The sequence below is a fragment of the Euleptes europaea genome, chromosome 1, assembly GCF_029931775.1.
Source record: "Euleptes europaea isolate rEulEur1 chromosome 1, rEulEur1.hap1, whole genome shotgun sequence".
In the NCBI taxonomy this organism is placed as follows: Eukaryota; Metazoa; Chordata; class Lepidosauria; order Squamata; family Sphaerodactylidae; genus Euleptes; species Euleptes europaea.
The window spans coordinates 19,829,065-19,969,998 of record NC_079312.1 but is presented as its reverse complement, the minus strand read 5'-3'; the positions used below and the strand labels follow the sequence as shown (position 1 = coordinate 19,969,998).

The following is a 140,934-nucleotide window of genomic DNA, read 5'->3' as shown; positions in this document are numbered from 1 at the left end:
AGGGATTGGAACGTGTGGTGTAGTGGTCAGGCTGTCAGATTAGTCTCTGCCAGGGAAGCTCACTGGGTGACCTTGGGCTAGTCACACACCCTCAGGCTAGCCTACCTCACAGGGATGTTGAGAGGATAAAGTGGAGGCGATCAGAATGATGCGAGCGGCTTTGGGTCCTATCGGGGAGAAAGGTGGGGGAGTGAATGAAAATAAATAAAGTAATGGGAGTTCAGCTGGGGGATATGAATATGGCATGAGAATACCATGAAGTAGTACGCACAGCCTAAATGGGATACAGAGGCTAGATCTGTGGTTTTCATGGGGAGGTCACAGCCATTTTAAAGTCATTTAAAAATGCCACAAGGGCCCAATCCGGATCGTGCCCACCGCGCAGGACTCTTATCCCACCCCTCAAGCCTTTTCAAGTGCCAAAACAGCCGCAGGAGGAGGAAGAGGAGGAGGAGAAAAGTTGGTTTTTATATGACGGTTTTCTCTACCTTTTTAAGGAGAATAAAACTGAATCGGTAGCCCCATGTCCTATTACACTGTGACTTGCATGTGCTTCCACGAGAGAAATTTCTGCTACCATTACTCAAGGATAGTGTAGCACAAACAGATGTGGGTTTAGTGCGCTACCTATTAAGGGACAAGCATATAAGACTGATGGTAGCAAGATTCCTGGAAACCTCTCTAGGAGCGCTGATATTTTATCATATACTGCATTTCAATGACTGATTGATGTACTTAAAAGTGTTATGCCAATAAAGGTTTGAATGAATGAATGAGAATCAAACTGGCTTACAATCACCTTCCCTTCCCCACAACAGACACCTTGTGAGGTAGGTGGGGCTGAGAGCGTTCGGAGAGAACTGTGACTGGCCCAAGGTCACCCAGCAGGCTTCATGTGGAGGAGTGGGGAATCGAACCCGGTTCTCCAGGTTAGAGTCCACTGCTCTTAACCACTACGCCACGCTGGCTGGATGGGTAGGGGTTGGGAACTTGATAAGGTACACTGAGGGGGTAAGACTGCCCCATGCTGCTGCACTTCAGCATTTTTAAATGACTTTTAAAAGGTGGTGGCACCCCCACGGCCGCCACAAGAAAGCAGTTACATCTCGTTTGGCCCATAGGCAGATGATGGGGGCTGAGATTCTGGGGAGGCCTGTCCAATTCAGTCTCTAGGGATTCAGCGAATTGTCCTTGTGAGACGATGGTGGGAGATGTAGAGCAGGGAGGTGCCCCAGGCAAGCCGGCGGTAACTGCAGGCCGGAGTCGGTGAGTCTCCTAGATAGCAAAGCGGTAGTTGGGGTGTAGCTGAGGCTGCACGTCCCAAACATGGGTGAGCAGCTGGCGCAGGACTCGGTCTTTGCCCCGGGCTTGTCCTCCTTGCATGGCCTGCAGTTTCTTGCGCGTCTGGGCCTCTACCTCGGCAGACAGGTTTCCTTGCGAGCCCAGAGCCTAGAAGGAAAAAGTGCAAGGTCATACTAACACTGTGACAGCTGTAAAAATGGCACTCATTCTAGATATTAGAGTTAATGCACCAGCAAAGAAGCAGGGTGGATGAAAATCAATGATAATAAAAAAAAAATCAGATTATTTTATTTAAATTGGATTCTTAAAAATAAAATGCTTTTTGAGAAAAATCGATCTAAACATAGCATTCTATTTAAGATACATTACAGTCAGGCTGGATAAAAATCAATGATTTCAAAAAAATCAGGAACGCCCTTCCACTCTCTACATCGACACAAGAACATAAGAAAAGCCATGCTGGATCAGACCAAGGAACATCAAGTCCAGCAGCCTGTTCACACAGTGGCCAACCAGGTGCCTCTAGGAAGCCCCCAGACAAGATAACTGCAGCAGCACCATCCTGCCTGTGTTCCACAGCACCTAATATAATAGGCATGCTCCTCTGATCCTGGAGAGAACAGGTATACATCATGACTAGTAGCCATGAATAGCCCTCTCCTTCATGAACATGTCCACACCCCTCTTAAAGCCTTCCAAGGTGACAGCCATCACCACATCCTGGGGCAGGGAGTCCCACAGTTTAACTATGTGTTGTGTGAAGTACTTCCTTTTATCTCTTTTGAATCTCTCACCCTCCAGCTTCAGCAGATGACCCCACATTCTAATATTATGAGAGAGGGAGAAAAGCTTCTCCCTGCCCACTCTCTCCATACCATGCATCTTTTTATAGACCTCTATCGTATCTCCCTTTAATCGCCTTCTTTCCAAGCTAAACAGCCCTAAGCGTTTTAACCGCTCCTCATAGGGCCGTTGCTCTAGTCCCCTGATCATTTTTGGTTGCTCTTTCCTGCGCCTTCTCAAACAGGCTGACAAACAGGTCAGTCACTACCCAAAAGAATAAATGGACATAAATCACCCTACATTAAAAACCACAACACTCAAAAACCAGTGGGAGAACATTTTAACCTTCCAGGTCATTCCATTGCTGACCGAAGAGCGGCAGCCTTCAAACAAAGACACTTCAAGGGGAAATTACAACATGAGATTGATGAAGCTGAGTTCATTCACAGGTTCAGAACAATGGACCCCGGGTTGAACAGGGACATAGGCTTCTTATCTCATTACGGAGACTACGTTTCCGCCCCCAAGCACTTTCCCTCTGCTCTAATCAAGCGGACTACAATATGCATTGTACCTTTGCATCTTTACAAGCATTCTTTACAGCACCCCGCCCACCTTCAGAGTTTGAAAATGTTATAAAAAAGACTGTTCGCACTTTGGCCCCTTTAGCTGTGAAGACGTCTTCCAACCATTTTTTAGCCGTGGTATCCAAAAACCCTTTTAAAGGGGGGGTTACCGCACTTTGTAGTCCCAGCGATGTATTAAGAGTTTGAAAATGTTATAACAAACAGCGCTTTAAAAGGGTTTTGGATACCACGGCTTATAAATGGTTGGAAGACGTCTTCACAGCTAAAGGGGCCAAACAAAGTGCGAACAGTATTTTCTTATAACGTTTTCAAACTCTTAATACATCGCTGGGAATACAAGTACAGTAACCCCCGATGTTTTTTATAACATTTTCAAACTCTTAATACATCGCTGGGAATACATAATGCGGTAACCCCCAATGTTAATAGATATTATAATGGAATTGTTTGACATATTACACAATCCTTTTGTTTAATTATGTGTTATAACATTTCTGTGCCGCCTTTCCACTCAAATAGCGCCCACACGGCGTCGAGCATTCCAACATTAAAAGGCATTTAAAATTAAAGTATATATAAAATAATTCAATAAAAACACACAACACAACCAGGGAGGAGGGCCAATGACATTTGTATGGCATTTACAGTTTAGCACCCGACCCGCTCAGCAAGAGCTCAAAAGATAAAGAAATAAATGCATAGCAGCGTCCTCGGATTACATCCCCCCACTCCTGCCGGCTCATGATATCAAATGAAGTAATATTTCTTTATTACCCCCATCCAAGGCGCTTAGGGTAGGTTGCAAAGAACCTTTATCTTATCCTGCAGACAACCTTGAGAAGTCAGTGAAGCCAAAAGAGTACTTTGCATATGGCTATCAACCTGTGCCCATCACGGGCTCAGCACCAGGGCTGCCAACCCCACTCTAGGAAATTCCTGGAGATTTGAGCCTGGGGAAGGCTGAGTTTGGGGTAGGGTTGCCACGTCCCTCTTCGCCACCAGCGGGTTTTTTGGGGGGGGCGGAGCCTGAGGAGGGTGAGGTTTGGGGAGGGACTTCAATGGGGAGGGGCCATGGCTCAGTGGTAGAGCATCTGCTTGGCACGCAGAAAGTCCCAGGTTCAATTCCCGGCATCTCCATTTAAAGGGACTAGGCAAGTAGGTTATGTGAAAGACCTCTGCCTGAGACCCTGGAGAGCCGCTGCCAGTCTGAGTAGACAATACTGACTTTGATGGACGAAGGGTCTGATTCAGTATAAGGCAGCTTCGTGTATTCACTGCCACAGAGTCCAATTGCCAAAGCGGCCATTTTTCTCCAGGTGAACGGATCTCTGTCGCCTGGAGATCAGTTGTAATAGCGGGAGATCTCCAGCTGACCCATGGAGGTTAGTCACCCTGGTTTAAAAACCTACACTTAAAATAAACCCCAAATCTCTCTAGGGGAAAAGCAATGAGTGGGGAGCTGGGTTATCAACTCTCTTCCTAAATGTATCTCTAGTCCTCATCCTTTTCCTACTCCCCTCAAATTCCCGTAATGCCTCCTTAAATATCTCTGAGTAAAGCAATCCGGTGCTACCGATTTTCCTTCCTGTTCCTCCCCGATAAGGCCCAGGCCCCACTTTGCCCCCCTCCAGCATCTCACCGCTTGCTGCTTGTGCTGGAACTCTCTCTCACGCTCCAAACGGTACTGCTCAATTTCAGCCTGGGCTTCTTCCTTGGCCTGCTTCAGCCTCCGCGCCTTCCCTGGGATGTGGGGGTGGGGGGCAGACAGAAGGGGGGGGGAGAGGAAAAAGAGACCCCCCCTATCAATACCGCATCCCCAGCCAAGCTTCTTTTCCCCTGTGCTGCAGCCGATGACTCCACAGTTCTTTTCCAGAGGAGGTCCGGCTCTCAGCCCTTTTCTCCCCCCCCCCTCCACCCCCACCATGAGAATCCAATAGAAAACAGGAGCCTCTGCTCACGTTTCCGGGCCTCTGCCACCTTCTCCGCCGCCCTCTTCTCAGCCTGCAGCAGCTGCTGGATGCCCTGGGTCTGGCTGGCCATGATCGCTTAGCAAGGATGCTCCAAACCATCTAACGCTCCTGCATCCGCTGAACTGGGTACCACATCCTTTTAAAGACAGCCCAAGGTCCTAGTGCCCCTCTTGTTTCCTGTTCGGCCAGTGTTCCACAACGTGCTTGCGAACAACCAGGTTCAGCAGGATACAAGGCTTCTGTAACTTTAAATAGTTGTGTAGCGAAGAACATAAGAAAAGCCCTGTTGGATCAGACCAAGGCCCATCAAGTCCAGCAGTCTGTTCACACGGTGGCCAACCAGAGGCCTCTAGGAAGCCCACAAACAAGATGACAGCAGCATTAGCCTGCCTGTCTTCCACAGCACCTAATATAACAGGCATGCTCTTCTGATACTGGAGAGAATAGGTATGCATCATGACTAGTAATCATTTTGACTAGTAGCCCAATCCCTATCTGGAGAACCGGGTTTGATTCCCCACTCCTCCACATGAGCAGCTGATGCTAATCTGGTGAACCAGGTTGGTTTCTCCACTCCTCCACATGCAGCCAGCTGGGTGACCTTGGGCTAGTCACAGCTGTCTTGGAACTCTCTCAGCCCTACCTACCTCACAGGGTGTCTGTTGTGGGGAGGAGAAGGGAAGGTGCGTTGTAAGCCGGTTTGATTCTTCCTTAAGTGGTAGAGAAAGTTGGCATATAAAAACCAACTCTTCTTCTTTTTCTTCATCCTCCATGAACATGTCCACTCCCCCTCTTAAAGCATTCCAAGCTGACAGCCATCACCACACATTGCGGCAGGGAATCCTGCAATTTAACACAATTTAAAGATAATTTCAGCAAGCACCAACCTATCGTGCCATACTGTTGCAAGGGTGAGAAAAGCTGCCCTTGCCAAAATTCCCACTTTGGCTGTTAAAGAGAACAACAGACCCATCGTCTCTTGCATCTACTTGCCCAGATATGTTCCAGGCTGTTATCCCCTTCCACCCCCAATCACATTTCCTTGCAGCTAGGGTTGCCAACCTCCAGGTACTGGTAATCAACATTTTCAACAAGAAGTGCCAAAATGGGGTTGTTAACAAAGCAAAATAGCACCACAGCCACAAATCCAGTAGTTGCTGGTCAATATTTATACCACAATCAGTGCTCATTCAATACACAGTATATAGAAGGAATGACTTACAGTTAACACAATAACAATTTCAACTTGCAGTTGAAACAGCAAATACTTTGAATATAATCACTGTGTATTCTAAAATGTCGTCAGATTCCAAAAAACAACAATGGATTTCTGGTAAAAATCCCACTTAGCTCCAGCTTCATCAAATTTGGAAATCCTGAGATGATGAGAAAGCTTGAAATGCACTCATTTTCAAGCGTAAGGTGTATACCTTCTACATAGAAGCGGCTGGCTGGCTGAGTCATCTGATGAAGCTGGAGCGAAATGGGATTTTTACTGGAAACCCATCGTTGTTTTTTTGCGAGTCATTCCTTCTATATATTGTGTATTGAATGAACCCTGATTGTGGTAAAAATATTTACCAGCAACTACTGGATTTGTGGCTGTAGCGCTATTTTGCTTTGTTAACAACCTCCAGGTACTAGCTGGAGATCTCCTGCTATTACAACTGATCTCCAGCCGATAGAGATCAGTTCCCCTGGAGAAAATGGCTGCTTTGGCAATTGGACTCTATGGCATTGAAGTCCCTCCCCTCCCCAAAGCCCGCCCTCCTCAGGCTCTGCCCCAAAACCTCCCCCTGGTAGGGAAGAAGGACCTGGCAACCCTACTTGCAACACTTCTGAGGCAGCCTGAAACTCTGACCACTCTACCGCACTAGGATCTGGGAGGCCCACCCTGCCCTGGAAGCTTGCTGGGTGACCTTGGGGGACAATCACTCGCTCTCAGCCTCCCGGGGCCCACTGGGTTTGGTGGTAAGCATAAAATGGAAAAGGAGACACGTGTGCCCCACCCAGAGCTCCCTGGAGGAAGCGTGGGATCAGAATGCATTAGATGAGTAGACAGACTTTCGTATTCAAACAGGCTAACAGTGCAATCCTATACATAGGGTTGCCAACCTCCAGATACTGGCTATTAGCCTTCCGTTTGAATTGTCGTGATGCACTTTTTGGCAATATGATAGACGTTCATCTATTGCCACTAAGGATAATTTCCTGATAGACAAAGCTCTGGCGAAATGGGAGTTGCACCGGGTTCCCATCTCGGGAAGTAACACTTTTTTCTACATCTCATTGCCTTGCAAGAAAGCTTTACAGCCCACAGGTGAAGAGATATCGGGTTTCCAGCACTAAGGAGCACCTTTCCTGGGTAGACGTGTGTGTGTGCACCCGGATTGAATCGCATTGTTTGACAGGATTTGTGGCAACCCCAGGATTCCTGGGTAGATTTTCCTATTTTGGGACTTGAACCTTCTCGGACACATTCTGTCATATGATTTATCTGTATATGTTGTATGCCTTATCTTTACACCGATTGTGTTGTTATTTCAGACTACTGGATTATAGAGATTGCACCTTTATATCATTTATTTGTGTTAATAGACTTCGTTGTTCAGCCATCTGTGCTTTTGTTTGTTTTTGGAACCTCCAGGGAACGCAAGGTGGCTTACAACTAGGGTTGCCAACCTCCAGGTACTAGCTGGAGATCTCCCGCTATTACAACTGATCTCCAGTTGATAGAGATCAGTTCACCTGGAGAAAATGGCCACTTTGGCCATTGGACTCTGTGGCCTTGAAGTTCCTCTCCTCCCCAAACCCTGCCCTCCTCAGGCTCCGCCCCAAAAACCTCCCGCCAGTATTGAAGAGGGACCTGGCAACCCTATATACAGAGTTACTCCAGTCTAAGCCCCATGATTTCAGTGATGTTAGACTGGAGCAACTTTTCATACGATTGTGCTGTAAATAGCGGAGACTTGTTCAGATCCCTCACTCCCCCTTATGCTGCTTGTAAAACGGGGACAAAACCAGCTGAGCTCACAGGACCAGCAAGACAAATAGAGCAAAATCGTATGCAGAGTTATTCCAGTCAAAGCCCGTTGACTGCGGTGCGCTGAAAGACAACATTTCAAATGCAGGGTGCAAGCTTTGGTGTTGCACAGAACTCTTCTTGAGGCTGGATTTTCAAGGACATTGTGGGAGAGGCTGAAGTTGTGTTTGGGGTTTCTTACTGCTTTCCCATGGCATCATAATGAGAGTTGCCAACCTCCAGGTGGTTACTGGAGATCTCCTGGGGTTACAACTGATCTCCAGGCAACAGAGATCAGTCCACCAGGAGAAAACGGCCGCTTTGGAGCGTGGACTCTATGGCATTGTGCCTTGCTGAGGTCCCACCCCTCCCCAAATCCCACCCCCAAAATCTCCAGGTATTTCCCAACCCAGAGCTGGCAACCCTAATCATAATGCTGCTTAGGGTTGCCAACCTCCAGGTACTCAGTACAGGAGCGAAATTCACTTAAAGTGCAAAAATAGACTTTTATGTGCTACTAAACTAGGATCTTATAACATACTATTCACATATTCATAACACTATATACAACATACAGTAAACCCAACAACATATGAAACATACTGTTAGACAACACAACACCATATGAGGTGACCAGATTGAAGAAAATATAGCAGAAATATTTGAAATGTCTCTAGAGGAGTTCATACAACTTCAATTTTGCTTCTTTCTTGTATAGCTTTATGTAGGAACTCCTTGTGAACTTTCCTCTTTGGGAAATTGATTTCTCCTACACAAACCTATACAAGAAAGAAGCAAAATTGAAGATGTATGAACTCCTCTAGAGACATTTCAAATATTTCTGCTATATGTTCTTCAATCTGGTCACCTCATATGGTGTTGTGTTGTCTAACAGTATGTTTCATATGTTGTTGGGTTTATTGTATGTTGTATATAGTGTATGAATATGTGAATAGTATGTTGTAAGATCCTAGTTTAGTAGCACATAAAAGTCTATTTTTGCACTTTAAGTGAATTTCGCTCCTTTACTGATTTCCTAATCTCCTAGATACTAGTACAGTGGTGTCTATCTTTTTTCCAACCTCCAGGTACTAGCTGGAGATCTCCTGCTATTACAACCGATCTCCAGCCAACGGAGATGAGTTCATCTAGAGAAAAGGGCTGCTTTGGCAATTGGACTGTATGGCATTAAAGTCCCTCCCCTCCCCAAACCCCGCCTTCCTCAGGCTCTGCCCAAAAACATCCCACCGGTGGCGAAGAGGCAACCCTAATGCTCATGTATACCTCCTGTGTTTCCTCCCATCTTTCCTGTTTTCTTTCCCAAACCTGCTTTGCCGTGATGTATTGAGAAAGATTACAGCAAAGCCCAGGTGGCACCCAGGTGGACAGGAAAGTCTGGCTCTTTCCTGTCTTCACCACATCGGTACCCTTTTCCCTGTTCCCAGCCAAGGCCTTTCTCCTGCCACAGGCGGACTTTTGGGGGTTTTATGTTGGGAATTCAGATATAGGAGCCCCGTGGCACAGAGTAGTAAAGCTGCAGTACTGCAGCCAAAGCTCTGCTCCCCACCTGAGTTCGATCCCGACAGAAGTTGGTTTCAGACTCAAGGTTGACTCAGCCTTCCAAGGTCGGTAAAAACCAACTCTTCCTCTCCTTAGTATCTTTTTTTCTGCAGCTGGTCATGGCTTGATCCAGACCACTTTGTACCAGTTTCAAGGCCACTTATCTCTGCCGTCACAGCGCCTCCCACCTAGCCGACATAACGTCTTCATCCAGCCCTAGTGGAGACTTCAGCAGACTTAACATGCCTGATGTCAGGCTAAGACAAATCTTCTTCCGCAGAACCTCCATGTTCAGAGACAGTGTACCACTTCTGAATATTAGCTGCTGGGGGTGGGAGAATCGGGGAAGCTTTGGCCTCTTTGCCTTGCTTGTAAGTCTCCTGAGAGCATCTGATTGGAAAATAAAACGCCCTACAGACTTTTGGCCTTGTCCAGAAGGATTCTTATGTTCTAAATTGCAAGACCTGGGTGACAAGTAATTTTTCTTTAATCAATTTCCCTTCTCAGTTACCTGTCTGTTTCTGAGCAGAGTGGCTCCTGATGCCATATTGCATGCTTACCTGTTTCTCTTGGCTCTTCTGTTGCCAAGGTGACAAGCTTATCTCCTTGGAGGGATTTTGAAGAGAATCGGGTTGCTAAGCAATGACTCAGCTGTACCAAGGCATGGTGACACCGCGATCATCAGTGATAATATACCTCTAGAGTGGAACCTTGGGAACAAATTATACATTACAGTTTTTATAAAGCTGAGGTCTAGGTTTCCCAGGCCGAACGTGCGTTCCCTCCAGCCACACAGCAGCTACAAGGAACAGCTTATTTATTTTAAAAAGGAGAACCCAAACGGCACCATCCCCCCCCAAGCCAGCATGGGAAATAGGATAGGACTAGTCCTGGATATAAACGATGTGGGAAGGACTACTTGGGTGTGTGTGTGTGTGCAGTAGCTATGTATATCAGACAGGGCACTGAGTCCAATAAAACTCAAGAGGAACATACTTGCTCATCGAATAGTAGGGTTACCAGCTCCGGGTTGGGAAATACCTGGAGATGGACCCTTGGTCCATCAAAGTCAGTATTGTCTACTCAGACCAGCAGCGGCTCTCCAGGGTCTCAGGCAGAGGTCTTTCACATCAACCTACTTAGTTGGTGGTTGAACCTGCTTCTTACTCTAGCTAAAGGAGACATCAAAAGCTGAGTATGCGTAGGTTTCTCAGCTAAGGCTAGCCTCAAGCACATCCCCAGCGTGGTGTAGTGGTTAGGAGTGGTGGACTCTGATCTAGAGAACCGGGTTTGATTCCCCAGTCCTCCACATGAGTGGCGGAGGCTAATCTGGTGAACTGGATTTGTTTCCCCACCCCTGCCCTTGAAGCCAGCTGGGTGACCTTGGGCTAGTCACACTCTCTCAGTCCCACCTACCTCACAGGGTGTCCCCAGTGTGGTGTGGTGGTTAGGAGCAGTGGAATCTGATCTGGAGAACTGGGTTTGATTTCCCACTCCTACACATGAGCACTGGACACTAATCTGGTGAACCGGGTTGGTTTCCCCGCTCCTACACATGAAGCCTGCTGGGTGACCTGGGGCTAGTCACAGCTCTCTCCAAGCTCACTCAGTCCCACCTACCTCACATTGTGTCTGTTGTGGGAAGGAGATTATAAGCTGCTTTGAGACTCCTTTAAAAGCTAGAGAAAAGTGGGGTATAAAAACCAGCTCTCCTTCTCCCCCCCCCCCGCACCTTTTCATGCTGAAACAGGTGTGGGGGCATTTTGGCACTTGCTAAGTCGGGGGTGGGAGGAGTGAACAAGAGCAGCTGAGCCTGCAAAATCCCTAACCCCCCCACATCACACCTTGCTTGTGAACCCCCAAAGGAGTTCAGCTGGATAAGACCATTTAATCCAGCTGATTAAATGGACTGATCCAGCCAGGCAACCTTCCATAAAAAAAAAAAAAAAAAAAAAAACTGAGAAGAGAAAATAAATAAAAGTGCATAATCAATTTATTCATTACAAATCTCTTTTTCTTCTTTCTGTTTTGATTCTACCTATGATAAGCAAATCCAGGCGGAACAACTATTGGCTACTGGTCATCTGATTGTCTTCCTCTTGTCTCTCGCTTGCCTCACTCCCACCCCCTGTCTTTGCCCCTCCACCCAAAAATTCAATAGCAGCATCTAAAGTCAGGAGTGATTCTGAGGTAGACGGGCAGCCTCGGCAACAAGGGGAACGGGCGAGGGAAAGGCTCAACCTCGTGATGCCCCTTCGGGGAGGCCTACGGAGAGTAGAAGGCATTACTGGAGGACAGGCTTACGGCCCCCTCAGGCCCGCTTCACCGCTGCTGGTGCTCTTCCAAGCTCCGCCAATGTCCTTCTCCCCCCTCCCCACCAGCCCCGGTTAGAGAATCCCCATCGAATCGGGGGGCTCTCCTGTAGTTCCAGTTCAAATTCCCTTCCACCCTAGCCCTGCCAAGGGTCAGGAGTGAAAAAAGGCAAGTGGGGTGGAAGAGGATCTCGTCGCGGACACCCTGCGTGGTCACAGCTTCCCGTTGATGCTGATCTTGGCCACGGAGATGCTCTCGGTGGTCTTGAACCGGCCCTTCTCGTAAATGACGAAGACGCTGTGGGCGTCGTCGGGCGCCGTCCCGTCTAAGGCCGTCATGGAGGAGTAGCCGCTGGCCCCGCCCCAGATCTGCAAGGCCTCCTTCCACCACGACGAGCCATTGGTGAAACTCCAGCGCAGCGTCAGGTTAACCCCTGGGTTGGGGAAGGAAGACAGCACCGAGTCACGCTCATGAAGGGCTGGCCCAGCCTAGCCTGATCTCATCAGATCTCGGAAGCTAAGCAGGGTCGGTCCTGGTTAGTACTTGGATGGGAGACCACCAAGGAAAAACCAGGTTGCTGTGCAGAGGAAGGCAATGGCAAACCACCTCTGCTCTCCTCTGCTGGTAACCCTATCACAGAGGCTGCTTTCTGATTGAGGAAAGGCTTACTGTGACAAACTCTGCAAACCTGTTTTTTAATTAACAGTATGGTCTATAAATACATTCGGAAGATAAGCAGGATTGGTATTTGGATGGGAGACCGCCAGGGAAGATTCTGCAGAGGAAGGCAATGGCAAACCACCTCTGCTTAATCACTTGCCTTGAAAGCCCCTCGCTGTGGTCGCTGTCAAGTTTATTAATACAGTCGACTGACCAATCACGTGCCAACACATCAAAATTTCCAGACACAAGAGTTTTGCACCGCAGAATCACAGACTGCCCGTACATATAAAGGTGTAAGGTCAATAAAAGCAACCCCTGGTTAAAATTATCACATTAAAATTGATAAAATTGTAAAATATTCTAACAATCATTCTCTAATAAAGCTCTGTGTATTTTAATAGTAACAGCTCAGAATTTGGCAGTTTGGAGCGTAAGCTGAGGGTCTTCTCCTAATAGGAGCTTCTTTGCCAGAAGCTCAACTGACTCATCAGGGAATTTACCAAGTAGGGGGGAAATAAGCTTTGATCTAACTTCGTGGTAGAATGGGCAACATATCAGTGCATGTTCGATGGTTTCAATGTCCCCTGTTCCACATGGACAAAACCTCTCTCTGATCTAGGAATCTTCTTATATTTCCCTTCTAAAACAGCTGATGGTAGGGCCCGTGGTCGCCATCAGTCAATTGCGACTTGAAAGCACTTATGTGCGTAGATCAGTAGATAAAATAAATACCACCCCCTTCAGTCTTGTGTGATCTGTAACAGCCAGCCACTATCTCAATCATGTGTGTAAAGTGCCGTCAAGTCGCAGCCGGCTTATGGCGACCCCCTTTTGGGGTTTTCATAGCAAGAGACTTAACAGAGGTGGTTTGCCAGTGCCTTCCTCTGCACAGCAACCCTGGTATTCCTTGGTGGTCTCCCATCCAAATACTAACCAGGGCTGACCCTGCTTAGCTTCTGAGATCTGACGAGTTCAGGCTAGCCTGGGCCATCTCAATCTTGTGTGCGGCCAAATGCGGTCTACCCTCCACTCCCCCGCGCCCGATATTCCCACTCACGTTCTCTCTCGTGGGCCGGGTTGGTAAAGAAGACGAGGCCTGACTTGACGAGGGCCCCCGCAGCCACAGCTGGATCCACCAAGGTCTGGTCAAAGGTCACGTTCTCCAGCGGAAGGGTATCGCAGGCATCATAGCTGCGCACCACTATCCGGCAACTGCAGTGGTAGAAGTTCTGGTTCCGGGCGTTGATCACCACAGATCCATCTGGCAGCTCATAGGGCTGGAAGAAGATGTGTGGGGGGAGGGGAGATAAGATTTGGGTGGGGGAAATACAAATGTTCCCTTGGTCTGTGCTCTACTCTCCCCACACTAACCGCCAGCGTGGTGTAGTGATTAAGAGCGGTAGTTTGGAGTGGTGGATGCTAATCTGGAGAACCGGCTCTGACTCCTCACTCCTCCACATAAGCAGCGGATGCTAATCTGGTGAACCAGGTTGGTTTCCCCACTCCTACACATGAAGCCAGCTGGGTGACCTTGGGCTAGTCACACTGTCTCAGCCCCAACTTTCTCTAACTTTTGAGAGTCAAAGCTCTCTTGGTCAGATGCTCATACTGTATCTTATCAGTGATGAGAGCAAGTAACACACTGTGTGGCCACATGCAGCAGTGGGAGTTCCAGCTCCCATCTAGACAGCACACAACCCTGTTTATGAGGTTTTTAGGGGGTCCATCCCACTTTAAAAAGGAGAGTTTTTTTATGCCGACTTTCTCCACCACTTAAGGAAGAATCAAACCAGCTTACAATCTCCTTCCCTTCCCTTCCCCACCACCTTCCTGTGAGGTAGGTGAGGCTGAGAGAGCTCTAAGAGAAGTGTGATTAGCCCAAGATCACCCAACTGGCTTCGTGTGGAGGAGTGGGGAAACCAACCTGGTTCACCAGATTAGCCTCCACCGCTCTTGTGGAGGAGTGGGGAATCAAACCCGGCTCTCCAGATTAGAGTCCACCACTCCAAACCAAACCACCACTCTTAACCCCTACACCACGCTGCCTCTCACTACACCACGCTGAGGTGGGTGAGGCTGAGAGAGTTCTGAGAGAACTGTGACTAGCCCAAGGTCACCCAGCAGGCTTCATGTGTAGGAGTGGGGAAACAAACTGGGTTCTCCAGATTAGAGTCCACCGCTCCTAACCACTACACCCCGCTGGTTCTCTGAGAGTTTCTCCTAAACAGCAACAAGGTTCTCGATCACTCAGCATGCACATTCACATATAGTTATCATAGTGAACGCTTTTCAGTAACACAGAGATGGAACGGCCCAAGATTTCCTCACTCCAAATCATCTCACATTTAGGATCATACCCACCTGGCATTCATCAGGATTGAAGTCACTGAGAAGTTTGATGCCGCCAAAAGGGATGCCATGCAGGGGCTGCCGCCCGTATCGCCACGTCAAACCGTGGTCGTCACTGAGGAGACAGGAGATCCCATCCCGGGCTATCGTCCCGTGGCCACAGACAATCAAGCGGCCCTTCTTCGGCTCGTAACGTTTCTGCAACCCAGAGCAATCGGCTCAAAATGAGGTAGATCTCCACACTGTCCCCCTGCCCATGTACACTGTGGTATGACATCTCCTCCCGTATAATCCCTTCGCCTCAGTTAAGAGCAACAGGGGTGTCCCTGCTTCTGATCCTGTCACTGAGAGAAGCAATACCTGGTGAAACTAGAAGCAGTTCCTTAAGGGGAGACATGATAGAGGTCTATAAAATTATGCATGGTTTGGAGAGAGTGGACAGGGAGAAGTTTTTCTCCCTCTCCCATAATACTAGAACACGGGGTCATCTGCTGAAGCTGGAGGGTGAGAGATTCAAAACAGATAAAACGAAGTATTTTTTCACACAACGCATAGTTAAATTGTGGAACTCCCTGCCCCAGGATGTGGTGATGGCTTCCAGCTTGGAGGGCTTTAAGAGGGGAGTGGACATATTCATGGAGGAAAGGGGTATTCATGGCTATTAGTTAGAATGGTTACTAGTCATGCTGAATACCTATTCTCTCTAGTATCAGAAGAGCATGCCTATTATATGAGGTGCTGTGGAACACAGGCAGGATAATGCTGCTGCAGTGGTCTTGTTTGTGGGCTTCCTAGAGACACCTAGTTGGCCACTGTGTGAACAGACTGCTGGATTTGATGGGCCTTGGTCTGATCCAGCAAGGCTTTTCTTATGTTCTTATGACCCAACTTTATGGAATTTCCTCCCTAGTGACGCTGATAGATGCTGGACTCTAGGCTCCATCCACACAGTGTTGATAATTATTTGGGTAGCCCTTGTTGCCTCTGCAATTCACAGCAGCAGCAGTGTGCCCACAAGGAAGTCCCCCCCCACTTTTCTTGCATAAGCCCTTTTGTCGCTGCTATTTCCCACTCACACTACCAAGAGGTTTATCGTACCAAGTTTTTTTTTTTTAAATCGGTCATTGCTAGATTGTTATAGCATTATAATGCTATAATGATCTATTGCCACCATCTGGGTGGTTTGCTTTTAATACAGGAACGACTCAGCACCGAATTATTGCAGCACTCTAAGAAATAAACAATATTTCTTATTACCGGGCAGGAAGACAGCATGGAAGACAGCTCTCTTTAAGTATTTGAAGGGCTGCCACTTAGAGGAGGGCAGGGAGCTGTTCCTGTTGGCAGCAGAGGATAGTACTCACAATAATGGGTTTAAATTGAGAGCAGAAAGGTGCCGGCTGGATATTAGGAAAAAATTTTTTACAGTAAGAGTTGTTTGTCAGTGGAATCAGCTACCTAGGGAGGTGGTGAGCTCCCCCTCACTGGCAGTCTTTAAGTAGAGGCTGGACAAGCACTTGGCAGGGATGCTCTAGGCTGATCCTGCATTGGGCAGGGGGTTGGACTAGATGGCCTGTATGGCCCCTTTCAACTCTATGATTCTATGGTATATAGCCCAATTCCATCAGATCTTGGAAGCTAGAAATTTGGTTCTTATCTCAAATGAAAGCTTCGATTCAGCACCAAGTACCACGTTTCCACACTTTCTCCCATGCTTCTGCAGAATCGTGGTCCTAAGAAAAGTGGCAAAAAACTAAATACATCTAAACAATACGTGGCACAATGCAAAATCACCTGGATGCCATAGCCCGGCCCAGGGGCAAACATGGTCGTGCCAACCTCCTTAGAGAGGTTCCTGGGAACGCTCCATGTGACCCCGTCGTCACGGCTGCGAATGATCATAGTGCTCGAGACGGGGCATTGGTTGTAGTGGGCACAGAGAGTGTAGATCAGGAACACAATGTCTTCTTCTGCGTCAACCACCACAGCCCCAAGGTTGAGACCGTCCACCAGGGAACCGTCGTCGACTATGAACGAAGTAGGACTCCAGGTGGCTCCTGGGAAAGATACACAAGCGGTCAGGAGCAGAGTACTCCTCAAGGCAAATGACGCAAGCAGAGAGGCCTTCCAGACTGGGGTTGCAAGACAGGCCTACCCTGAAAACACATGCCCGCGTCACTATAGGTTCTGTCGAGGGCTGCCAGGTCCGTCTTCACCACCGGTGGGAGGTTTCGGGGCAGAGCCTGAGAAGGTTTGGGGAGGGGCTTCAATGCCATAGAGTCCAATTGCCAAAGTGGTCATTTTCTCCAGGTGAACTGATCTCTATCAGCTGTAGATCAGTTGCAACAGCAGGAGATCTCCAGCTAGTATCTGGAGGTTGACAACCCTATGCTGTGTCCTTCAACCATCTGAAGGATGGCGTTGGCTTCAGCTTCCTGTCTGGGCTACAGAGTCTTTCCCTGCCCATTTTTTCTTCTTTTTCCAGCATCTATGGCTGCTGGAACAATATTAACATGTAGGTACTGGGTGCTTGTTGTGAGCATATGTATAGTGATAAGCCAAAAAGAATTAGCTTTATTTGTTTTATCTAAAAATACGTATCCACCTCCCTTTCTTTCAAGCATTTCAGGACCCAAGGCGGGTAACAACAGTATAAAAACAACTGGATACCATTGATAAACATTAAAATGTAAAAGACTTTATAACTAACCAATATAAAAACCACCTTATGTTCCACAAGGAGGTAGGGTTGCCAACTTCCAGGAGGTGGCTGGAGATCTCCTGCTATTACAAGTGATCTCCAGGTGACAGAGATCAGTTCCCCCGGAGAAAATGGTAAAACGAGTACCCAGCTTGCTGGGGAAAAGAAAAAATGACTGGGGAAGGCACTGGCAAACCACCCCGTAAACAAAGTCTGCCTAGGAAACGTCGAGATGTGACGTCACCCCATGGGTCAGGAATGACCCGATGCTTGCACAGGGAACCTTTACCTCTTTAAGGGTCTGCTAAAGCCCCCCTCTTCTAAAACACATACAGACTTGCTCCGTTTCTCCCTCCCAGCCCTCAGTTTCTCAAACCTTTGTCTTGCGATCTGCGAAGGGCGATGAATTTAGCCCCGGCGTCGTAGGCAGAGTGCTTCCGGGCCTCGGAAAAGGCCAGGAGGGTGCCCCGAGGTGTCGCTGCGATTAGGGGAACCCTGAACGTGTTCACCTCCCCAATCACGCCGCCGCTCACCCACAGCAACTGCTCCATGGTGATGATGGGTTTCACCTACCAAGAGAAAGCCAGGAGGGTTTGTTGGACCACGCCTGGAAGGTAAATGGTGTGCAGGAAGGGAAGGGAGAACCTTCCTTGCAGGACAGATTAATTTTTTAAAATTATTTTGTATTACTTTATAGACAAAAAGGGAAGAAGAAGAGTTGGTTTTTATACCCTGCTTTTCTCTACCGTAAGTAGGGTTGGCCAGGTCCCTCTTCTCCACCAGCGGGAGGTTTTTGGGGCGGATCCTGGGGAGGGCGGGGTTTGTACAGGGGAGTGACTTCAATGCCATAGAGTCCAATTGGCAAAGTGGCCATTTTCTCCAGGGGAACTGATCTCTATCGGCTGAAGATCAGTTGTAATAGCAGATCTCCAGCTAGTACCTGGAGGCTGGCAACCCTAACCGTAAGCGGCTTACAAGCACAGTCCCTTCCTCTCCCCACAACAGGCACCTTGTAAGGTAGGTGGGAGAGAACTGTGACTAGCCCAAGGTCACCCAAGGCTTCCTGTGTAGGAGTGGGGAATCAAACCCAGATTAGAGTCCACCGCCCTTAACCACGACACCACGCTGGCTCCCCCCTCCCAAAGAAAGTACCTGTAATTTACAAAGGTTACTAAAAAGCAAATTGATGGGTTTTGTTACATATTTTCTCATTCCAGAACACAATACATTTTTCAGCAACTTGAGGATTTATCAGCAACTTGAGGATTACGCTTTTGCGTCCTGTGATCATATGCTATCTTCTACAGGGCAATACAGTTATCCACCAGATATTATTAAAGCATTAAATGTAGCAACCTGAACAGCCCAGACGAGCCGAAACTTGTCAGCGATTTGGAAAGCTAAGTAGGCTCAGACGTGTCAGTACTTGGATGGGAGACCATCCCAAAAAATCCAGGGTCACTACTGAAGAGGCAGGAGGCGGCAAACCACCTCTGCTCATCTCTTGCCTTGAAAACCCCACGAGGGAGGCGTCTTAAGTCAGTTGTGGCTTAATGGCACTCTAGAATCATTCATTTATAGAAGGCAGTTCTGATTCCTTCCAGTTTGCTGCTATAACTATTTTAATAGCTGCGAGTAAACGTAAAGCTAACTGTATATCAGAGAATGCCACAGATACCCTAGGGGTATATTACTACCTAACATCCTGGAAGCCCTGACCTGGATGGCCCAGGCTAGCCTGATCTCGTCAGATCTCAGAAGCTAAGCAGGGTCAGCCCTGGCTAGTATTTGGATGGGAGACCACCATGGATTACCAGGGTTGCTGTGCAGAGGAAGACACTGGCAATCCACCTTGGTTAGTCTCTTGCCTTGAAAACCCCGTAAGGGGTTGCCATAAGTCGGCTGCTTTGGGGTGGCGGGCATGGTTCCATGGTAGATCATCTCCTTTGCATGCAGGAAGTCCCAAATTCAATCCCTGGCACTCCAGTTCAAAGAATCAGGTGGGAGGTGATGTAACATTTGTTGATGTTCCCCATGCAACTGTGTCCCAATCTGTTTTTTTCCTGTAGAAAGTCAGTGGGAGCCACTCAGAACGAAACACACCCCCTTGTTTGCAGAGTCCAATCCTGGGTTTTATTTCCTGATCACATTACAGTGCCATAGAGAAACAGCCATGCAATTTGATTTTTTATGTATTAACATATAATACATTCACATCCCATCCCTTCTTCCAAAGACCTCAGAGCTGTGTTTTCAACTCCACGCCAACTCTGTGAGGTAGGCAAGGCTGAGTGAGATCACCCATGCAAGGATGTGAACATGAGTTTGTTATGTCCAAGCACCCAGCCTCCAAACCCAGTGGGACCACTTGTTAGGGGTCGTGGCTCAGTGGTGGAGCCTCTGCTTGGCATGCAGAACGGGTTCAATCCCTGGCATCTCCCGGTAAAAGAACCAAGTCGTAGGTGATGTGAAGGACCTTTGCCGGAGACCTTGGAGTGCCACAGCCAGTCTGTGTAGACAATACTGACCTTGATGGACCAAAGATCTGATTCAGTATAAGGCAGCTTCATGTGTGTTAGGGGATACAGGAACAGAACTATGAACCTCATGACCTACCTATCTGCAACTGTGTGTGTGTGTTAAGTGCCGTCAAGTCGCTTCCGACTCATGTCGACCCTATGAATGAAAGTCCTCCAAAACGTCCTATCTTTGACAGCCTTGCTCAGATCTTGCAAACTGAAGGCTGTGGCTTCCTTTATTGAGTCCATCCATCTCTTGTTGGGTCTTCCTCTTTTCCTGCTGCGCTCAACTTTTCCTAGCATGACTGTCTTTTCCAGTGACTCTTGTCGTCTCATGACGTGACCAAATGACTCCTGATCCAGACAAAATTAAGTGAATTCAAGAGTAGGGCAGAAGGTCTCTGGCGCAGAGAAATGTAATAAAAACTGAGACAAAAACTTAAGAGAATGTGAAACTTTGTACAGTTCAGCATGTTGAGTGCTTCCCTTGATTTTTTTTCCAGTTTGTTGTAAGGCAGAGAGATCAGAGAGGCTGATATTTTATTTTGCCAGAGAGTTAACAGGCGAATATCAAAACATTCATTGGCTCTTAGCTAGTTATCAGCACAGTGTAGGTTTGCCAACTGCCTGGAGGGGGGAAAAATGAGAGATCAGTTCACCTGGAGGCAACGGCCACTTTGGCCACTGGACTCTGTCTCATTGAAGTCCCTCCCCTCCCCAAACCCCGCCCTCCTCAGGCTCCACCCCCAAAATCTCCAGGAATTTCCCAACCCGGAGCTGGCAACCATACCATGTGTGTTACTGATTCAGAACAGAAGGAACTGCATTTCTTCAAAGGAGACCATCGTCTTCCCTGAAGCATTTAAAAAAGTTTTTTTTCCCATCCACATGATGTACAAAACGTCTCACAAGGGCATACGTGAATGCCAGTGTTCACGCTTTGTTTATTCTGGCCACAGTTATGAAGATGCCCAAAAGGACACGGAGTCTTGGCTGAACAGCTTCTCTTACATAACCCCACTAAAGCGATTAGAGCGAGACGGCAGAGAATCTTGTTGGCTGTGAGCTTGAGCCAACCCCAAGTTTAAACACTTTTAAAATCTCACAAATGTCATGGGGGAGTATTTCCACTGGGTTTTACCATGTTGGTCTGTCACAGTAAAAAAAAAATAGAGATTTGCAGCACCTTAAACATTTGTCAGATAGGCTCTCCGCTGGCCCCGGATAGAAGCAAAATGATTTTCCCCATGGACAAAATGGGGTCCTTTTGCACTCCGTCCCTCTCCGTTTGCACCTGGTCTCCTGCCCAAGATCTGCAGCTCAATGGAGACCCGCCCCGGTAATGGCTGATCTGATACCAGGTCCCGCAAGATCAGCCACTTAACGCACGCATTTTACTCTGAATACTTTTTGCTCAAGTCTTTACCGGTAGTTTGCTTCGGTATTGTGCCTTTGTTTCCAATAATCCAATCAACCCCATTGTATCCACCCTATATATGTTTCTGTATTCCCCATACCTGTATGCTAGCCTTAAGTCTTTGACCTGCTGAAATCGCTGTTCTTCTGAAATAAACTTTTAACTCGCTGCTTCGTCTGGAGGAAAGTTATTGCCTGGAACGCATCGACTTGCTGAGGCCTGACAACATTAAACAAAGCCTCTGGATTTCTAACTCATAACTGTTACAAATTTGTGCTAAACCTGGAACTCTACTAGGGTTGCCAACCTCCAGGTATTAGCTGGAGATCTCCCGCTGTTACAGCTGGAGATCTCCCGCTGTTAGAAGGAGATCTCCAGCCGACAGAGATCAGTTTCCCTGGAGAAAAGGGCCGCTTTGGCAATTGGACTCTACGGCATTGAAGTTCCGTCCCCTCCCCAAACCCCGCCCTCCGCAGGCTCTGCCCCTAAAACCTCCCACCGGTGGAGAAAAGGGACCTGGCAACCCTAGACTCTACATCTCTACAAGGCTAGTTTTCACAAAGGGCATTCTTACCCTACACACCACACTAGGGATGCCAGCCTCCAGGTGGGACCTGGGAATCCCCCAGAATTACAGTTGATCTCCAGACTACAGAGATGAGTTCCCCTGGAGAAAGCGGATGCTTTGGAGGGTGGACTTTGTGGCATTGTACCCCACTAAGGTCCCTGTCCTCCCCAGGCTCCATCCCCAAATCTCCAGGCGTTTCCCAACCTGGGTTTGGGAACCCTATCTGTCCATCCCTTGCCAGTGGCCAGAGGATATCTGTTCTTCAAAAATGCAGGCATCATTCACCAAGAGGAACCAAGCGGAAGACTGAAGTGAGTCTGTCAAAGTTCAATCTGGAAATTTTTCGAGGCTGAGCCAGCTTGTATCTGTCACAAACTGGCTTTAAAAATAATGCCATCCATCCTAGCCTCTGTATTAAACCATGAATTTGTGAAACGTTGCAGTAATTTGCATGTGCAGGCACAAGGAAACAGAGTATTCAGGTCAGCATGACATTTCTATTCCCAGGTATAATTCAGCATAGAAGAAAACAGGAAGGGGGTGGAGAGGCAAGTATATCTGGGAGGAGGACAGACAGATGGCCCCTTGCAGCGGCCGTTGTCTCCAGGGGAACTAATCTCTGTCACCTGGAGATCAGTTGTAATTAGGGTTGCCAGGTCCCTCTTTGCTGCCCGCGGGAGGTTTTTGGGGCCTGAGGAGGGCGGGGTTTGGGGAGGGGAGGGACTCCAATGCCATAGAGTCCAATTGCTAAAGCGGCCATTTTCTCCCGGTGAACTGATCTCTGTCGGCTAGAGATCATGTATCTGCGAGTTTAGTTATGAGCACAGAACTGCCAGGAGAGGTCTGGTAGACAGGCAAGGTTGCCAACCTCTAGGTGGCGAGACCTAATATCTTGTCCCTTGCATTTGGATTATTATTTATGCTGATGTACTGCATACTCTTTATCTTGTTTATTTAGTGGCCCCTGAGGAAGGCTGTCATTTTAAGCCGAAACAGAAAAGAAACCGGAATTCTGTAGGATTGTTCCATCACCTTAACTCTTGGAAAAGAAATAAACGTTCCTAGTTATGCTCTAGGACTTCTCTTTTCGTTGTGGCCAATCTTATGTCCTTGGACATTGTCCATTACTGTTTATTATTGCACCAGATACTGGTTGTATCTTTATATGCTTTATAGCTTAAAGAAGTATTGTTTGTTGTTTGCAGTTTGTTGCTGTTTCTCTGTTTGCTAACCTCCAGGTGGCAGCTGGAGATTTCCTGCTATTACAACTGATCTCCAGGCGACAGAGATCACTTCCCCTGGAGAAAACGGTCGCTTTGGAGGGTGGACTCTTTGGCATTATACCCCACTGAAGTCCCTCCCCAAACCCCTTCCCGGACTCCACTTCCAAGATCCCCAGGTATTTCCCAACCAGGAGCTGGCAACCCCACTGAGGTGGCAGTAAAACTGAAAAAAATATTAAAACACCAAGAGAACTAAGAAAGGTTCAGAGGAAGGTCACCTGAAGAAAGGGGGGGGGTTAGAGTGAAGTCCAAGCTCTGGCTTGGAAGCAGAGAATACACAAGATGGAACGGAGAAAAAGTCCAAGATAAGAAATTAACTGGGAAGCTTCAAAGGGAGAATGTCGGGTAACGGTGTTAAAGTGCTAAATTTCTATGCAAATAGTGGTATCCAAAAATAACCCATGACATTACATAAAATAGACTATTTTAGAGCCAATCGGGAGAGAAAGAGATGCCGTAACCAAGATGTAAATGAATTCCCAGAGAGCTTTTTGTCACCAGTGAAACTGCTGTAAATACGACCCATGAAAAACAGGTAAAAAGTTAAATAATCCAATAGGTAAAAGGTATATGTTGTATGACCAACAGGGAATAAAACTGTAGAATGCATCGCTAATGCAGCCTTCATTATGAATAACGCATATTAATGAATACACTGAAAAAGAATAAAACACACCTGTTGCCTTTCAATGGCCCTTGGCCCTTTTTGTGCTCACTGAGAGCAGGCTTACGTCTGCAGCTGCAAATAAGCACCGTTTTTCCCGAAACGCGGTCTCAGGGTCTCTTTGCTCCAGCACTGGTCTTGAGCCCTCCGACAACCCCACAGACAGGACTCTTTGCAGGTGTGGGTGGGAGAGACGGGGACAGCGCGCCGGGCCTTGAGAAAACTAGGACCGTTTGCCTTGCGAAAGCAGTGAACAACAGGACCAACGATTTTAATATTCTCCTCTCAGCTGTTTGCAGTAGGGCTGCCGACCTGCAGGCAGTCCGCAAAAAAAGAAAGCACTCCTGGGCTATTACCATACGGTTTGAAAATCAGCACAGAGATAACTGTACAACGCGAACACACATGTAACGTGTTTAAACATAGATTCAACCCCAGAGCAGTGAAACATGCAGAATATACACACAACTATGTACACAAATATACAATGTTATTTTCTAATGCAGTCTTTGTGCAAAAAAATTGTTGTTCTGTTGGAGCAACAGTTGAAGAAAATATCTTTAAAAAGTTCAAGAGGTACTTCTCAATATTCCAATTTGTGGAGAAAGGCAATAGTTGGGGGACGGCCGTTTCAAGAAAATTTCTTCAGCCCCAATTCATTCAGTCTCACAATGTAATATATCCTGCATTCAGTTCACTGCGGGAACCAGTTAACTGAATGCAGGATATATTACATTGTGAGACTGAATGAATTGGGGCTGAAGAAATTTTCTTGAAACGGCCGTCCCCCAACTATTGCCTTTCTCCACAAATTGGAATATTGAGAAGTACCTCTTGGACTTTTTAAAGATATTTTCTTCAACTATTGCTACAACAGAACAACATTTTTTTTGCACAAAGACTGCATTAGAAAATAACATTGTATATTTGTGTACATAGTTGTGTGTATATTCTACATGTTTCACTCCTTTTGGGTTGAATAACCTGCAGGCAGTAGCTGGCGATCTCCTGCTATTATAGCTGATCTCCAGGCGATAGAGATCAGTTCTCCGGGAGAAAAAGGCCGCTTTGGCCACTGGACTCTCTGGGGTTGACGTCCCTCCCCTGCCCAAACCCCGCCCTCCTCAGGCTCCACCCCCAAAACCTCCTGCCGGCGGCAAAGAGGGACTTGGCAACCCAAATTTGGAGGACGTGCGACAAAGAAATGAAAATATTTCGAAGGGCCTTACGGCAGGGCCTAAATTCAGTCAACAAGCTAAGCCACTTGGCAACAGTGGACAGGTGAGCACCAACAACCACCCCAAATCTGAGGTCAGGGGCATTCTGAAAAACCATGCAACCGATCTCTAGGCCCAGCGTCTACATGTCTCGTGTTGCCAGCCACCAGGAAGCGATTTTGGCCGCAGGGCGGACCGGGCGACTCGTAACGCAACCAGCAGACCCCAGCGGCCAAAGAGAACCCGCAGTAGGAACCGTGTTGCCAAATATCTGCAGGCATGAGGAAGTGGAAGCTGCTCGGCCCTCCCGCCCTCCCAGGGAAATACGAGAGACACGAACGCGAAAGCCTGCTGCCGGTTCCAAAAACCAAAAAAACCGAAGTCTTGTTTGACTTACAGGGTGTATGTACACCGTGCAAACACACACACACACAATTCCCTATAAAATACAACGCACAAATTATCCCAGAATTACTATCACTACTTTTGTACAAAACAAATAGCCAAATCCAGTGATCAGCAAACCCGGAAAGGGTAGAACAATCCTTGCTTCTTTTTTTACCACACTTCAGTCTTGCGACACATACAAAAGGGCACGGCAAATAAGTCTTCAAAATAGTCTATAAAAACATTTACTAGCCTTCAAAATATTGTCGAAGGCTTTCACGGTCAGAGTTCATTGGTTCTTGTAGGTTATCCGGGCTGGGTGACCGCGGTCTTGGAATTTTCTTTCCTGACGTTTCGCCAGCAGCTGTGGCAGGCGTCTTCAGAGGAGCAACACTGAAGGACAGTGTCTCCCAGTGTCAAGTTCAGCTCAAACCCAACCCCTTTCTGACTATATATTACTCTTCCTACACACTTGACACTGAGAGACACTGGCCTTCAGTGTTACTCCTCTGAAGATGCCAGCCACAGCTGCGGGTGAAACAGTCAGGAAAGAAAATACCAAGACCACGGTTACACAGCCCGGATAACCTACAAGAACCAATTTACTAGCCTGTCTGCCAATGCGCACACATAACAATTAAGCATTCAGCATAGCAGTGCATAATCTGTCCAACAGAAACTATTAAGGGAGAGGGGCTGTGGCTGAGTGGTAGAGCATCTGCTTGGCATGCAGAAGGTCCCAGGTTCAATCCCCGGCATCTCCAGTTAAAGGGACTAGGCAAGAAGGTGATGTGAAAGACCTCAGCCTGAGACCCTGGAGAGCCGCTGCTGGTCTCAGTAGGCAGTACTGACTTGGATGGACTAAGGGGGGTCTGATTCAGTATAAGGCAGCTTCATGTGTTCATGCATATACCTAAAATAATAGGCATGCTCCTCGGATACTGTAGAGAATAGGTATGCATAATTACTAGTCTTCATTTTGACTAGTAGTCATGGATAGACCTTCACGAACATGTCCACTCCCCTCTTAAAGCCTTCCAAGTTGGCAGCCATCACCACATCCTGGGGCAGGGAGTTCCACAATTTAAGTATGCGTTGTGTGAAAAAACGCTTCCTTTTATCGGTTTTGAATCTCTCACCCTCCAGCTTCAGCAGATGACCCCCGCGTTCTGGTGTTATGAGGGAGAAAAGCTTCTCCCTGTCCACTCTCTCCATACCATGTATAATTTTATACACCTCCATCATATCTTCCCTTAACTGCCTTCTTTCCAAGCTAAACAGTCCAAAGCGTTTTAACCGTTCCTCATAGGGCAGTTGCTGTAGCCCCCTAATCATTTTGGTTGCTCTTTTCTGCACCTTCTCAAGCTCTGCAATATCCTTTTTTAGGTGTGGTGACCAGAACTGTGCACAGTATTCCAAGTGTGGTCCCACCATAGATTTGTACAAGGGCAGTATGATATCAGCAGTTTTATTCTCTATTCCTCGTCTAATTATGGCCAGCATGGAATTTGCCTTTTTCACAGGAGCCGCACACTGGGTTGGCATCTTCATCCAGCTATCCACTACCACCCCAAGATCCCTTTCTTAATCTACTGGTTGGCAACCTTAGCCCTTCAACATGCGGTGGACACTTGTCAAGGAAGGAGGAAGTGTACTCACTGCTGGCGTTCGGGGAAGAAAAGAAAGTATAAAGCTCTTTTTTTCTGGCAGAGTGACGATTCGAACCCTCCCAACTTGGTCTTTGTCACACTCTCCAACTAGGGTTGCCAACCTCCAGGTGAGTCCTGGAGCACTCCCAGAATTACAAATCCTGCTGACAGAGATCAGTTCCCCTAGAGAACATGGTTCCTTTGGAGGGGGGACTCTATGGCATTATATCCCATTGAAGACCCTCCCCAAACTCTGCCCTCTCCTGGCTCCACTCCCAAATCTTCAGCCAACCTCAACTGCAACCCAGTGATCCCAACAATGGGCTCCTAGCACCCATTTGTGTTCTCAAAGTACCCCAAAAATCTTGGTGGTCTCCGTCGGTGCTTCTGGACCCAAATCTAGCTGCACCTTACAGGTGGCCCATGCTGTCAATCACACTCTTCTGACCTCTGCCCCACTGCCTGCTGGCAAAAAAACCCACTGAAGTGGACTCTGTGTTCTCTACTGGACGTACTAACTCTGCTGCAAGACAGGCTGAAGTGCACCAGTCACAAGACAAGGGAACTTGTCTTTCTAGGAAAGCACCTTGGGGGCAAATGGAAAAATCTTATAAGTTCCCACAAGATGGATGGTGTTTTTTCCCCCCTGTCTTCATAAATAACAGGCAGTCCAGAATCCTGGTTTGTATGCCTGTGGGTAGATGAGGGTTGTCCGATCTTACTCGGTCTCACACAATCTCACCCTCACCACCAAAATCTGGAGCCCTTACTTCAAGGACAGTCTCTCCCCTAAAATGTTCAGCTCCACAGAGCAAACAGGACATTTTGTATATAACACAAACACACCCAAACCTAGTTTTAGTTATAGCCTGTTTTTCATCCATGTGCAGCCTATATGTAGGTTTCCTCATTATATTATATGTGTTGATTTAAAAAAAAAAAACAACCCCGTTTGGAAAATCACACTTTTGTGCCCACACAAGAATAGCACTGCCCTACATCTAGTCCCACAGGCACAAATGTGATTTGGACATTTATTTTCAAAGGGCACTGGCTAGCGGGGGAGGGGGGAAGTTTTTAAAAACGGGAAGCCTACCGTTCACAATTAGCCTAATGAAGAATAGGACGCACGGAAAACAATCTTCAACAAGCACCTTCGCATTTTGCTATGTATGTACTTGTCTTTTCCCCCTCTGTACTCAAGATGTCAAAACTCTGCACCCGTGGGCGCCTCTTTGTACAGCTGGCAGACTCTTGTTTGCTTACGCTGGCCTTGGGCCAGTCACGCTGTCAGTCTAATCTACCAGGGGCCATGCAGTACACTGTCCCGAACGTTTGGGAGGAAAGGCAGGGCAGGATACAAATTATACTACATCAACACATCCGACTTGTGACACCAGAACTGTGTGAGTCATTAAAGTGTTAGTTGTTTGTGCAGAGGTTCCCAAACTGTGCTCCGCGAAGCATCTCCCAGTGCTTCGTGAAGAGACTGGAAAGAAAAATACTACTGTCATTCAGTTTCGTATATAGGCACTAGGTGAAAATTAATGCCCAGTGACTAATTTCTCTCCTGACCTGAAAAGTGCTCCATGACTCAAAGTTTGGGAACCTCTGTGGTCTATGGAAATGGGCTGTGGTTCATGGGCAAAGCAGCTCCATAGGATGCAGAAAGTCCCCGAGTTCAATCTCCGGCTTCTCCATTTAAAAGGATCCGGTCATAGACGTCCAGAGCCCTGACCTGGATGGCCCAGGCTAGCCTGATCTCATCAGATCCCCGAAGCTAAGGAGGATCGGCTCCGGTCAGTAGGTGGACTGGAGACCAACCGAGAAATACCAGGGTCGCTATGCAGAGGAAGGCAATGGGGGGGGGGGAACCACATCTGTTAATCTCTTGCCTTGAAAACCTTACTGTGTGTGTGTTAAGTGCCGTCAAGTTGCTTCTGACTCATGGCGACCCTAAGAATGAAAGTCCTCCAAAATGTCCTATCTTTGACAGCCTTGCTCAGATCCTGCAAATTGAAGGCTGTGGCTTCCTTTATTGAGTCCATCCATCTCTTGCTGGGTCTTCCTCTTTTCCTGCTGCCCTCAACTTTTCCTAGCATAACTGTCTTTTCCAGTGACTCTTGTCGTCTCATGACGTGACCAAAATACGATAGCCTCAGTTCAGTCATTTTAGCTTCTAGGGTCAGTTCAGGCTTGATTTGATCTATAACCCACTGATTTGTTTTTTGGGCGGTCCACGGAATCCGTAACACTCTTCTCCAACACCACATTTCAAAGGAATCTATTTTCTTCCTATCAGCTGTCTTCACTGTCCAGCTTTCACACCCGTACATAGTAATAGGGAATACGATGGCATGAATTAATCCAGTCTTGGTGGCCAGTGACACATCCTTACACTTCAAAATCTTTTCTAGCTCCTTCATGGCTGCCCTTCCCAGTCTCAATCTCCTTCCGATTTCTTGGCTGCAGTCTCCCTTTTGGTTGATGGTGGAGCCAAGGAACAGAAAGTCTTGAACCATTTCAATTTCCTCCTTGTCAACCTTAAAGTTGAGTAATTCTGTAGTGTATCACTTGCAACCCATTAATATTTCCTTCCATCTAGTAATCCTCCAATTGTTTTTTTTGGCAGTGCACGGAATCCGTAACACCTTACTAGCTCGCCATAAATCGGCTGCGACTTGTGCGGAGAAAGACCACTGGCCGAGACCCTCGAGGAGCGCCAGTTTTGGGTAACACTCATTTCGAGGTGTTATTTTCCTCCCCAAGGAAGGAGCCGGGGAAAGGGGAGCCTTGGAAAACGGTGGCTGGTGAGCAGATCGTGGGGCTCGTGCCTTGCCCCAGCTTAGAGAAGGAGGTCGTGGGGGGGGGGGGGACGGACAAACCCAACAAGGGTCCTAGAAAATTAACCCCTTACCTGATCAGGTGTTGCCACCCCCGTCGCCTTCCCGCAGCAGAGGCCCAAGCACAGCAGAGCCCAGCCACGGAGACGGCTCCACGTCCAGGGTCGCCGGTGCCAGGGATGGGATCTCCCGCGGGGATCACATCCGGACTTCATGGCTTCGCCCGTCAGGATCCCGTTTCCCGCATCGACCAGGGACGCTTCCCCTTTAAAAAAACCTGCCCCCCCCCCTTCAATTCGCTGTGAAGCGTAAAGATTCTTTTGGGAACTCCCGGGGTCGGTGGGTTTGAGCAGCCAGCCCCCGATTGGCTGCGACGGACGAGGTCCGCTTCAAAGGGTCATATGACAAAAGCAAGGAAATAAAACCCGAGGCGTTCTATTAGCCCCGCCCACTAGACTGCCCCTTAAAGGGGCGACACCGGAAAACCAACAAGACTCAAGCTTAGAGGAAACTCACAAGCAGAAACCAAAAGCCGCGATCTTGTTAAATTACTTTGTGTGTGTGTGTGTGTGTGTGTTAAGTGCCGTCAAGTCGCTTCCGACTCCCTATGAATGAAAGTCCTCCAAAATGTCCTGTCTTGGACAGCCTTGCTCAGATCTTGCAAATTGAAGGCTGTGGCTGCCTTTATGGAGTCCATCCATCTCTTGTTGGGTCTTCCTCTTTTCCTGCTGCCCTCCACTTTTCCTAGCATTACTTTAAAGGAAACAAAAAAGGAAAACGGGAGTCGAATTAATGGAAGACAGATGCATCAACAGCTAAGTGGAACCTCCAGGCTTAGGGGCAGTGCGCTGCTGAATGCCGGGTGTGTGCATCGTGGGACAAGCAGAGAAGGGTTTTGCTGTATTTATGCCCTGTTTGGCCAGAGCTCATCAGGGCTTGGGAGCTAAGCAGGGTCAGTTCTTGGATGGGAGACCATCAAGGAAGCCTCGGGTTGCTATGCAGCAGCAGCAGGCAATGGCAAACCACCTCTGCTCATCTGACGCCTGGAACGCCCTGGAAAAGGGGCCACTTGGAGACTGGACAGCACATTGTTCTTCTGTAAACTTCCCAGCTGGCCTCTACTGGAAAGCAGGATGCTAGACAAGATCTAGCATCAAAGAGTACTAAGACACGTCTAGGCACACATCTAGGCACACATCTGTCAGAGATGTTAAATCTAATGATCCTTCCAAACAAACATGCACAGGATCACGGTTAAAGAGATAGAAGAAGTGAGCTGTGACTCATGACAGTTCATACCCTACCAGAAATGTTAGTCCTTAAGGTGCTACTGAGCCCTGACCTGGATGGCCCAGGCTAGCCTGATCTCGTCAGATCTCAGAAGCTAAGCAGGGTCAGCCCTGGTTAGTATTTGGATGGGAGACCACCAAGGAAGTCCAGGGTCGCTGTGCAGAGGAAGGCACTGGCAATCCACCTCTGTTAGTCTCTTGCCATGAAAACCCCCAAAAAGGGGTCGCCATAAGTCGGCTGCGACTTGACGGCACTTTACCCACACACACACACAAGGTGCTACTGGACTCTTGCTCTTTTCTTTTGCTACAGACAAACACGGCTACTCATTGTGATCTACGGTATGAATAGGCTCAAGCTGTAAGGAACCAAGACCCTAAATGATTAGCCAAATGCTTCTGTCCTTTTAAGAGGATACATCAGGTAATCCTCCTCCTATATATGGCCTCTAAGTTCAAGCATAGGAACCAAGGTTTCCCCCCTCAATTTTCTCCCTTTCCTGCCGATTTCTAAAAGCAGGCTTTATCCATTACTAAAATTAGCAAACGCTTCTGTATCAGTAGCAGAAGCCATCTAGACTAAAGCAGAAGGAACCCTGAGGCATAACTATCAGATCCCACTTCAACTTGTTTTAATTTAAACCCTTTTAAGAAGTTACCTTGATGGAAACTGGTACAGCAAGTATCATTAAGACCAGGGGTCCCCAACCTTTTTGAACCTGTGGGCACCTTTGGAATTCCGACACCGTGGTAGGGGCAACCACAAAATGGCTGCCACGGGAGGCAGAGCCAAAAACACAGAGGAAATCCAAATGCAGGGTGAAAAAGGGTAATTTTAAAAAAATACACAGAGAAAGATGAGCGAGAGAGAACAAAACAAACACTGGGGTGGCAGCTGCCGTGGAAACATCGCGTTAATCTGCATAGCCAACTGGAACTTCCGTGGCCAATCAGAAGCACTGCTGGGAAGATGCCCAACTGGCCTCACCCACATGGCATTGGCAGGCACCATGATTGGGGTGGGGGCTGGTTTAGACATTCTCAACACTCCAGACTAAAGGGTTTTATTGTGGTCTGAGTTGGTGTATATAGCAACCTACTAAGAGCCAGTGTGGTATAGTGGTTAAGAGCAGTGGACTCTGATCTGGAGAACTGGGTTTGATTCCCCACTGCTCCACATGAGCGGTGGATGCTAATCTAGCGAACTGGATTTGTTTCCTCACTCCTACACATGAAGCCAGCTGGGTGACCTTGGGCTAGTCACACTCTCTCAGCCCCACCTACCTCACAGGGTGTCTGTTGTGGGGAAGGGAAGCCAGTTTGATTCTTCCGTAAGTGGCAGAGTAAGTCAGCATATAAAAACCAATTCTTCGTCATCTTCTACTACTTGTTGCTCTGAAGTGGGACCTCAGTCCCAAATTACCAATGAATTTAATTGATTTAATCAGGTTAGGTATTTTCAAGTCAACAACAAGTTGGTTTTTATACACTACTTTTCTCTACAGTAAGGAGTGTCAAAGCGGCTTACAATCACCTTCTCTTCCTCCCCCCCAACAACAGGCACCTTGTGAGGTAGGTGAGGCTGAGAGAGTTCAGAGAGATCTGTGACTGGCCCACGATCACGCAGCAGGCTGCATGTGGAGGAGTGGGGAATCTAATCTGGTTCTCCTGATTAGAGTCCCCCATTCTTAATCACTACACCATGCCGGCTCTAGAAACTTTTGTCAAGAAGCTTAACAAAAACTAGATTAGGACACAATCTATTCATGTGTAGAGACAGCGCACAACAGTATTGAACTTTGACCGAATCCCAGGTCAAAATCCCTTCTTGGTCACAAAGTTTGCTGAAGAGATCACGGGCTCTCTATCACCCCACCTCATTGGGGAAGGGGGGGGAAGACAAACACACACACACAACCGTGAGTCCAATTCCCAAAAGTTAACTCGTATTCTAGCACAACCTTGCACAAACGTCCAAAAGCATTTAGCAGACAGCATCACTTGAGTTATTTTGCCACATCTGGATGAAACCTGGCTGACTCTCCTGTTTACCGTCTTGCTCCAGCATGATAAAAAAAACACAATGCAGGGTTGGGCCACGCAGACTTACAGCCCGCTTGCTTTCCAGAGGGCCTCCCCAACAGGAACCTAGGAAGTGGCCTTTTACCTGCCTAGCTCACTCGTCTAATCTGAGCAGCAATGGCTCTCCAAGGCCTCAGCCCCAGAAGCAACTCTTCCAACAGCAATTCCTTAAGACCCCTTGACCTGCAGTGGCAGGGGACTGGAACTGGAACATCCTGCCTGAGCAGCAGGTCACTCTTCCACAGGGCTGCAGCCCCTCCCCAAAGTTATATGGGAGAATGAAGAAGAGTTGGTTTTTATATGCCAACTTTCTCTACCACTTAAGAAAGAATCAAACTGGTTTACAATCACCTTCCCTTCCCCACAACAGACACCCTTTCTCAGCAAAGGCTATCCCCAAGCATATCCTCGGCATGGTGTAGTGGTTAGGAGTGGGGCATGGTGTAGTGGGGGACTCTAATCTGGTGAACCGGGTTGGTTTCCCCACTCCTACACATGAAGCCAGCTGGATGACCTTGGGCTAGTCACAGTTATCTCCGAATTCTCTCAGCTCCACCTACCTCACAAGGTGTCTGTTGTGGGGAGAGGAAGGGAAGGAGATTGTAAGCTGGCTTGATTCTCCTTAAAAGGTAGAGAAAACAGGCTTATAAAAACCAGCTCTTTTTCTTCACTGTCTCCTATTTAAAGTGAACGGCTACCATTCAATCTAGTGGGAGAAAATAAAAGCGCCACAGTTGATGCTCCTGGAGGTGCATGCATACCCATAACCCTCCTCTACCATACAATTGGGTCAATCTATACATTACAAGATAGGAGCCCACAAAGAACTGTGGCAAGGGAGAACAATTGGGAAATTCCCCCTCACACACAATCTGCCAGACTTCCCCCTCTAGAATTCTCTTAGAGAGGCTCATTGTCCCTTTCCCCCTTTTTCCATCTGACTGTCAGCATTCTGTGCCCCCTGGAACATATTCTGTCCTCTTCAGGCCTTCTGAGGCCCTCCCCTTCTTTTGATTAATGTACATTATATTCTTCTCCACCCCTAGGAAGTCCAAATATATAAAGATCTTGTCTGTGATTGTTCCACTTTATTCACAACTGACATGGCTGCTTCACTTATTTGATATAGTGAAAATCTGATGCCTCCAAAAACGTTTGGCATTTTAAGTACAACAACCCACTCTGGTCCTGTTCGCACCCCATCGACAACACACCTTTTTCAGCTCCTGTCCTGCTCACACTGAGAAGAATGAGGTTGGGACAGGCTGTTCCTTTAAAAGGAGTCTTAACTCTGACATTTGCAGGGGTCAGGTCTGCTCTTTTCCCTTGCAAGGTAGGGTAGCAACGAAAAACCCCTCACCTCTCCTTAACAAATAATAGGCACCTTCCAGTCAAAAAGGGGGCTTCTCATAAGCCCCACTCTACCCTCTCTCCTGAGCCCTTCTTAGAATCATAGAGTTGGAAGGGACCACCAGAGTCATCTAGTCCAACCCCCTGCACAATGCAGGAAATTCACAACTACCTCCCCCCACCCACACACACAGACCCAGTGACCCCTTCTCCATGTCCAGAGGATGGGCATGCCTTTAAGAGTGCCTCCCAGCTCCCAATGCTGAAAGTAAGTTGTAAGATACAACATGTGGAAGGGGGGAAAAATGGGGGAACAGCAGTTCTCGCCACAAAGCTTGGTATCGAAAATCCTGGACAAGTACGCAAATACAGAGGAAGGAAATATATTAAAACCAGACTCTCAATTTGTGGCAAAAATTTCTTAAAAGAGAGGAACGCAACAGCAGATGGAAATTGCACGCAAATATATATTTTTTGTTTCCAAGTGGTTTCAAACGACAGAACGTAATTTATATTTTAAGTAAGTGCTGATATATATTTAATTATGTCAGTGGCCATCCTGAACCCGGCTTGGCTGAGGGAGGGCGGGGTATAAATAAAAGCTTATTATTATTATAACGACGTTACATCACAGTCATGTCATGGCAGTGACAAGCCCTGCCTTTCCCCTCACGTCTTGAGTGCTTAAGGCAGATTTGGTCCACACATAAAAAGGCTTCTCGTGCTCTCGCGGATGCCGGCGGCCGTGGAGTCAGAAGGGACCGTTCAAGAGCTCCAAATGGGGTGGTGGTGGTCACAGTTCGCTTTTAGGCGCAACTCTCCTCTAGACGGTGAAGTAACACACGCTTAATCTTCAGACAGTCGGAGAAGGGTGCCGGAGGATGTGGGTACGCTACAGGAAGTGAGAAAGGAACAGTCAGGTTAAAAGCCAACCAACAACTGAGGCTCCTTCGAACTCTGGGAAGGCAAGAGTATGAACACATGAAGCTGCCTTATACTGAATCAGACCCTTGGTCCGTCAAAGTCAGTATTGTCCACTCAGACCAGCAACGGCTCTCCAGGGTCTCAGGCAGGGGTCTTTCACATCACCTACTTGCCTAGTCCCTTTAAGTGGAGATGCCGGGGATTGAACCTGGGACCTTCTGCATGCCAAGCAGATGTTCTACCACTGAGCCACAACCCCTCCTCTGTACGCGGAAGTGGCAATTTTGAGACGCTGATGCTGGGGGAAATATAGAGGGGAAGGCCATCGCCGGAGCCTGCAATGCGAAGCTTTAATCCTCACAACCAACTCTATGAAGCAGGACAATATCTGTGGAGAGAAGGACCGAGGCCAAGAAACAACAGCTTATTCAAGGCCGCCAGCCAAGTTCATGGCAGAGACAAGATTTGAACTGGGAGCTCTCCAGCTCACAACTCATGCTCTTAGGCACTAAGTGACACCCCGTCTCTCTGTTACGGGGCAGAGGCAACCAAAACCCTTGGGAACAAAAGACAATCCTAAGCATGTTTATTCAGAACTAAGGTCCATTGTTTGTCCGGGGGGTGGGGGTGGGACGCAATGACAGTAAAGGAGTGGGAGACGTACCAGTCGACCAACTGAGCTCCAATGATGTCGTGCACATGGTAGGGGAGCCCCAGTTTGACATTGCTTGGCGCTCGGCGGGTCTGCAAATCCGACTGCAAAACTTCCTTGTACTTGGCCTTCTGGATCATGCCCAGCACGGCTTTCCTGCCTGGGAAGAGAGAGCGACAGGTCAGTGGGTGCTCTGTTCTGGGGTCTTGCAGTCTTGAGCGTAGCTCCACTTAGAAGTCAATTGGGTGGCCCTTCCGCAGAGAATGGAGGGAATGCAGCAGGGCAACCCAGAGATAAAGAGTGTGGGTTTGTGAAGGACACCCCCCCCCAGCCATGCTGGAAAATATGATATTGAAAACTGTTAGGGGGGGTTGCCTTAAAAAAAAAAAACAGCCCAACGAGGGCTGAAAATGCTCAAAGAGAGCAGCTAAGAATCCGAGGCCCAGAAAGCTTAGAGAATTGCATACGGGGAGATTTTGGGTAGTGGTACTTCCAAACTGCTTTCTCCCCCCAAGCACTTGAAGTTGCCTTATGCCAAACCCATACCTATTCTCTCCAGGATCAGAGGAGCATGCCGACTATATTAGGTGCTGTGGAACACAGGCAGGATGGTACTGCCGCAGTCGTCTTGTTTGGGGGCTTCCTAGAGGCACCTGGTTGGCCACTGTGTGAAAAGACTGCTGGACTTGATGGGCCTTGGTCTGATCCAGCATGGCCTTTCTTATGTTCTTATTCTCTGCTCTGATGGGCAGCAGCTCTTCAGGGTCTCTGGCCAAGGCCTTTGCCCATCAGCCGCTTTATTCTTTTCACTGGGGATTGAACCTGAGGCCTTCCGCATGCAAAGCAGATGCTCCATCAATGAGCCACCGCCCCTTCCCATGTCTACAGCCCTATTCCCCAAGGGGCAAACGAACCTCTGATGAAGCATTTGACGAAGCGGCCTGCTCCAGGCACCGCCAGCCACCAACTCCCAGCATCACGGACGGTCAGGACTCCTGCATTTACCAACTGCCTGAATGCAACACAGTGAAGGCAGGGGAGAGAACAGTTCCTTCATTAAAAAAGGTAAAGGTCCCCTGGGCAAGCACCGGGTCATTCCTGACCCATGGGGTGACTTCACATCCTGATGTTTACTAGGCAGACTTTGTTTACGGGGTGGTTTGCCATTGCTTTCCCCAGTCATCTTCCCTTTACCCCCAGAAAGCTGGGTCCTCATTTTACCGACCTCGGAAGGATGGAAGGCTGAGTCAACCTTGAGCCGGCTACCTGAAACCAACTTCCGTCGGAATCGAACTCATGTTGTGAGCAGAGCTTGGACTGCAGTACTGCAGCTTACCACTCTGCGCCATGGGGCTCTGTTCCTTCATTAGGAACAGTGATTTCTGGGGGTGGGGGGAACAAGCACGGTTTGGGGTCCTGGTACTGAAAGAAAGGCTGCGGTCGCACCAGAGGCCGCTAAGATCTCCACACTGAGTAAGGCAGGTGACCCACCAAGATAACCACCACCACCCTGCCCAGACAATTACGGTCGCCCGCCGGGGTTCAATAAACCCACCGGAGACTGCACAGACAGTGGGCTGGCAAGCACTCAGCTAGCTACAGTACAACACGTCATTGCAGGTACCTGAATTTTGTGCTGCTGATTTGGTGTTCCGAGCAGAGCTTCCACATCTGTTTAATGGGCAATTTTTTAAAAAAAATCTTTTGATAGAGTAAAGCAGTGGGTTGATCCAACCAGATCGATTCACAGTGGGGATTCTCCCCCTCCCCTTCCTTCCTGCTGCAGGCCACTAAGTGTCCTGCAGTTTTGTTCTCGGGAAGGGGGAGAACCAGAAGAGCCTCAAAAGGGTCTATTTGGCAAGGTTGCATATTGCTCACGTGATCTCTGCGTCACTGAAGCCAAATTCTCCCAGCATCCGTTTCTTATCAAAACTGATATCGGAGCAGGAGGTGAGGACAGAGTCCAAGAACTTCCTCACTGTACAGGCAAACTCTTTCCCAGACACAAACTCCAGCACCTGCGAGAGGGAGGGAAGAAGAGAAATATCACTACCTCGCAGGTGCTTCTGCATTTCAGCTCAACCCACCAGCCATACACGCAGACACCAACCTTAGACTTATAGCTGTCCGTGAACGTAACAACCAGATTGTCCACATCAAAGCCCTGCTGGAACATCCGGATCCGTCCTTCATCTTTCATTTGGCTCTGCGGAGAAAAAAGTTGATTTTACCCATCTGTTTCCAAAATCAGAATTCTTAAGCAAACCGATGGTGGAAAATTTTGCCTTAAGAACATAAGAAAGGCCCTGCTAGATCAGACTAAGGCCCATCAAGTCCAGCAGTCTTTTCACACAGTGGCCAACCAGGTGCCTCTAGGAAGCCCACAAATAAGCCTTGGGGTGAGTAAAAAGAGAGCGGCATGTAACCCATGCTAGAGACCACCATACTGCAGAACAGTGACAGGGAAGGAATCAGAACAATCCCCTCCTCCTTAGAGCACATAAAGGCTGCACATCTCTTTCATCAGTCTTGGGAATACATCTTTTCATTCCTGAAGATAACCAAGGGAGGTGGGGTGCATGTGGAATTGTGCTCCCAAGACGTACAATGAAATGATCCTGAGAAAAGTGTTTGTGGGGGACTATGTGGACAAAAACCACAGGGGACACAGAAGAAGAGTTCGTTTTTATATGCCGACTTTCTCTACCACTTAAGGAAGAATCAAACCAGCTTACAATCATAGAATCATAGAGTTGGAAGGGACCACCAGGGTCATCTAGTCCAACCCCTGCACAATGCAGGAAATTCACAACTACCTCCCCCCACACCCCCAGCGACCCCCCACTACATGCCCAGAAGATGACCAAGATGCCCTCTTTCTCATGATCTGCCTAAGGTCACAGAATCAGCATTGCTGACAGATGGCCATCTAGCCTCTTCTTAAAAACCTCCAGGGAAGGAAAGCTCACCACCTCCCGATGAAGCCTGTTCCACTGAGGAACCGCTCTAACTTAGAAAATTCTTCCTAATGTCTAGACGGAAACTCTTCTGATTTAATTTCAAACCCCTTGTTTCTTGTCCGACCTTCTGGGGCAACAGAAAACAATCTGGCACCCTCCTCTATGTGACAGCCCTTCAAGTACTTGAAGATGGTTATCATAGCCCCTCTCAGTCTTCTCTTCTTCAGGCTAAACATACCCAGCTCCTTCAACCTTTCCTCATATGATTTGGTCTCCAGATCCCTCACTATCTTTGTTACTCTCCTCTGGACTCGTTCCAGCTTGTCTACATCTTTCTTAAATTGTGGTGCCCAAAACTGAACATAGTAGCCTAGGTGAGGTCTAACCAGAGCAGAGTAAATCACCTTCCCTTCTTCTTCCCAGAACAGGCACCCTGTGAGGTAGGTGGATCTGAGAGAGCTGTGACTAGCCCAAGGTCACCCAGCTGGCTTCGTGCGGAGGAGCGGGGAAACAAATCCCGTTCACCAGAGTGGGGAAATCAAACCTGGTTCTCCAGATCAGAGTCCACCGCTCCAAACCACCACTCTTAACCACTACACCATGCTGGCTCTCAGAGGCTGCAAGGAGGAGGGGAATCAGGCAAGAACAGACAAGCTGGCGGGATCCAACCCTATGAATTTTTACAGGCCCCCCCCCAATATATTGTTGTACTTTACCCATCATAAGCCTCTACCTTACTGCCACAGGCGACCCAGACAAGCACTGATCAGGCCCACACTTCCTCAGCCTCATCATGGCTACACTATCAAAAAACAGAATGCAGCTCAATTTTTATCAAACACGAAGTGTATTGTGCCAAAGAATTCAAAACAGCAATCTCAAAGAGCAAGACAGACAACTACCTAGCTAACTAATTACATGCAACCCGGCAGAGACACATAAATCGGTGCTGAACAGTGAAGGAAACAGAAACATGAAAAATATGTACAAAATATACAAATGTATCAGTCTCACAAAACACCTGTGTAAGTCCCACAAAAAATGTTTTTAACAAAGTCTCTCCAACACAGGGCTGATCTAGTATCCGTCCATAGATGTAGCTTGCATCGGGTACAAAGCAGCCCTCATCATGGCTACAGGCATAGCTATTTCCAAACTGAACGGCACCGTAAGGTCCAGACAGCAGGGTGGGCTATCAGAACCAGAAGTGGGAGTTTCCTACCAGACATCTGTCTACAGTTGTGCGGTCTCTGACGAGGCTGTAGATCTGGTGTCTCAGGACTAAGGGTGGCAGCGCATCCTCAAACAATTTGCGAGGGAACAGAGATGCCAAGCACTGGAGCGCAGATTCGACGGCTTCAGGGCCCTCTAGGAGAAGAAGCATAAGAACATAAGGAGGGCCAAGCTGGATCAGACCAAGGCCCATCAAGTCCAGCAGGCTGCTCACACGGTGGCCAACCAAGGGCCTCTAGGAAGCCCCCAAACAAGAAGACTGCAGAAGCATTATCCTGCCTGTGTTCCACAGCACCTCATAGAATAGGCATGCTCCTGTGATACTGCAGAGAAGTTATGCAACATGGCTAGTATTCATTTGGACTAATAGCCATGGATAGCCCTGTCCTCCATGAACATGTCCACTCCACTCTTAAAGCCTTCCAAGTTGGCAGCCATCACATCCTGGGGCAAGGAGTTGCACAATTTAAAGCGGAAGGCATCGGAACCCAGGAGTCATGACTACTAGCAGCCCGCCCACTCCAACTCCCTAATCGCACTCTCAGGAATTCTCGCTCAGCACAACCACCTTGGGATACCCTCAGATGCCTTCCGTTCTCACCCTTTTCCACTGTTTCTGGACCTACAGCCAACCGTTGCTTCTTAGCCTTGAACGCATCCGAGATGAGCTGATGTCTCCTCTTCATGGGGCTGGAGAACAGGGCTGTAAATTGAAGAATAGGTGAGCGCTTCGCCTGCACTTCCTCTCATGCCTACCTCATGTATTTCCACCTCCCCCCTGCCCTGCTTTCATTTTCGCCAATTCTCCTCAATCCCTCCGTCCAAAAGACTCCTGGGGCTTCCATTTTCCACACAGCCTCCTGCTGGATTCACCATCCCCAGATGCTTGCATTCCAAAACTCCTCTCCCCTTCTTCAAAGAACCCCAAGCATACTCCTGAGACAGCAAGCCTGTGCCAGGGCTTGAAGAAGAAGAGGAGGTGTTGGTTTTTCTATGTTGACTTTCTCTACCACTTAAGGAAGAATCAAAGTGGCTTACAATCACCTTCCCTTCCCCTGCCCACAACAGACACCCTGTGAGGTAGGTGGGGCTGAGAGAGCTCTAAGAGAACTGTGATTAGCCCAAGGTCATCCATCTGGCTTCATGTGGAAGAATGGGGAATTGAACCCAGTTCATTAGCCTCCGCTGCTCATGTGGAGGAGTGGGGAATCAACCCCGGTTCTCCAGATCAGAGTGCACCACTCTTAACCACTGCTCCTTCATTCTAAAGTGATGGAACATTCCTCTGTATATAGCACCCTCCCCACCACACACATAGGAGGCCAGATCACAGGGGAGAGGGTTCCAGCCTAGCCAAGTGCCTGCCATGCTGGTTTTCTATGTACAGGGAGCATATATTTGTACCAAAGAACATTCCAATTTGCAGTCTCCCTACCAGGACAGTTTTACTTCAGTTGGCCTCCATTACTGGACCCTACTGGAGGTGCACATCCCCTGTTGTTAGTACTTAAGTCTTGGGATCTTCTACCCATGGGACAATGATCCCTCTCCTATGGAGAATAACAATATAAGAGGGAATTTATAGAGTCAGTGTTATAAAGTTAGGACAGTATTTACAGAGAAGGTAAGAGGGAAAGAAAATTTTGTATGTTTACTCAGTTAAAACCTACCGGTATTTTAGATGTTGTATTTGTAGTGTGCGGTTTGTTTGGTTTGTGTGCTGTTTGTATATGTGAGTATTGGATATGTATTGTGTTTATTTTGTTATATCCATTTGTATATTTGTGCGTTTATGGTTAAATAACTGAAATAAAAATATTAAACAAAAAAAATATAAGAGGGAATTTTTTACTATCTGTGTGCAATCTTAGCCAGTCAGGTTTTTAAACTACCGTATGTAAATATTGTCGAAGGCTTTCACGGTCAGAGTTCATTGGTTTTTGTAGGTTATCCGGGCTGTGTGACTGTGGTCTTGGTATTTTCTTTCCTGACGTTTTGCCAGCAGCTGTGGCCGGCATCTTCAGAGGAGTAACACTGAAGGACAGTGTCTCTCTCACTGTCCTTCAGTGTTGCTCCTCTGAAGATGCCGGCCACAGCTGCTGGCGAAAAGTCAGGAAAGAAAATACCAAGACCACAGTCACACAGCCCGGATAACCTACAAGAACCTATATAAATATTGATATATAGCTTTATGATTGTTTTATATGTTATACGAATATGTTGTTAACCGCCTTGAGCCCAACTTTGTCGGGAAAGGACAGAAAAGAAATCAATCAACCAATTGGTCCAGTTGACACAGGTTTGTTATCTCAAGTCACAACTTGGCCTCAATCTCTCACGTTGCTTCAGCTCTTCAACCCACTCACCCTCCTTCCTGAGACCTATCTATTCCTTGGGCGTAAAGCTGCCTCTTCCCAAGCCAAAGCAATAACATTCCTCTGAGGTCTCAGCCAGACGTTTCTCCCCAGCCACCATTACCAGTGATACTTTAAAATGGGCATCTCAGGGATTTTGCCAGCCGGTCTGTAGAAAAATGCCCTGCCCTTTTAACAGAGGCTTAAGGAGTGGAACTGGACAGGTAAAGCAATTCATGGCACGAAGGTAAACAACATCAGCTGGCAAATACCATTCCCTTAAATCACTATTAAAGGAAATTTTTCTGACAACCCTACTTTAGGAGGCTATTTGGAACTGACTGTGCCCTGAACTAGATCCTCCTTCCATTGTTATATTCCATCCCATCGGCCTCTAACCAATGCTCTTCTGTCTTCTTATATTCAGAACACCCCACATGGAGTCACTGGAGCTACATACTCTCACTCACACTACCTGCTGAGGGTTGCCAGATTTCTTCTTGTTGTTTTTTACTGGCCCAGGTCCTATACCTTGACCACTAGTCTAAACTGCAGGCAGAGAAGATTTTCCCCAATCATTGCATCTCCATGCCAAGACCAGCATCAGCTATCTCATTTCTGCATGTCAGGACTTGCAAAGAGGCAAATGCATAGGATCAAGGCCAGTAAAAAGAGTCAGAAACAGGGCACACCCACGCCAATGACACACTCTTTTCATTTCACAAGATTATGTATTCATCTGTGCTCTGCTCAGCAACGCCTACAGGTACCGGCTTAATTTGTGGCTGTAAATTTTCTTCTCTATTTATACAGCATATGTTTGAACGCCCACTTAAAATGATTACTGCCTGCACCTGACTAAGTAGGCTATGACTGGCAAAAACTTACACCATCATAAACGAGTTAAGTCTCTAAAGGTGCCAGCTCAGGCCAATTTTAGCATGATGATGAAGAAGAGTTGGTTTTTATATGCCAACTTTCTTTACCTTTTTAAAGAAGAATCAAACCAGCTTACAACCTCCTTCCCCTCCCCACAACAGACACCTTGTGGGGTAGGTGGGGCTGAGAGAATTCAGAGAACTGTGACTAGCCCAGGGTCTCCCAGCTGGCTTCATGTGGAGGACTGGGGAATCAAACCCAGTTCTCCAGATTAGAATCCACCACTCTTAACCACTACACCACGCTGGCTCTCCTGCATGATGGGGTCAGTCATGCCTTCATCCATATATTAAGTAGTGTATACACACATGCACCTAGTTTCTACATCAGAAGGGACACAGAGAAGAAAGGAAACAAACGCCTCCGTTCCCTTTCCCTCCGCCCAAAGCACATTTCTTCCCAGACTAACTCACAGTACCATGACCAGTGTCTAGAAAAGTACCTGAAACAAACACAGCATTGGGAGTGGTGGGTGGGAGAGGGGAAAGGATTCAGTCCCCCTTGTCACATGACCTTTTCACGGTAGAAAAACCCAGAAAGATTAAACTACCCATGACCTTTTACCCTATCCTTCCACCAAAAAGCTCAAAGTAGCAGACACAAAATATTGTCGAAGGCTTTCACGGTCAGAGTTCATTGGTTCTTGTAGGTTATCCGGGCTGTGTAACCGTGGTCTTGGAATTTTCTTTCCTGACGTTTCGCCAGCAACTGTGGCAGGCATCTTCAGAGGAGTAACACTGAAGGACAGTGTCTCTCAGTGTCAAGTGTGTAGGAAGATATAGTCAGAAAGGGGTTGGGTTCTGACTATATCTTCCTACGCACTTGACACTGAGAGACACTGTCCTTCAGTGTTACTCCTCTGAAGATGCCTGCCACAGTTGCTGGCGAAACGTCAGGAAAGAAAATTCCAAGACCACGGTTACACAGCCCGGATAACCTACAAGAACTAGCAGACACAGTTCATCACTCACAACAGCCCTGCGAGGCAGGTCAGACTGGGAGAAAGTGACTGTTCCAAAGCCACTTCAGGGCAGACAAAGGATCTGAACCCAGCTCTTTTCAGTCCAGCACTACGGGCGCTTTCACACATGCCCAAGAATGCCCTTTCAATCCACTCTGCAGCTGGGTTTTGCGGTGTGAAAACGGCAAAACCCACTTGCAAACGATCGTTAAAGTGGATTGAAAGGGCATCGTTCAGGATGCATGAAAGCGCCGTATGTCACTCAGACTTTCCATCAAAAGAGCCCCTCGAGAACACACACGAGCAAGAACAAACAAATGTGCCTGCCCCTGTAACACCGGGTCTTTGGTTAGCCTCCCTTCCTTCCCAAGTTCCCCTTCACTCCCTGTGACAACCAGACTCCTCCTTACGTTCCCCTCTCCCACCACCCACATGACTAAGACCTTCCTCCTCAGAGCCACACTTCCCCCACACAGACACCCTCCATCGCTCCCTCACACGCTGCGGTTTTCTCCTGCGTCCTCTCCTGCGCTTCCGTCCCATTCAATGCCCGTCCCTTTCGTCGACGGGTGATGACGTCACGGAAGTGGAGGAGGCCGGCCGTTTTCAGCCGGCCCGGCGGAACTTGCCTTGGGGACGTCGTTCGAAGGCGGCGTCGCCCGCCCCGTTGCTCCTCCCCGCTCGGCTTCTCGCCGGGTGACGTCATCGGCATGCGGGGGGGGGGAGGGAAATGTCCGATGGACGGCTGAGTCGTCCAATGGCTTGTCTTTCCCCGCTAGAGCAGCCCTCTTTGGTGCGGGAAACGGCTAAAGCGGAATGTAGCCGCTCTGGCGGCCATTTTGGATGTGGGAAAGCAGAGACGGGGGGGGGGAACCACAACAAAGAGGAGCCTTGTGGCTTTTTAAAAAGGTGTGTTATGGCAGAAGCCCTGGTGGGCTACAGCCCACCCCATCCTTGCAGTGTGCCATTACTTACCAAACATATGTATATTGGCTTATTTTTTTTTGCAATGGAATGAAATTCTGGCCCTGCCAGAATTCTGGCACAACACCACTATTAATAGTGGCAGGGTCAGGATTTCATTCCATTGCAAGACAGTGTCGTTTTTCAGACAAATTATTTTTGCTGGTCGGTTCTTGTAGGTTATCCGGGCTGTGTGACCGTGGTCTTGGTATTTTCTTTCCTGACGTTTCGCCAGCAGCTGTGGCAGGCATCTTCAGAGGAGCAACACTGAAGGACAGTGTCTCCCAGTGTCAAGTTCAGCTCAAACCCAACCCCTTTCTGACTATATATTACTCTTCCTACACACTTGACACTGAGAGACACTGTCCTTCAGTGTTACTCCTCTGAAGATGCCTGCCACAGCTGCTGGCGAAACGTCAGGAAAGAAAATACCAAGACCACGGTCACGCAGCCCGGATAACCTACAAGAACCGATGAACTCTGACCGTGAAAGCCTTCGACAATATTTTTGCTGGGGGTTTTTTGGCTTGTATCTGATTTTTGAATGAGCCCCGTGGCGCAGAGTGGTAAGCTGCAGTACTGCAGTCCAAAGCTCTGCTCACGACCTGAGTTCGATCCCGACGGAAGTTGGTTTCAGGTAGCCGGCTTGAGGTTGACTCAGCCTTCCATCCTTCCGAGGTCGGTAAAATGAGTACCCGGCTTGCTGGGGGTAAAGGGAAGATGACTGGGGAAGGCACTGGCAAACCACCCCGTAAACAAAGTCTGCCAAGAAAATGTCGGGATGTGACATCACCCCATGGGTCAAGAATGACCCGGTGCTTGCACAGGGGACCTTTACCTTTACCTTTATTTGATTTTTATTTCAACAGACTACCTCTGCTATCACTCTGGCATTCTGTGCTGGAAGAATAAAAAAGAATGCACTGCAGGGTTTAATCTCTGAGTCCAGATCAAGCTCACCAGAGATCAGCTCCAGAAGTATTTTATTATTATTATTAATATTATTATTATTATTAGAGTCAGTCTAACCTTGGACTAAATGGTGTGATTATAAAGGAAGAGTTGTTCTGATTGAGCATACACAAAATGCCTGTAACCCCCACTATACCCAGCAGTAGGGTTGCCAGGTCCCTCTTTTCCTCCAGCAGGAGGCCCCTCGCGAGGGAGAACCTCCGGTTCTAAACTGGAAGTGCCGCGCGTGGTATGCACGCATGCGTGCACGTTTGCCTGCCGACCCTCAGGTGGTCGGATGGCAGAGGGGGCAATTGCCGGAGGTTTGCCCGCCACCAGCGGGCACCTGGCAACCCTACCCAGCAGACACCCACATAGGGTTACCTTCACGTACAAGCTGGAGATCTCCTGCTATTACAACTGATCTCCAGCCGATAGAGATCAGTTCCCCTGGATAAAATGGCTGCTTTGGCAATTGGGCTCTATGACATTGAAGTCCCTACCCAAACCCCACCCTCTTCAGGCTCCGTCCCAAAAATCTCCAGGTATTTCCCAACCTGGAGCTGGCAACCCTACACCCTCACCTCAGGTGGGGAGGCTTCCAAGTCACAGCATTTCCATACATTTTTATTCCACTTTTCCTCTAAGCAGGTTGTGGCTGTATATATAGCTCTCCCCTCCATCATAACCCCACAACTCTGTGAGGTACATTGTGTGTGTGGGTCAAGTGCTGTCAAGTTGCTTCCAACTTATGGTGACCCTACGAATGAATGTTCTCCAAAATACCCTATCGATTACAGCCTTGCAGACTGAAGGCCGTGGCTTCCTTTATAGAGTCAATCTATCTCATGTTAGGTCTTCCTCTTTTCCTGCTGCCTTCAACTTTTCCTAGCATTATTGTCTTTTCCAGTTATTCTTATCTTCTCACAATATGACCAAAGTACAATAGCCTCAGTTTAGTCACTTTAGTTTCTAGGGAAAGTTCAGCCTTGATTTGATCTAGAACCCACTGATTTGTCTTTTTTGGCAATCCATGGTATCCGTAAACCTCTCTAACACCACATTTCAAAGGAATCTCTTCCTATCAGCTTTTTTCATTATCTAGCTTTCACACCCATACATAGTAATGGAGAATACTACGGCATGAACTTGATCTTGGTCACCAACACATCCTTACACTTAAGAATCTTTTCTAGCTTCTTCATGGCTGCCCTTCTCAGTTTCAATCTCCTTCTGATTTCTTGGCTGCAGTCTCCCTTTTGGTTGATGATGGAACCAAGGACTCTCAACTTACTCCTGATTTTCTCAGCAGTCAATCCACAAGCATTGGAATCGGTTTGGACACAGTTCTTCGACACATCTACCCCCCTTTTGTATTTTCACAGTTGTGCAGTCCATTTATTTTCTTCCACGTGTGCCTTAAATAATCAGGATTTTCAAGGGAGGGTGCTGTTTTCATCGATGGCATCACAGCACACACCCCTTTATTTTTGTGCATGTTTATATTGATACATCTATATCATGGCAGCATTTTTTTAAAGCACTAAAACATCATATATTGGCATACTATTGTAATGATAGCTTACGCAGTTTCTTTAAATTACAAGCCTTCATTATAAAAAGAACAAAGTAAATCTCTAGACTCTTCCATTGCAGAGATATGAGGGAAAAGGCATATCTACCTAAGGGAAAGGCCTAGAGACTTACTTTTTTTTTTTTTTTTTATGAAACCTGGGAATTCAGAAACCTGCTTAGCCTATCATTATAATAGTATGTCACTATATCGATGTTTTAGTGCTGGTTTAAAAACAATTTTTTCCAAAAACCACTCATCTTCAGAGTGGAGGGTGGAAGTGGTTTGATGATGAAGACAGTCCTATAATTGAAAAGTAGGGTGGGAGTGGGTGGGACGAAGGAAACAAAAAAAAATATGCACAAGGAAAAAGGCAAATCAAAATCTGCTTCCAGAAGAAGATTGGGATAAAAGTAGTCTCAAAAGCTTGGGGGATGGGTACAAACCCCTGAAAAATGAAGTGAAAACTAAAGGCACAAAAATGCATGCGGAAATCAGGGGATAAACCAAAGCAAGCTGCTGGAAGGCAAATGGGTGTATGAATTTTTGCAAGTCATTTCTGGCTTTTGTGAAGAGGGTGGTGACTATGGATGATCCAAAGTGAGTAGGAGTGGGAATTCTCGCTCCCAGAATTTGGCCCCGCCACTCCTTCCAGACACCTTTAAATCTCTGCATCCTGTTTTTAGGTTGGCTCATCTCTTTGGGAGCAAGACTGCCCTGTTTCCTTCACTGTGCCTCAGGACTCCAAGTACACTTTCCTGCCTAAATGGTATGTGAAGGCTATAAAACACAGGCAACATCTTACTTCTGTATATCCTTGACTGATGAGCTAGAGACAGGGATTCCCCTCCCTTTCCCCTGGATTTCACCATTACAATTATCCTTTTAAATTGACTAAATCCTTTTGAAATCTCACCACAAAACCTAGTGGCATTCATTATACGCAGGAAGCTGCCTGCTACTGAGTCAGATCCTTGGTCTGTCAAGATCAGTACTGTCTACTCGGACTGGCAGCGGCTCTCCAGGGTTTCAGGGGGAGGTCTTCCACGTCACCTCCCACCTGGAGATGCTGGGGATTGAACCCGGGACTTTCTGCATGCCAAGCAGATGCTCTGTCATTGAATCACCCTGAGACCATCACTGGAGAAAGACACATTAAAAATGCCTTTAATTGTTTGAATGTTTGCGAGCCAGGGCCCCCTTCATCAGATACCTGATGAAGGTATCTGATGAAGGGAGCTTCGACTCTCGAAAGCACATACCTCAACAATCCTGTAGGTCTCTAAGGTGCTACTGGACTCAAACCTAACTGTTTTACTGCAGACCAACACGGCTACCCTCTGAAACGGTCTTAAATAAGGAAGTTGTTTACAGCAGTCCTGGTCCAAAGGTGAGAGATGCAAAAAGTCATGTACACAATCCACATACTATCTTTATTGCCCAGTGACAAATATCAGTTTTTGAGTTGCTCAGAATTCTTCATCAGGCCAGATGTTATACAAAATTTAAAAAGAGGGGAAGATTTTTCAGATCATCAATAGACTAGGTATACCTCGCCACGTCTTAAATCTATCTCCTGAGAATACAATGACTTTCAAGAGACTTATCTGAAAAGGGACTGGAGTCTCACTGGTGAAGGGGGAGATTGGGAACATTGCGGCCAATTGTCCCTACTTAATTGTATTGTTTTATTGCCTTTTGTTTTGTGGTCCCTGGCCAGCAGTAACCGAAAGCTCCTTTGTCTGCCCGAAGTCCCACCGTATCTTGGCACTACAGGGTCTTAAGATCACAATGATCTGAAAAATCTGCTTTCCCCCCTCTTTTATTTTGTAATAACTGGCCAGATGAAGAGTTGTAGGGAAGTCGAACGTTTGCACACTGTCAGTGTGTCATTGGGTCAGTCCTAATAAAAGGAATTACATGGATTGTGTTCTTGTTTTATTTTAAATAAGGAAGACATAAATAAGTATCCCCCACCTCAAAGCACACAAACTGCAAAGAGAGGAAATGTGAGTTTTCCTGGTGTACAACTGTGCGTATCAATCAATTCCCAATTGAACTTAACGGCACATTAAGATCTTCCTCAGAGGCCCTTCTTGATCTTTTCTGATAGTTTTCTGATTGTCGAAAGTTCCCACAAGGGGCAGGGCCTTTCCAACAGTGGCCCTGAGATAGCCCCTCCCCAGGGATAATCGCTGATGGCTTTTAGAAATTCCAGGTCAAAGCTGTGCTCTTTTAGAAGACCCGTAGGGGTTGTTTTTACTTGCTGATTTATTATTAGTATATTGATTTCATGTTGCTGTCAGTTTCTATTTGACTAATGACTGTTTACTGATGTTCGTCTGCTGAGGTTTATTTTGTAGTTTTCATGCAGATGAGCTGGTTATCATGGTTACCCTCCATTTAGTTAGCCTCCCTGGGAACCATAAAGTTGGGATAGAAAATTTTTAATAACTACATAAGAAGACAATACTAGCACTGCGCCCATGCTTCAGCACGGTGGTACTTCTTCTGCCCATGCCAACGCTCCCCATGCCTGTGCTGGCGCCCCCTTCTCCTTGCACCGGGGGGCAAGTGCCCCCCGCCAGACTCCTCAAGATCTGGTCCTGTTTCAAAAATGAAAACCAAGAATTTGCACATTGTTGCAATTGAATGTTATAATGCCATAGTAATTGAGTTATTCCTGTTTATTTGTTCAAGAACTGTAAAAGTCCTCTGGTGACAGGGGAGGAATGGCAGCCACAAGGGCTGAGATTCATTTTATTTTTACCCCACTTTTCTTTCCAATGAGGACCCAAAGTGGCTTACATCATTTTCCTCCCCTCCACAAGAACCCTGCGAGGTAGGATAAGCTGAGAGTGGATGACTGGCCCAAGGTCACCCAGCTAGCTTCCATAGCATGAGTGGGGATTTGCAAGGTCTTCCCCGTAGCTGCTCCATTGCCACTACGAATGCCTTTGCATTTGCAGCAGCAATGAGAGCTACATGGAAAATCATCTCTGTGTAGAAGCAGCTTCATTCAGAGGGTGAACTAACTGGGATAACAATGATTTCAGTACATGTACAACATGACACACATGACCTTGCAGTTAGGGTTGCCTGGTCCCTCTTTGCCATTGGCGGGAGGTTTTTGGGGTGGAGCCTGAGGAGGGCGGGGTTTGGGGAGGGGAGGGATTTCAGTGCCATAGAGACCAATTGCCAAAGTGGCCATCTTCTCCAGGTGAACTGACCTCTATCGGTTGGAGATCAGTTACAATAGCAGGAGATCTTCTGCCATTACCTGGAGGTTAGAGACCCTACTTGCAGTAACAGTGATTAGGTCAGAGAACACTTAGGGCTGTTTAGCTTGGAAAGAAGGCGGCTGAGGGGAGACATGATAGAGGTCTATAAAATTATGCCTGGTATGGAGAGAGTGGACAGGAAGAAGCTTTTCTCCCTCTCTCATAACACCAGAATGCGGGGTCATCTGCTGAAGCTGGAGGGTGAGAGATTCAAAACAGAGGAAGAGAAGCATTTCTTCACATGATGCATAGTTAAATTGTGGAACTCTCTGCCCCTGGATGTGGTGATGGCTGCCAACTTGGAAGGCTTTAAGAGGGGAGTGGACATGTTCACGGAGGAGAGGGCTATTCATGGCTACTAGTAAAAATGGATAGTAGTCATGATGCGTACCTATTCTCTCCAGGATCAGAGGAGCATACCTATTATATTAGGTGCTGTGGAAGACAGGCAGGACAATGCTGCTGCAGCCGTCTTGTTTGTGGGCTTCCTAGAGGCACCTGGTTGGCCACTATGTGAACAGACTGCTGGATTTGATGGAGCTTGGTCTGATGATCCAGCATGGGCTTTTCTTAAGTTCGTATGATTTGCAAATGATGCTTGCAGGGACAGTTGACATGCGAACACCGACAGAATTGAGGACGGTTTCAGCTTGTGCTCAGATTGTTTCAGGGGCAGCCTAAGGAAGGGGCTGCCTCCCATCGCTTATTTGAAAGGGCGTTTTGGAAATTTACTTGCTGTTGTGCTGACCATTTTAATCTATTGGTGGTTTTTAACGTTTGTGGTATTATCAGCGTTATCTAGCAACCACTTGGAGGATTTAACAGAATAGCTTTCTCTAAATATTTTAAACAAGATAAATTAGCATCTTACTGAGAGAGAAACATACACATTCGGCCTTTAAGTGGACTTTATGCAAGTTTTAATTTTACCGAATATATTATACATTTGTTGGGGTGCATTTTAAATTGAATATGTTGTTGTTGATGTGAGCTTGCCTGAGCTTGATCTTGGCCGGGAAAGGGCTGGATAAAATCTAATAAAATAAAAATAAAATAAATTGACCAAATGAAACATGTTTCAAAAGTTCACAGAAGCGTCTTACCCAACAGTCCTATCAGTAGCAACTTTACAAGTTCAGTGGTTTCTCAGATAATGCCCTAGTTTCTCAACTAGCAGCAGCATCACCTCGAGATAGGAAGGAGGGTGAATTTCACAAGAAGAGCCGGAATAATCTCTCTTCAAAGGACAGCAAGATCTCATCTACCTGATGCATCTCCCGATTTAAATAAACTCTGATTAGAACAGACAATAGACCTTGTTTGTTCGACAGACTTCTCCAGCCATCCTATAAGCCTTTTGACAAGCAAAACTATAAATGAAGCTAATCAGAATAGAGACGTCTGGACAAATATCTATGTATCTAGCACAATATAATCCCAGAGGGCTCAGGGTGATTTACATGTCTCTCCCTTCCATTTTATCTTCACCAAAAGCCTGGTAGGTAGATAGGCTGAAAGAGTGTGTGAGTGGCAGCCCATTCCTGAAGGGGGGCAAATATCCATTGGAGACAGTTGACCCTGCACCGGTGTAGGTACCACCTTGTCACAGAATAAGGTGACACCTAAGCCGGCAGAGGGGCAAACACGCCAGCATCCAGGCACCACCAGCCTGCACTGCCAGCGCAGCGATGCCGGCAGGGCTTTCCCATAAGGGAAAGACCGCGCCAGCATGGGGGGGGGGTATTCCTGGGGGTGGAGCTGCCTTTAGGCACCTTCCAGTCCTTTCGCCTTGGGAACGCCCCCTTGAGTGGCGGCAGAGTTGCGCCACCTTTTTTGGTGGCGTAGCCTCACTGTTTTCAATGGGGCATTTCCCCCTTTTTCATTATTTTATTTTTTAAAATACTTTTTTAGGCTCAATGGTGGCCAGGAAACCTCTGAGAAGGCGGCGCAGCTCCACCGCTCCCAGCTGCCACATATCTACCCCCTAGGGTTGCTAAACTCCAGGTACTAGCTGGAGATCTCCTGCTATTACAACTAATCTCCAGCCGATAGAGATCAGTTCACCTAGAGAAAATGGCAGAGTTGGCAATTGGACTCTATGGCATTGAAGCCCCTCCCCTCCACAAACCCACCCTCCCCAGCCTCCGCCCCAAAAACCTCTCGCCGGTGGGGGACCTGGCAACCCTACCACCCCCCCTTCAGGATTGCACTCAAAGAAATAATAGATATGCACTTTATTTTTTATATGACATCCAATCTCTTGCAAATAAATAACCATGCATTAGTGTTGTCAACTCTGGGTTGGGAGTTTCCTGAGTGCTGAGTAGGGTTGCCAACCTCCAGGTGGTAGCTGGAGATCTCCTGCTATTACAATTGATCTCCGGGCAATATAGATTGATTTACCTGCAGGAAATGGACGCTTTGGAACGTAGATTTTATAGCATTATACTCCAATGAAGTCCTTCCCCTCCCCAAGCCCCACTCTTCTCAGGACCCACCCCCAAAATCTCCAGGTATTTCCCAACCCAGAGCTGGTAGTCCTAGCGCTGAGCCCAGGTATGCCCTAACTTGGGAGTTGGCATAGGGTTGCCAGGTCCCTCTTAGCCACCAGCGGAGCCTGAGGAGGGCGGGGTTTGAGGAGGGGCTTCAATGCCATAGAGTCCAATTGCCAAAGCGGCCATTTTCTCCAGGTGAACTGATCTCTATCAGCTAGAGATTAGTTGTAATAGCAGAAGATCTCCAGCTAGTACCTGGAGGTTGGCAACCCTATGTTGGCAACCCTATCCTTTGTGCCAGCAGTCAGTTGGTAAAAATGACAGAGAATCTATGTGACGTCCAACAAAATGAAGCTGTGTTTTGCCATGTTTAGTATGGGCGAAAACGCATAATCTGACAGAGACAGCTGACAGGTAGCTGTCAGATCAGAGGCATCTAGGATGATGCAAGAGGCAGCAATAGCCTTGCAGGTTTCTAGGGTGAACTGCAACTAACCGGTTTGAAGCAGTAAGGATGATGTAATACTGTGGCCAGGTCTGCAGGTGGCCTTATTGGTTTCAGGTGGTGTTATGTATAGAAGCCTATGTAACTGTCACTGTGTTGGGAAGTTTGGTGGAGAGAAGTGTACGTGACGGTTTGTCTTTTATCCGTGCACTGTAAATTAAACAACACTGTTTTCTATAAAGCAAGGAGTTCTGGTGGTGCGTCCTGGATAACTGCTAATCCGCCTGCTTCCACGTCAGTTTTGCCTTGGATTTGCCACCCTCTATAATGCACATTTTCCCCATTTGAATTCTCAAAACTCTGCTTGGGGGCTTATTCTTGAGTGCTGCGAATTTGGCTGGGGAAAACGTGCATTTAGAGAGCGGCAAACCCAAGGCAAAAACCTCCCGTGTGTTTTCGCCCTATGGCCATTTATTCATGGAAGGTTTTGCATTGGATTTGTCACTCTATAGATGCACATTTTCCCCATCTGAATTCTCAAAACTCTGCAGGGCGGCTTATTGTTGAGTTTTGAGGATATGGATGGGGGAAAAGTGCATCTAAAGAGTGGCAAATTCAATGCAAAACCTCCCATGAGTAAATGGCCATTTATTCATGGAAGGTTTTGCATTGAATTTGCCACTCTTTAGATGCACTTTTCCCCCATCCATATCCTCAAAACTCAACAATAAGCCGCCCTGCAGAGTGATGTCTCGGATGCGGCAATGCGGCGCTAAACCCAGAGTCTAAAAGAACGGGCGGCGAGCGCCACCTACTGGCTGCGCTGCGACCTCCGCGACTGAGAGCCACAGGAAAGGGCAGCCGGTCCCCTTTCTCCGCCCGGCGCCTCGCGATGACGCCACGCCGACCCGGCCGAAGAAACGAACCTCGGACGCGGCCTCGCCTCGGTCGCGGCTTGATGAGGGCACAAAGGGAGGCTCGCGCCGAACCCGCCAGGCTCGCAGCGCCTTCGGGGCGTCTCAGCCCCGCGCTGGGCTTTCCGAGCGCGGACCGGAGGCGCCCGGCGATGACGTCACCGCAGGTAAGTGGCGCGTTCGGGACGGATTCGCTCACCTCTGATTGGCTGCGGGCGGCTGGGAGGGGGGAGGGGTGGTGTGCTCCCGCCCGCCGGGAGCCCGGACGCCTGGGTACCTTGAAGAGGAGGAGGAGGAGGAGGAGGAGGAGGAGGGGGTGGTGCCAGCCCGCGGACCGGGTTGCAGCATCCCTTGCAGAGGGTGTTCAACAAAGCGTCCGCACTGGTGAGCTGAACGCGCTTGGCGCGCCGTTCGTATTAAAAGGGGCCGCAAATGTGTTGCGTCGCGTTCCCGCCTTTTCCCCCCCTCCATCCCGGAGCTCGGCGCAAAGACTGTTTACGTAGGGAGGGTTCCCAGGGGTGGGGGATCTCCCATCCAGGCTGTGGGCGGACCCACGCGCCTGCTGAGCTAAAGGCAAGGGGCCCTCCTCTTGCACCATCCGGCCACACCAAGAAGACGAGGAGGGGTTGGTTTTGGTACAGGCCGACTTTCTCTGCCGCTTAAGGAAGAATCAAACCGGAATTCCTACATGGAAAAGATATGGAAGAATTTTTTTTTTTAAAAAAAAAACATGGTTTAAGGCCGCCTCATATTGGGATAATTTGGCAAAAATGGATTTTACTGTATTGATTAACGAGTTATAGAAACTAGTTTTTAGTAATATTATATTTTTGTGTTACTAAGCATAATAAATACTGTTTAGACACTTCTTCGGAAGTCGGGTGAAGGGTCACTTTTTCAGGTGGGGGGGGAAGGGGTATCTTTTTTGAATTTTATAATCAAGCAATCATGAATGTAATAATTAAGATATATAGATACCCTTCTGTATTTTGTTTTTTTCTTTTTGTATTTTTTATGTTAATTTCATTGTGTTTGTTTTGTTATGTTTTGTTATAAAAATTATATATATATATATATACACACACACACACACAGAAGAATCAAACCGACTTGCAATCACCTTCCCTTTCCCTCCCCACAACAGATACCCTGTGCAGTAGGTGGGGCTGAGAGAGCTGTGACTAGCCCACTGTCACCCAGTTGTAGGAGTGGGGAAACCAATCCGGTTCACCAGATTAGAGTCCATTGCTCCAAACCACCGCTTTTATTTATCTATTTATTTATTTGGGGATTTCGAGCCTGGCCGAGGCCGGCTCAGAGCAGGTAACATCATATAAATGCATTAATACATCAATAATAAAAATCTAAATTTAGAACAATAAAATCCCAATTAAAACTTAAAAATACAAAATTCCAAATGGCGCCTAACCACAACTTGTATTGCTGGATATTTGCAGCAGGTTACCCCTCCGTTGACATTCGTAACCACTACACCACACTTGCTCTCAAATGGGACAGGGTGGTAGTGGTGATAGTGATAGGTGGCCAGATATATAATTTGATCTTGGCTTTCCTGTATCCCGAAAGTTGGTCTCTGACAACCATCCTTATTTCCTTTTTTTTAAAAAATGCTTGTAATTGATCTTACTCGTTGTCTTCCAATTTCCCTCTGCGTATAACTGAGACTGGTCCAGGAGGTTAAATAGAGGAGGAAAGCCTCGATCAGTGTCTGGATCTGGTTCGGTGTTTTCAAGTCTGCTTCCATCACCTGCTGCAATAAATAGTAATTATCCCAGATGAAGAGAGTGATCTCAAAAAGTGTGGGAATGATATATTAACATATTTATTTTGAGGCTCTTTTCCTGGTTTGTCTCCTTACCCCTTACCCTCTGTTTTGATATGCTTCCTTCTTCCCCGTTTCCCCCAGTATATTCTATATATTAAAAATGTTTGTGTGGGTGCCTGAAATACTAATGCTACTTAGCGTTTTATAAGACCTTCTGAATCCTGAGAGTTCCTAATCTCTCTAATCCTTACAACAGCCCTCTAAGGTAGACCAGTATTATTAATGCCATATTACAGATTGGTGTATGTGTAGTGGTTAGAGCAGCTTTTCTCAACCAGGATTCCCTGGAGCCCTAGGGTTCCGCAAGAAATCACTAGGGGTTCCACGAGAAATAGTGATGAATAGACAAATCATATGTAGGGGTTCCCTGAGACATGAATATTATTGTAAGGGTTCCGCAAGGGTGAAAAAGTTGAGAAACGCTGGGTTAGAGTATCAGACAAGAATTTGAGGGACCGAGGTTCAAATCCCCACTCTGTCTTGGCAGTTTACTGGGTGACCTTGGGCCCAGCCACACACACACTCAGCCTAACCTACCTCACAGGGAGGTTGTGAGGATAAAACGGCGGGAGAGGAGACTGCTGTAAGCTGCATTGGGTCCCCACTGAGGAGGAAGGTAAGGTGTACATGAAGCTAATTAAACTTCAATAATCCACCAACGTGACAGTTTGTAATTTGTCAATCGAACGGTGTTCCAGTTTTAGAAATTCATCAGCCCGAGAGCCCTATTGACAGATAGATGACTGAATAGCCAGGTTCAGCGAGCATTTCATAGTGTTAGGAGGGCTCTGATTGCATCCGGGGGCGGGGGGGCTTCCAGATTAGCTGAGTAGCTGCTGCCCATGCCAGCCCCACTGCCTGTGATAAGGAAGATAATTAAGGGAATGGACTGTCCTGACTTCATGCAATGGGTTTATTCCTGGAAAGTTTGTCCTGCTAATATGTGGACCCCCAAGGGGTGCTTAAAGCAAAAGACACTTTGAACTGAATCCAGAAGCAAATTAATCACCCCTCCTCTTTTTTCATTGTCAGCGTTCTGGTGCCATGTGGGGCTGTCTCAGTAAGTGAATGGGCTGCCGTGTTTTGCACCTGCCAATACTTCCAGGATGTTTTCGAAGGCAGCTGTGTCACACATAGTTCTTGTGAGTCTAGCACATGAGCCTATGAAGCTCCCTTCTTCCAAGTCGAACCCTTGGTCCGTCAAGCTCAGTATTGTTTCATAGAATCATATCATAGAATCATAGAGTTGGAAGGGGCCACACAGGCCATCTAGTCCAACCCCCTGTTCAATGCAGGATCAGCCTAGAGCATCCCTGACAAGTGTTTGCCCAGCCTCTGCTTAAAGACTGCCAGTGAGGGGAGCTCACCACCTTCCCAGGTAGCTGATTCCACTGTTGAACAGCTCTTACTGTAAAAACTTTTTTCCTAATATCCAGCTGGTACCTTTCCTCCTGCAATTTAAACCCATTATTGTGAGTCCTATCCTTTGATGCCAACAGGAACAGCTCCCTGCCCTCCTCTAAGTGATAGCCCTTCAAGAACTTAAAGAGAGCAATCGTGTACCCCTTCAGCCTCCTCTTCTCCAGACTAAACATTCCCAACTCCCTCAGCCTTTCCTCATAGGGCTTGGTCTCCAGGCACCTGATCATCCTCATCTGCTTCGATTGGCAGCGGCTCTCCAAGACGCCTCTGGCAGAGAAGTGCCTTTCTCAAGACCTGGGTTTCCCAAGACCTGCTCCCTGCGTTCTTTCAATGGGAAGCACCAGGAACAAAAACTGAACTTGCTTCTTGTAAAGCGGGGCCTTGGCCACTGAGCCACAGTCCCTTCCCTACAGAGTGACTGCAGCAGGTCATGAAGTAGATTTAAGTGTCTGTTCTGACTGACAGAACCAAGAAAAATAGGTGCATGATTGGCTGTGCCCCTTCTTGTAATATTGTGTTTATTTTACCCAATAAAGCATTTGCTGATGTGGTTTTGGGGGTCCTGGGTTCACGGTCCCTTTCCCTTGTCGCTTGCAGTCACCAATGAAGCCCGGCACCGGCTTCAAGAAACGAGACCGAGGGGACGACGAGGACACCCCTGAAGACAAGCTCGTCAAGAGCCAGAAGAGCAATGCTAAGCCCCCCCTTACTCTGCCCATCACCCCTTCTCGGTACGATGCCCCTTTCCCCTTTTATCGGAGGCCAGCTGAAGTGGGGCGCTTTTCCCTGGACTCCCAACGTTGTTACCATGGTGACGCCCGCCAGCTCCGCTACTACGCCCCACCCCCAATGGAAGGCCCCTCTCCCGGATTCGACCTGCGCGACGGCTACCGCGATCGCTATGTGCAGCGAGATGAGAGCGTCCGCGAGGGACTGGAGCATTTGCTGCAGTGGGTCGCTCAGAACCGAAAGCAGCTGCAGGGTGCGGAGGAGAAAGGGTGAGGAAAGCCAGGCGGAGTTGGCCAAGAGAGAGAGGAAAAGGAATGAGCGGGCCCCATAAGGACGGAACCCCCCAAACCAGTGAAAACCCCCAGAGACGGCAGTGAAACAAAGCCTCTAGACACAGAATTAGTCGCCCTTTCGTGATACGCGAGGATTGTGAACGAGAACTGTAGTACGCAGTCGCAAAATGTTCCCTGTGAGAAAATCCCCACTTAGTTTGATTTCTGCCAAGTAGAAATGGGTCACTGCTGGATTTTGCGGACGTGCAGAATCAGGTTGTTCCCTGCCAGCTCCATGGCTGCGGCTCTCGTTCCCTTTTGCCCGTGCTTCTGCCCTCTCTGATGCTGTGAGTCCTGCGACTTCAAATCCTTTAACGGGAAGTGTCGGAGAGTGACCACCGCGGACCGTGCATGCCAAGGACAGACTCGACGGCTGGCGTTAAGGCCCCCCTCCTTTCCCCCTGCTCCCTGTTTTGCTTTAACTACCTGTCTCTCCCTACTCTGCAGACAGCTGCTGAACACAGACTTTGTGACGTGGCGGGGGCATCTCACAAAAGTGCTCACCACCCCCTACGAAAAGCAGGACGGGTGGCTGTTGGCAGTCAGCCTCTTCCGCGGGACCCTCTACGTCAGTGAGTTTGAGACCGAGGCTGCCAAGAGGCAGCGGGAGCAGCGCTCGGAACTGCTGAAGGAGCTCACGTACATGGGCTACAAGTTCGAGCATTACATGTGTGCTGGTGAGCCTTCCCAGAAAGACGAAGAAGAAGAGTTGGTTTTTATATGCCGGCTTCCTCTACCACTTAAGGAAGGATCGAAATGGCTTACTGTCGCCTTCCTTTCCCCTCAACAGACACCTTGTGAGGTAGGTGGGGCTGAGAGAGCTCTAAGAGAGCTGTGACTAGCCAAAGGTCACCCAGCTGGCTTCATGTGTACGAGTGGGGAAACCAACTTGGTTCACCAGATCAGAGTCTGCCGCTCCTGTGGAGGAGTGGGGAATCAAACCCGGTTCTCCAAATTAGAGTCCACCGCTCTTAACCACTACACCCCGCTGGCTCTCAGCTACTCCAGTCCTGAGGCTTCCAGTTCTTGCTCAAATGCCCTGTCAGGAGTACTAATTCAGAACCTCCTTCTGGTCCCTGCCCCCTAAAACCTCCTATCAGAGGACCCAGAGCTGGTTTAGATTGTTGATGTGCCGCATGTGACTAGTAAGTAGTTTAGTAAAAACAGGAGGGGGCTGGTAATTCTCATGGACCACTTTTCAAGGCTCTCTTAGGATCTGAAGCCTCCCTTGATTCACCCACAAACCCTTATTCAGTTCTCTTAGAACTCTCATCTGTTTACATAAATCTTGGTAGTATGACTTACAATTGACCAATCCAGCATGGTGTAGTGGTTGAAAGCGGCGGACTCTAATCTGGAGAACTGTATTTGAATCCCCACTCTTCCACTTGAAGCCTGCTGGGTGACCTTGGCCTAGTCACAGTTCTCTCAGAACTCTCTCAGCCCCAACTGCCTCACAAGGGGCCTGTTCTGGGGGAGAGGAAGGGCATATGATGTGAAAGACCTCTACCTGACACCCTGGAGAGCCACTGCCAGTCTGAGTAGACAATCCTGACTTTGATGGCCCAAGGGTCTGATTCAGTACAAGGCAGCTTCATGTGTTCCTGATTGTAAGCCTCTTTGAGACTCTTTAAGGTAGAGAAAAGTATGGTATAAAAACCAACTCTTCTCTTCGTCTTAACTACTTAATTTAAATATGAATAAAAGCAATCGTTTAAAGCAAAATCTCTTTTTAGATGCATACACACACATGCTGTAGAAGGTATCTTCTTAGAAGATACCCCTGTTATGGGAGAGAAGGAGGAATGCGTCTTTTTATAATTGCTTGTATTTAAAATAACCTTTCACAGCAGTTAGTCAAGGGCATCTATGTATATAAAGTGCCGCCAAGTCGCAGCCGACTTCTGGCAACCCCAGCGAGGGGCTTTCAAGGCAAGTGAAAAGCAGAAGTGGTTTGCCATTGCCTTCCTCTGCAGAGTTTTCCTCCCCTTCCAAGGACTGACCCTGCTTAGCTTCTGAGATCGGGCTGCCACATGCTGCCTTCCCTCCCCAAGGGCAACTACCGAAAGGTTTTAGCTCAGTTAATCTTACTGGCCGATTCAAGTATTTGTTAGAATCCAAACTTCAGACTCCCAGACTATTCCCTTTTTGGGAACTTGGAAACCATATCTTGTAACCCATTCAGTCATGCGGTCCTTTGCAGAAGGTGAAGGGATTATTATGCCTCCTCTCTCTCCTGCCCTCGCCTGCATTCCTCGTTCAGGAGAGCTGCGTAAGCTAACATAAGAAAGGCCCTGCTGGATCAGACCAAGGCCCATCAAGTCCAGCAGTCTGTTCACACAGCTGCCAACCAGGTGCCTCTAGGAAGCCCCCAAACAAGACGACTGCAGCAGCACCATCCTGCCTGTGTTTCACCGTACCCAAAATAATAGGCATGCTCCTCTGATACTAAATTTCTCTTTCCGTTCCAGATACCCCTGATGGGACTCCTGACCCGACCGGGGTGGTGAACACAAACGAGGGCTTCTGCACAGTTATCCGGACCCGGTTGGGAACACACTCGCTTCTGTTCTCTGGGGAGGTAGATTGTACGGACCCCCGAAGCTCCTGGCCAGATCCACCGAGCTGCTACGTGGAACTAAAGACCAGCAAGGTCATGCACAGCCCTGCTCAGAGGAGGAGTTTTTACAGGTGAGGGGGGTGAGGAAGAAGCAACGGGGGTTCCTCTTCTGGTTCGTTGCGAGTGGCTTGCAGTGGGTCTGTGCCGTGACATTCTCACCCCATTTCTTCGTGCCTGTTCTCTCCAGGATCAGAGGCGCACGCCTATTATATCAGGTGCTGTGGAACACAGGCAGGAGAATGGTGCTGCAGTCGTCTTGTTTGTGGGCTTCCTAGAGGCATCTGGTTGGCTGCTGTGTGAACAGACTGCTGGACTTGGTCTGATCAAGGATGGTTTTTCTTATGGCTGCCAACCTGGAAGGCTTTAAGAGGGGAGTGGACATGTTCATGGGGAATAGGGCTATCCATGGCTACTAGTCAAAATGAATACTAGTCATGATTCATACCTATTCTCTCCAGGATCCAAGGAGCATGTCTATTATATTAGGTGCTGTGGAACACAGGCAGGACAATGCTGCTGCAGTCATCTTGTTTGTGGGCTTCCTAGAGGTGCCTGGTTGGCCACTGTGTGAGTGGACCCCTGGTCTTGAGGGGCCTTGGTCTGATCCAGCATGGCCTTTCTTATGTTATTATATCTCTCGTCACAGAGAATGAGGGGCAGGTCCCAAACATTTTTTTTAATGAAGTCTCCAGACCTTTTCATGGAGGGGAATTAAAGGGACAGATGGGAGCAGTTTTTGTCCCAAGTGCCTGGAATGTAATGAAGAGGGGAAGTGCAGGATGGCTGAAGAGGCCTGATTTGTATGTCAATATTGTCCTATAGCAATACAACAATCTGTTGTCACTTATCTTTCGTCACACAATGCATAGTTAAATTGTGGAACTCCCTGCCCCAGGTTGTGGTGATGGCTGCCAACTTGGAAGGCTTTAAGAGGGGAGTGGACATGTTCATGGAGGAGAGGGCTATTCATGGCTAGTTAAAATAGTTAAAATGGCTACTGGTCATGATGCACACCTATTCTCTCCAGGATCAGAGGAGCATGCCTATTATATTAGGTGCTGTGGAGCACAGGCAGGATGCTGCTGCTGCAGTCGTCTTGTTTGGGGGCTTCCTAGAGGCACCTGGTTGGCCACTGTGTGAACAGACTGCTGGACTTGATGGGCCTTGGTCTGATCCAGCATGGCTTTTCTTAGGTTCTTAGGTTCATCTGTTTGGGCAGAAAATAGTTTTGATGCTGCAGGGGGGAGAGGACCAGTCTGGATGTCTGGAAGGGAAACGGGGTCCAAATTGCTGCATTTGGAAAGGGCTGCCACTAGGGGGCTCAGTGTTGAGAGGGGCTGTGTGCCTCAGTGGCAGAGCATCTGCTTGGCGTTAGAAGGTCTCAGGTTCAATCCCTGGCATCTCCAGGTAGTAAGTGATGTAGTGGAATTAGCCTGGCAGTTCGACTGAGCTGGAGGCCGTAAACAAACACAGAAAGAGATCTTGTCAGAGAGGAAAGAGAAAATTTATTTACTGGTAAAGGAGAGGTCAAACTTCCAGCATGGATGCTAGAGGCGATGTCTCAAAGATACAAGCGAGAACCAGTAATGTATATAGTCCCATAAGGATATGGGGAGGATAAGGGGAGAGGCTGTGGCTCAGCGGTAGAGCATCTGCTTGATATGCAGAAGGTCCCAGGTTCAATCCCTGGCATCTCCAGTTAAAGGGACTAGGCAGGTAGGCGATGTGAAAGAGCCCTGCCTGAGAAGACAATACTGACTTTGATGGACCAAGGGTCTGATTCAGTATAAGGCAGTTTCATGTGTTCATGTGTACGTGTCACTTATTCGTAAATTTAGAGATTACAACGACGCTTAATTTGGCATAAAATTCCTTCTAAAAAACAGGAAATTTCCATTATTTGCACTGATCAGAGTTTTCAGTGTTTACTGAAACTCAAAGTTCTGCTTTCTGTCTCTTGCTTCTGGCTACTAATTAGCAGCTGAGTAAATACGCAGGCTTCTTCTCTGCAGCTGACTTTCATGCCAATAGCTACTGCTTCTGATTTCTAAAACCATTATTTAAAGCCTCCCTGTCCTCCATAGAAAAGCATGGTAAATGCTTTTCCATTGAGGAGGGGGGTCGACCCTTTTGGGACCCCATAAAATTGGACACCCTGACTCAAACTTTACCAAACTTTGGGGTCCATGCAAGGAGAGTCCCTTGCAGCTATGCTGCGAATTTGGTGACTCTACCTTGAAAAATGCCCCCGCCCCCGGGAGAATTTTAAAAGTACTTACTTTCCATAGTCTGTAATGCTTCATCACCAAAGTAATTGTGGGAAAACTCAGTTTCCCATGAATGCTTGCAGTGGGCCTGCAAATGGGACTGAGCCCACACTCCTTGTGGACTGCATGCACACCCGGAAACACTAACCGCTTCTCCAGAACTCTGTGAGACACCCAGGGGTTCCTCAGCAAGGCCATTTGTTATGGGAAGGGGTATTTCCCCCTAATTGTAAAAAATAAATAAATCTGGATACCACTACATAGTGCTAGACTTAATGACCATTGTTAAGCTGACTTGGTTTGTAATTCAGTTGGCCACTTGCCCCCTTAACATAACTCTGGCCATTTTGGTGTCCACTGGTGAAGCATTCGTTCCTTATCTTTTTGGCTTGGCATTTCGTCTTTGTTTTCCATTTTCCATCATCTCCCATCTGTTGTTTTCCTCTCTGTGCCTTACCTTAGTTTGGATAGGGGCTGTATAATCATGCTCCACGAAGGTAGCCATTTGATAGACGATGATAGTACTGGTCATAATTAGCCCTCTTGAGAGAGCTGGCAGCACTTCCATGTTTTCTACATGTTACGGAGGCGAAACACTTCAGCGCACATCAACAAGATTGTTCGGTCTGCGCATTTTGATTTCAAGAGTTCTTCTCCAAGGGATTTCAACATGTCTCTCCCCCAAGTCCCAGTTAAATGCTCTGACCTCAATGGTACTCACTCCGTGGAGTGCCACATCTGCAGTTACCAACCAAATGAGTCACCTGGACTTCCACCCCTGGTGTAAGGCCTGCATTTCGAGGATGCTTGCAGATTACCCTTCAGCGGTTGCTGTTTCGAGGTTACAACCGCCTGCCAATCAACAACCAGCGTGGTGTAGTGGTTAAGAGCGGTGGTTTGGAGCAGTGGACTCTGGTCTGGAGAACTGGGTTTGATTCCCCACTCCTCCGCATGAGCGACGGAGGCTAATCTGGTGAACTGGATTGGTTTCCCCTCCTCCACATGAAGCCAGCTGGGTGACCTTGGGCTAGTCACAGCTCTCTTAGAGCTCTCTCCGCCCCACCTACCTCACAAGGGAGTCTGTTATGGGGAGGGGAAGGGGAGGTGATCGTAAGCCGGTTTGATCCTTCCTGAAGTGGTAGAGAAAGCCATCTTATAAAAACCAATTCTTCTTTTGGGAGAAGTCTCTAGATGATGTAAACTGGTCTGAACTAGAATAAGGTTTCAGAGGAAAAGAGCAATCTCCCCCCTCCCATCTTCATGCAGATGTTCTCACTCAGCTAGTTGGGATAGTATGAGCCTTGATAGCCAGGCCTGTTAACGAAACAAGGAAATGAGCCAGGCCTGTGGAAAAATACTGAACGCTGACACTTAGACACACAAAATGGAGAACAGTGAGGTTGCAAGGAAACAAAATGGCTTTTCTGTCTTGACAGTTCCACGTTGGGGAACAGTGCTCAGAAGAGTCCCTCGTGGCACCCCAGCGACGGAGTATCACTGATCTGACCACATTATCCCGCCCACTCTTAAAAACTTGCTCACCTCAGAGCTGTGGGGAATGGCGGGAATTTGGTCACGCAAGGCCCTCAGAATACCCCCCAAGTTCTGTGTGTGGTCCCAGCCAAGGCCTCAGGGAGGACCATGAATTTTCATGGATCCCTGAAGAACACACGAAGTTGCCTTTCACTGAGTCAGACGCTTGCTCTATCAAGATGAGTATTGTCTGCTTTGACTGGCAGCACTTTCTTCCGGGACTCAGGCAGGGGTCTTTCACCTCATGTTACTGCAGAGCTTGAGAAGGTGCAGAAAAGAGCAACCAAAATGATCAGGGGGCTAGAGTAAATGTCCTGTGGGGAGCGGGTGAAACGCTTAGGGCTGTTTAGCTTGGAAAGAAGGCGGTTAAAGGGAGACACGATAGAGGTCTATAAAATTATGCATGGTATGGAGGGAGTGGACAGGGAGAAGCTTTTCTCCCTCTCTCATAACACCAGAACGCGGGGTCATCTGCTGAAGCTGGAGGGCGAGAGATTCAAAACAGAGGAAGAGAAGCATTTCTTCACATGACGCATAGTTAAATTGTGGAACGCCTGCTTCAGGATGTGGTGATGGCTGCCAACTTGGAAGGCCTTAAGAGGGGAGTGGACCTGTTCATGGAGGAAAGGGGCATTCATGGCTGCTAGTCAAAATGGATACTAGTCATGATGCATGCCTGTTCTCTCCAGGATCAGAGGAGCATGCCTATTATATTAGGTGCTGTGGAGCACAGGCGGGACAATGCTGCTGCGGTCGTCTTGTTTGTGGGCTTCCTAGAGGTCCCTGGTGAACAGATTGCTGGACTTGATGGGCCTTGGTCTGATCCAGCATGGCCTTTATGTTCTTATGTGCAATATGATTTAATTAGCTGGAGATGGTGGGGATTGAACCTGGGACCTTCTGCACGCAAAGTAGGTGCTCAGCCACTGAGCTACTTTGTTGCTGGACTGGTGTGGTTGGCTACAGTAATGAGACAGGAATGGGACTCATTCATTCTTGGGCAGGAGAGGGGGAAGACAACATTTTGTGCGGAAGAAAAGTTAGCCAAATGCTGCCCTTGCCTTTTAATTCCCAGGCACAAGATGATCAAGTGGTGGGCTCAGTCGTTCCTGCCCGGGGTGTCACGGATTGTGGCTGGATATCGGGGACCGGATGGCTCTGTGGTGGGACTGGAGACCTTTGAGACCATGAAGATATTCCAGCTCATCAGGGTGAGTCGGGCCTTGAACGTGGCTGGAAGTTCTCAAGACACCTTCCCCTCTGGTTAACAGCTCCCAGTGAAGCGTGGCAAGGAATCAGTCCCTGGGCTTGGGAAGGACAGCAGAGTGGAGGGCAGACTTCTGCTTCACTGCCGATAGAAGAAGAGCTGGTTTTTATACGCCGACTTTCTCTACCACTTAAGGAAGAATCAAACCGGCTTACAATCACCTTCCCCTCTCCTCCCCACACCCTATGAGGTAGGTGGGGCTGAGAGAGCTCTAAGAGAGCTGTGACCAGCCCAAGGTCATCCAGCTGGCTTCATGTGTACGAGTGGGGAAACCAACTTGGTTCACCAGATCAGAGTCTGCCGCTCCTGTGGAGGAGTGGGGAATCAAACCCGGTTCTCCAGATCAGAGTCTACCGCTCCACACCACTGCTCTTAACCACTACACCATGCCTACTCAGGTGGTGCAGGAGAGGCTCGGTGCTGTGCTAAGCAGAGGTACCCCCTTCAAAGCCCGTTAGATTGTACTGAGATTGCCGCGACTTCAATCTGCGACTTTAGGCAAGCCAGAGTTGTATAGGGGTTAGGGTGTCAAAATCTGGGAGCAGAAGAATGTGCCATTGAGTCACAGTCAACTCATGGCGGCCCCATCCACAGGGTGTTCCCGGTAAGAGACATTCGGAGGTGGTTTGCCATTGTCTTTCTCCACCTAGCAACCCCCGCCTTCCTTGAGGTCTCCCATCCAAGTAGTAACCATGTCTGACCCTGCTTAACTTCCAAGTCCTTATTTGTTTGAGGTGTTTATACCCCGCCTTTCTCCCCAATGGAGACCCAGAGCGGCGTACGTCATTCTCCTCTCCTCCATTTTATCCTCAACACAACCCTGTGAGGCAGGGGAGGCCGAGCGTGTGATTAGCCCAAGGTCACCCGGCGAGCTTCCATGGCACGAGTGAGGACTCGAACCTGGGTCTCACAGATACTAGTCCAAGACTCTTAACCTGGGCTATTCAGGATGCTCTGGGAGGACTGGGTTCAGAATCCCCTCTTTGCCCTAGAAGCCCACTGAGCCGTTCTTTTTCTCAGCCTAACCAGGGTTGTGGTTGTGAGGATAAAATGGTAGAAGGGAAAGCCACATGAGCTGCCTGGAGTTCCTTAGAGGAAAGGCAGGATAAAAAAATGAAGAGTGCATTATGTGCCAAGTCTGTTCATCTGTAATAGTAGTATTGACCTACCTTATTGGAACTCTGCGAGAGCCAGCGTGGTGTAGTAATTAAGAGCAGAGGACTCTAATCTGGAGAACCGGGTTTGATTCCCCACTCCTCCACATGAGCGGCCTTCTCTAATCTGGAGAACCGGGTTTGATTCCCTGCTCCTCCACATGAAGCCAGCTGGGTGTCCTTGGGCTAGTCACAGTTCCCTCCAACTCTCTAAGCCCCATCTACCTCACAAGGTGTCTGTTGTGGAGAGAGGAAGGGAAGGAGATTGTAAGCTGCTTTGAGACTCCTTAAAAGTAGAAAAAAGCAGGGTATAAGAACCAACTTGTCTACGTGCATACCAGACAGAAATTAATGCAATTTATAGTAATATGGCATTGATGGCGTTTTCCCCATAAACCTAACAGATCCTCCTTTGGCTCCTAAAACATGGCAAATCCTGGCTAGCTTCCTTCACTAGTTTTTACAGCTCAACCCTCAACATTGCTGTGGTTCTCCTCTCCCTTTCCCTGGCTTATCCTGTTTCCTTGTCCTCTAACGTGGCCCTTGAATCTGCCCTCGTTTGGACCTGCTGTTCCATTTCTGTCGAAGCTTCATGGAGACTGCTTCCATCTTGGATTTAGGAAAGACGGGCCTCGGTTGCACAGGCTGTCGGACTGCAGCCATTCAACCTTTCCGAGTGGTTTTCTACACTTGTTTAAGGGCACAAATCGGGCCGAGGTAGGTGGTGGGGATCCGCCCAGCCCTAAATAATGCTTTATTTCCCCCCTTTTTTTCCTGGCAGGAAGACCCAGGCTGCTGGAAGCCGGCTGTGTGTATGAATTTTTGCGCAGCCTTCCTCAGCTTTGTCAAGAAAGTGGTGACAGAGGACAATCCAAAGTGAGTGCCGGTCGAATTTTGTGCTGCTGCGGTGGGCACCGATTGAGCCTTGCCTCATCTCCTAACTCACTCCCTCCCTAGCTTACAGTCTGAAGTAAATGTAATAGAAGGCAGTTGAGAAATTTAAAAAACAAGCCGATTAAGGCCGCAATCCTAAGAACACTTTCCTCTGAGTAAACCCCATTGAATGGGATGGGACTTCCTTCCAAGTAGGCCCGTTTCAGATTGCTCTCTAAGTAGTTCCAGGAGGGACGGTGGTTTAGCAGGTAGAAAAAGAGTTGGTTTTTATACCCCGCTTGTCTCTGCCTTCCTCTCCCCACAACAGGTGCCTCGTGAGGTAGGTGGGGCTGAGAGAGTTCAGAGAGAACTGACTGGCCCAAGGTCATCCAGCTGGCTTCATGGGGAGGAGAGGGGACTTGAACCTGGTTTTCCAGGTTCAAGTCTACAACTCTTAACCCCTGTGTCAAGTTTGGGGAGGGGCTGTGGCTCAGTAGTAGAGCATCTGCTTGGCATGCAGAAGGTCCCAGGTTCAATCCCCAGCATCTCCAGTTAAAGGGACTAGGCAGGTAGGTGATGTGAAAGACCCTGTAGAGCCGCTGCCGGACTGAGTAGACAATACATACTTTGATGGACCAAAGGTCTGATTCAGTATAAGGCAGCTTCATGAGTTCATGTGTTCATGCTGGTACCATTCCAAATAGCCCAAGTTCAGTCCTTGACAGCTTTGGTTAAATGAGCATAGATGAAAACACACCTGTGATAGGGGGATCCAGTGCTCTGACTCGATATAAGGCAGCTTTATGAAAGATTTTTTAAAATCAAATTTGGACGTGGATGAAGCGAACTGTTTTCATTAATAATAATTTTATTGTATATTTGACTTAGTTTTAATTTATATATATGTATGATGTTTTATGACTGTTAGCCGCTCTGAGCCTGGCTGCAGCCAGGATATAGCGGGATACAAATCTAATAATTAATAAATAAAAAATGGAAATAAATATAGGTTTCAGTGGGAAGGAAATCCCTGAGTGAAGGCGCTATAATAGAAAAACGGACGTGTATGAGAAAGAACACAACTCAGCGTGTGAAGCTTGCCGTACTGGTAGGATGAAGGGAGCACAGGAAGGTGTAAGAGGAGGGAGAGATACAACTTGGAAGAATTCAGAGCAAGAGCCGCTTCACTTTCCTTCCAGCTCTCCTGACCCAATCTTCGCTTCCCCCCACAGGCTGGTTCATCTCTTCGCTTGGGAGCCAGGGCACCCTGTTTCCTTCAGTGTCCACCACGACTCCGAGTACACGTTCTTGCCCGACTGGTACGTAGAAGCTCTGAGCACGGAGAAGCCCCCCACGCCCCAGATCCCGGACTGATGAGCCCCGCCTTGGGGTGAGAGGCTGGTTTTTGGATTGAGAGCCGGCGGGCGAAAAAACCCAGGGCAGGAGAGAGAGGAGAGAACGAAGGGAGGCTAATGGATGGGTGATAGGGGACACCTCTACCACTAAACCCCCCCCCATCACAACGAAAGAGGAGCAGAGCAATAAAATATACTTTGTTTCCCACTGATGTTGGGCTGCTTCTCTCTGTCTCTTCTTTAGAACAAAGCTTTGGCCAAGTTTGCGAAAGTGGGTTGGCCGGTCAGTGGCTATTAGCCTTCACTGCACTAAATACCTGACTCGCCCCTGTAGAAGAAGAGTTGGTTTTTATACCCCGCTTTTCTCCGCCTTTAAGGAGTCTCAAAGCGGCTTACAATCGCCTTCCCTTCCCCTCTTCGTAACAGCCACCTTGTGAGGTAGGTGGGGCTGCGAGAGTTCTGAGAGAACTGTGACTGGCCCAAGGTCACCCAGCAGGCTTTATGTGGAGGAGTGGGGAATCGAACCCAGTTCTCCAGATCAGAGCCCACTGCTCCCGTGGGGAGGAGTGGGGAATCAAAACTGGTTCTCCAGATTAGTCTGCCGCTCTTAACCACGCTGGCTCTCGTATGTATGAGTGATGAAAGCCATGCGCCCAGACCTTGCACTGAGAAGGTAGAGAATTTCTGATTTGCTTTATTTCATAAATTAGCTGAAAGGGGCGCTGGCCTGATGAGATCTCAGTATGCACCAGCAGGGATGGCATGTTGAGAACAATTGAGAGCGAAGGAAAAGGTGCAAGGTAGGAGAAGAATTGAAGGTTGCTCAAACCTCCCGAGGGCTTCCTGAATCCCATAAAGGGAATGTATAAGTTGTTCCTTCTGCTATAATCCTTTGTGACACTTGAACTTAATTGACCCCTGAGGGCCAAGTGTTCAAGATACACAAGTGAGTAGTTACCGGCTACAGGTAGGATACTAGAGATGATTCAGCAATCCACTTCTTACACTGTCCAGGGGGCTAATCGCAGCAGAGAAATCAAAAGGGCAAAATACAAGAAGAGGAGTTGGTTTTTATATGCCAACTTTCTCTACTAAAGGGAGAATCAAACTGACTTACAATCACCTTCCCCTCCCCACAGCAGACACCCTGTGAGGTAAGTGGGGCTGAGAGCTCTAAAAGAGATGTGACAAGGGACTGTGTTTAGGGGCAGGGCCGTGGCTCAGTGGTAGAGCCTCTGCTTGGCATGTAGAAGGTCCCAGGTTCAATCCTTAGCATTTCCAGTTAAAGGGACTAGGCAGGTAGGTGATGTGAAAGACCTCTGCCTGAGACCCTGGAGAGCCGCTGCTGGTCTGAGTAGACAATACTGACTTTGATGGACCAAGGGTCTGGTTCAGTATAAGGCAGCTTCATGCGTTCGTGTGTAGCCCAGCTGGTTTCATGTGGAGGCGTGGGGAATCAAACCTGGTTCTCCATCACTCCCAACCACCACACCACGCTGGCTGTACTGGCCCCCAACTGTACTGCTGTTTTGAAAGCCTGCATGGCAGAGCGGCTTGCATGCCAGATGAGGATTTGGGAGTCCCAGATTCGAATGCCCGCTCTGCCCTGGAAGCTTTCAGGATGTCCTTGGGCAAGTCATGTTATCTAAGGCTCCGTTACTTCAAAAGGTGAGGAGAAACTCCAGGAAATGATGTAAGTTGCGTTGGGGCCCAACAGGGGAGAAAAGTGGGATGTTGATATCTAAATAAACTGAGCAAACACTGCTAGGGAGTTTAAACCGAGCAGCTTCAGCCTGTGAGAGCCGTGACTGCCAGGGGAGGAATGGGGTAGATCTTGGAGGACTGGCACTTGCCTGTGGCCCCAATTCTGAGAGCCGGCGTGGTATAGTGGTTAAGAGGGGTGATTTGGGGTGGTGGACTCTGATCATGGAGAACCGGGTTTGATTCCCCACTCCTCCACATGAGCGGCGGAGGCTAATCTGGTGAACTGGATTAGTTCCCCCACTCCTACATGAAGCCAGCCGGGTGACCTTGGGCTAGTCACACTCTCTCAGCCCCACCTACCTCACAGGGTGTCTGTAAGCCGGTTTGATTCGCCCTTAAGTGGTAGAGGAAGTCGGCATAAAAACCAACTCTTCTCCTCCCCCCTGCTAGAGGTGCATGAACAGTGAACTAGCAGGGAGGGGATAGTTGAGGTGTGGGGTATTTTTCACCATCGTAAGGGCTGGCAACTTTTCTTGGGTGGCGGGGGGGAGGAATGGAAAGTGGAGAATCTCAGGAAGCTGAACTCTGAACCCCCCACTCCAATTCTGTTGCTTCATTCTTGGAAGAGGCTTCAAGTCGACCCCCATCGTACACTAGGAGCTTTGACTGGCCAGGCTCTCAGTTTCAGCCCTGGCCTTCCCCATCCTGGCTCAAGCCTATTTCCCCCTTTCTGGGATTCCTGCTTTCGTGTTGGCTTCTTCCCCATTCATTGAGCATCAGGTCTCAGTTTAATCCCTTCACTGCCCAGTGCCCTCAGGGAGTCCATCAAAAATTACTAGCAATGATAAGAACATAAGGCCCTGCTGGATCAGACCAAGGCCCATCAAGTCCAGCAGTCTGTTCACACAGTGGCCACCCAGGGGCCTCTAGGAAGCCCCCAAAGCAGAGACCTGTGCAACCATTTTCAAAAGCTAACACCGGCTTTAGGGGGAAGTCCCAAGGTCTCCTTATATCCCACACTGGGGGGACACTCTTACTTCAATACAGCAGCTCTTTCAAGATGGGAGTATAAGAACATAAGAAAGGCCATGCTGGATCAGACAAAGGTCCACCAAGTCCAGCATTCTGCTCACACAGTGGCCAACCAGGTGTCTCTAGGAAGCCCACAAGCAAGACGACTGCGGCACCATCCTGCCTGTGTTCCACAGCACCTAAGATAATAGGCATGCTCTTCTGATACTGGAGAGAATAGGTATGCATCTTTACTAGTATCCATGGATAGCCCTATCCTCCACGAACATGTCCACTCCCCGCGTGATACTTCCATGCTCAGGGACCTGCCCCTCCCTAGGATACCACGCTGCCCCACCCTCAGGTGTTGTACAAATGGGACTCCCTGATCAACAGAATTTGCTGCCAAAAAAGATGGCAACAGATAGCCCTCTCCCATCTGTGTTAGGACTGGCGCCATCTAATTTGTTCATAAATGAGCTGGATTCAGGCGAGCAGGTGACATCAAATCGTTCAGAATGGTTCAGAAACCAAAAGCAGATTTTGAAGAGGTCCCTCCAAAGCAAGTGGATCAGGCAGGCTGCCTTGTGGAAAACGGGCATTCAAAGGAAGCAGATGCTCACAGCCCCCAGTAACGAGTATACAACTTTCCTTCTTTATTTCTGCGAGATACAACTGCAACCTCTCAGAGGTCAGGAATCAAAGAGACACCCCCACCACTTCCCACCGAGGTGAGAGGCAGAAAAGCAGCTCTCCCCCAGCTCCCCCTTCACTGGGTGTAGAGGCTGGCCGCAAAGACAATGTCCCTCTTGATCATGTTGGAGGCGGCCTCCATCTTGGCATGTAGCGTGGGCTCCCCAGTGACGCGGGCTGCATTGCGCATCTCCCGGCAGGTTTCGTCCAGGCGCTGGATGCAGCGGACGACGATCCCCTCCTGCACGTCTGTTAGGCGGGCAATCTCGGCGAACGGCTAGTGAGGGAAAGGTGGAAAGGAGACAACCGGAGCCGATTGAACCGGTTAATTGGGAACAGACATTTACCAGCGAGGGCTATTCCCGTAAGAACATAAGAAAAGCCCTGCTGGATCAGACCAAGCTCCATCAAGTCCAGCAGTCTGTTCACACAGTGGCCAACCAGGTGCCTCTAGGAAGCCCCCAAACAAGACTGCAGCAGCACCATCCTGCCTGTGTTCCACAGCACCTCATATAATAGGCATGCTCCTCTGATACTAGAGAGAATAGGTATGCAGCATGACTAGTGTCCATTCTAACTAGTAGCCATGAATACCCCTTTCCTCCATGAACATGTCCACTCTCCTCTTAAAGCCTTCCAAGTTGGCAGCCATCACCACATTTTGGGGCAGGGAGTTCCACAACCCAACTCCATACCCACCTCCTCCTTAGGAACTCGGCCAGCACCACGTGGTTCTCCCTCTTCTCTCTCTGAGGGGGAGAGCATCTTGTAAAGACGGGTGATTCCTTCCGGTTCCTTGGGATAGGCAGGATGTAAATAAACAAACTTCTGGTTTCCGGTCCGGAATTGCCCCCATTTCCAGTTTTTCTTCCTGCCTCGCTGTGGGAAGGCAGCATCTCGGGTTGCTCCGCAACCCACCAACAGCGACTGACCGCCATTGTGGACACGTGGTCTGGGCGGATCGACCGACAGGCTTCGGGAACCATTCCCGCAGCGATCAGCTGGCAAGTTAACCGGCGCATGGCACAGCAAGCTGCAAACGCGCCCCACGAGTTTCTGGCGCGGGGGGAACTTATGGAAGGGCTGGTCCCCGCGCCCCCCCCCCGCCGCCAACTGAGCCCTCCGGCAGCCGCAAGGGTGGCAACGCGGAGCGGCAGGGGCGACAGGCTTCCTCCTCCGTCCCCGGCAAGAGGAAGCAGCCGGACGACGCACGCAAGAAGGACCGGGAGAAGAAGAAGAAGAAGCCTGACGCCTCCAGTCCTACCAGCTCTCAGGCGGGCGGTGGGAAGAGGAAACTCAGAGACGCCCCCCCCCCGCAGCTCCAGCCCGAGCAGTCGCTGGAAACATCGGGGACTCCCAGGAGGGGGCCGCCTGCGCACGGGACTCCAGCGGACCCACACACCAAATGGGTGAGCTCCAACCCCCCCCCCACCAGCAACCCACCCCATACTCCGGAACACCGGGAGGGCATGTCACCGGGGGTCCCCAAAGCGATCTCCTAGCCCTCATGCGGCAAGTACTCAGGGAGGAATTCCCCTTTCTGCAGCCAGCAGCCCAAGGGGGCTTGCCATCTGCGCAGACATACCCGGCCAAAGGAGGCTCATGGGACACTCAACCCTCCTATCCCCCGGGCAAAATGGGGGGAGAAGATGGCCCCAGCACCTCAGCAGGAAACCTTAAGCCCCCTTCGGCCAGGGAGGGGCGACAACACACCACTGCATCCGGATCAATGCAGGGCGAAGAATCCCCCTCCCCTTCCCAATACGATTCGGACGAGGGAGAGAGAGAGGAAGGTGAATTCTCCTCCTCTGAGGGGGAGGGCGAATCTGTGGAGGAGCAGCAGACAAGGCTGTTTTGCAGAGAGGACTATCAATCTGTCCTCTGTAAAGCCATTGCAGCCCTGGACCTCAACGAGACTCCAGAGCCTGATGGGGGAGAGAAGGGGAAGGGCAGGCCAAGGGGACCCAAGGAATTCTTTCCCCGCACACAACCCTCATTCAAGGTGGTGCCTTTTCCGGAATACTTTGAGCACCGTCTTAAACTGGAATGGGAAAAGCCCATGGGTAACAGACCTCTTCCCCGTAATATCATCAAACTCTACACCTTGGCCCCACACGCCATGGAACTCCTTCACACGCCCGTAGTGGAGGGTCTAGTAGCGGCACTGCAGTCTCCAGGAATCATCTCAGGGGATGGTATGGGATCCCTTAGAGACCCCTTGGACAGGAAGGCAGACCAGGCCTCGTGCAGGACCCATGAGGCACTAGCCACGTCTGCCCAAGCCTCTGCGACCGCAACCCTCTTTGCAAGGGCAGCTATAGTGTGGGCAAGGAAACTGGCCACCCTCATCCCCACAGAGGAACGAAAGGCGAATGAAGGTCTCAATAGACTGATGAAGGCAGTCCATTTTTTGGCGGATACCACTCTGGACTCTATGACTCTTTCAGCTAGAGCCATGGGGACCAACGCCGTGACCAGACAAGTCCTTTGGCTCCGAGCCTGGCAAGTGGAGCAAGGAGCCAAATCCATGCTGTTGGCCTACCCCTTCCAAGGCGGCAAGCTCTTCGGAGACAAATTAGAAGACATTTTAGTGGAGACTAAGGACAGGAAGAAGGCCATGCCGGGGAGCCTCAGGAAGGACTTCCGGCCCTCGCCTTCCTTTCGTTCTTACCACGCACTCGCGAGACCTAGAGCAGACCCCAGGCGCCCTACGTGGTCCGGCGCAAGAGGGGCGAACAGAGGGGGCCAGCGCTACGGCAGACCGAACCAGTTCCACAACCAGAGACCGGGTAAGCCGAACCACAACTTCAAATCCAAGAAACAATGACGGCGACTCGGCACCGGTGGGAGGACGACTGAAACTCTTCATACGCCAATGGGAGCGGGCGCAACCAGATCGGTGGGTGCGCGAAGTCATTCAACACGGATATCGAATAGAGTTTCTCCACCTACCACCGGACCGCTTCATTCCTTCTCCCACTCCACACGCATGCGAGAAACGCACCAGGACGATGACGGCCATTCATCATCTTCTGCAAATACTGGCCATCGAGCACGTGCCAACTTCAGAGAGATTCTCAGGGGTCTACTCTGTCTTTTTTACAGTTCCCAAGAAGAACGGGGACTGGAGGGCCATACTAGATTTACAGTTCGTAAACGAGTTTGTGCGAACCAAACACTTCCGCATGGAAACCCTGAGATCCATCGTGGAAGCGCTGCGACCGGGGATGTTCCTGTCGTCGATAGATCTGACAGAAGCATACCTGCACATTCCCATACACGCGGACCACCACCGTTTCCTCCGTTTTGCCTTCGGGGACCTTCACTTCCAATTCAGGGCACTCCCCTTTGGACTCTCCCCAGCTCCTCGAGTGTTCTCCAAGGTCCTCATCACACTGGTAGCGCTCTTGAGGAGAGAAGGGATACACGTTCATCTGTATCTAGACGACATCCTGATCTATGCGCCTACGGCGGACACAGCCAGTCGTCACACCGCCAGAGTTCTCCAGGTACTGAGCGACCACGGATTCCTCATCAACAGAGCCAAAAGCAACATCTCCCCATCACAGAGGATTCAACACCTTGGCGTGTGGATCAACACCAAAACCAATACCTTAACCCTACCAAAGGACAAGGCAACCAAGCTATCTCATCTAGCCAAACACTTGCGGGGATCAAGGTCTGTGGGGCTGTCAGCTCTGGTTCGGCTTCAGGGGCTGATGGTCTCCTGCATCGGCACGATCACGTGGGCCAGATTCCACGCACGACCACTACAATGGTTTCTCAAACCTTACCAACATCAAATTCTCCAAAAGAAGAACATTCGTCTAACCCTCCCGGCGGCCACCAAGCTGAGCCTTCTCTGGTGGTCCCAGACCTCGACCTTACAACAGGGACAACCATACACCATCGACTCCCTGATGCAGATCTTCACGGACGCCAGCCTGGAAGGATGGGGGGCTACCCTAAACCATCAGGTGGCCCAGGGCACATGGTCGCCTCGGGAAAAGACCATGCACATCAACCGCCTGGAAATGCGAGCAATCCACAGGGCACTCCTACGATTCCAGCAAAGTATTGCAGGTCGCCATGTTCTGGTGCGGACGGACAACATCTCCGCCAAGGCCCACCTGAACAAGCAGGGAGGATCCAGGTCCTCCTCGCTACAAGGAGAGGCGACCCGAATTCTCTCTTGGGCAGAGAAGCACCTTCTGTCAATCAGAGCGGAGCATATACAAGGCAAGCTCAACCTTCAGGCGGATTGGCTCAGCCGCCAGACGCTGGACGAGGGCGAGTGGTCATTGAACGACCAGGTGTTTCACCTCTTAGCGCAACGTTACGGTGTGCCAGCAGTGGATCTTTTTGCCTCACCGACGAACCACAAAACCCCCCGCTTCTACACCAGGTATGCCCACAGGGAAGCAGAGCAGGTAGATGCACTGCTCTCGCCCTGGCCTCAGGACTTCCTGTACGCCTTCCCGCCTCTTCCCATCATCCCCAAGGCGCTGAGAAAGATTCAGCAGGAACGAGCGACAGTCCTGTTTATAGCACCAGATTGGCCTCGCAGACCATGGTATTCCACGCTGAGGGAACTATCCCTACAGGAGCCCTGGCGAATACCCACATCTCGGGACATGCTGCAACAGGGACCGGTACGGCACCCGGATCCAGAATGGTTGAAATTGACCGCTTGGCTATTGAAAGGCAGCAGCTTTTGAGCCACGGATACCAGCTCAACATCGTCAATACCATACTGGAAGCCAGGCGGCCCTCCACCCGGAGAATTTACAACGCCTCCTGGAAGGCCTTTGTCAGATGGTGCCGCCGCAAAAAGGAAGATCCCATGAAGCCGTCCACGGCACAACTACTGCGCTTCCTGCAGGACGGAGTACAACAAGGTCTCAAGGCGTCCACCCTGGGTAGACAACTAGCCGCTATCGCCACAGTCCATCCCTACCTGGAGGGATACACCACCACGACGCATCCCCATGTCAAATACTTCCTCAAGGGGGTCTCTCAGACGTCTCCTCCAGTCTTGCACTGCTTTCCATCATGGCGGCTCCACGTCGTCTTGTCGGCCTTGACGGGCCCTCCATTCGAACCGTTGGCGACGGTCACTCTAAAGTACCTTCGACTCAAGACTTTATTCCTCACAGCGGTCACATCGGCGCGTAGGGTCTCCGAGCTGGGGGCCCTCTCGATGAGGGAGGGACTGTGCATTTTCCACCACGACAAGGTGGTTCTCAGAACTGACCCCACCTTTATTCCTAAAGTGGACTCTACCTTCCACAGACAGCAGGAGATCCACCTGCCATCCTTCTGCCCACAACCAGGTCACGACGATTCCGGACCGGAAACTGGAAGTTTGTTTATTTACATCCTGCCTATCCCAAGGAACCGGAAGGAATCACCCGTCTTTACAAGATGCTCTCCTTACCTCAGAGAAGAAAGGACCTTCACGGTAAGTACCCAAGGTTCCCTTTTCCGCTCTTCTCCCTCATCTCGCCAGATGAGCATGACCAGCGGGAACTTGAACACAGGTCTTTCTTCAACCCTAGCCTGAAACTTCAACCATGGCATCATTCTGGTTGAAGGTCCTACCCAGGGCAGGCAGGTAGACTCTTGGAAGGAGGTGGGACAAAGCGTTGCACACCTCCACAGCCCCAAGTGCGATCCAATTCTACATCTATTATCTCATATTTTATTTAACAAAATAACCTGCCTTTGCTATAGAGTGCAAGGTGATTAAAAAAACACAGAGAACATGATAAAAACCCAAGCAATCCCCGCCCCCTTACCATGCCGCGGGCCCATTCGTAGACCACCTCCACCAGCCCGAACTTGTACTGCTCCACAAAGTCCTCCACCGACTCCTGCAAGCCACACTTGCGCTGCAGCAGGGCGATCTCTTCTGCCACCGACCGGATGTGCTCGATGCCCTGAAACGGGGAGCGGGACGGAGAGGCACAGAAGGCAGTCAGCTGGGTGGGAGACTGCGGGTCCCTGCCTATCTGGTGACCCACCAAGCTAACAGATTGGCCCAGGAAAATGCAATGTCCTTCTACTTACATAATACCACATTCTGCGTTGTGTAACACGTCCCATTTAGTAACTTACACTTTGTTAAGACATCCGCTTTGGTTCAAATTTCTGCAGTCCAAGTTCTATTACATTGCTTATTAGTACATGCCCCATTGATTGCATTGATTTACCCTTTCCTTTCCCATCCCTCCTTGGTCCTTCCCATTATTCTTTTCCTTCTGTCTCTCCCCTTTCCCGCCCTCCCTTTTTCCCTTTGTCCTTTCCGTCTCCATCCTCTTGCCCCCACCCCGGACGGAGGAACACCAGCAGTGGGCCTTGCTGCACGGCTCCCTGAATTAATATCCTCCCTAACATGGGGTAGCTGGGTGCCATCAGTTGACGATCATCAGCTGTGTTTTTAGGTTGGTTTTAAACTTGTATATTACATTTGTGTATTTTACATGATGTTAACTGCCTTGAGCCTGGCTTGGGGGAGGGCAGGGTATAAACAACAACAACAACCAAACAACAACAACACGATGATGATGATGATGAAGAAGAAGAAAACAGGTGGCAGCCCACGTTTATTTTATTTAGTTAAGTTTTGTTATTTATAGTCTGCCTTTCTGACTTAGACTCCAGGTGGACAACAAAATATAATAATATTAATAATAATAATGACAATAATAATGATACTAATAATTACAATAACAACTATTATTATTGTCATTATTAGTATCATTTTTTATTAGTACACTAATTAGTATAATATACCAATAATCATTATTATTGTCATTAATATTATTAGTACACTAATTAGTATAATATACTATTAATAATTATTGTTATTATTATTAATATCATTAGTATAATAATTATAATATACCAATCATCATCATTATTGACATTATTACTATCATTATTAGTATAATTATTATAATATACCAATAATCATTGTTAGTATAATATTATTAATATTGTTGTTATTGATTATTATTGTTATTACATTTTGTTGTCCACCTTGTGTCTAAGTCAGAAAGGTGGACTATAAATAACAACACTTAACTAAATAAAATAAACGTGGTCTGCCTGCCGGGTGTGACTGCCACCTGTTCCCACCAAGGCGAGGATGTGGGGGATGTGCACATAATAGGTCAGGCTGCTTGAGCCCCTTGGAAGAAAGTGCTATTAAAAGTCCCTCCCTGCTCTATCAGGGAAAATGTGTTGCTGTTCCAAGGGGCGGAAGAACTGCTGGCTGCACTGAAGGGGTTGGCGCTCTGGGAGCACAGCTCCTCCACGCTCGCCCAAGCCCCGCGCTCAGAACCCGCTCACCTTCTGGAGGACGGAGGGCAGCTGCGGCTCCACCTGGGTGCGGACCTGGCAGACGGTGCAGCTCAGCAGGGCCACGATCTCCTCTGGCCGCAGGTCAGTCAGGGTGTTGTCCAGCAGCAGCTGGGTGAGGAGCAGCTCGTGGTTGCTGATCTGGCGGGCCACGCTCCCTTTCAGCTCCACCGCCCCTCCTTCGTTGATGTAGCCCAAGGAGCGCAGGACCTACGGCAACCCAACACAGCGAGCGGGGACAGAGAAAGAGGCCAACGGCAGCTTGTGGTTTGTCAGCAGGCAAAACGGTACGAAACACACAGGTGCACAATCTCAACTCGAGGGGTAGCCGTGTTGGTCTGTCAACAGCAGTAGAAAACAGCAAGAGTCCAGTAGCACCTTCAAGACTAACCGAATTTCTGGCAGGGTAGGAGCTTTTGTGAGCCACAGCTCCCTTCATCTTCTTCAGAAGAAGCGTTGGTTTTTACATGCCGACTTTCTCTACCACTTAAGGAAGAATCAAACGGGCTTACAATAACCTTCCCTTCCCCTCACCCTGTGAGGCTGAGAGAGTGTGACTAGCCCAAGGTCACCCAACTGGCTTCATGAGGAGGAGTGGGGAAACAAATCCAGTTCACCAGATCACCGCTCCAAACCACCACTCTTAACCACTACACCACGCTGGCTCTCAGATGGCTTTCGGATACTAGCTGCTTCAGAGGCAGCTCGTGGTTGCTGCTCTGAAGAAGTGAGCCGTGGCTCACAGAAGCTCACACCCTCCCAGAAATTGTGTCAGTCTTTAAGGTGCCACTGGACTCCTGCCCTTTTCTACTCTCTCTAAACTGTTTCTGCGGCCTGAGGAAATTAACGGCTACATTTCCACAGTTTGGGGGTACAAAGCACACGATTTCCCAGTTTTCGGTCTCTGTGGCCTTCAGAACGCTGGCTTTTCCTCAAGAGTTCTAAGGCAGGGATTCTCAAGAGGCGATCCTGGGTCAGGTGGAAAGAGCCAGCTGAGGGGCTTCGCACGCATCTGGCGCCTCGCTTACACTGGGCCGCCTTCAAAGCAGCTCCATGACATCACCATCCTTACCTGTTAGAACTGGGCCTCAGAGAAGGGGCAGGATGCAAGGGATCCTTGTGGGGGAGATAATATGGGGTGTACGTAGGAAGCTGCGGCCAAGTGGGACCCAAAAAAAGACCCTCACCGAGGCCAGGGGTGTCAGCACGAATGTCAGCTTCCCCCTTTTGCCCCAGCTCCATCTGAAGGCCTTGTTCTTTGGGGGAGGAAAAGGGGACAGGGTCTATTTATCACCTCACTAGAGCTTCCCTGACCCTCTTCTCCCCTCCCCCCATACTCCAAAATGCAAATGCCAATCACTCGTTCTACAGGACTCGCTGATATTAAATTGGAAACAAACAAACAAACAAACAAACCACCATGGGGTGTTCATGTCCAGGTAATCTAGATATGGGTCATGTTTAAAATAATAAAGTGCTGTCAAGTTGCAACCGACTTACACCGACTCCTCATGGGGTTTTCTCAGCGAGAGGTGGTTTGCCATTGCCTCCCCTCTGCACAGCAACCCTGGTGGCTTCCCATCCAAGTACTAACCAAGGCTGACCCTGCTTAGCTTCCCAGATCCAATGAGCTTGGGCTAGTCTGGGCTATTCAAGCTGCTACCAAAGTCACGTTTCCCCGCATTAATTTATTTTAGAAAACATATATGCTACGTCGTGAGAGACCTGCTTTCCAGTGGGTTAGCATGCGTCCCACTTTTACGCAGTGGCTCAAAGCTAGAGTGCGGGATCAGCATGCAGAAGATCCCAGGGTTCAAGTTCTAGAAGCTCCTGTAAAAGGCAGGGCCGTAACTGGGGGGCGGGGGCAAGGAGGGCAGCCGCCTCCTGTAGGCACCTCTCTGCCAGGTAGGAGAGGCAGTTCTGCCGCCCTCTCTGCATGTCTCAGGGGTGGCGACTGCCCTCCCCCCCCAATTACAGCCCTGCTAAAAGGTAGCCAGGGCTTGGAAAAGGCCTCTCTCTACTGCAGACCCTGCTCATCAGAACAGACAGGGCTGAGCTAGATGGATCAGGACAGGGCTGAGCTAGATGGATCAGAACTGACAGGGCTGAGCTAGATGGGTTGATGGTCTTGGTATGAGGCAGCTTCATGAATGGTCACCCCTCAAGCAGAGACACCAGCTGTGCAGCTGGTTTTGAATGAGGGGAGATCTTAAAAGCCCCGCTTGGTGTTCCCACTCTCAACACCCCACAGCTTGAATCCCTGGCCACTGGACATTCGACCCCACGCCAGCCCTTCTGGAGCCTCTCACCTCGACACGCTGGTGGTATTCAGGGAGCAGCATCAAGGACTGGTCGGACAGCAGGAACCGCAGCTGCTCAAGCTCCTCCTGCACCCGCTGGCGCTCTCGGAAGCGGGTATACTGGAGGGGAGAAAAGAGAGGGATGGGCAAATGGATCCGAATTTGGGCTGGGGCAAATCACGAGGGCCCTTTCTCTGTCCAGAGCTGCATGCAACTGGGAGTGCAATTGTGGAATTCAGCACAGAACTGCAGGAAAAGCTTGGAGATAACGCAAAAAATTTACCCCCCCCAAATTTATCCCCATCAATCTTTCTGCATATTTCCTCTAATTTCTGTATAGAAAGAGAAAAGTTGGCTTTTATACCCCGATTTTCTCTACCTTTAAGGAGTCTCAAAGAGGCTGGAAAGACTGGAAAGAAAAAATACTACTGTTATTCGGTTTAGTATATAGGTGCTAGGTGAAAATTAGTGCTCCGTGACAAATTTCTCTCCTGAAAAGTGCTCCATGACTTTAAAAGTTTGGGAAACTCTGCTCTAGGCTGATCCTGGCTTGAGCAGGGGGTTGGACTAGATGGCCTGTATGGCCCCTTCTAACTCTATGATTCTTTGAAAGTCAATGAGCCATTTATTCTGTCAGCCTAGGCTTTACTTCCAAGGGCTGTTAGGGTAAAACGACGAAGGGGAGATGAAAGTATACAGTCACAAGCTCCCTGGAGGAAGGGTGGGATAATAAAATCTTTTTGGTTGGCTACGCAGGCAACTGACTGGAGCAGGAGCGACACTTCAGAGCGAAACATGATTATACAGCTTTCGCCCACAGTCTGCTGTACTGAGTGCCTGACCTGACCAATCCTAGGTCCGAGCGGACTCTGCACGAGTCACAAATGTTTCCGCGCCTACATGTGAGCTCATTTCCGAAACTGGTGCAAAGCGATACAAATGAAGGAAAAGTGCGTGTTTTCTTTTTTGCTTGCTCCGTTTCCCCCAGCCAGGGGAAGATGAAAAAACAAAACACAATTATGGGGAAAATTGCATGGGAGGTTTTGCCTTGGATTTGCCGCTCTCTAAATGCACGTTTTCCCCAGCCAAATTCTCAAAACGCCAAAATAAGCCCCCATGCAGAGTTCTGAGAATTCAGATGGGGAAAATGTGCATCTAGACAGCGGCAAATCCAAGGCAAAATCTCCCGTGCGTTTTCGCCCTATGATGACATGTCCTGCTCCTCTCCCAAATTTACACTGTTTCTTCTCTGGCTTTTAATACCGCTGTGCTCATTACTCACAGATCTTTATCTTTGCAAACAGACATTAGAACATTTTATTCAAAGAAACATTCCCCCAAAATTTCAGGGAGTTTAATTCTGTAACAAATATGATATTCTGAGCTCATTCGCACACTTCACACACACACACACACACACACAAATCCTCTCCATCATTTGAGGGGAAAGGCGTCTCCAGGCAACCCCGGTCTCCCTGACCTGGTTCCAGCTCTGCCTGCCCTGTACTGACCTCCGTGGGGAAGCGGGGGCTGTGCACACACTGGAACTCGGGCAGCCTCTCCTCCAAGCGACGGGTCTTCACCACACCCTCCACCACCTCTATGTCCTTCAGCTGAAGGCCGTTCACCGGATCCAAGAGTGGGAGCCCTTCGGGGGAGCCCTCGGCCAAACGCAGAAGCTCCTGGGTCGTGGTGGCCGCCGATGGTCCAGGGGGGTCATTCCTGCAGGCAGCCAGACAGAGATTGTTGAAAAGTGCCCCCCACGGCGTCTTTCCTACGTCGCAGCTCCAGAACCAGCCCAGCCCTCGTGCTTTGGATTGGCACTTGTAGCATTTGTCACCATGACCTCCAAGGGTGGTCTGCTGCTCACCTAAGATGGCTTTTTAAGAGCAAGATCATGTACATGAGCACTTGGGACTATGCTGGGATTGTATAAGTATAAAGTGGCTCCAGCATCTTATTTATACCGGTTAGACCGTTCAAGTGTTAGGAGAGCCTTCACGCTGACCCGCTTTCAAGCTCTCCCCTCCGCAACGGTAGAGGGGCGCTTTAAAAGGACCCCGATTAGTGACAGACATTGCCCGTGTGAAATTGGAGAAATGGAAACGGTGGCTCATGTGCTATTAAGATGTCCTTGGTATGAAGAGGCGCGCACCAAGTACATTCTCCCTTTGCTGAAGGGCCCTAGAGAGCCCATAGAATCAGTAATACTGCAAACACTTCTGGAGAGGGGAAAAGAACAGGTTACCTTAGCCACAGCTAGGTTCTAGTTCGCCTTTCAAAGGTTTCCTCAAGGATGGGTCTAATTCTAAATTAGGGGGATAAGTAAAATCTAACTTGATGGTTTTGTATTTTTGTATTTTAAATGTACAATTGTGAACTGTGGACAATTTTATCAAGTATTCTTAGAATGGCAATGCCGTAATAAAAATCTCTGTTCTATGCTGGGATTGACACAGATGGTCTACGTCAGAGGTGTCAAACATAAGGCCCGCAGGCCAGATCAGGCCCCTTGAGAGCTCTTATCCAGCCCTCGAGGCAGCCACCCCCCCCTCTTTATCTGGGCTGGCGAGGCATGGCCTGGCCTGCCCAAGTGAAATTTATTGGGTTATTTTAACTATGTGTGTTAAGTGCTGTCAAGTCGCTTCCAACTCATGGCGACCCTATGAATCAATGTCCTCCAACATGTCCTATCTTTGACAGCCTTGCTCAGGTCTTGCAAACTGAGGGCTGTGGCTTCCTTTATTGAGTCCATCCATCTCTTGTTGGGTCTTCCTCTTTTCCTGCTGCCCTCAACTTTTCCTAGCATGACTGTCTTTTCCAGTGACTCTTGTCTTCTCATAATGTAAAAAAATTCGATAGCCTCAGTTTAGTCATTTTAGCTTCTAGGGTCAGTTCAGGCTTGATTTGATCTATAACCCACTACTGTTGTTTTTTTGGCAGTCCAGGGTATCCATAACACTCTCCTCCAACACCATATTTCAAAGGAATCTACTTTCTTCAATGTCCAGCTTTCACGCCCATACATCGTAATAGGGAATAGGATGGCATGAAATAACTTGATCTTGGTGGCCAGTGACACATCCTTTAACTAAAGCTTTAATGTTTTTATTCTGTTTTTATCATTTGTGGTATTCTTGAGAGCCGCCCTGAGCCCGGCCTTTGGCTGGGGAGGGCGGGATAGAAATGTAAATAAATAAATAAATGTATGTTATATCTGGCCCTCATAATTGAGTTCAACACCCCTGGTCTATGTGACAAGTGGAATAGGGGACTTCATGTGCACGTACCAAAGCCATCAATGCAAGGTAGGACTTAGGGTCACTCAGGACCCTTCACTACATTTGCTTCAGACCCACTTCAATTACAGGAAAGGTATGAGGGGGGGAAGAAAACTGATAGGAAGACAGTAGATTCCTTTGAAATGTGGTGTTGGAGGAGAGTGTTACGGATACTCTGGACCGCCCAAAAAAAAAAATCAGTAGGTTTTAGAACAAATCAAGCCTGAACTTACCCTAGAAGCTAAAATGACTAAACTGAGGCTGTCGTACTTTGGACACATTATGAGAAGACAAGAGTCACTGGAAAAGACAATCATGCTAGGAAAAATTGAAGGCAGCAGGAAAAGAGGAAAACCCAAGGCAGCAGGAAAAGAGGATTGACTCTATAAAGGAAGCCACGGCCCTCAATTTGCAAGATCTGAGCAGGGCTGTTAAGGATAGGACACTTTGGAAGACAATGATTCACAGGGTCGCCATGAGTCAGAAGGGACTTGACGGCACTTAACACACACACATGAGGGGGGAACCTATCCACCACTATATAGGATGTTCCTCTGGTCACTGCAGAAGGGGATTATTACTTCTACAGGACACAGAGCAGGATGACAATTGTTGGAGAATTTGGTTTGTCTTCTCTCAACCTTATCTCCGGTGTGGTGCACAAGTGAGAGACAAGTTCTCCTGTGTGTGAGCCGCCGTGAACATGCAGAGCACATCGCCTCCCCCCCACGCACCTGAACCTGGGCATCTGCCGCTTCTTGAAATCCTCCAGGATGCGCTCAGCGTTGACTCGCAAGGACTTTGTCGTGATGCCCGAAATATCGGCCGGGCCCAGTTTCTTTATGACGTGTCCACAGGGGCCTGGGGAGGGATGGGAAAGAAGGGCTCAGCAGCGGCCCCGCCCCAGAACGAGGGGGGGGTGACACACACTCGTAAAAGGATCTTGGGAACCTTGCCAGCCAAACTGGCTTTTTCACACACAAAAATCTTCAAAAGTGTGTGTGTGGGGGGGAGAACTTCACGCTTCTAGCTTTCATGAAGACAGCTCTTGCCAGCAATATTTGCAGATGAGTGTCTAGATTTTGAGGATGGCATCCGTCGTGAATTTCGGTCTCTCTGACTGTCCGGATCACTTCCTTCCTCCTCTGAATTCTCCGAAGAACATTTAATGCCTTTGCCTTTGCAGCTGGCGTTAATGCTTCCCCCCGTGTTTGTATGATGTCGCTGTATGTTTTTGTGATCTGTATGTTTTTGTGATATGTTAATCAAGAAACAATTCTATTAAATAATCTGAATGTCATGAATAATCCTATTATCAAGCAACGGTGATCGCGACGCTTGCGTCAATAGCAATTAGGAAAATGTTGTTAACTAAATGGGGTGGGGGGTAGAGTGGCTCCATGGCAGAGGACCTGTCCGAACACATGAAGCTCCCTTATGATGAATCAGACCTCTCGGTCCATCAAAGTCAGTATTGTCTACGCAGACCGGCAGTGGCTCTCCAGGGTCTCGGGCAGAGGTCTTTCACATCACCTACCTGCCTAGTCCCTTTAACTGGAGATGCTGGGGAGTGAACCTGGGACCTTCTGTATGCCAACCAGATGCTCTATCCCTGAGTCACGGCCTTTCCCCAGTTGCCAAGCTGACAACCAAAAGGCTGATTCTATGACCTTAGGCAGATCATGAGAGGAAGGGCACCCTGGCCATCTTCTGGGAGTGGAGTAGGGGTCACTGGGGTGTGGGGGGGGAGGTAGTTGTGAATTTCCTGCGTTGTGCAGGGGGTTATACTAGATGACCCTGGTGGTCCCTTGCAACTCTATGATTCTATGTATTAAGATTGAGCAGTGTGAGAGTTTAGGAGCTATGCCTCTGCTAACCCCCCTCCACAAAAACCCACCCCTCCACCAGCTAAGAAATCACACCTTCCCCCCCCCCCAAAGGCCTCCCCCTCTTACCCTCCGGGAGGAAGAGCCTTGTGCGCAGAAGGTCATCAGGAAGTGGCACCTCTGCAGGGGTGATCATGCCACTCCCCTGGTTTTCAGCCGAATCTCCTTCGGTGGGGCTCTTCTCGCATATCACCAAAGAGTTGAAGGCTCGGTTGGCCATGTCGGAAGAAACCTGATGAGATGGGGAACCCAAGAACCTCGTTTGGAAAAGGGGCTGAAGCACTGCATCATCCAGTCCCACAGCCCAGAAGTAGCGCCACTTGCCCGCCATATTTTTATCATTTAAAGGGGGGGGGGGAGAAGGAGGAGAAAGAGAAGGAGAAGGAGAGTTGGTTTTTATATGCCAGCTTTCTCTACCTTTTCAGGAGAATCAAACCAGCTTACAATAGCCTTCTCTTCCTCTTCCCACAACAGACACTTTGTGAGGAAGGTGAGGCTGAGAGAGAACTGGGAAAGAACTGGGACTAGCCCAAAGTCACCCACCTGGCTTCAAGTGTAGGAGTGGAGAAACCCACCCGGTTCACTAGATTAGCGTCCGCCGCTCATGTGAAGGAGTGGGGAATCAAACCCGGTTCTCCAGATCAGAGTCCACCGCTCCAAACCACTATACCACACTGGCTCTCACCAGCTAAGAGCACCTCATGGCCAGGTTGAGAGGCTCTTTGTTTACAGGGCTTAGACCAACTTATAGTGGATATTTATATTAACAGCCACAATTGCTGAAACTGAGTTTGCTCGAGCAGAGGCAGTATATTCATGCTAGAGACATAATCCATGCTAGAATGGGGGTGTTTTTCCAGTTGGGGGAGGAAGAAGGAAGGAGGAGGAAGGAGGAGAAGAAGAGGAAGGAGAGTAGTAGTAGTAGTTGATTTTTATACGCTGACTTTCTCTACTTCTTAATGATCAAACCGGCTTACAATCACCTTCCCTTCACCCCCCAAAACAGACACCCTGTGAGGTAGGTGGGGCTGAGAGAGCTCTAAGAGAGCTGTGACTAGCCCAAGGTCACCCAGCTGGCTTCATGTGGCGGAATGGGGAAACCAACCCGGTTCACCAGATTAGCCTCTGCAGCTCATGCAGAGGAGTGGGGAATCAAACCCGGTTCTCCAGATCAGAGTCCACTGCTCCAAACCACCGCTCTTAACCACTACACCACGCTGGGGGGGGGGGTGAGCCCCAAGGTTGTTTCCACAGCCAACGCCACTTGGTAAGTCTCCCCAAATATCCTCCCTCCTCTGCCATACAGAACCCAGTTGCCTGATAGTTTCAGCATTTATTTAGCCCCTTATGTTTCAGCATTTATTTAGCAATTTATGTTTCACTGCCTATTCAGAAACAAGAAAGGGTCTGTGGAATCTGACTCCCACAGTCCAGGAGACTGGGTATTAATGCCTCCAATATAGCCACTCAATCTCTTCTGAACGCCCCCCCCCTCGGCCTTTTTTAGCTCATCTCCCACCCTCATGTCTTAATCAACAAATCAAAACCACACACAATGGCAAGGAATAGGCAGAGACGGTTGTGACACTGCATCGGGGCGTCCTCAGCATGGCATCCAGAAAGCCCCACATCGGCCCCAGTTACCTGCAAGATCACCCCCAGGGCATTCCGGTGCTCTTGGTTGTTCACTATAATCAGCCGTCCCACAGAAAGGGCCTTCAGTCCGTTCACCGACTCCATTACTCGCCTCTAAATGACGTAAGAACATAAGAACATGATGGGTGGGGGGAGCTATGAAGCAGCTCACCTCTTATTCTCCAGAAGCCCATTTCTGCCCACTTCACTCCTTTCCTACTTGCAAACCAAACTGGGACACTAAACTGGGAAAAGACCCTGTGCTTTGTTACATGGTGCCTCCCTTTAAATTAGTCACTCCCAGACCTCTACAGAAGAGTGGGTCCTGGAATCCAGCTCCCTTAGCCCCACCCCCCCATCCCACCCTCAGAGCTCAAATTAGGGGTAGCAACCTGCTACTTCCCGCTCCCCGCTAGGTGCTTTCTATCTAGTGCAGGGCTCACGTTAGAATCAAGAGACCTTCAAGCGGCCACTCAGAACGCAAAGATAAGGCTCTAGTCCTCATTGCCAAAGAGATATTCATGAATACATAACAGAAAATAAAATGTTTTCCAAGGGAGTGCTGCAGCCTCTGAATATGTATGCCTCACCTAGGTGGAGAAATAGAATCCTGAATAACAAAAATCCCATGCATCAACCCTTAGACACCACGTAAAAGAATGAGCTCACATACTCCCCCCATACTGTTGCCCCTGTTCTAGATGAAGTCTAGAATCCCATGGTAGAAATCATCTCTCCCTCTCTTTCTCTTATTCCTTCAGCCACCACGAGCTTAATTCCAGAAAGCAACAGAGCCTGAAACCCCTAATTGTGCCTGGCTCCAGGATGGCTCAGTTAGCTGTTGTTAGGGCTTTCAATACATTTATGGTTAAAAGTATAGATAATTGACAAACTGCAGCCTTGATTTAAACTCCAAGTAATGATTTTAGGCTTCAAATTTGGACCTGCATGGGAAAGACTGAGTTGTTTGTAAGATGGGGTGTTTGGAAGGCATTTGAAGGACCACAGAGCAAGGTCAGCTTCAATGTTCCCAAGCATCGGATGATCATTTGAAGTCTGGGAATATAGCCAAAACAAGGTTGTCAAGGTTGCTGATAGTAGTTTTAGAGAAAAACACAGATGTCGAGAAAAACACATTTATCTGCCTTTGTGGTTGCTTTAAAGTGAATGCATTATAAGCAAGTCCAATGATGACTTATTTGTCTTAGTGATTAATAAGCCTTGAAGATGAAAGTGTGAAAACTGGGAACTTATTTTGAGAATGTATAATGGTATCTATGTTTGGGTGTTATTTCCTATGTCATCTATTTGTCTGACATGAGATCAAGGTTAGGGAAAGATGTTTGTTAAGGGAAATTTTGTCTCATTGGTACATGTTATGTCTTTTGATGTCTGAGAATATTGCAAGATTCTCATAACAATTTTTCACTGATTCTCAAAACAATTTCCATTGGTTCTCATAACAATTAACCTCTGGAAGTGTATATAAAGGGACTTAAGATTGTAAGAGGTTGGAAATTCTTTGCCAGGCATGCTTGCGTTCTGTCTGAGAATTATCCCTGGCATGACACATGGGTGGATATGTAATTTTACTGCATTTTTCATTGTAATTTTTTTCTGTATTTCAGATCTGATAATTTGTTAAGATTTTTTCTATGTAATCTAATTTTCATATATTCCATATATATTAGTGGGTTTTTAACTTTTTTATTAATATTATTGAAGCATTCACAATAAGAAGGAATTCTAACACAGTTCAAAGTTGTGTTGTTGCTTGAAGTGGCTGGTTAAGTAAGATAACATAATTTTTAGTGAAATACAAGATCTAGAAACATAGCCACTTATCACAGCAATTGATCTGCTTCACTGTCGCCAGGGGAAGGGCCTTCTCAGTTGTGGCTCCTACCCTGTGAAATGCCCTCTCAGATGATATCCGTGCCTTGCTGGACTTGTTTAGTTTCCGCAGGGCATGCAAGGCCGAATTATTTAAGTTGGCCTTTGGAGTGGAATCTGTATGTTTGGGGTGTTTTGTTAGTAGAATGGTGCCAACCACTTATTTTTAATAGTTTTTATATTTTAATGTTAATAATTTTATATTTATTTACTTTTATGACATTTTAAACTCACTTATACTGTTTTAACTTTGTAAACTGCCACGAGACCCTTTGGGGTAAGTGGCGACTAAAAAATAAATAAATAGAGCAATTAAATAAATATTTCCACACATGCCTCAGTAAATCCATTAGTGCGCTTTCGCACATACCGAATAATGCACTTTCAATGCACTTTGCAGCTGGATTTTGCTGCGTGAAACGGCAAAATCTACTTGCAAACTATCGTTAAAGGGGATTGAAAGGGCATTATTCAGGATGTGCGAAAGTGCCCTTACGTCTCTCAGAGTGCCCACAGACTCCTTTGTTATTTTATGACAGCAAGAGAGGTTTGTCATCCAGCCCAGGCCACTATCTCACGTGCCTTGGCTGTGTGGGTGGGTGGGTGGTGCGATGTCCTCCTGTCAATCCCCCCCACACAGGCCCACCCCCCACTCCAGCCAATCACTCCTGGATCCGGGGATACTGGTAGACGCCCCCCTACCCCATCCTGAGAGAAAAGCCCCATAACCCGTTCCCATACTTGAACGAGTTCTCTGGTCTCTCGCAGCTCTCGGACAATGAAGTAATATTCCTGCAGATCACTGAGCTGTCCTGACGTATCGGCCGCCTCCATTTTGGCCAATGTGCTGCTGAGCTGGCCGATCCTGTGCTCGTAGACCTGGGAGCGGGAGGGAGAGAGAAAGAAACCAAAAAGGGCCTTCAGCTACCCTTCCCGTACTGCTCCAACACCACATCCGTTAACAGAAAGCAAAACATTTGGAGGCCCTATTAGGAAGGGCTGGGAACACTAATGTGTTCTTTGGTTAGATATAGTTTAAGGGGATTTTTGTTTGTTCGAAATCTCATCGTTCGCCACCGCAAACATGTGGAGAGACGGGATACTGATTTTTTTAAAACTAAATTAATATATCACCTTCAAGTTATGTTCACCCTCCAGTTCACCACACTGGCCTACAAAGGGATCCCCACACATCATAAGCCTTCATTCCCATGATGCTCTGCTCCACAGATATCCCCCTCAGTACTGAAATTCTGTTGGGTTCCAAGGACCTACCGCTTCCTGTTTATTCATTTAATGTTTTATAACCCGCCCGCCCTCGGCCAAAGCCAGCCTCGGGGTGGCTTACAACAAAATTCCATAGAAGATAAATACAATAAAAGCAACATCGATTAAATCCTCCATTAAAATCAATAAGTTCCAGCCCCATAACAACATTGGTAAAATAATCAGAATGTGGTGCTTATTTTGGAATATAGGACCACTGTAAGGCCTATTTCTCCTCTCCTCTGACACCCTCAGCCTCCCTCTAGGAGAAGGAGGAGAAGGAGGAGGAGGAGGAGGAGGAGGAGGGGGAGAAGAAGGAGAAGGAGGAGGAGGAAAAGGAAAAGAAGAAGTAGAAGAAGGAGGAGGAGGAGAAGGAAAAGAAGGAGGAGGAGGAGGAGAAGGAGAAGAGTTGGTTTTTATATGCCGACTTTCTCTACCACTTAAGGAAGCATCAAACTGGCCTACAATCACCTTTCCTTCCCCTCCCCACAACAGACACCCTGTGAGGTAGGTGGGGCTGATAGAGTTCGGAGAGAACTGTGTGTTATGTGACTAGCCCAAGGTCACCCAGCTGGCTTCATGCGTAGGAGTGGGGAAACAAATCCAGTTCACCAGATTAGCCTCTGCCACTCATATGGAGGAGTGGGGAACCAAACCCGCTTCTCCAGATTAGAGGCCACCGCTCTTAACCACTACACCACGCTGGCTCTCATAGAGGCTGACATAGTGCTGCCTGTTCACTTGTTGGACTCCAAAGCCCATCAGCCGGACCCGGATGAGTCACCCTCCTCCCCCGCGGCTGCCCCCACCTTGCTGTCCTTCCGGGCATGGAACTCGGAGAAGCTCCTCTTCATCATGTCCTCCACTCGAAGGGCCTCCACCCTCAACAGGTTGAGGATCATGGTGTACGTCAGGCGGAACTGTGACTGCAGCTGTGTCGGTTTGCCCTGAGGAGACGGAAAAAGCATTAAAGGAGGAGGATGAGCGGCAGTGTTCCTCAGAAGGAAACATTTGGCTGGCACCAGCTCTCTAGGGGCCAGGGACTAAACCTAGAGCCTTCTGCATGCAAAGCACATTCTCTACCACTGACCTGTGGTCCCTGCTTTCTGCTTCCAATTATTTCCCTACTGCCATATTTGGATTCTGGGGCTTGAATGGAGAGGGGCTATGGTTCAGTGGCAGTGCGACTGCTCATTTTGCAGAAGGTCCCAGGTTCAATCCCCAGCACCTCCAGATAAAAGCGTCATGTAGCAGGTGACATGAAAGACCACTGCCCGAGACCCTGGAAAGTGGCTGCCAATCTGAGCAGACAATATTGACCTCGATGGACCGATGGTGTGATTCAGTACCAGGTAGTCACGGCCCAACTCTTGGGTAGCTTTCGGTGCTAGGGGCATGTTTATTTGTTTTATTTATTATTTCAACTTACTATCCTGCTCTCCCCGGCCAAGGCCAGGCTCAGAGCGGCTTACAAAGGAATAAACATCCTAAAACAACCATTAAAAAGCCCTATAAAACAATCATATCAATAATGTTGTGATAGCTCCATGCCTTACATGTCTTCGAGAAAGGGATTAGACAAATCCGTGGATGACAGGTGTACTGACAGCTATCAGCTAACATAGATAAGAAAACCTCCATCTTCAGAGGCAGAATAGCTGAATATCGGGGCAAAAACAACTCTCGGTGAACGACCAAGGATATTTGGACGAAGTGAACTCTGGGTCTGATTCAGCAAGGCAGTTTCTAAATTCACACAGTATGTAATTTTGGGCCCACTGTTTTAATAAGAAGAGTTGGTTTTTATATCCCGACTTTCTCTACCACTTAAGGAAGAATCAAACTGGCTTACAATTGCCTTCCCTTCCCCTCCCCACTCCACAATAGACACCCTGTGAGGTAGGTGGGGCTGAGAGAGCTGTGACTAGCCCAAGGTCACCCAGCTGGCTTCATGTGGAGGAGTGGGGAAACCAACCCGGTTCACCAGATTAGCCTCCGCTGCTCCTGTGGAGGAGTGGGGAATCAAACCTGGTTCTCCAGTGTGGTTACCCTGATGCTGCTTTGCTTATTCCAACAAGGATGGAGAAACTCACCAACATCATCCGGTGAAGGTCGGCCATCTCGGGCACTTGGTTTTTGCACAGGATGATCACCATCCCAGTGGTATCGAGACCTCTGCGCCCAGCTCTGCCTGCCATCTGGATGTACTCGGCTGTTGGAGACAAGAGACGGGCTCGTCACCTCTCCCGTCATTCAAAAGGGCCCATAAAAACTAGTTGCCAACTAGGGATCTACAGATATCAGGTTGGATCCAGTGATGCACGAACAAAAATGGAAATACAAGTTCAGTATCCCTTATCCGAAATGCTTGGGACCAGAAGTGTTCCATATTTCAGATATTTCTGTATTTTGGAATATTTGCATATACATACTGAGATATCTTGGGGATGGGTCCCAAGTCCAACACAAAACTCATTTATGTTTTATATACACCTTATACACATAGCCTGAAGGTAATTTTATACAGTATTTTTAATAACATTGTGCATGTGGGGCATTCGTGGGGAACCTGCCGTTGGCGTGGCCAATCAACCTGCACACATGCCATTTTAAGAACCTTTGTGGGCAGTCAAAAAGTTTTCGATTTGGGATCATTTTGGATATTGGATTTCTGGATGAGGAATACTTGACCTGTATACTTAAAGCACCATATTGCTCAGGAGGGTACTGACAAAAAGAGTCAATAGGATCACAATTTTAATGTTTATGGAAATTTTTTAGGCAGTTTTGTGTTGTTTAACTGCATTGGGTTTTATTGTACCTGGTTTTATCGCATTGTTTCTATGTCTTGTAATCCATTTTTATTGTATTGTTTGCTGAATGTATTATACTGTTTTCCCCCCACTGTTTCTAAAATTTGCAATTTACAATCAAGTCTCTGCAAAAGTGAAACCGATACCAAGTAAATAAATAACGCTTCATTGATTGTTAAGTGTATGGCTCAGGAACACAACGAACATTCACATTTCAGTAGTGCATTTCATAGAATCATAGATTCATAGTGTTGGAAGGGGCCACCAGGGTCATCTAGTCCAACCCCCTGCACAATGCAAAAAACTCTGAACTACCTCCCCCGCCCACACACACCCATACTTCATGCCCAGAAGATGGCCAAGGTGCCCTCCCTTTCATGATTTGCCTAAGGTCATAGAATCAGCATTGCTGACAGATGGCCATCTAGCCTCTTCTTAAAAACCTCCAGGGAAGGAGAGCTTACCACCTCCCAAGGAAGCCTGTTCCACTGAGGAACCGCTCTGTTAGACAATTCTTTCTAATGTCTAGACGGAAACTCTTTTGTTTATTCTGTGTTTATTCTGTGCAAATTAACATTTAATTTCTGTGCAAATTAGCATTTAATCACAAGTACTGAGGTAGATCCAGCCATCCTCCAAGGAACTTACCTCCAGTCTAACGAAATTTTCTCCACCTTAACTGAATCTTCCTCCAACGGAAAAGTCACTTACGTTGGAGGAAGGCTTCAAACTTTGCTAGGTGGATTCAGCAGGGGCAGGAACCACCCCAGCATGGAAAATGTCCATTTTCACAACAGAGAAAATCATTACAGTTTTTAAAAAACCACCTCAGTCTTCTCCTAGGATACCCCAGGGGCTATTTTAAAATGGAGGAAGTTGCACTCCTGACTTCCTGGAAAATGTCCACCCAACAGGAAGGAATACACAGTACTGACTCAATCAATTCAATACTTTGCACGACGCCTTGTGTGTGAGGAAAAGGAATATTTGAGATACAATATTTATTTATTTAAAACATTTATTGGTGGCCTTTCTCCCTTGCGGAACTCAAGGAGGCTTACAATATAAATAAAACATTATAAAAAAACAATTAAAGCACAATTATAAAACCCATAAAAAGTCACAATTTAAAAACATGGTGTGTGTGTCCCCCCATTTGCCTTCCACTGCTCCACTGAGGCAGGGCAGGGGACAGGGAACATCACTAGGAGATTCCCACCCCCCATCATTACCAGGTACGTGGCACCCCCCCCCCCCAAAAAAAAACAACCACTTGGCAGACAGAAAAAGGAAGGCAAATGTTTGGACCAGAAATTGCTTGGCCATCTTATTTGCAAAATGTCATCAGGATACCCTCGGATACAGAGATATAGAGCCATTTTATCTACCTGGCACCAGGTCACGGAAGTTAGCACCATCATGTTTGCGGATCGAGTCAAAGACCACAGTCCTCGCGGGCATATTCACCCCCATGGCGAACGTCTCCGTGGCGAAGAGGATCTGACCAGAGAAAGATTATTTGAGTTCCTGCGTCTCCCTGTGCTCTTGCAGCCCTCACCCTGAATGAGGTCTACCAGACTCACCTTGACAAGGCCTTTGCTGAACAGCATCTCCACCACTTCCTTGAGGATGGGCAGGATGCCGCTGTGATGCACCCCGATGCCGCGCTTCAAGAGGTCAACCATGTGAACAACCTGAAAGCACAAAATTGCCAGGCAGTTACAAACATAGGCCGGGCCCAGTAGACTGCCTGCCCACCTCTTGAAGCCCAAGAATAGCACTGTCGCTCCTTCATGCCTTTTCAAGAAGCCTATTGCTATTAGCTTAGGTTTCTCTGCTCCTCTCAGCTGAAAGCGATTGCCATTATGCTTCTTGAAAACTCAGGCCACACAGCTCTGGCAGCAACCCAGCTTACTCCCAACTGCCAAAAGAGGAGGCTGCCATATTGAAGACTCAACTCAGGTCTCAGGGGCCGTGTTGAAATCTGCTCCTCATACCTCAGACACATCGGTGACTCTCTCAGCCCCACCTACCTCACAGGGTGTCTGTTGGGGGGTGGGGAAGGTTTGATTCTTCCTTAAGTGGTAGAGAAAGTTGGCATATAAAAACTCCTCTTCTTCTTGGTAGCCATTTTGTTGAGGCCCAGTTGCCTTCCCACATGACAGAAAGTCAAATTCCTGGTTGCCAATTTAACAAGGCATACGTTTTCACACTTTTGTGAGGGTCAGCTGCCCCCCCCCTTGGGTATAATAAGGCCCCCTCCATGCCAAGAAGCCCAATTCCCATGGACACTACACCATACATCTTAAATCACTGCCAGCATCTCAGCTTTTATGTTGTCAAGGCCCACATCTCTCTTACCTGAGGCAACTGGCGGTCGGTGCCCTTCAGGCGGGAGATGCATTTCTGGAAGAAGACGTGGATCTCACTCTTCTCCGTAGTCGTGGTCAGGTCGACGGTGGTGAGCATGGAAGCGTTGTCATCACAGCGATTGCGAGAGAAAGTGAAGGCGACCACTGGGAGCTGGTCCTTCTTACGCAGCATGTCGATGAGGGAGAGCCAGATGTTCTTGTCCTGACAGGAATCCCAAGACGCAAAGCTTGCTCAAGGCCGACACCCTTTGTTAGGTGACTCAGCAACGTTTTAATAACGAGAAAGAGGCTCCCAGATTCAGGCCCCAGTCCCTTATTTTCAACATCCCCAAAGCTGCTGGAACCAGCTTCACCCTGTGCCGAGGCCCCTTTTAACCTTCTAAACTCAGTGAAATTGGCACAAGTTTGTTTTAAGTAGGTTGTTTGGTGGCACTGGTCGGCACCCACAGTTGCTGCTGGGCCGTAGTTTAATGATTAGCGTTGGACTAGAAGGCCCGGGTTCAAATCTCCACTCTGTCATGGAAGCTTGCCGAGTGATCTTGGACCAGTTGCTGTCTCTCACCCTAATCTACACCTCACAGGGCTGCCATTGTGCTAATAAAGTGGATGAGAGAAGAGTGAAGTTGTAAGCCGCTTTGGGTCCCAACTGAGGAGAAAAGTGGGATATAAATAAAATCTACACATACATGCCAAGGAGCAGCACTCCGATTAAGGCAGCTCTCCCTCTTTCCCATCACTTCCACCTGCTCCTTTAATTCAGTTTCCCTTTTCCCCTCTCTCATCCCACTCGCCATTGCTGCTGCTTCAAGTCCCAACTGGTAGCTAAAACTCAAAAGCACACCGCAACAAGCCAGTTTAGGGCTGTCTACCACGAAAGATCTCTTCAGTCAATTATCTGGCCCTTTATCAGCCAATTTAAGCATCGCCATAGCTAACAATCGAGGGGTGGCCCCTGTGCGGATTACCAAATCTGGGCAACGAGGGTAACTCACAACTATACTTTGGGGATCTGCAAAACTGAGTATGTGCCAAAAAAAAAACAAAAAAAACCACGGCAGTGGAGTTTCAGGCACCATTGGGAGCTGCTATAGTAATCCAGGGAATGCACTGCTCCCAAATTTCTTTATGGAAACTTTGGCAGAACAAATATGATGGCCAACAATCTGGAGAAGAAACGTCTTGCCCCTTGAATAGAGGCTTAACGGGATGTTATTTACAAAGTGGAGAGCCAGCGTGCTGTAATGGTTAAGAGCAGTGGTTTGGAGCAGTGGAGAACCAGGTTTGATTCTGATCTGAAGAACCAGATTTGATTCCTCACTCCTCCACATGAGTGGTGGAGGCCAATCCGGTGAACTGGACTTACTTCCCCACACCTATACACAAAGCCAGCTGGGTGACTTTGGACATGTTACAGCTCTCTCTCCCAGCCCCACCTACCTCACAGGGTTGTGGGGAGGGGAAGGGAAGGTGATTGTAAGCCAGTTTGAGTCTCCCTTAAGTGGTAGAGAAAGTCGGCATATAAAAACCAACTCTTCTTCTTATATTATTTACCTTCATGACATGAAAAATTTCGCTTGCCCATTTCCTTAAACCTCTCTTAAAAGGGCAAGACTTTTTTCCCCCTCCAGGTTGTTGGCAAAACCTAACAATGAAGGTTTCTGGGTCAGGGGTGGAGTTGGGGGAAAGGTGTCAAGCATCCTCCAGTCCCGATGCACCTGCTGGCATACCTGCCCTGGCCCAGCTCCTGGGTGCATAGGCTGCTTGGCTCCAAACATCTGAGAATGTTTGCTGGCCCGCTCCTTCTTGGCTTCCATGGCATCATAGTACCTGGAGGGGGGGAAAGCAGAGGTCGGTTCTTACGCCCTTTTGAGTGCGCAGAGTTAAAAGGCAGACGAGTTCTAAGGTGCCAACAACAGTGAAGTCCTTGAGAGTTTGTCTGGAGGACCTCTGGGCCTAGTTCTCATTAAGGAGATAAGCCTGTGCCTTGGATTTGCCACAGGTGGGGCGGCTCACATACCTGAACATACCTACATGCAAAAAAAGTGTCCTCACATAGAAAATTAGCATATCTGGCCTCCTTAGGGATGCCAGCCCCCAGGTAGGACCTGAAGACCCCCTGGAATTACAGCTCATCTCCAGACTACAGAGATCAACTCCCCTGGAGAAAATGGATGCTTTGGAGGGTGGACTCTGTGGCATCGTAGCCCCACCACCACCACCACTCCGGGCTGACAAGGCACAGCCTGGCCCAACCAAGTGACATTTATGTCATATCCGGGCCTTGTAACAAATGAGTTTGACACCCCTGCTCTCGGTCATCTAGAGCAACTGTCGTATGGGGAGCGGTTAAGACGCTTAGGGCTGTTTAGCTTGGAAAGAAGGCGGCTGAGGGGAGACATGATAGAGGTCTGTAAAATTATGCATCGTTTGGAGAGAGTGGACAGGGAGAAGTTTTTCTCCCTCTCCCATAATACTAGAACATGGGGTCATCTGAAGAAGCTGGAGGGTGAAAGATTCAAAACAGATAAAAGGAAGTATTTTTTCACACAACGCATAGTTAAATTGTGGAACTCCCTGCCCCAGGATGTGGTGATGGCTGCCAGCTTGGAGGGCTTTAAGAGGCGAGTGGACATGTTCATGGAGGAGAGGGCTATTCGTGGATACTAATCATGATGCATGCTTGTTCTCTCCAGGATCAGAGGAGCATGCCTATTATATTGGGTGCTGTGGAGCACAGGCAGGATGGTGCTGCTGCAGCCGTCTTGTTTGGGGGCTTCCTGGAGGCCCCTGGTTGGCCACTGTGTGAACAGACTGCTGGACTTGATGGGCCTTGGTCTGATCCAGCACAGCCGTTCTTATGTTCTTATCTCTGCCCTTACCCCTTGGTAAGGAAGCTCCCACGGGCATCCACTAGGAGGAAGAGCTCATTCTGGGTTTTCTGGCTGTTGCCGGTGTACAAGTAATGTTCCAGTGGGACGGGGCGCTTCAGTGTGCTGATCACATAGATTTTCTTCCGCTTGATCCTCCTGTGGAGAACAAGAACACCAACCTTAATGTTTTTTTTTTTTGCTGCTCCTTTGGAAGTCCCTTCCTTCCTCCACCTCAGCCTTCAGGATTGCGACATTTCATGCTAAGGCACGTGGAGACCAGGCCTCAAGCAGGCCTAAAGGCCATTAGCCGCTCCAGCAAGGAACCCTGAGAACTATCGCCAGGCTTATGTCCATATTCAGAGCTAAAGTAATAAAAGCTCAGCACCACAGCAGACTCGCCGTCGTTAATTTACCTCAGCTTGTTAATTTACCTCAGTTTGTTAATTTACCTCAGCTTGTTAATTTACCTCAGCTTGTTCGAATCAGTTATGGAAGATTTTGCTGGAGATGGAGGAGGAACTAGGAGCCAGGCAAATTTCTTCACTAGAAATTTCTTCACTAGAAATATCAAGAAGCCCAAAACATCTACACTTGAAAGACCTTAAAGCAGTATAGCTGCCCTAGGTCCACTGCAAAGTGAACTGGGAACTGTAGTTCTGCCAGGGGACTACAGCTCTTTAAAAGATCACTCTCAGCACCTTCACCAAACTACAGTTCCCTGCCATTTTTGGAGAACGTCGTAGCTGCTAAGACTGGTTTATTAATAGTGACAAAAAAAAAACCGTTTTGAAACAGCTAACATTAAGAGCAGGGGTGGGGAACCTTTTTTCTGCCAAGGGCCATTTGGATATTTATAACATCATTCGCAGACCATGGGCCGTGCATTCTGGCCCTGCCCCCTTTAACCCCTCCATTGTCGCCACTTCCGCCCCCAGCCCTCTTGTAGTACAGAGGGAATACGTTTCTCCGTGGCATGGGTGAGAAAGGGTTAACACGGTTTCTTGGGCGATCCTAGCAGCTCCATAGCTAACGACTCTTCTGCAAGGGGGAAAGAAGGTTCCTTTTCTCGGCAAAACAAACTCTCATCCGCCTTGAATAGAGGCTATTCCTGTCTAGGGGAGTGGACAGATCGCCAGTCTTAGATCCTTCTGAGCTAGAGATCTGCCAGGACCCATGAAGGGCCAGACCAAATGATTTTGCGGGCCTTATATGGCCCCCGGGCCTGACGTTCCCCACCCCTGATTAAGAGAGTTCGTTTCAAACGTTCCGAGTACTTCACTACATGTTCTTCAAGATAAACCCCAATGCATAGATCTGTATTATTATTCCCCATATTTTAGAAGGGGGAACAGGGAAACTCTGGCTTGCCTAAGGCTGCTAGTACATAACACATCAGCAGACCAAAGGCCCATCTTGACTAGCATTCCACTCCCCACAGTAACCCAACCAGATACCCCCAGAAAGCCGATAATGCAAGGCCTCGAGGTCAAACTCTCCCAGATACTGTTTCTCTCCAGCAACCAGTAACCAGAGATACACTGCTCCTGACTATGGAGGTTTCAGGTACCCATCACAGCCAAGAGCCATCGGTGGATCTATCCTCTACAAATCTTTTTCATTTAAAGTCATCTCTATTGGTCATGACTACGTCATCTTGTGGCAGTAGAAGAAGAAGGAGTTGGTTTTTACACGGCGACTTTCTCTACCACTTAAGGAAGAATCAAACCGGCTTACGATTGCCTTCCCTTCCCCTCCCCACAACAGGCACCCTGTGAGGTAGGTGGGGCTGAGAGAGCTGTGACTAGCCCAAGGTCACCCAGCTGGCTTCCTGTGGAGGGGTGGGGAAACAAATCCAGTTCACCAGATGTGCCTCCGCCGCTCATGTGGGGGAGTGGGGAATCAAACCCGGTTCTCCAGATAAGAGTCTACCGCTCCAAACCACCGCTCTTAACCGCTACACCACTAAAACAGCAGAATTCCAGGATGGTGGAAAAGGTCCATTGAGGAGTTCGCAGTTCATCCTCTTTACTCTCTAAGACACAGGTGTTGCTGTTTGGAGTGTACATGCTCCCTTCTTTCCTATGCCTCTACTCCCGCCTCTGACCTGGTGGGCTCCGCTCACCCGATCCAGTCGGCGAACTCGAGGGTGTTGGGGACCGTGGCACTCAGCAGGATTATGTTCACGTGGTCCGGCAGCATGATGAGGACCTCTTCCCAGACCACGCCACGCTGCAAAGGAAGGGGGAGGCTGAGAAAGGAAGAGGGGACGACCCAGCCAAGCTAGTCCCGGGACCCAAGCAAGGAGACACGCAACTCCGAGCCCCGAACAAGCAAAAGGAAGCACTTGCGCAACTTCTTCTAGCGAGGCCTGGGCACCACAAAACAACATCATGGGCACTGGGGAAAAGATACGGTTTAGCAGTTTTGCTTACTGTTCCAGGTTCAATCCCTGACATTGCTGTTAAAAAACAACAACACAAACAAACCAACACACACCTTAGAGCTGCAAGTTTTTAAAATCCGCAGAGGCTCTTCCTAAGATATTGAAGGGCAGCTGCCGGCTAGTTTGGATAAGGGAGCCTGTTTATGCTGATCTCCCGTTCAAAAATACCACGTGGTACAGCCCTTTCTGGGTCAGAATGACATAAGAGGGCATTTAAACACTCACCAACATGGGGGGGGGGAGGCTAAGCTAAAACCTTTCCTCACCAAGGTGTGCTCAGTTTCTAAGGAGAGGGCAACACTGATTTCTATTGTTCTTTACAATCATACATATTACAACGTTAGATCTCTTTTCCTAGCTTTCATCTTCTATCGGTTTCAAAACTGACAAAAGGAAGTATTTCTTTACACAACACACAGTTAAATTGTGGAACTCCCTGCCCCAGGATGTGGTGATGGCTGCCAATCTGGAAGGCTTTAAGAGGGGAGTGGACATGTTCATGGAGGAGCGGGCTATTCGTGGCTACTAGTGAAAATGGGTGCTAGTCATGATGCATGCCTATCCTTTCCAGGATCAGAGGAGCATGCCGAATATGTTGGGTGCTGTGGAACACAGGCAGGATGGTGCTGCTGCAGTCGTCTTGTTTGGGGGCTTCCTAGAGGCACCTGGTTGGCCACTGTGTGAACAGACTGCTGGACTTTGGTCTGATCCAGCATGGCCTTTCTTATGTTCTCCTCACAGTGAACCAGAGAGAGAGAGTGACGGACATTCATATTCTCGGATCCAGAACTGGAATGGAGGCACACAAAATTTTCCCAGACCCACCTCCAGAGTATTTAATAAATCCAGTTCTCCTTAGCCCAGAGCCTATGCAGGCTGTCCATCAGAGTATATGTCACCCTCTCATCCTGTTTCACAACTTTCCTCTCACCTCAGAGTCGTTAATGTAATGCACCTCATCGAAGATCACCCACTCCAAGTCTCTGAGGACATCCGATCCATTATAAAGCATAGACCTGATATGGAGAGTAAAAAAGAAAAGAGGAGTCTTATGACCAGCAGCAGAACAAGGGCTGGCCATAACAGATTTTGGGTATCAAAGAATGGGAAGCTATTTAAAATTGTTGATACTCTTTACCACAAGAGTGAGGTACCATTTGGATTTTCCACTTATCTAGTATCTGAGCACCCAAATATCTTTATTTATAAAATATTTACACCTCCCTTTGCCCTATTTCCCAGAAGCCTGAATACCCCAGAGTAGCCTGATCTCAGAAGCTAAGCAGAGTCAGCCCTGGTTAGTACTTGGATGGGAGACCACCAAAGAAGTCCAGGATCTCTAAGCAGAGGCATGAAATTGCAAACCACTTCTGCCCACCTCTTGTTCTGGAAAACTCCATGTGGGGTTGCCATAAAGAAGGAGGAGGAAGAGGAGGAGGAGGAGAAGAGTTGGTTTTTATATGTGTACTTTCTCTACCACCTAAGGAAGAATCAAACTGGCTTACAATCACCCTCCCTTCTCCTCCCCACAACAGACACCCTGTGAGGTAGGTGGGGCTGAGAGAGTGTAACTAGCCCAAGGTCACCCAGCTGGCTTCATGTGGAGGAGCGGGGAAACCAATCCAATTCACCAGATTAGCATCCACCACTCATGTGGAGGAGTGGGGAATCAAATCCGGTTCTCCAGATCAGAATCCACCACTCCAAACCACTACACCACGCTGATAGCACTTAGCAGATCCCCCCCCCCTTAGAAATAACTCCCTTCCTCCTCCTGCGTTGTGCAGGGGGTTGGACTGGATGACCCTGGTGGTCCCTTCCAACTCTATGATTCCTTAAAAAAAATAAAGACTGCAGCCTATGTAGACCCAAGAGGAATAGTTGTACTAGAAACTTGTTTAATGTCTTAAAGAAATGAATAGCTGAAATTCTCTGAATTCTCTCTCTCCCCTGCTGCGTGCGTGCGTGAGAGAGTTGCTTCCAATTTACAGCAACCCTATGAATCAAAGTCCTCCAAAATGTCCTATCTTTAACAGCCTTGCTCAGGTCTTGCAAATTGAGGGCTGTGACTTCCTTTATAGAGTTAATCCATCACATTTGCTCTTCCCCTTTTCAAGCTGCCTCCCACTTTTCCTGGCATTCCCAGTATGAATTCCATATGCCAATATTAAATCCGTAGAACACACACACAGCATTTCACGCATAGAATCATTCGAGACGTGACGGCCACAAGCCCGCCAGTTTGGTCAAGACCCCATGAGGGGTTGCCATTAACTGGTTGCGCCTTGACATAAATTGGTTGCGCTTGAGCCACAGCCCCTCCCCCACATTAGCCCCCTAACCCTCACCGGAGGATTTCTGTGGTCATGATGAGGCAGGAGGCTTCCGGGTGCAACTGAACATCCCCTGTCAAGAGCCCAACATCCCCGAAGGTATTCTTGAAATCCCGGAACTTCTGGTTGGAAAGAGCTTTGATCGGGGAAGTGTAAACGGTGCTGGGATGGAAAACAAGAAGGTGGAGAGGAAAAGAGTTAGAAGCCTCACCTGGCAAGATCTTGGGTTCTGAGGAAACACGCATGTGTATTTGCTGATCTAGGCAGAATATGTCATAGGCTCTGTCTCTGAGCGCAGGTGACAAGTCTTCTAAAAAGTAACACAATCTGGAGGTGGAGGGAGTCTTTAAAACCACCAAATGCCAAAAACAAAAAACCAGGAGGGAAAAAAAAACACCAAAGAAGAAGAAGAGTTGGTTTTTATATGCTGATTTTCTCTAACCTTTTAAAAGGAGAATCAAACTAGCTTACAGTCTCCTTCCCTTCCACTCTCCACAACAGGCACCTTGTGATGTAGGTGAGGCTGAGAGAGTTCGAAGAGAACTGTGACTGGCCCAAAGTCACCCAGCTGGCTTCATGTGCATACCTATTATCTCCAGGATTAAAGGAGCATGCCTATTAAATTAGGTGCTGTGGAACACAGGCAGGATGCTGCTGCAGTCTTCTTGTTTGTGGGCTTCCTAGAGGCACCTGCTGGACTTGATGGGCCTTGGTCTGAGCCAGCATGGGCTTTTCTTATTTAAACTGCAGAGGAAGGGGATTGAACCTGGAGCTGTGGCGGCAAAGCTGATGATACATGACTCCACCCCAATCTTCTCCCCAGCCCTGCATTCAAGGGACATCCCTCACTCCGTTCCTCATCGAACTGGGACCAGGCAGGGCTGTGGTGGGCAGGCCCAGCGCTGTCAGGTTCTCCACAGAGAGGGGGACGCGATCGACAGGGGGCATTCTCTCACCGGGTCATGTGCTTCTGCGAGAGGGCGATGGCGTATTCGGCTACCACAGTCTTTCCAGCTGAGGTGTGGGCAGCCACGAACACGGAGTCGTGCTTCTCCAAGTGCAGAATGGCCTGTTTCTGGAAAACATCCGGCTCAAAAGGCCACTGACAACCAAAGAGGAAAAAGTCACATGGTAAACAGAGTTCCGCCCATGCAGTCCTCGGCCTTCCTCCTCTGGCATCCCCCTCCCCATGGCAGGCCTCTCACCTTGAAAGCTGGGTCTGGAATTCGCTTGTAGAAGTCATCCACAGGGGAGCTAACATCCACGAGGATGGCCCACTGCTCCTTGAGGGGCTCGGCGGCAGGAGCCGGAGCAGCTTGTGGGGCTGGTTTGGGGCCAGATGTCACCTCCTGAGAATCAAGGCCACAGAGCACGTACGTGTGAAAGAGTCAAGAAATGGAAGGTAAGAGGACAATTGATTTTCTGCCTATGGCTAGCAAGAGAGGATCTCCAAAGTGAACAATGTGTATTATTATTTCCACTCATTTCCACTTATTATCCCACCCTCCCCGGCCAAAACCGGGCTCGGAGCAGGTTACAAAATATAAATGTCCCAGACCAGAACCAACAGGTTGAACTGGAAGGATGGACCAGAACCAACGGGTTGAAATTAAATCAAAAGAGTTTCCGTCTAGACATTAGGAAGAATTTTCTAACAGTTAGAGCGGTTCCTCAGTGGAACAGGCTTCCCCGGGAGGTGGTAAGCTCTTCTTCCATAGAGGTTTTTAAGAAGAGGTTAGATGGCCATCTGTCAGCAATGCTGATTCCGTGACCTTAGGCAGATGATGAGAGGGAGGGTATCTTGGCCATCTTCTGGTCACTAGGGGTGTGGAGGGGAGGAGGTAGTTGTGAATTTCCTGCATTATGCAGGGGGTTGGACATGATGACCCTGGTGGTCCCTTCCAACTCTATGATTCTATGAAATCAGTAAAAAACTGGACTATGGTTGAGGCAGGCTACGGTTTCCTATAGATTAATGCTGGCCTCCCTAACCTCCCCGCTGTGGTAATATCTTTTTATCTTTTATTCAGTCTATATTTATTCCGTCTGCTTTCCTAGCTGATGTTGTGTTTTGTGTTACACTTTAAAGGCGCCTTAGGTAAATTAGGATGATATTTATATGATTTTATAGGGCTATTTTAAAATGTTTTAAGCCCCTGCAGAACTCTTTGAGGTCCCGCAGGGCCCTGATGTTACTAGGGAGGCTATTCCACCAGGCAGGGGCCAGGGCAGAAAAAGCCCTGGCCCTGGTCGAGGCCATCCGGACGCTCCTTGGGCCGGGGACCACCAAAAGATTGTTATTAGCTGAATGGAGAATCAGGTGCTCAAAACTTGCAAGTTTAAACGCCAGCTTCTGTGAATGATCAAGAAATTCCACAGCTGCCAGTGGGGAACAGCACAAAAATCTGCCGAGGCCTGGCTTTCAGGGGGGAAAGGAACAGAGCGGAGCTGCAGGATCAAAATTAAGCGAAGCCCGCAGAAAAACGGCAATTTGTTTTGTGGCATCTGCAGCACTTCGGCCTGCTTCCCCTCAGCTTCTGCCCTCAAATCCCTGACAACTGGCTAGGGTACCTCACGTTCCTGGCTGGTGCTCTACTGTCCGGTTCCCCGTTCTGCCCCTGCCTTCCCCCCCCCACTCTCATACTTACTAAAACATTTACGTCCCGCCCTCCTCGTGGTTCAAGGTGGCTTGGCAGCCAAATTTAAAGCATTACCATTTGAAACAGATAGAATAAAACCCTGGATACTGCCCTTGCGGGAAAAGGCGCCTGCCCTTTGTGCCCCAACAAAAGCTCTGATGAATAAAATGGACTGGGCCCTAGGCCTTCAGAAGGAAACCCTCTCCACAAGGCAGCCTGCTGTCTTTCCTGTGGCCCTGTGTTCTCAGACACTAACCCATGAGGCGCACACTAGGGTTGCCAGGTACCTCTTCACCACCAGTGGGAGGTTTCTGGGGAGAAGCCTGAGGTGGGGGATTTTGTGAAGGGGAGGGACTTCAATGCCATAGAGTCCAATTGTCAAAGCGGCCATTTTCTCCAGGTGAACTGATCTCTATCAGCTGGAGATCAGCTGTAATAGCAGATCTCCAACAAGTGCCTGGAGGCTGGCACGCACATATGAGGCCCTGGCCCTATGACTATCCGGCTGACTTCAACTAGAGCCAGGGATTTTTTGGCCCTGGCTCCGGCCTGGTGGAATTCCCTTTCTAACAAGGCCTCAAAGAGTTCTGCAGGGCCTGCAAATCAGAGATATCTCCTCTGCTTAACAATTTCCCTGGCCAACCTGACGTGTTTTTGGCCAAGATGCTCCTACCAGATGAAAAACCACAGATTTCACTTCTGACCGCCAAATTTTGTGCAGCAGCTATCAAAATATGCTGTACCATTAGGATGATAAACTGAATTACTCTACTATTTTAAAATATTAAGGGGGGGTTATGTCAAGTTACGTGATGCTTACACAAGCGCCATTCATATATTGCAATTTGTAGGTGTAGGTTATATGTTGTATTTTTCTAGCTGGTCACTGACTGTATTAATAAAATTTGATTTGATATTCCAGCAGGCCTACAGCTGAGGACAGCGACGGTTCCATCAGATCTGGCCTCCTTATTCCTCCCCCATGGTGCTATGATTTTATTTGGGGGATGCTGACTGTGGTTTCTGACCTTCTCTGGCTAATGCCCCTATAGAGCGCCATCTGCTTAAATATAATAGTTATGTATATTTTTATCATAGAATCAGAGTTGGAAGGGACCACCAGGGTCATCTAGTCCAACCCCCTGCACAATGCAGGAAATTCACAACTACCTCCCGCCCCCCACACCTCCAGTGACCAGAAGAAGGCCAAGATGCCCTCCCTCTCAACATCTGCCTAAGTTCAACAGAATCAGCATTGCTGACTGATGGCCATCTAAACTCTTCTTAAAAACCTAAAGAAGAGGTTAGATGACCATCTGTTAGCAATGCTGAAGTTTTCATAGAATCATAGAGTTGGAAGGGACCACCAGGGTAATCTAGTCCAACCCCCTGCACAATGCAGGAAATTCACAACTACCTCCTCCCCCACACCCCCAGTGACCCCTACTCCATGCCCAGAAGATGGCCAAGATGCCCTCCCTCTCATGATCTGCCTAAAGACACAGAATCAGATCATATGACTATGGTCATTTCCTTCTTGTGTTTTATTGTTGTTAGCCGCCCTGAGCCTGGCTTTGGCCAGGGAGGGCGGGGTAGACATTAAATTGAAACAAACAAATAAACACATCCCCACCTTAAACACCAGCTCTTCCAGGCTGCTTGCCCTCTGCAGAGGGGCCGGTTCTGCGGGAGGCTTTTGTTCCTCCTTAGCCCCTCCCCTCCCTTTCCCCTTCTTCTTCCTCTTCTCCGCTTCCTCCGCCTTCTCCTTGTCTTCCTCGTCGCTGGAGGATCCCAGCTCAAAGGTGTCCAGTGCCCCCAGCAGGTGGGTCAGGTTCAGCAAGCCCGGGGAGGCCTTGAGCTCTGAGGAGGGGAAGACGTGAGTCAGAGGTGCCAAGCCGACAGGATGGGGTCTGAAATGAAGAAGGGCTGACCCGAGGTTAAGGCTCAGGAAAAACACAGGCAGCCAGGAGCGGCCAGGGTGGCAGAACTCTTTTGCAAAGAGAAAGTGGGAAGAAGCCCTTGCTGAGGACAGCTGCACACTCTTCGGGCTGAGGACCACCAGCAGATTACTGTTGGTAGAGTGTGAAGCTCTTTGGGGAGCCGGTCCCGCAGGTACAATGGTCCCAAGGTACTTAGTTGGGTGCCATCTACACGTTTGAACTGGGTTCAGTTTTAAAGTTTTTACTTGTCCGTTTTAATGCCGATGTATTTATATGGTCGATTGTATTTATTCTGTGGGAAGCCACCCTGAGCCCGGGGTATAAATTTAATGAATTAATTAATCTTCCCCCTTAAGTCCAAGCTACTACTTGGGAGTTCCCTCAAGATATTCCTGAAAGCAGCCCCATTCGGGCCTTTCAAAAAGACGCAGTCCCGAAAGATCCTCTTCCCGCCCCCAAGGCGGTTACCTTGTTTGGTGAACTCCACCCCCTTCTTCCAACCAGGCGGAACAGTCAGCAAGTCTGAGGGAGAGAAAGGGGGGGGGGACAACATGAAGGGACACTCTGAATAAAAGTGAAAGTATTACTACCTTATTTATTTAGAAGTAGAAAAGAGCAGGAGTCTAGTCGCACCTTAAAGACTAACAAAATTTCTGCCAGGGTATGAGCTTTCGTGAGTTACAGCTCACTTCTTCAGATCCTTTATTTATTTAGAATATTTCTATGCCATCTCTTCAGAGACCTGCTTGAGGCAGTTCACAATTAAAAATACAAGCTGTTAGACATAGCAGCATAAAAAAGGACAGGTTGAGCATCCTTTATCCGGACTGCTTGGGACCAGAAGGGACCCAAAAAAAGGACAGGCTGAGTATTCCTTATCCGAACTCCTTGGGACCGTATTTTGGATATTTCCATATATTGGAATTTTTGCATAATGAGATATGTTGGGGATGGGACCCAAATTCATTTATGTTTTATATAGACGTTATACACATAGCCTGAATGTAATTTTTAACTATTTTTAATAATTTTGTGTACATTGAACCATTAGAAAGCAAAGGTGTAACTATCTCATCAGAATAACTGTATCAGCTGTTAAAGAAGAACAATAACAAACTAACACCGGTAGGCTTTCAGTCTTCACCTACAATCCTGTGTACGCTGTTTTTTTATTTTTTAGGTGAGAGGAAACATTGAAAGCAGGCAGCACAGATCTTGCCTGCATGCCGGCTCGAAGGGTCCAGTTTTCTGATCAGTCCGGATATGGGATAGCTGGATAAGGGATACCCTACTTGTATTCATAAAGCAGAAGACGACCATTAAAAAGATAGCAAGATTTTTTTAAATGCTAATTAAAAGCCTGACCCCAAAATGAGAGTAAAGTAGGCAGCAGACAGGCCTCGAGGGGGACAATGTTCCAAAGACGAGGTTCCACCACAGAAAATGCCCTTCCTCTAATCACCACATGCTTCACCTCTGAAGGGGGGGAGGAGAATAGGGCTTGTGCGACAGCTCTTGTGGGCTAGACAGTATGGGAGGAGACATTCCTTCAGGCACCCTGATCCCAAGCCGGTTAGGGCCCCTAAAGGTAAGAACCAGCACTCTGAATTGTGCCTGGAAACAGACAGGTAAACAGTGCAGATCTTTCATCACAGAAGCAATACAATCCCCGCAACCAACCTGACAACAGCCTGGCCGCTGCCTTTTGGACAACCTGATGCTTCAGGGACGAACCGGCCCATTAACTTAGCAGGCCGGTGTCCGTGAGGGCACAAGCTGAGCCCGGTGAGCACCTGTAGAACTGCAAACCCGACAGGGGTCAGGCGTCTGGGAACCCAGGCAGCGGCAACGCTGACGGGTGTAAGCTCGCCCACTAAAAAAAGAAGGGGGAGAAACCTCTGATAGAAGACAGAGAAAAAATGCCGAGTTAACAGATGAGCCTACAAAGGCTCAGAAAACGTCCAGCACCGGAGACAAGAAACACAGCGGCGCCGACTTCGAGCAGAGGCGCACCGACCCTTCTTACGAGGGGCTCCAGTACCTTTCTGGAAATCTATGTCCTCTTCCAGGTCTCCTTGAGTCTTGATTTGCTCTAAGCTGGGCTCGTCCATCCCGCCTGCAGAGGGTGAAACAAAACCACGGTAGGCAGCAAGCCCCTAACAGCACAGTAAGATTTCTGCAACCGCGACACTCAAATTCTGCGACTTAATCGGGCAAACGTGCTCAGGGCTTTCTCCACTGAATGCAAATGTTATGCACTGACTCACTGTTCGTAATGAACAGGGCTTTCGGCTCATGCTCTCCAGCCAAGCCATCACAAGCTTCCTCAGCGTGCAATGTTACATCACTAACCCCTCCCATGGGGTAGGAAGGAGAGCCCAGTACCTGGCCAGTAGGGGTAGTTGGTGGCACTGCCTCTCAGTGCTTCAGCTGGGGGTCCAGGCGCCCGCTGGAAGGAAAGTGAATTTTTGGCTGATAAGCCCATATTGTCCACCAGAGCCTGGAAAACAGACGGGGGGAAACATTAGGAAGGAAGCACATGTTATCTCAGAGACCTACTGCCGCCACTTCTTTCCTCTGAAAATTGTTCTGATTGCATAACTTCTGATTTCATAACTCAAGAATCATTACTATCTAAGCTGGGGACAGTGGCAGAATGGAAACCTCAAGAGCTATACCCCTTTGTAATCTTCCCTTGGGCCACTGGGGGGCAGCAAAGTCAGATCAACAGCGGAGCCAAGCTACCCACAGAAGGGACTGGAGATGTGTCAGATGAAATAAAGTCTAAGTTGGATCATTTCTACTGCAGCTCTTCCCTTTCTAGAGAGGGGAACAGGCAGTGAAAGCAATTCGATGGCTTCCTTCCTTATTACTCCCATGGTACCTTTACACTACCAAAGTACGTTGAAGAAGAAGAGTTGGTTTTTATACGCCAACTTTCTCTACCACTTAGGGAAGAACCAAACCGGCTGACAATCACCTTCCCCACAGCAGACACCTGTGAGGTAGGTGGAGCTGAGAGAGCTCCAAGAGAGCTGTGACTAGCTCAAGGTTACCCAGCAGGCTTCATGTGGAGGAGTGGGAAAACCAACCCGGTTCACCAGATTAGCGTCTGCCGCTCATGTGGAGGAATGGGGAATCAAACCCGGTTTTCCAGATTAGAGTCCAGTAAGCCCTCCAAACTGGGGTGTGGGGTGGGAAGCACTTCTCACCTCTCTGAAACCCAGCAGCTCCCCTGTAGTAGGGTTACGGTCAGCCTGAAGTGTTGAATGCACAGGGGTGATGTCAACCTCGAAAAGCGATTCAGCGTCTTTCTCACGGGGCCAGAACCTGCCTCAAGAGAGCAGGAGGTGGTGTTAAGAGCCATTTCCCCCCCTCTGCCTTCTCCACAGCAGCAGGAGAGTTCCCACCCCCGTTTACGGATTGTTGGTGATCACATCCCGTTTTGCTCATTTTGGAAGCCAAGTCTCGGACTCCTGGTACCCTGCACAAGGTGCCTGTCTTAAGAACATAAGAACGGCCCTGCTGGATCAGACCAAGGCCCATCAAGTCCAGCAGTCCGTTCACACAGCGGCCAACCAGGCGCCTCTAGGAAGCCCACAAACAAGACGACTGCAGCAGCACCATCCTGCTTGTGCTCCACAGCACCCAAAATAATAGGCATGCTCCTCTGATACTAGAGAGAATAGGTATGCAGCATGACTAGTATCCATTTTAACTAATAGCCATGAATACCCCTTTCCTCCATGAATATGTCCACTCCCCTCTTAAAGCCCTCCAAGCTGGCAGCCATCACCACATCCTGGGGCAGGGAGTTCCACAATTTAACTATGCGTTGTGTGAAAAAATTCTTCCTTTTATCTGTTTTCAATCTCTCATCCTCCAGCTTTAGCAGATGACCCCGTGTTCTAGTATTATGGGAGAGGGAGAAAAACCTCTCCCTGTCCACTCTCTCCAAACCATGGATAATTTTGTAGACCTCTATCATGTCTCCCCTCAGCCACCTTCTTTCCAAGCTAAACAGCCCTAAGCATCTTAACCGCTCCCCATAGGACAGTTGCTCTAGTCCCCTAATCATTTTGGTTGCTCTTTTCTGCACCTTCTCAAGCTCTGTAATATCCTTTTTTAGGTGTGGTGACCAGAACTGTACACAGTATTCCAAGTGTGGTCTCACCATAGATTTGTACAAGGTCAGTATGATATCAGCAGTTTTATTTTCTATTCCATGGAGCCTGTGGCTGCATCGTTTATTTATTTATTTTTCAAATTTCCAGCCCACCCCGAGCTAGAAAAGATTCTTAAATGTAAGGATGTGTCACTGGCAACTAAGATCAGGATAATCCATGCCAGTGTATTCCCTATTACTATGAATGGGTGTGAAAGCTGGACAATGAAAAAAGCTGATAGAAAGAAAGTTAATTCCTTTGAAATGTGGTGTTGGAGGAGGGTGTTACGGATACTGTGGACTGCCAAAAAAAAAAAAAAAATCAGTGGGTTATAGATCAAATCATGCCTGAACTGACCCTAGAAGTTAAAATGACTAAACTGAGTCCCATTATGAGAAGACAAGAGTCATTGGAAAAGACAACAATGCTAGGAAAAGTGGAAGGCAGCAGGAAAAGAGTAAGACCCAACAAGAGATAGATTGACTCTATAAAGGAAACCATGGCCCTCAGTCTGCAAGATCTCAGCAAGGCTGTTAACAATAGGACGCTTTGGAGGACATTGATTCATAGGGTCACCATAAGTCGGAAGCGATTTGACAGCACCTAACACACACGCCTCACAGGCTACAGCTGGCTCAGGGTGGGTAACAACATCTAAAACCATACCACAAATCGTAATAACAACAATGAACCATCAGTGTAAAACCTGACAGCATAAAATCATTAAAACTGACAATCGAAAGATGGCACACAATTCTCACTGTGCTGACTGAGATAAACAGGCAGCCAACCCTCCAAGTCCACACCAGTTGTGCATGGGAAGGGGGGAAGGCAGAGAGGCCAATAAAAATGATACCCACAGCTGTCCTCAACTATTGGCCTGGCAGAAAAACTCTGCCTTGCAGGCCCAAGGGACTCTTTAAGGTCTCGCAGAGCCTTGATGGCATGAGGCAGAGCATTCCACCAGGCCAGAATACCTTACCTGTGAGACTTCTCGAAGTGGTGGATGGGAAGCCAGTCTGGGGTGCTGAGGAAACGCTGCTCCAGTTCAGACGCCAGCTCCTCGGCGTAAGGGGGCAATCCGTGGGGCAGCTAGGGGGGTGGACAGGAAAGGTGGAGGCCTCAGCCATGAAATCTCAAACGCAGAAGCAACGGATGGGACCCAGCCACCCACTGAGCGGAGTCTGAAGCCTTTCGTCCGCCTTAAGGGCCTCTTGCCCTGACCTGGGCGGCCCAAGCTGGCCCAGTCTCAACAGATCTTGGAAACCCAAGCAGGGTCAGCCCTGGTTAGTACTTGGATAGGAGACCACCGGGGAAGTCCAGGGTTGCTGTGCAGAGGCAGGCAATGGCAAAACACCTCTGTTAAGTCTCTTGCCTTGAAAACCCAACAGGGCTCCTTATGCTGGAGAAAGATTTTAGAATTTGCTGAGCGGAGTGAGATAGATAGTTTATTTGCGGCCCTTGGCCAGATAAAACAAGATAACATGGACTAAAATGGTCATACCGACAAAGGTTACAGTCCGAGTCTTAAGTCACTTAAAAAAATAAAATAAATAAAATAAATAACATCCAAGTTACATCTGCCATTTGGACTAAGAGACTACTCTGTGGCAACAAATTTTCATTGCAGCCGTACAAAATTTTGCTACCTGAGAGGTGATTGAGGGATTATCTCCTTGTAGGAGCTTTTCTAACTTTTCTCTTTCCCTGTTGGGTCCCATCCTCAGTATGAGGGGCTCAATAAACTTAGAACGGGGTATAGTGTAATAGTTACAGTTCAGGAGAACATGTTCAGTGGTTTCTAAATCCCCGGATTTGCAGGGGCATAGTCTCTCTGCCCTGGGTATTTTCTTGAATTTCCCCTCTAACATAGCAGAGGGTAAGGCTGTGCACCTAGCCAAGGTAAAAGCCCTCCTATGTTTGTTTATCTCTAAGTAACGGAGATAGGCTGCCGGTGCAAGGATAAATTTGGAGTGGGGGTGGGGAGCCATAAATAGGGGCACTCTTGCTAGAGCTACTTGTCGCTCAATATCTTTAACTCCTTGGTTTATAGTTGACTTAGCTTGATCCCACCCTAACTGAAGTAGTGCTAGGGGGGTAAAACCCAGGTTATTTAGTTTGTCTTCAATGGCTATTATCCACTTTGACCTAAAGGTATCACAAAGAATCAGTGGAAGAAGACCCTTGGGGACTGAGCGGAGTGGTTGTACCCATCCCAGTACGTCCCATACCAAGAATACCCAGAGCCGGTTTTTCCCTCCTCCTGAGCCACCACGACATCTTCAGATGCCACCCTACACAAATGCTTTTTTTATTTGCCTGCTTGCTTTGATGTTTTATTGTTAACACCTTTGGTCAAAGAATAGCACAGAATACTGAGCCATGCTGGGAATTTTCTTTCACATTTTTTACCTCAGCTTTCCTCAAAGGAGCTCAGGAGCCTTGTAAGGATTCTCCCATCCCTCCCTCATTTTATCCCCGATGATGCAAGCTAGGTTGAGAGACAGAGAGTATCAGGCCTTAAATCAACCACGGAGGTTCATGGGAAAGTGAGGATTTGAACACAGCTCCTCTCTGGTCCTAAGTCCAGCACTCTAAACACTATGCCTCACTGGCTTTTGGACCGTCTTCAAACAAATTTTCTATTCACCCGAATGAGCAGCCGCCCATTACTCTGGGACACTGTTCTCTCGTTTCTGGCCCTTACCGTGGTCAGTGGAAATCCCTCTCCATCAGGCTTCTCCTCTTGGGTGATGAGCTCAAAGCGGCCAGCGCATCCGACCTCCAGAATCGAGAGAGGCAGCTCCAAAGGACCTCTGGGGGGCAGGGCTTGAAGACAAAAACATGGGTGCTTCAAAATCCACCTTGCCACTGCTGTATTTTTTAATCTCTGCTATTGCTGAAACCCAGTGCTGAAAGGCAATATCAGGGGAGGGCCTCAGCCTCTATGTCTTGTGGGCTAGCCTTTCAGGATAACTGGCTGGCTGCTGTATGAAAAAAGAATGCTGGACTAGAGGAACGATCAGTCTGATCCAGCAGGGCTCTTCTTACCACTTGACACCACACCCAGGATAATTTGATTTTATAACCTTGTGTATCTGAATTTTGATCATTATTGTGGTACCTGGGCAGGTGATACATTGCCTCCCAGGCATTTCAACCACCGAGGCTTCAGCTTCACATCTCAGAGTCAAAACCTGGGTGTCTTGTCATTTGAACACTATCCCTCCAAAACACTAAAGTTTTACAAGATTTACAAGTCCCAAATAAAACACGCATGAGCTGCCAGCGCTCCTCCCCACCATACAGTTATCTTCCCTTTTCCCTAGCACAGGGTCCTTTTAACACCCACATGACAAGCAGAAATCCCACTGGTGCAGTTTCCCCCCTGCTATAGGTATGGAGGAAGCACTCATCTGTCAAATTTGTTTGCCATGCAGTTGTTTAGAGGCAGAAGAGCTCTGCTATAAAAGCAGAAGCCAACAGTAAGAGGATTTTTATATTGTTAATTTTTTTTTTAAAAAATGTGAACATTGTTTTCTGCTGTGCAGCGCTAAAAGCTTTCCATAGTTTCGCAATAACCAATATCGCAAGTAAATTATTTATTATTGACATCCCACTCACCACCTTTCTTTTCTCAAAAAGAGAAAAACAAAACCCTCTAGGTAGCTAACCCCCCCAAAAATTACAAAACAAACTTGCTGAAAGCCTTGCCATTTCTCCCTCTTTTCCTTGCACTGTGGCTGGCTGGCTGCTAGATTCCAACAATTGTATTTATTCAGATGATTCACAGCCTGCTTTTCTTTCACTGTGTGACGGTCCAGTCGTCATATGAATGCACATATTCTACGCATAGACACCACTATACCACTGGCAAATCTGAAAAAGTGAGCTGTGACTCAGGAAAGCTCATACCCTGCCAGAAACAGTTAAATTGTGGAACTCCCTGCCCCAGGATGTGGTGGTAGCTGCCAACCTGGAAGGCTTTAAGAGAGGAGTGGGATATCCATGGCTGCTAGTCAAAATGGATACTAGTCATGATGTGTACCTATTCTCTCCAGGATCAGAGGAGCATGCCTATTCTGTTAGATGCTGGGGAACACGGGCAGGATAATGCTGCTGCTGCAGTCGTCTTGTTTGGGGGCTTCCTAGAGGCCCCTGGTTTGGCCACTGTGTGAACAGACTGCTGGACTTGGCGGGCCTTAGGTCTGATCCAGCAGGGCCTTTCTTATGTCCTTACGTAGAAGTGTTGCTAGTCTTTAAGGTGCTACTGAACTCTTGCTCTTTCTAACACTATACCATTGACTTTAATAAACCTGTATTCAAAGAAAGCTTCTTCCTTTTTAAAAAAAAAAAAGTTATGCCCAAGCCAGCTACCCCCTCTCCCTGCCCCCCAGCCTCCCCTTCCTCACCTATCCTCTCCAGCTCCATGTCTACAGTTGCAGCTGCCACAAGGGCCCGGCTTCACCTAACCCGGAAGTACTCCCCAGCATAGTAAGGGCAACAATTCCAGCAACGGGCAAAGGAAGAGGGTGCAGAAGCGGCGGAAACCAGTGGCTACGCCGGGCGGAAGTAACCACTCTTGCCCGCCCCTGAGGAGCGGAAGTGAAAGTTCTTAACTTAAAAGGGATTTGTCGATCGTAGTAAGGGTGGGCGTGGCCGTAGACAAAGGGAAGAACCGACATTTCTTTTTGTCGGCTTCAGGAAAACAGGAAGTGAACAGACTGTGGTCCAATGGCAAAGCGTTATGCAAATTATAACGCGTTTCCCCCTGCCACACTGCCATTTACCGTAACCAAGCGGCCTTTTATTCAAATAAGAAACTGGCTGTCCCCCCCCCCCCGACGCATTTCGAACGCTCTTCTGTTGTTCAGCCAATGAATGGCGATATGCAAAGTAAGATGCAAAATCCCCACCGTTCTTTTCCCCTCACCCTCCCCTTCAGAGTCTCCCGGACAAACGTGACCAGCCAATGGGATTCACGTCGCGGGGCGGCTTATGCAAATTAAGAGTTGCGCCGCCTCCCTGATCGTGCGGGGAGCTTGTGGACGGCAGAGAGAAGTGCGCACGCGCGGGAGACAGCCGACGGGAAAACAGAAGGGCTCCCCTTGGTGAGTGCAAAATCCGACGAGGGATGCAAAGGTAGAGTTGGCAGGAGCCACGGTGCATCATGGGACAGGCTCGCCAAACGTAATTGACGGCGGGGAAAGGAAGGTGGTTGGCATGAGTCCCGGTGCATCATGGGTGATAGGACTGGGCCTTGACCTGGGGCACTGAGGGCTGGGCTGGGCTCTAAGAGGCCTCTTTGCACTGTTGTAGGATGTTCGAGCAAACCTCACGAAGCGAGGAGATGCGCTTACGGTTCAAAAGGAGTGGGGACCTTGGTGGGTTGGCTGTGGCCCAAGTGTAGGGGGGCACTGTTACGCAAGCTCAGTTATTTGACAAGAAGCTGCTGTGCATCTATGTGTCTTTGGACACACGGGTGCGCTTGCACACATATAAGGTCCACGCGACTCCACGGTTGTCCTGCATTCTTAAAAACACGAGATCATAAGAACTCTGCTCGGACCAGAGGCCATCTAATGCAGCATCCTGTTTTGTACGGCAGCCAGAGAAAAAGTCTACAAGCGTGGCGGGAAGGCCAAAGCCTTCCCCTTTTACTGCTCCTTACCAAGTGGTATTCAGAGATATACGGCCTCTAAAAATGGTTTGCTATCGTGGCTTAACAGCCGTTGATGAACCTAAACTTCAAGAACACGTCTAACCACCTGGTCAAGCTGTGCTACTGGTTGCCATTGCTTCCCGTGGCATGAAGCTCCACAAGATAATTATGCATTGTGTAACAAAATATTTTGCTAGCTCTGAATCTACTGCCTGGAAAAAAGCTCTCTTGCTGCTTTCTGCACACCAGGCGTAATGTAGAGTCATAGAATCATAGAGTTGGAAGGGGCCATACAGGCCATCTAGTCCAACCCCCTGCTTCATGCAGGATCAGCCTAGAGCATCCCCAACAAGTGTTTGTCCAGCCTCTGCTTAAAGACTGCCAGAGAGGGGGAGCTCACCACCTCCCTAGGTAGCTGATTCCACTGTCAAACAACTCTTACTGTAAAAAAATTTTTTCATAATGTCCAGCCAGTACCTTTCCGCCTGCAATTTGTGTCAGGCCTTGCTCCCTCATGCAGGAGTAAAGGCTCTTGACATGAGTTAGGCCAGTTTCTGGCTACATGTCAAGTCCTGGTTCTCATGCCTGCAAGCATCTGTGTACAGTTTCGCTCGTCCTGTTTTCCTCAGCTGTGCTGATGTTTAGTCTCCCTTCCTGGGAACCGCTTATCGCGGAACTGCTTGGCCATGTTTACTTTCACTGCCTGTATTGCTTTTAAACATGTAACCTGCCTATGTTTCCTCATTACTAGCCTCACCTGCCTCTAGGTAGTCAGTCCTTTAATCTGTCTTTTTGCTCCTAATAAAGTATCACTGCTTCAGGAATACCTGCCTGGATGAGTTTGCTTATGGGATGCTAGGGACGCCTGATCCTGACAATTTGAACCCATTATTGCGAGTCCTATCCTCTGCAGCCAACAGGAACAGCTCCCTGCCCTCCTCTAAGTGACAGCCCTTCAAATACTTAAAGAGTAATCATGTCCCCCTTCAATCTCCTCTTCTACAGACTGAACATTCCCAACTCCCTCAGCCTTTCTTCCTAGGGCTTGGTCTCCAGGCACCTGATCATCCTCGTCGCTCTCCTCTGGACCCGCTTGATTCTGTCCACACCCTTTTTAAAGTGAGGCCTCCAGAACTGCATACAGGACTCCAGGTGCGGCCTGACCAATGCGGTGTACAGCGGAACTATGATATCTTATGATCCCTTGTGTGCTTTCCCCCCCCCTAAACTGAATAGCCCCATACCATGAAGCTGTAGAATCTCTATTTGCTGCCAGAAAAACTCAACAACACTCAGTTTGCAGCATTCCTCCGCTCTTTGCTGCTTAAAGGTCTGACAAGAGCTCTTAGACAGCAGGGTCAGTGGTGTATCCCACAGCTCAAAGAAAATTGTGGAGCAATTTGGAAAAGAGTCTCAGGAAAAGATGCTAGTAGGATAGTTGGGCTCATAAAGAGGCTGGCTTTGTTTCCTGCTTGCCAATGTTCACCAGAATTTTAAGGGATCTTTTGAGATGATAAGATATTTATATTCAGACACGTGGCTGCGCTGCTGAATACGAGCCAGCATGGTGTAGTGGTTAAGAGTAGTGGTTAGGAGCACTGGACTCTAATCTGGAGAACCGGGTTTGATTCCCCACTCCTCCACCTGAAGCCCGCTGGGTGACCTTGGGCTAGTCACAGTTCTCTCTGCTCTCTCTCAGCCTCACCTACCTCACAAGGTGTCTATTGTGGGGAGGGGAAGGGAAGGTGATTGTAAGTTGGTTTGACTCTCCTTAAAAGGTAGAGAAAGTCGGCGTATAAAAACCAACTCTTCTTCTTCTACGTATCAGTCTACTTCAGCAATGGCCAGGCCTTTTGATTTTCCTGGGGCCTCTTCCGTAAGATGCACACACACGTGCCCTAAGCAAATGAGCCTTTTCCCAACACAGCTGACTGATGCTTCCCTTTGACTTCCAATTCCAGGCAGGTCCCTCTTCAGACAACCATGATTGTCTTCCCGCCGGGTCTGACGGAAGAAGAGGAAGCTCTGCAGAAAAAATTTGCCAAACTCAAGAAAAAGGTCAGATTTCGTCAGTGCTTCCCTCGGGGAGGATGAATAACGCCTTAGAGAAGGGTGGGCAGGTATTTGAAAGGACAAAAAAAGTTGCATTTTACGAGTCAGACTGTGATGGAACTTAATGTTGTCTACTTTGATTGTCAAAGACAGTCAAGAGACAGAGGAAGAAAGTTCCAGGAGGGAAGCCGTGTTGGCCTGGAACAGCTAGATTCGAGTCCAGCAGTACTGTAGACACCGACGAGATTTTCAGGGTATGAGCTTTCGAGAGTTAAAGCTTCCTCTGCCAGATCCAATGAAGGGAGCTTTGGCTCTCAAAAGACTATACCCCAAAAATCCAGAGAGATCTGAGGTCCTTTACACCACGAGAGCCAGCATGGTGTAGTGGTTAAGAGCAGTGGTTTGGAGCGATACAGTCTGATTTGGAGAACCCATTCTTCCGCATGAGTGGTGGACGCTAATCTGGTGAACTGGGTTGGTTTCCCCACTCCTACGCATGAAGCCAGCTGGGTGACCTTGGGCTGGTCACAGCTGTCTCAGCCCCACCTACCTCACAGGGTGTCTGTTGTGGGGAGGGGAAGGAGATTGTAAGCCTGTTTGATTCTCCCTTAAGTGGTAGAGAAAGTCAGCATATAAAAACCAACTCTTTTTCTTTAACTGGAGATTCGAGGGGATGTGAAGCCACATCTCCCCTCAGTGTTTGAATCCGCCTATTGCAAGTAGTCTCCCAACCCCCCGCCCAGCCTTCCCTGCAGCTCTTTAATCACTCCCTGCAGTGATTCGTTTCCCTGCTGACTTGCCCAAGGGTTGTTGTTAATAATAATAATAATGTGCCGTCAAGTCGCAGCTGAATTATGGCTACCCATCAAGGGGTTTTCAAGGCAAGAGACAAGCAGGAGTGGTTTGCCATTGCATGCCTCTGCGTAGCGACCCTGGACTTCCTTGGTGGTCTCCCATCCAAGTCCGAACCAGGGCCGATCCTGCTTAGCTTCCAAGCTCCAATGAGCTCAGGTCTTCTGCCTGCTGGGCTGGTGTCAGGTTACAGCATCTCTCTCAGTCTCGGAAGTTTACAAGCCGGAGGAAGGTCCGAAAGCAGAGTCAAACGGTCCGGAGTCAAAAGGGAGCCAGAAAGGCTTGCAGGATTGAACCTGGGACCTTCTGCATTCCACGCAGATGCTCTACCACTGACTCCCTCCCTAAATAGTTTTGACTCCCTAGAAGAAGCTTAATGGACAGTTGAAGTGGGGCAACTGCAAGCTTTTCATGGCTTCTCCTGCTAAATACATATTAAAGTGCCGTGACATCCCAACGGACTTGTGGCAAGCCCCATAAGGTGCCTCTGAGCCGACTGATGGCTGCACCTCAGGGAGTGCCTGCCCTTGGTCTCCCTGCGGGTTGTCTGTTGTTGGCTGTGAGTTTTCTGCACAGGGTCCCCCCTCCTCTGCAGAGTCCTCCCTGTCGCTGAGCTCAGGCTGGGCTGTGACACCAGGCTGGTTTGGGCTATTCAGGCTACTGCCCAAGGCACACACCCCCAGAAAAAAAGAATGATATATTTAGACCCAGAGATATTTTTAACGGGAGATGCTGAGTCTGGAGCCTTCTGTGTACGGGGCATGGGTTCTGTCAGGGAGAGCCAGCGTGGCGTAGTGGTTAAGAGCGGTGATTTGGAGCAGTGGACTCTGATCTGGAGAACCAGGTTTGATTCCCCGCTCCTCCACATGAGCGGCGGACGCTAATCTGGTGAACTGGATTTGTTTCCCCACTCCTGCATATGAAGCCAGCTGGGTGACCTTGGGCACGTTACAGCTCTGTTAGAGCTCTCTCAGCCCCACCTACCTCACAGGGTGTCTGTTGTGGGGAGGGGAATGTAATTGTAAGCCAGTTTGATTCTTCCTTAAGTGGTGGAGAAAGTTGGCATATAAAAACCAACTCTTCCTCCACTTCTTCTTCATCCCGTAGACAGAGTGGAGAATGAGATTTGCGGGGCGGGGGGGGGGGGGAGAGAATAGGGTCCTAAGAAAGGGAGGGAGTCCAATGACTAATTTTCTTTCCACCCCAGAAAAAAGCCCTCTTGGCCTTAAAGAAACAGCAGAGCTCCACCAGTCAAGCCAGCCAGGGAGGAATTAAACGCTGTAAGTCAGGGATCAAAAAGTGAAGGGGGATGGGGTCGAGTTAGGGTACAGAGCGCCGACTTTGGGGTTCTCTCCCTTCTTTTGTCCCCAGCCATCTCGGACCAGCTGGTTGTAGACACGGCCACCGCGACGGAGCAGGCCAAGATGCTCGTGAAAACCGGGGCGATCAGTGCCATTAAAGCCGAGAACAAGAACTCCGGGTTCAAGCGCTCTCGCACTCTGGAGGGAAAGCTGAAGGCGAGCCGGGCTGACCAGGAGCGGGCAGGGAGGGGCGGGGTGGTTGGTCAGCATTGGCTTAACCCCTCCGTGTTTGTCGGTAGGATCCTGAGAAAGGGCCCACCCTGACGTTCCAGCCTTTCCAGCGGAGCATCTCAGCAGATGATGATTCTCAAGAGGTACTTGGGGATTGGGGTTCCTTGGCAGGGGAAGCAAATCCGAAAACCTCCTCTACATGCTTAATAGTTGAACTGTGGAACTCCCTGCCCCAGGATGTGGTGGTGGCTGCCAACTTGGAAGGCATTAAGAGGGGAGTGGACATGTCCAGGGAGGAGAGGGCTATCCATGGCTATTAGTTAAAATGGATACTAGTCATGCTGCATACCTATTCTCTCCAGGTTCAGAGGAACATGCCTGTTATATTAGGTGCTGTGGAACACAGGCAGGATAATGCTGCTGGATGCTGCACTAGATGGACTACTGGTCTGATCCAGCAGAACTATAAAATTATGTATGGTTTGGAGAGAGTGGACAGGGAGAAGTTTTTCTCCCTCTCCCATTATACTAGAACGTGGGGTCGTCTGCTGATGCTGGAGGGTGACAGATTAAAAACAGATAAAAGGAAGTATTTTTTCACACAACGCATAGTTACGTTGTGGAACTCCCTGCCCCAGGATGTGGTGATGGCTGCCAACTTGGAAGGCGTTAAGAGGGGAGTGGACATGTCCAGGGAGGAGAAGGGTAGTCATGGCTACTAGTAAAAATGGATACCAGTCATGATGCATACCTATTCTCTCCGGGATCAGAGGAGCATGCTGAATATATTAGGTGCTGTGGAACACAGGACAATACTGCTGCAGTCATCTTGTTTGTGGGCTTCCTAGAGGCTCCTGGTCGGCCACTGTGTACGAACAGACTGCTGGACTTGATGGGCCTTGGTCTGATCCAGCATGGCTTTTCTTATGTTCTTATGTAAGGCTTTAAGAGGGGAGTGGACATGTTCATGGAGAAGAGGGGTATTCATGGCTACTAGTTAAAATGGCCACTTGTCATGATGCATACCTGTTCTCTCCAGGATCAGAGGAGCATGTTTATTATATTAGGTGCAGTGGAACACCGGCAGGAGGGTGCTGCTGCAGTCATCTTGTTAGGGGGCTTCCTAGAGGCACCTCATTGGCCACTGTGAACAGACTGCTGGACTTGATGGACCTTGGTCTGATCCAGCAGGGCCTTTCTTATGTTCTTATGCTGGAAAAGAAGCATTGGGCAACCTCTTTGGCCCAAGAGGCCTTCTCACTTGTCATTTAGATGGTATTGAGAGGACATGGCACGTTGTCTGCTTCTTTCCTGGAGATCTACCCGCTTTTCGTCATCCACCAATGTGCATACACAACAGGCGCATGAATACTGTTGCTGCTGTGTGCCTTTCTGCGCTTTGGGGCAAGCTGGCCAAGGTTCCATCATCGGTCTATAGTGGGCTATAAAGAGTGGGAGAACTTGTGTGGGCCCAAGTGCACTGTGGGAGGCCAGTCAGCCAACAGAAAAGCAGCAGATCTCCACGAGAGCAGCTCAGATCTAGAAACCCAGAGTACAGCCTGGAGAGCGGGTGCTGAGGAAACAGGAGGGAACACAGGGAGCCGCCTTAGACCGAATGAGACCATTGAACACATTAAGGTTCTTTATACTGAGCCAGACCCTTGGTCCATCAAAGTCAGTATTGTCTACTCTGACACGCAATGGCTCTCCACAGTCGCAGACAGAGAAAGGTCTTTCTCATCACCTACTTGCCTAGTCCCTTTAACTGGAGATGCCGGGGACTGAACCTGGGACCTTCTGCACGCCAAGCGGATGCTCTACCACTTAGCCATGGCCCGTCCCTAAAATGTCTACTCTGAATGGCAGCCGCTCTTCTGTGTCTCAACCAGGAGTTGGTATCAGCTACCTGTGATCTTTTATCACAAAGATGCCATGGACTGAACCTGGGCCTGCAAAGCAGATGCTCTTCCACTGGTCCATGGTGGAAGTACTGCCCTTGTTGGATCGATGGTCTGATTCACTATCAGGCAGCTTAACGTGTGCGGCCATGGCTCAGTGGTAGAGCCTCTGCTTGGCATGCAGAAGGTCCCAGGTTCAATCCCCGGCATCTCCAGTTAAAGGGACTAGGCAGGGAGGTGATGGGAAAGACCCCTGCCTGAGACCCTGGAGATCTGCTGACGGTCTGAGTAGACAATACTAACTTTGATAGACCAAGGTTCTGATTCAGTATAGGGCAGCTTCATGTGTTCATGTGATGGGTGGTATATCCAATTTGAGATGTTTACGAGCTGTATGTCAATCCCCCACGAGCCAGTTTGGCCAATCCTCCTTAGAACCCACAGCATAAAACAGTGCAGAATTTTGAAACAGAATTGAGGGTTGTCCTGACTTCAACTCAGAGATTCCTGACTGATTGGTACAGTGAAATCATTGATGTCTTTGTTTGTTTTAGTCACGGCGTCCCCAGAGGAAACCTCTGTACAAAAGGTTAGTTTCAGACATATTGTCTCTATGTGGAGATACGGGATCAGATGCGGCTGGTCGGTTCTGGTGGCAGAAGCACTTTCCCCCTCCAGCAGAGGGAGCCCTTCCCTTAACACAAGACATGTTCTTTCTGCCTACGCTGGTATAACGGACCCAAGAGATCTAACCCATGGGTCAGGGGCACGGTGGGCCTTCTCTGGTAGGGAGAAAAGGGATCATGAGTTAAGGGGAAGACGGGAAAGATTGGAACTGGGAAGAGAGGAAGCGTTGGGAGGAGAAAAGTTAATATCAGAGATGCCTCTCTGTTGAAATATTCGGTCTTGCTTAACCATATCGAGTTCCACTGGAGATTTTTCTCAGTTTCTCTTTAGATAGGTCCTGATGTCAGCTTCCAGCTATTAAACAAGCAACTAGCTTGTGGGATGAACATCTTAAAACGGTACAGGCTTCGAATTTTGGGAAGCAGTCACAGAATTAGGTTGCTCATGGAGGATCCTGAAAATATCATCTTGCTTTGTTTCGAAAGTTTCTAGTTCTCACTGTTACAGAGACATGGCTGTTTTAGCTTCCGGTTGTCCACCTGGTTGTGGGTCAACCACCTTTGGCTTATTCTAAGCTAGGTGGCAACTTGGAAATATCCCCAGGGAAGGGGAACATGTGAAACACCTCTGAAGATTGTTTTTACTTTATATACTCCTGTAAGTTTCTACTTCTCCTTGTCTTGAAGATTCAAGGTGAGAAAAGAAAATGCATGTCAAATTATGGGAGTGGCAGGGATGTATTGAAGGCATCTTGTTCTTCCCGTACTTTCCCACGCTTAAGCTTGAATATTCATCAAAGCAAGATGATTTGCCTTCAAGGTATAAAATTGGATGTGACGAATCTACTGAGCAAGGGGGACCAACCTGGCTGAAGTTCAGAGAAATTCAGTGAAGAACAGCCGTTTAATCAAATAGACTCCTTAGCCCACATTGTTTTAGCATGTCCACAAAATAATAATATTGTATGAAATGAATATATCACTCCGTGGATGAAACAGCTAAAGACACTTTCTGAGAAGCTGGTACTGCATTATCTGCTGTCAGATAGATCGTTCAATTGCATGAGAGATGTGGCAACTTTTCTCTTTACAGTGTCAAGGAAAAATTAAATTTCATCTCCCTTTTTTAAAGAGTGAAGTGGTTGATGGAGGGCCAGTGGCTGTTAAATCTAGGGAAGGGAAAGGAACAGCAGTTTAAATGTTTTGTGCAGAGGTCTCGTACAATTTTTGTGTGCCTTCTTTTGGAGGTCTAGAGAATGTGAAGGAGGGAAGGCAGCATGGTAGAACCTGATCTTGTCAGATCTCGGAAGCTAAGCAGGGTCAGCCCTGGTTAGTATTTGGATGGGAGACCACCAAGGAATACCAGGGTCGCTGTGCAGAGGAAGGCACTCGCAAATCCACCTCGGTTAGTCTCTTGCTTTGAAAACCCCATAAGGGGTTGCCATAAGTGTGCTGCGACTTGACGGCACTTCACACACACAGAGAATGTCAAACATTTGGGGATGTTGCCCGGATCCTCTCTTGTTTGGTAGTAGTGTTTGCGACACGTAAAGTTTCAGTATAAGTCAATGAGTGGAAGGAAGAGCAAGTAATGTAGTGTGGTGTTGTGGTTAAGAGCAGTGGACTCCAATCTGGAGAACCGGGTTCGATTCCCCACTCCTCCACAAGAGCGGCAGAGGCTAATCTGGTGAACCAGTTTGGTTTCCCCACTCCTTCACATAAAGCCAGCTCGGTGACCTTGGGCTAGTCACAGTTCTCTTAGAGCTCTCTCAGCCCCACCTACCTCACAGGGTGCTTGTAGGGAGGGGAAGGGAAGGTAATTGTAAGCTGGTTTGATTCTCCCTTAAGTGGTAGAGAAAGTCAGCATAGAAAAACCAACTCTTCTTCTTATGAACATAATTGTTAGGCTTTGAGGCAAGTGATGATGGTGGGAGAGGCAGATACCTGTGTCAGCATTCACAGACGCAGCTGCCAGAAATTCTGACTATCCTACCCTACAAGGGACATGCCACACCCTTTGCCTTCCCAAATTTTGAAGGCTGACTGCATAAACTGCAGTGCACCAAGCCCCCCGAATGCCGTCGCAACAGCGCAGGACGGTAAGATTTAACCCCCGCCCTTTCCACCCACAACCGTTGCCATCCGCGACTGTCGATAACTCCTTGTGCGCTCTTCCCCCCCAGCTTCGTGAGCTCCAGCAAACTGCTGCGGGATCCAGAAAAGGATCCAGAACCCATCAGGGATCCAGAGAAGGAGTCCGACCCGAGCGAGAACCTGCGCAGTTTCGAGCAGGATTACGACCGGGATCGCAGCCGGGAGAGGAGCAGGGATAGCGAGAGGGACCAAGATACGGAACGGGACAGAGACCGGGACCGGGAGAGAGACCGAGAGCGTGATCGTGATCGTGACACAGACGACAGCTTCCGCTGTAAGGAATTCCTTTTTTCAGCGGGCCAGGAGAAGAGTCTGGGGGCACCTTAAAGAGCAACACACTTACTAAAGCATAAGCTTTCATGGGACCGAACCCACTTTTTGGGATGCTGAGTTTATTTTTGATTACTAGTGTTGATTACTGCTACTGACAAACAAAGATTGAATGGGCATCAGTCTGACATCAGAAACCACAACCTTCAGAAACCAGTGGGGGAACATTTTAACCTTCCAGGACACTCAGTTGCTGATTTAAAAGTATCAGTTCTCTTAAAAAGGGATTTCAAAGGGAGATTAGAAAGAGAGACTTTTGAACTGTAACTAATAATGAAGCTCAAGACAATGCATTCTCCTGGATTGAATAGAGATCTGGGATCCCTGTCTCATTACCAATGCTAATTTCTCCACACCTGCTACCCCTCTGCATATCACATCTAATCCAATCATGCCTGCTTGTGTCATTTACTTGCGTTTAACATTTACATTGCCATTGTGTGTCTGAATTCACTCTTCTCTACTTAAGGATTGATGGACTCACATTCTAGCTGTATCTGAAGAAGGGAGCCGTGGCTCACGAAAGCTCATACCCTGCCAGAAATTTTGTTAGTCTTTAAGGTGCTACTGGACTCTTGCTCTTTTCTATTGCTACAGATAGACTAGCACGCCTACTCATTGTGTAGTAGCTTCTCAGTGAGAGCAGTAGTGATTTAGCAAGGTCCTCAATTGGGGCAGTTTCCTTCAACTGACCCCTACTCTTTACTTTTCCTTCATTTTTTGGCCATTTTTTAATAGCAACATTTACACATGTACAGATATCACAGATTACTGGTGAGGCGTTAATTTTTTAGATTTTTAAATTATTATTATAATTTATTTAGATTCTCAAAAATGTCTATCCTAGTCCTGGGTGGACATTCCCTCCCCCTTGTGGAATTTTTGACCTACACGGGAGGGCCACTCATCACTATTGGATATATTTGTTCTTTTGTTTACTTTACTTTACAAAACTTATACCCCCACCTCCCCACCTTCGTAAGGACCACCAAGACAGTTAACAAATGAAAACATGCATAATAAAATCACATCTTAAAAACCATTAAAGATAAAGGTAGTCCTCGTGGAAGCCCCGGGTCATTCCTGACCCACAGGTTGACGTCACATCCCGACGTTTACTAGGAAGACTATGTTTATGGGGTGGTTTGCCACTGCCTTCCCCAGTCATCTACGCTTTACCCCCAGCAAGCTGGGTCCTCATTTTACCGACCTCGGAAGGATGGAAGGCTGAGACAACTTTGAGCCGGCTACCTGAAACCAACTTCTGTCGGGATCGAACTCAGGTTGTGAGCAGAGCTTTAAAAAAAAAAACTTCTTTATTTTAAGTCTGAGCAGAGCTTTTGACTGTAATACTGCAGCTGACCGCTTTGCGCCACGGGGCTCTCTAAAAACCATTACAATCTCCCCAAAAAAAACAACCCTAACAACTTATCATTAAAACCATTGCTAAAATACACGCACAAACATAAAAACAACAGTTAAAACTTTGGGCAGGAGGGAGGGTTCACTGATTCCACATGGAAGGCGCTTAACAACAAAATCCCTGCCCTGAGGTGCTTACAGTACAAAGTTTGCCAAGGAGGAGAAGCAGCCACAAGAAGGCGGGGTGGGTAGAGGGGAAGAAACGGGAGGGAAAACTTGCATTCCATCTGGTTACCACGTATTCAAGCTTAAATGAGGGGAGAGGGCTTGAGGGGCCGGGCTACAGACTTCTTAGGAAAAGGCGGGATTTTGTGAGGCATGTTCAGGAGAGAGCGAGCCAGTGGTGTGTACAGGGAGAGTTCAGGTTTAAGAAGAAGAGTTGGTTTTTATATGCTGACTTTCTCTACCACTTAAGGAAGAATCAAACTGGCTCACAGTCTCCTTCCCCCCACCCCCACAACAGACACCTTGTGAGGTAGGTGGGGCTGAGAGAGCTCAAAGAGAGCTGTGACCAGGCCAAGGTCACCCAGCTGGCTTTGTGTGGAGGGGTGGGGAAACCAACCCGGTTCACCAGGTTAGCCTCCACCGCTCCTGTGGAGGAGTGGGGGATCAAACCCGGTTCTCCAGATCAGACTCCACCGCTCCAAACCACCGCTATTAACCACTACACCATGCTGGTTCTCTCTCTGTTAAGCAAGGGAGAAAAGGCAGTGTCATTTAAGGATGCAGGAGATGTAGATGGTCGAAGGTGGTTGAGGTTGAAGAGCAGAAGTCACAGGCGGATAGGATACATTTATTTATTTGTTTGTTTCCCGATTTCTAGCCCGGCCTCAATCCCCAGCCAGGCAGGCAGGCTCAGGGTGGGGTTACGACAGATTCATTACAATAAAAGATAAAAACAATCTCATATTTTAAAAGTATTAAAACAATGGTAATAAATTAATACATCGACGGCGTACTGTTATCAGTGGTTCCCAACCTTTTTTTGACCAGGGACCACTAGGACTTTTTTGTTCGGTGCAGGGACCCCAAGGTTCAAAATAAAAATTCCAAGTATTTGAAAATAAACTTTAATCAGAACTGTTAGTTCAACATCAAACTTAGAATAATATTTGAATATATATTTTTATAATAGAGAACTTTTAATTGAAAATATTAATTTATTATGGGTTTATAACTTTGTTTCATGGACCTTAATTTAGTTCTCGCGGACCCCTGGGGGTCCATGGACCCTTGGTTGGGAACCAGTTATTTAGATGAAGAGATAGAGATGAGGCAAGGCCATGCAGAGCTCGAGCCATGATGTGCCATTCAAGCACCACAAGATGGTGAAGGGGGGGTTGTTTTTTTTTGTTTTCTGTTATTTTATGTTGACTTATTTCTGAACTGTGTTTTCCCTCATCCAGGTTCGGATTCTTTCCCAGAGCGACGGGCTCCACGCAAAGGGAATACGGTGTACGTGTCCGGGGCGGACATGAGTCAGACCATGCTGACCACGGCTTTTTCTGCTTTTGGGAACATCATTGACCTCTCCATGGACAACCCCCGCAAGTGAGTGAGGGTGGGGGCCGGGCAGGCTCATGACACTAGCTGGCCCCGAGGCCGAAAAGAAGAGTTGGTTTTTATATGCTGACTTTCTCTACTTTTCAAGGAGACTCAAACCGCCTTACAATCGCCTCCCCTTCCCCTCCCCACGACAGGCACCTTGTGAGGTAGGTGGGGCTGAGAGAGTTCTGAGAGCTGTGACTAGCCCAAGGTCACCCAGCTGGCTTCATGTGGAGGCATGGGGGAAACCAACTCGGTTCACCAGATTAGCCTCTGCCATTCATGTGGAAGGGTGGGGAATAAAATCTGGTTCTCCAGATTAGAGTCCACCACTCTTAACCACTGCATCACGCTGGCTCTACAGTTGGGGGTTGTGATTTCTCCTCAAAAACAAATGGGTGAGGGACAAAAAAAAAGTATATACTGGAAAAAATACTAAATCTATTATGCCAGCAGTTTGCTTGCCCATAAACTCCCTGTCGCCATTATCCCTATCCCAGAATCCAGATTTAAATAAATAAAGCATTCATGCCACAAGGTCGTGCCAGCGTGGTGTAGTGGTTAAGAGCGGTGGTTTGGAGCAGTGGACTCTAATCTGGAGAACCGGGTTCGATTCCCCACTCCTCCACATGAGCGGCGGAGGCTAATCTGGTGAACTGCGTTGGTTTCCCCACTCCTCCACATGAAGCCAGCTGGGTGACCTTGGGCTAGTCACAGCTCTCTTAGAGCTCTCTCAGCCCCACCTACCTCACAGGGTGTCTGTTGTGGGGAAGGGAAGGAGATTGTAAGCCAGTTTGAGTCTTCCTTAAGTGGTGGAGAAAGTCGGCATATAAAAACACCTCGTCTTCCTCCTCCTGCTTCTTCAGCTTTTTCTTCTTCTTCATCATCATATGGGGTAGGTTATTGCTTTGGGAAGGGACCACAGCTATGGGGGTAGCGACCAAGAATGGCATGCAGAAGGTCTCAGATTCAATTTTTAGTTTCTCAGTTAAAAGGATGACAAGCATTTGTGGGGGGAGGGGGACCCTTTGCCTGAGGCCACGGAGAGCTGCCACCGGTTCCACCAGACGGCACCTGGTTAGCGGACCAGTTGCGGCCCGACTCGGCCTGAGCCAGCTACATTGTTTGTCCGAGGCTTTGGGACCATTCCGGATGTCGACGTTTATACCTCTCTTTCCCATCCCCCCCCAGCTGTGCATTCATCACCTTTGAGAAGATGGAGTCCGCCGATCAGGCCATCACCAAGGTGCGGCTTTCTAATTTTCCCCTCTTCGGTCAGAGTTAAGGAGGGGTTTCGCTTAGGGAAGACAGCCTGCAGCTGGGAAGCAGGTGCTCCTGGGGTGTGGTAATGAGCCAGGGCAGGCCGGCACAGCCTACAGAGAGCGAAGGAGTGTGTTTGGGCCTAGCGCTGGATCCTTCCAGGGGAACCAGAGGCCTAGCACAGATGCCGCTCTTTGGGGAGCCAGGTTAGAAGAAAAAGAAGGAGAGTTGGCTTTTATATGCCGACTTTCTCTACCGCTTAAGGCAGAATTGAACCGGCTTACAGTCACCTTCCCCTCCCCACAACAGACACCCTGTGAGGTAGGTGGGGCCGAGAGAGCTTTAAGAGAGCTGTGACTGGCCCAAGGTCACCCATCTGGCTTCATGTGGAGGAGTAGGAAAACCATCCCGGTTCACCAGATTAGCGTCTGCCGCTCATGTGGAGGAGTGGGGACTCAAACCCAGTTCTCTAGATCAGAGTCCACCGCTCCAAACAGCCACTCTTAACCACTGCACACGTGCTGGCTCTTAGTACTGGTTTTTCCAGTTCATATTGGAATAGTCTTTAAAGACTACCAAATTCCCCCCCCCCCAGATGCCTCAAAAGTCTATCCTTTTAGAGGAATGTCTGGCCCAGGGGTGTCAACTCCATTGTTATGAGGGCTGGATATGACATAAATGTCACTTGGTCGAGCAGGACCCTGCCTCGCCAGCCCGGATTGAGAGGGGGGGGAGTGGCTGCCTCGGCTGGCTCGCAGGCTGGATAAGAGCTGTCAAGGGGCCGGAACTGGCCCACTGGCTGTATGTCTGACACCCCTCATCTGGGCCACCAAGCTATTTTTTTCTGAAGTGGCATGGGATTTATTTGTTTACCTTGTTTTTTTGTTTATTTATACCGCACTTTCCCCCCCACAGAGGGGACCCAAAGCAGCTTACAATGTCGCCGTCCCCTCCTTCACGAGAGCAACCCCCCCCCGGGGTAGGTTACGCTGAGAGAGAGTGGGCGGGCCCAGGTCTCCCAGCGAGCTTCCATAGCCGAGTAGGGAGTCGAGCCAGGGTTTCCTAGATCCTAGTCTGACACCCTCAACCGCTATACTGTGCTAACTACAACACCACTTCAGCTCAACAATGCCGTCGTGGAGGACGTGCAGCTGAAGGTCAGCATCGCGCGAAAACAGCCCATGTTGGACGTCGCCACCGACAAGTTGCTCTGGGGATCGCTAGGTAAGTGGGTAGGGTGTCTGTTGGAGGGGGTATGTGTAAGGTGAGAATGGGGGCATCAAAACTGCTTGGAACTGCCTAGGAAGATGCAAGAAGGTTCCCATAGCTGAAAGGCCCTGCCCCTGCGGGACAGGGGATGTTGAAACCACAGAATATGTCTCGATTAGACACCCAACCTATCAGGAAGTCCATTATAAGATTTATTTTTCCTTTGGTCAAAAACTTCCCTGGTCGATCTGAACTATTTCTGGCCCAAGATGCTATTAACAGATGAAAAACCTCAGGTTTCTCTTCAGACCGCTAAATTCTGTACCGCGGCTATTAAAATTAGCCGTACTTTTTAGATTCGTAATATGCAAATAGGTGCAGGTTATAATGCTCTTTATGTGTCTTGTTGGTCATTGATTGTATTATTAGAGATTTTTATTTATTTTTTTGAGCTTGGAACTGCCTGAGAAAAAAAGGGGGATCTGGATGCAGGGGTCGGCAAACCCCCAACCTCCGGCGCTTTGTGCTCTGGGGTTGGATTCAGTGGGCGAGGGTTTTGTGGAGCAGGGGAGAGAGAGGTGAAGGGGAGAGTGGTTTAGCAGCAAGAACCAGCACTTTGGTTCTTGTGGGTTATCCGGGCTGTGTAACCGTGGTCTTGGTATTTTCTTTCCTGAAAGAAGCTGTGCAGGCATCTTTAAAGACTACACTGTCCTTCAGTGTTACTCCTCTGAAGATTCCTGCCACAGCTGCTGGCGAAACGTCAGGAAAGAAAATACCAAGACCACAGTTACACAGCCCGGATAACCCACAAGAACCAATGAACTCTGACCATGAAAGCCTTCGACAACCAGCACTTTGTTAGAGTAGCTAGATTCAAGTCCAGTTGCACCTTAGAGACCCACAAGATTTTGGAGGTATGAGCTTTCAAGCATCTGAGGAAGGGAGCTTTGACTCTTGAAAGCTTACACCCCGAAAAGCCAGTTGACTTCAGTGGACTCATAGAATCATAGAGTTGGATGGCCAAGATGCCCTCCCTCTCATCATCTGCCTAAGGTCACAGAATCAGCATTGCTGACAGATGGCCATCTAACCTCTTCTTAAAAACCTCCAGGGAAGGAGAGCTTACCACCTCCCGAGGAAGCCTGTTCCACTGAGGAACCACTCTAACTGTTAGACAATTCTTCCTAATGTCTAGACAGAAACTCTTTTGGTTTAATTTCAACCCATTGGTTCTGGTCCGACCTTCTGGGGCAACAGAAAACAACTCTGCACCATCCTCAATATGACAGCCCTTCTAATACTTGAAGATGATTATCATGTCAGCTCTCAGTCTTCTCCTCTTTAGGCTAAACATACCCAGCTCCTTCAACCTTTCCTCAGAAGGGTGTAACTCTTAGGATGGCACTGCACGTATAATTTTTCTCTTTCTGGATACGTGCATTGATCCACACAGTTAAGGATATGTGCATTGATCCACGCAATTTACATTGCCCCTATTTTTGCACTCCGGATTTTGAAAAAGTACTCTTTTTTTAATTGGCCTGTGGAATGTGTGCAGCCATGATTTTTCCAGCCAATGTCTGCCAGCATTGAGGACGAGGCAGTGGCAAAACACCTCTGAACGTCTTTTGCCTTGAAAACCCCATGAGGGGTTGCTGTATGTTGACAGCACAAGGGGGGAAAAGGTGAAAGGCCAACTTAGATCACATGCTGGAAGATCCTTGGTCTCTGGTGCATTTTAAATGTCTAAATAGTAGCCAGGAGGGGGCCATAAGAACATAAGAAAAGCCCTGCTGGATCAGACCAAGGCCCATCAAGTCCAGCAATCTGTTCACAAGGTGGCCAACCAGGTGCCTCCAGGAAGCCCCCACACAAGACGGCTGCAGCAGCACCATCCTGCCTGTGCTCCACAGCACCTAATATAGCAGGCATGCTCCTCTAATCCTGGAGAGAATAGGTATGCATCATGACTAGTATCCATTTTAACTAGTAGCCGTGAATACCCCTCTCCTCCGTGAATATGTCTACTCCCCTCTTAAAGCCTTCCAAGTTAGCAGCCATCACCACATCCTGGGGCAGGGAGTTCCACAATGTAACTATGTGTTGTGTGAAAAAATACTTCCTTTTATCTGTCACCCTCCAGCTTCAGCAGACGACCCCGCATTCTAGTATTATGGGAGAGGGAGGAAAACATCTCCCTGTCCACTCTCTCCAAACCATGCATAATTTTATAGACCTCTATCATGTCTCCCCTCAGCCACCTTCTTTCCAAGCTAAACAGCCCTAAGCGTTACTTGGCTCAGGGCAGCTGGGAGGGGCAAATGACCCCCTCGTTCCCTTGTGCTGACCTCATCCCTCCTCAGAGTTGCCATTTGCCCTGCTGCAAGAAATGCACAGGCACCAAAAGGACTAAAAAAATGATTTATGTTTGAAAATATCCCACTATCCCAGTGGGTTTTGGGCCACGGCCCTCAATAGGCCAGGGCAGTTCCCCAGGGCTTACATACTTTACCATCCTCTGAGATAGATCATGACAGGTAGCCACATTAGTCTGTCTGTAGCAGTAGAAAAGAGCAAGAGTCCAGTAGCCCCTTCAAGACTAACAAAATTTCTGGCAGGGTGTGAGCTTTCAAGAGGCACAGCTCACTTCTTCAGATACCCTGAGGGAACAGCTGGAGGTGGGGGGAGCTCAGATACTCTGAGGGAACAGCTGGAGATACTCTGAAGGAACAGCTGGAGGTGGGGGGAGCTGGGTCTCTTTACTGGGTCCGCTGACACCTTGCTTCCCGTTTCAGCTGTGAAGAACAGTATCAATGGGGCCCATCGTGACAAGCGGTCCCAGGTGGTCTACAGTGAGGTCATCTTCTGAAGCGTATCAGGCTATCTTCGCTTGAGGCGAGGGAGGTTTTTGTTTTTGCTGTGTCTCATTCAGGTGTTCCAATAAATAAGGTGTTTTCTATATATTTGGGGCTCGGATCTCCATATTTGTAAAACCAATCTATTTTTATCCTGCCCTATCTCCACAGAACTCAGACACGTATTTATTTACTTACTTAATTTATAACCCATATTTATCCCCCCCCCAATTGGGACCCAACATTGCCTACGTTTTTCTCCTCTCCTCCACCGATTCCTCACAACAACCCTGTAAGGTAGGTTAGGCTGAGCGTGTATGACTGGCCCAAGGGCACCCAGCAAGCTTCCATGGCAGCGGAGATTCAAACCTGGGTCTCCCAGATCCTAGTTTGACACTCTGGTCTCGACACCACACCACACCGGCATAGGCTTCTCCCCCCACCCCAAATTTTGTCCGAGTCAGGCAGAGAGAGCGTGGCTGGGCCCAACGTCACTTAATGAGGTGGGGACTTGAACCGTGATCTCTCAGGCCGTAGTCTGACCACTATACATGTGTTTGTTACCTTTATTTATTTAATTTATATTTATTTATATTTACAGTTGCCTCCTCCCAGTTAGACCAAGGAAGCCCCCCCCAGCCATGCAACTTAACAGAGCCATTTCTTTGACCCATAGCAAGGCCTTCCCCTTCACTCTGACCCAGACTGTGTATGCCCTGTGCTAAAAAAATGTAATTTCCATACCTAAGAACATAAAAAAAGTAATGTTGGATCAGACCAAGGCCCATCAAGTCCAGCAGTCCGTTCACACAGTGGTCAACCAGGTGCCTCTAGGAAGCCCCCAAACAAGACGACTGCAGCAGCACCATCCTGCCTGTGTTCCACAGCACCTAAGACGGGTGGGGAAAGTCAGACCCGGGGGCCGTATAAGGCCCGCGAAATCATTTGGTCTGGCCCTTTGTGGGTCCTGACAGAACTCTAGCTCACAAGGATCTAAGACTTGCGATCCGCCCCCTCCCGCGGCGAGGAATAGCCTCTATTCAAGGCAGATGTGAGTTTGTTTTGCCAAGAAAAGGAACCTTCTTTCCCCCTTGCAGAAGAGTCATTAGCTATGGAGCTGCTAGGACCACCCAAGAAACTATATTAACCAATTCCCACCTGGGCTGTGGAGAAACGTATTTCCTCTGTATTACAAGAGGGCTGGGGGTGGAAGTGGCAACAATGGAGGTTTTAAAAGGGGCAGGGCCAGAATGTGCGGCCAGTGAATGATGTTATAAATATCCAAATGGCCCTTGGCAGAAAAAAGGGTCCCCACCCCTGACCTAAGATAATAGGCATGCTCCTCTGATCCTGGAGAGAACAGGCAAGCATCATTGCTAGTATCCATTTTGACTAGTAGCCATGGATAGCCCTCTCCTCCATGAACATGTCCACTCCCCTCTTAAAGCCTTCCAAGTTGGCAGCCATCACCACATCCTGGGGCAGGTAGTTCCATAATCTAAATTCTTTTGACTGAATCGTTTACCAAAAACCAATGAAATCTGCATGCATACTTAATTTAGGGTGTTTCTGGTCTTCATTGGGGAGATGTAAGCTGCCTTGGTGGCCCTTTTAGGACAGAAAGGTGGGGCACAAGTCTTGTAGGGCCACACCAAATGATTCCACGGGCCTTATACGGCCCCCGGGCCTAAAGTTCCCCACCCCTGGTCTAGAAACTTGAATCTTAAATTTAAAAGGCAATGAAAGCCAAGATCGAGGGTGCTAATTTCAGTGCCTGGATATGTGGGACATGCATGGCTCTGAATCCTTTCCTCTCCCCAGTCCCAATCTTGAAATGAACAAACGCCTAGTGGGCACATGGGAGAGGGCCTTCTCAGTGGCGGCCCCACGGTTATGGAACAACCTCCCCAAGGTGACGCATCTGACCCCTTCACTTTCACCTTCAGGAGGCAGTTGAAGATAGTCAAATGCAGTCCTAAACAAAACTAAGTGGATATTTTGAATTGTGAGTTTTTTATGTGTTTTTATGATTGTTGTTTTATTTACATTTATTTACATTGTAAGCTGCCTTGAGAACAAAGGTACAAAGGCAGCTGACAAATGTGTTAGAAGAGTTGGTTTTTATATGCCAACTTTCTCTACCACTTAAGGAAGAATCAAACCGGCTTACAATCATCTTCCCTTCCCCCCACAACAGACACCCTGTGAGGTAAGTGAGGCTGAGAGAGTTCGGAGAGAACTGTGACTAGCCCAAGGTCACCCAGCTGGCTTCATGTTGAGGAGCGGGGAAACAAATCCAGATCACCAGATTAGCCTCCGCCGCTCATGTGGAGGAGTGGGGAAATCAAACCTGTTTCTCCAGATGAGAG

The 140,934-nt window shown here is 48.4% G+C and overlaps 6 protein-coding genes and 1 non-coding gene across 7 annotated transcripts; 3 read left to right on the top strand and 4 right to left on the bottom strand.

Annotated features, from left to right (window-relative positions):
- Positions 1-1,261: 1,261 nt before the first annotated feature.
- ATP6V1G2 (ATPase H+ transporting V1 subunit G2) lies at positions 1,262-4,792 on the bottom strand. Its single transcript, XM_056862887.1, has 3 exons — positions 4,631-4,792; positions 4,312-4,412; positions 1,262-1,449 (listed from the first exon to the last, which is right to left on the bottom strand). The coding sequence occupies exons 1-3, from the start codon at positions 4,710-4,712 to the stop codon at positions 1,276-1,278; spliced, it is 357 nt and encodes a 118-aa protein (XP_056718865.1). The 5' UTR covers positions 4,713-4,792; the 3' UTR covers positions 1,262-1,275.
- Positions 4,793-11,724: 6,932 nt separating this feature from the next.
- NEU1 (neuraminidase 1) lies at positions 11,725-30,012 on the bottom strand. Its single transcript, XM_056859102.1, has 6 exons — positions 29,872-30,012; positions 17,627-17,819; positions 16,344-16,606; positions 14,562-14,747; positions 13,258-13,477; positions 11,725-11,970 (listed from the first exon to the last, which is right to left on the bottom strand). Exons 1-6 carry the CDS (start codon positions 30,010-30,012, stop codon positions 11,750-11,752), a joined length of 1,224 nt encoding a protein of 407 aa, XP_056715080.1. The 3' UTR covers positions 11,725-11,749.
- Positions 30,013-35,357: 5,345 nt separating this feature from the next.
- Positions 35,358-40,986, bottom strand: STK19 (serine/threonine kinase 19). Its single transcript, XM_056862617.1, has 7 exons — positions 40,889-40,986; positions 40,277-40,422; positions 38,205-38,300; positions 37,973-38,112; positions 37,009-37,106; positions 36,107-36,254; positions 35,358-35,410 (listed from the first exon to the last, which is right to left on the bottom strand). The coding sequence occupies exons 1-7, from the start codon at positions 40,971-40,973 to the stop codon at positions 35,365-35,367; spliced, it is 759 nt and encodes a 252-aa protein (XP_056718595.1). The 5' UTR covers positions 40,974-40,986; the 3' UTR covers positions 35,358-35,364.
- Positions 40,987-55,141: 14,155 nt separating this feature from the next.
- DXO (decapping exoribonuclease) lies at positions 55,142-70,594 on the top strand. The gene is made up of 7 exons (XM_056844644.1): positions 55,142-55,330; positions 59,029-59,429; positions 59,940-60,169; positions 61,964-62,183; positions 66,988-67,123; positions 69,115-69,209; positions 70,439-70,594. The coding sequence occupies exons 1-7, from the start codon at positions 55,142-55,144 to the stop codon at positions 70,578-70,580; spliced, it is 1,413 nt and encodes a 470-aa protein (XP_056700622.1). The 3' UTR covers positions 70,581-70,594.
- TRNAI-GAU (transfer RNA isoleucine (anticodon GAU)) lies at positions 63,736-63,810 on the top strand. The gene has a single exon. It is a non-coding gene; the product is annotated as a tRNA-Ile (tRNA).
- Positions 70,595-74,045: 3,451 nt separating the features above from the next.
- SKIC2 (SKI2 subunit of superkiller complex) lies at positions 74,046-119,606 on the bottom strand. Its single transcript, XM_056851391.1, has 29 exons — positions 119,581-119,606; positions 117,876-117,997; positions 116,151-116,260; positions 114,215-114,332; positions 113,388-113,502; positions 113,044-113,118; positions 111,471-111,524; positions 110,696-110,922; positions 107,629-107,772; positions 107,380-107,525; positions 106,439-106,585; positions 105,022-105,106; positions 103,770-103,876; positions 101,657-101,803; positions 100,505-100,604; positions 98,767-98,979; positions 97,989-98,099; positions 97,794-97,905; positions 95,686-95,804; positions 94,402-94,539; positions 93,068-93,205; positions 90,434-90,547; positions 88,868-89,030; positions 87,647-87,773; positions 85,143-85,353; positions 83,641-83,751; positions 81,323-81,541; positions 79,768-79,908; positions 74,046-74,246 (listed from the first exon to the last, which is right to left on the bottom strand). Exons 1-29 carry the CDS (start codon positions 119,597-119,599, stop codon positions 74,046-74,048), a joined length of 3,834 nt encoding a protein of 1,277 aa, XP_056707369.1. The 5' UTR covers positions 119,600-119,606.
- Positions 119,607-122,804: 3,198 nt separating this feature from the next.
- NELFE (negative elongation factor complex member E) lies at positions 122,805-138,579 on the top strand. Its single transcript, XM_056851379.1, has 10 exons — positions 122,805-122,888; positions 124,942-125,014; positions 125,106-125,251; positions 125,335-125,409; positions 127,719-127,753; positions 129,974-130,218; positions 133,103-133,247; positions 134,433-134,487; positions 135,623-135,725; positions 138,506-138,579. The coding sequence occupies exons 1-10, from the start codon at positions 122,814-122,816 to the stop codon at positions 138,577-138,579; spliced, it is 1,026 nt and encodes a 341-aa protein (XP_056707357.1). The 5' UTR covers positions 122,805-122,813.
- Positions 138,580-140,934: the final 2,355 nt, after the last annotated feature.

What these genes read in the sequence shown, in the direction of transcription:
- DXO (XM_056844644.1), top strand. Translation starts at nt 55,142, where the DNA reads ATGACGCCACGCCGACCCGGCCGAAGAAACGAACCTCGGACGCGGCCT. An exon ending in CGAGCATTACATGTGTGCTG is followed by an intron (nt 60,170 to 61,963) that starts GTGAGCCTTCCC and finishes TTTCCGTTCCAG; the next exon opens with ATACCCCTGATGGGACTCCT. An exon ending in AGATATTCCAGCTCATCAGG is followed by an intron (nt 67,124 to 69,114) that starts GTGAGTCGGGCC and finishes TTTTCCTGGCAG; the next exon opens with GAAGACCCAGGCTGCTGGAA.
- NEU1 (XM_056859102.1), bottom strand. Translation starts at nt 30,012, where the DNA reads ATGAAGTCCGGATGTGATCCCCGCGGGAGATCCCATCCCTGGCACCGG. An exon ending in TCGCAGATCGCAAGACAAAG is followed by an intron (nt 16,607 to 17,626) that starts GTTTGAGAAACT and finishes TATCTTTCCCAG; the next exon opens with GAGCCACCTGGAGTCCTACT. An exon ending in TCAATCCTGATGAATGCCAG is followed by an intron (nt 13,478 to 14,561) that starts GTGGGTATGATC and finishes ATCTTCTTCCAG; the next exon opens with CCCTATGAGCTGCCAGATGG.
- STK19 (XM_056862617.1), bottom strand. Translation starts at nt 40,973, where the DNA reads ATGAAGAGGAGACATCAGCTCATCTCGGATGCGTTCAAGGCTAAGAAG. An exon ending in CAACTGTAGACAGATGTCTG is followed by an intron (nt 38,301 to 40,276) that starts GTAGGAAACTCC and finishes TTTTCTCCGCAG; the next exon opens with AGCCAAATGAAAGATGAAGG. An exon ending in TTCAGTGACGCAGAGATCAC is followed by an intron (nt 37,107 to 37,972) that starts GTGAGCAATATG and finishes TGTTGCATTCAG; the next exon opens with GCAGTTGGTAAATGCAGGAG.
- SKIC2 (XM_056851391.1), bottom strand. An exon ending in TGGAAGAGCTGGTGTTTAAG is followed by an intron (nt 107,773 to 110,695) that starts GTGGGGATGTGT and finishes CTTGATTCTCAG; the next exon opens with GAGGTGACATCTGGCCCCAA. An exon ending in TGATCTTGCAGGTAACTGGG is followed by an intron (nt 89,031 to 90,433) that starts GCCGATGTGGGG and finishes CCATCTCATCAG; the next exon opens with GTTTCTTCCGACATGGCCAA.
- ATP6V1G2 (XM_056862887.1), bottom strand. Translation starts at nt 4,712, where the DNA reads ATGGCCAGCCAGACCCAGGGCATCCAGCAGCTGCTGCAGGCTGAGAAG. An exon ending in GGTGGCAGAGGCCCGGAAAC is followed by an intron (nt 4,413 to 4,630) that starts GTGAGCAGAGGC and finishes CCCACATCCCAG; the next exon opens with GGAAGGCGCGGAGGCTGAAG. An exon ending in TCCAGCACAAGCAGCAAGCG is followed by an intron (nt 1,450 to 4,311) that starts GTGAGATGCTGG and finishes TTTTCCTTCTAG; the next exon opens with GCTCTGGGCTCGCAAGGAAA.
- NELFE (XM_056851379.1), top strand. Translation starts at nt 122,814, where the DNA reads ATGATTGTCTTCCCGCCGGGTCTGACGGAAGAAGAGGAAGCTCTGCAG. An exon ending in CTCTGGAGGGAAAGCTGAAG is followed by an intron (nt 125,252 to 125,334) that starts GCGAGCCGGGCT and finishes GTTTGTCGGTAG; the next exon opens with GATCCTGAGAAAGGGCCCAC. An exon ending in TCCATGGACAACCCCCGCAA is followed by an intron (nt 133,248 to 134,432) that starts GTGAGTGAGGGT and finishes ATCCCCCCCCAG; the next exon opens with CTGTGCATTCATCACCTTTG.